Source organism: Myripristis murdjan, chromosome 19 (genome assembly GCF_902150065.1).
Source record: "Myripristis murdjan chromosome 19, fMyrMur1.1, whole genome shotgun sequence".
In the NCBI taxonomy this organism is placed as follows: domain Eukaryota; kingdom Metazoa; phylum Chordata; class Actinopteri; order Holocentriformes; family Holocentridae; genus Myripristis; species Myripristis murdjan.
Window position 1 is genome coordinate 13730274 of NC_043998.1, and position 144179 is coordinate 13874452.

Sequence of the window (144179 nt, forward strand, 5' to 3'; positions counted from 1 at the left end):
CATCCACGTCCATGTATAAACCTTGGCTGTGTGAATCCTTGTTGACTGTGACTAAACTGAAAATTTTGTCTCAGTTTTGGAGATGATTATGAGCCAAGTGGTATTTTCTGGGCTGTGTGAATGACAGGTATCTGCTGTTGAATCCTCCACCACATCTATGAGGGTAATGGGTAATGATGTGGTTAATGGTAGGCAACTGGACACTCTTTGTTCACTCGTCCTCTTTCATAGCTATAATGGGTGTAGTTTGCTGTGTGTCTCAAATTGGTGAGGAATGACAAATTGACCTGACTGATAATAGACTGACTGACTAACAGGGTGAATAAATGCCTCTGGGGGCCACTGCAAACTTCACTAAATCTACCTCTTCCTTTAGCACCCTTCATATCAACTTTGCAGTAGTGGAAAGAGCACGATGTTATCTTACTGACTGAACAGACTGTTACAGCTCCGCTGTCGAAGGGACAGATACAGATACAGGAAATCATTCCTGCCACAAGCCATCACACTATACAACAAATCACATCTGTCAGACAGAGACTCACAACTGTCTGATGTATAGTTCTGTTTTTAGCACTCCATTACCCAGCACCTTAACTGTTTATTTATTATACATCACTCAGCACCTTAACTGTTTATTTATTATACATCACTCAGCACCTTAACTGTTTGTTTATTTATTATCCACTACCCAGCACCTTAACTGTTTATTTATTATTTATTATCTATATATTACATCCTAGGTTAATATACATTCACACTGTTTTTCAGACTGGAGGGGAAGTGGTGATTCCTTAAGAGGCTGAATCAAGTCGGTTAGCTCCTGAATCCCAGTACGGGCGTCAGGTTCTGCCACTTGGTTCTTGGTTTCGTGGTTTCATGCTAACTCTCCTTATCTATACAATCATGTATATACTTCAGTTCCATCTGTATATTGTCATATTCATTACCATCTGTATATTTCACATTTCACATCTCACATCTCTTTTCCTTAGGTTAGCCCTTATTGTATATTTTTAGTTTTAGCCTTTATAGTTTTTATTGTATATATTTAGCCTTTATTCTTTTTTATTTAACTGTATTGTATGTTTCTACTGTTGCTGCTGGAACACCAGAATTTCCCTGGTTGGGATCAATAAAGTATATCTATCTATCTATCTATCTATCTATCTATCTTACTGAAGCACTACCTTGCTGGTATTTTATTTAAAGGAACAGTTCACCCAAAATGAACAAAAGAACATTTCCCTACTTACCCTTGGTGCAATATGCAGTACAGGCCAAAAGTTTGGACACACCTTCTCATTCAATGCGTTTTCTTTATTTTCACGACTATTTACATTGTAGATTCTAACTGAAGGAATCAAAACTATGAATGAACACACGTGGAGTTATGTACTTAACAAAAAAAGGTGAAATAACTGAAAACATGTTTTATATTCTAGTTTCTTCAAAATAGCCACCCTTTGCTTTGATTACTGCTTTGCACACTCTTGGCATTCTCTCAATGAGCTTCAAGAGGTAGTCACCTGAAATGTAGTCACCAGAGGTGTTTAGCACTTGTTGGCCCCTTTGCCTTCACTCTGCGGTCCAGCTCACCCCAAACCATCTCGATTGGGTTCAGGTCCGGTGACTGTGGAGGCCAGGTCATCTGCCGCAGCACTCCATCACTCTCCTTCTTGGTCAAATAGCCCTTACACAGCCTGGAGGTGTGTTTGGGGTCATTGTCCTGTTGAAAAATAAATGATCGTCCAACTAAACGCAAACCGGATGGGATGGCATGTTGCTGCAGGATGCTGTGGTAGCCATGCTGGTTCAGTGTGCCTTCAATTTTGAATAAATCCCCAACAGTGTCACCAGCAAAACACCCCCACACCATCACACCTCCTCCTCCATGCTTCACAGTGGGAACCAGGCATGTGGAATCCATCCGTTCACCTTTTCTGCGTCTCACAAAGACACGGCGGTTGGAACCAAAGATCTCAAATTTGGACTCATCAGACCAAAGCACAGATTTCCACTGGTCTAATGTCCATTCCTTGTGTTTCTTGGCCCAAACAAATCTCTTCTGCTTGTTGCCTCTCCTTAGCAGTGGTTTCCTGGCAGCTATTTGAGCATGAAGGCCTGATTCGCGCAGTCTCCTCTTAACAGTTGTTCTAGAGATGGGTCTGCTGCTAGAACTCTGTGTGGCATTTATCTGGTCTCTGATCTGAGCTGCTGTTAACTTGCGATTTCTGAGGCTGGTGACTCGGATGAACTTGTCCTCAGAAGCAGAGGTGACTCTTGGTCTTCCTTTCCTGGGTCGGTCCTCATGTGTGCCAGTTTCGTTGTAGCGCTTGATGGTTTTTGCGACTCCACTTGGGGACACATTTAAAGTTTTTGCAATTTTCCAGACTGACTGACCTTCATTTCTTAAAGTAATGATGGCCACTCGTTTTTCTTTAGTTAGCTGATTGGTTCTTGCCATAATATGAATTTTAACAGTTGTCCAATAGGGCTGTCGGCTGTGTAGTAACCTGACTTCTGCACAACACAACTGATGGTCCCAACCCCATTGATAAAGCAAGAAATTCCACTAATTAACCCTGATAAGGCACACCTGTGAAGTGAAAACCATTTCAGGTGACTACCTCTTGAAGCTCATTGAGAGAATGCTAAGAGTGTGCAAAGCAGTAATCAGAGCAAAGGGTGGCTATTTTGAAGAAACTAGAATATAAAACATGTTTTCAGTTATTTCACCTTTTTTTGTTAAGTACATAACTCCACGTGTGTTCATTCATAGTTTTGATTCCTTCAGTTAGAATCTACAATGTAAATAGTCGTGAAAATAAAGAAAACGCATTGAATGAGAAGGTGTGTCCAAACTTTTGGCCTGTACTGTATATATTATAGATTATTACAGAACCTACAAAATGTAAGTTTCTGAAAAAGGATGTGACGTCTAGTGTGTCTAAGTGGATTCCCTCGGCAAAACACGCTTAAGGGTAAAATCACTCAAACTCAACTCAAAAAAGAAAAAAAAGGTGTATTTGCAGTAATAGGAAAGAATTACATTAGTTAATTCCATATTTGCACCTTTGCTATGTATTTATGATAATGTTTATATAAAAATGTTTAAATATAATAGGAATCATGTTAAAAAAAGGATCTTTGAATCCCAGAGCTGCACCTTTTGCATGTCTTAATAAGACTGTGTGTACCAATTTGGCCTAATCACATTGTCTTAAACATCTTAGATCCTCCCCAGTCTGGCCTGAACCCTTAACACAACACTGAGTGTATTTGAATCAAGATAACACACTTGTTTTATTACTATAAACCACTGGTTTCTAATCATGTGCCATACACGGTCAGGAATCTGTATTTTTGTCTTTTTAAATTTAAAGCAAGATTACATCAGTGAATTTCATTGATTTGCTCAAGCTCAGGAAACTAATTAGTATGAAATCTGATGTCAGGGCTGGGGTTTAACAAGTTTTCCAACAGAACGCCAGATATCAGAGAAAGTGTGAACCTGGCAGGCTTTAATCCTCTCTGAGCCAAAGGGACCCAAAAGGCCCAGTCAAAATGTATTCAGGAGATGAAACAGCACTCCAAAAAGCCACAGAAGAGCCAGGCGTGGGGTTTTATTTGATTATTCTGCAGTGGTTATCATTAAAGGTGCACTGTCCGCTTTCAAGCAAGAGTCTCCGGTTTCAGAATCAACCCAACATAGGCCTCAGTGGTGTGCCATCTTGTGGTTAAAGCAACCAAATACACCTGGACACAGACACTGGTAGGCTGCAGCCCGCCCCACTTGAAGGCTTTATCGAAGTTGGCAAGTGTGGAGAAAAAACACACCACTCTAGCTGTAAGAGTGACGGTGCTCCTCCATACTTTTCCTTTCTGCAGTAGCCAAATAGCAAAAACTCAAATGAACTCAAAATGTGGTGCAGTAAATAATAGGTTCATTATAAACCTTGTCAGTATCCATTAAACCAGGCTGGTCGATGGAGCAGACTGAACAGAATCTGTAATTCACCTGTCTTTTTACCTTCATTAACTTCACCTACTGTCGGTCTTAATCTGAAATTCCTTCAGCAGATCTGTCCTCTCTGTCTAGCATGATTTACATACACCATTTAGTTTTTACTTCATCGCTACACTTAAGCAAACACAAAACATAAAGGTGTCTTATATTTTTCCCTTAAAGTGACACTTAACAGTCTCCCCCTTGTGTCCACTCGTCTCACTGCAGTTCAGTATTTGCATGATATTTCCCCTTGTTGCAGCTGACCATTCTAAAAATAATAATAATGACAAAATAATAAAGTGTATTTAATAGAATCAGTACATCACTTGGTTGTACATTATGGTTACTATTGAGTGGTTTGTATGCTTTGGTAAAATTATTTTCTACACTCTTGCCTGATAGTCAACTTGGGGTATACCAATTCAACTTAAATGCTTTTCCAATGTAAACCACTTTTACCCAGTAAATTAACTGAATCCACAGCCCACTACTGATCATGACATCAAGCTTAACCTACTTTTGAATGGACCTATCTTCATCCACTGAGAGTAAGGATATCATAAAAGCTTATAGGCTTTTGTGGATTAACACACTTTTATCCTGTAATCTAATTTATGTATGCGACTTATACAAAATCAGAGCCTGAATCAGAAATACTTTATTGAATAATAATAATAACAACAACAATAATAATAATAATAATAATAATAATAATAATAATAATAATAATAATAATAATAAACTTTATTTATATAGTACCTTTCATGCAAAAATTGCAGTACGGTACTTCACAGCAATAAAATTTACATAGAATAAGCATAAACAGACAGAGTACAGAATAAACACAAATAGAAGAAAGAATATAAGACAGAATAATCCATTGCAATGTAAGAAACAGAGTAAGAAATAAGAAATGTAAAATGTGTCTTTGAAATTTGAAAAAAGTATGTGCATTATATATAATTATGTGCATTAATCCTACACAAATACTACTACAATAAATACAGTAATAAGAAAAATGAGCAGATGTAAAAAGTATACCTATATACAAAGTAAATAAACAGGGATATTGCATTGTTGAATTGCTGTCAAGTCCTACAGGTATGAATTATTACAGTTGAATTGTTTAACAAACCGTGAAATAGTGATGAACAGTTAAATAGTGAATCAAGACTGACTTTGCCAACTCATTTCTCCAAGTCTGAAAAAGCTTCTTTAAGACCAACACATATTCCCTGCATTTAAATTTCAGTGTGATTAACAAGTTACTACTCTGTATATTGTCAAATAGTCCAAGAGTGGAACCAAGTTTCACCTTAAACATGCTTCATCACATGGAATTGAATAAATTATGCAAACAAATCCCCATTGCATGCAACATGAGGAGCTTTAAATGATGAAAAATGTCACTATACTAATATCGTAGATGGCAGCTTTGGTATAATTTGGTCCAGGAAGATCAAAATGAAAACTTTGCATATCGCCTGAACTGACGGAGTCTGCTCACAGACGGCGGGGCCGCCTGCGCAGTTAGCTGCAAAACTACTCCGCTTACAAACGATCCGTGAAGCCACAAGACCTTCGAAAACGATGGTCTTATAACGACTGGAGTTTACCGTGTATCCTTCCGCTGGGACCAGAATCAAGAATATTGTCATTACGATGCACTTTAAAATGACTAAACGTCATTTTTAATAGTTTAAACGTATATATTAATGTTATTTGTTTTATTATTACTAATTGTGTAGCTATGTACAGAAGATGACAGGCATTCCGCGAAGGGATATCGGACCTCTCTGCTAGCGGCGAGCAGCAGCGCGGCGGATACAGAGCAACCGTTTCCTGTCGGTGGCTCTCGGTAAGTCTGAATGGTTTTAGTATTTTTGGATTAACTATTGCTTAAATATTTGGTATTTGATGTTTTCCGGTTCTTCTATTATGTATTCAACGTCTGGGAAGGTCTACGTGTGGGAAAAAGTTACCTTACCTCTGAGGTTCCTGTCTTTAAAGAGTTTAGGGGATGCGTGAGCGCGTTCTTTCTTTGGGAGCGCTAGCATTAGCCTAGTTAACGATAGCTAACATAGTGTCCGGGGCAATATTTAAATCAGACTTGTTTTGTTTTGGGTGCATACATTGGCTGGATAATAGTTTATGACCCTTTGATTGACAGATTATTACTTTGACGTCGGGAAACTGGTTTCAATTAATATTTTACACCGTGTTCTGCAAAAATCATGCTAGGTGATGTCTCGAAGATGTCATCACTGTGCGCCCACCTCGCATTGGAGGCATGTTGTTTGTGGATTTGTTGCCAGTTTGTTTGTGGAACACTTTTCACGTGTGCTTAATTGCCGTGTAATAACCCTGATCACAGCCTGTTGTGATTGAAGAAACATACAGATTGTATTTAGTCATCTAGATGTTTAAACTGCAAAACAACTCCCTTTGGTTTCTGTTTCAATATTTTTCACGCCGATGAACGTTACTTCCTCTTTCCTCTCCCTCGGGCAGCGTACATGACATCTGTGTGAGAGCCGTGCAGACTGCTGTCTGCCCCCTGTCCCACAGCCACCCTGTCTCTCCCAGCTGGCACCATGGCCTTCGTGCCCGCGCCCAGTCCCACCGTGGTGGACCAGACCACCCTGATGAAGAAGTACCTGCAGTTTGTGGCAGCACTCACGGACACTAACACGCGTAAGTTCATCCACTTAAACCTGCTGTTACCTTTACATTTTTTAGTGTATGCATCATGTACTTTGTGTCTTGTTGACGACCTAGATAGCCCGGTAAATGTAACATAATAACCCTGCCCGTCCACTTCTGTGTATCAAAGTTCTTGTGGGAATCATGATTTCCCTTTCAAATGTCACATGAACTCTCAGTGGTTTTTGCATTACTAAAGGTGTGGTTATGTTTGTTTAGGGCCCTAAAGCACAGAAAAGTTTTATAAATGTCATGTTATAGTTCCTCAGTGTCAAAACAATTAAAATAAATTTATGCAAAATGTTAACATTTCCTATGTTTTACACAGCTTGTCAAATTGTTCATATAATGTTCAACATATCATGTTAATTTTATGTTTACCCACTTGTCCCTATTCAGTTTTGAAAAATTGTGAAAAATGAAGCCGATATTATTATGCATGTATTCAGAGTTGTTAAACATTGAATGGGCTCAAATTGACCTCAAAGCTATAAGGGTTAAAATACAAAGCTAAACATGAGTTATGTAAAAGATTTGAGCTTGTTCTGTACCTCAGTCACATTCACAAGATGTTTTGACAAGAAGTTGACTGACAAGTTATCCCAAAATACAGTTTGATAAACCTTAATGTTGGTATAGTTTGCTAAATTAGTGTAAATAAACAGTTGCAGGACTCGGTCCACAGACTCTCAGATGGAGATGTCTGAGTTTTCATTTTTTTTTTGTTTTTTTTTTGCTACTGCATTTTAATTTAAGATAAATGAAAAAAAAATATGTGAGTAAAGTAATAGTGAACAGTTAAAAGCCATTATATGTTCATGTGTCTCAGCATGTACACACTGTCCTTGTTTGGAGTCTTGAGAATGTAGTTAACAATCAGATTCAAAGCCCACATTTCTCAGTCTGACAAGTATGTTCATGCCAATACATAGCTGTGTGTACAATTGTTGCTGTAGCTAGTTTGAATCCTAATTTGTTAATTGTCAGCAAAGTAATTGATGGCGCAGTTTGGCCGTGCTTAGCAGGGGCGATGTGATGAGAGCGATGTGCTTTAGTCCAGATAAAGGTACGTGTGTGTGGGAGGGTGTGTGTGCGCGTGAGTGTGAGTGTGTTTGTGGTTGAAGTACCTTTTGACCAGTCTGGGCGCTGAAAGTAAAACTGATAAGATCTGAGAAACCCTGCTGAGCGAAGTGCCGTGGCCATGATAAGAGTTACTGTATCATTAGCAACGCTGATTAATGGCACTGCTCCGTCCTTCAACCTGCAGCTGATGAGACCAAACTGAAGATGATGCAGGAGGTCAGCGAGAACTTTGAGGTGAGTGTGATGAATAGTTATCTTCCTCTAATGGCAAGAATTTATTTCATCTCTCTCCGCTGATGGATTATGATGTATTTTGAAGGGTTTTTATGGCTTTAATCAATGTGCAAGGAGATGGATTTACAAGGTTATTTGGCAGTTTTTGTGCACTAGCTGAAATGAACCATACGGTAAAACAAACATGGCAACAATGAACCACTGCAATTCAAATTTTCATACCGTTGATAGAATATGTTAGTGTATCTGGACTTGCTGCTTGGTGTGATGTGTTGTGCTTGTCCATTTCAGAATGTGACCTCTTCGCCTCAGTACTCCACTTTCTTGGAGCATATCATCCCTCGCTTCCTTACATTCCTTCAGGACGGAGAGGTGCAATTCCTGCAGGAGAAACCTACACAAGTAAGCAGCTAAACCAAAACCTTTTCTTCTATCTTAAAAACTTAGAAACACTGTTAAAATACAACTATTGGCGCCATACCTTTCATCTCTGGGTCAGCTCAGTTACCATGGAGTTAAATTGGAGATAATTTTTCAAATATCTCATATTTCAGTAAGACTTTGGTGTCAGACCTGCAGAATTAAAGAGCAAGTTTTTTTCTTGGTTTGCCATTTTGCACTGGTGTTCCATGCAATCATACGAAGAGAAATCCATGTTACAAAAGGCCAAGATACCAACTCAGCAGTAGCTTTAATAAAGCAAAATACATTGCACACACGTTATGTTGCGTTTTATGAAAGTGCACAGCTGTAGTCATTGACATGCCCCAATGTTCCCAAACTTGTTGGCTGTCTACCTGTAATGATTTGCCTGTACATTTCACTCAGAGTTGTTGAAAGTCATTGTGGTAAATAAAGGAAATCATTTAATAATGAAGGTGTAGAAGAGGCCGGTTAGGGGAAATTGGGTACACCATTAAATTATAACCAGTAATCTCAAAATAACTCCTTGAATGGATTGAAAAGTCATAAATTGATCCAGGCACCGTAGATGATTTCTTTAGCCATAAAAAATGCTCCATGCTTTGCCATAAATAATGTTATATCGTTCCATCTTCTTGCAGCAACTGAGGAAGCTTGTGCTGGAAATCATCCACCGCATCCCAACAAATGAGCACCTTCGTCCGCACACCAAAAACATCCTGTCTGTGATGTTCCGCTTCCTGGAGGTATAGAGACTCTTGTCACACTGTAGGAGAACACTGTTACTTGTTTCTTCACAACTGATGGCTTTTCATCCTCCAGATATTTTTAGAGTCGGATTGTGTCGCTGTGCTCTCTAACCAGTGAGCAGTGTTCAAAACCTATTGTACGTTTAACAAAAGGGTTAGGAGATTAAAGCCATCCACCTGTCAAAAGCTGCAAAAATTTTGCTGTGGCTCAGAAGTTTTTCTACATTATCAGCCTCTTTGGCTTCTTTTTGTGACCTGTGGGATTTCTTTTCTGTTGGAAAAAGTATATCTGTCTGGTGAAATGGATTACAGGTAATGTTGGGTATTGATGGAATCTAATGCTTTGCCTCTTACTTGTTTTTCCAGATTGAGAGTGAGGAGAATGTGCTGATATGCCTTCGTATTATTATTGAGCTGCACAAGCAGTTCCGCCCTCAGATTTCTCAAGAGGTGAGAATCTCAGCCATATAACTCAAAAGGAAGTGTGTGTCTTACAAAAATGGTGTTGAATACTTGAATATGTGTTATAATGCTGCGACAGAGAATTTGTCCTTGTAGGCTTAATGACTGGGCTAAATAAAACTAAAGGATAAATGAATAATGGGCCTCCTCTCATTCAAAAAAGGAAACTTCTAATGTTATCCGAGTCTGGGATTAACATGTTTGCCTTAATCCTCTATTTTCAGATTCATCACTTTCTGGACTTTGTAAAGCAGATTTACAGAGACCTTCCGAGAGTTGTTGTAAGTACAAGCTCAGCAGCAGGTGGCTTTGCCAGCAGTGGAGGAAGCTTCAGTTCTGATGTGATTGTACTGCATACTGGAAGCTGATGAGTTTTTGCACCATGTTTTCATCTTTTTTCTCCTCCTTTTTCCCATATATGTCATCTTTTTTTCTTCCCCTGCCCTTCTTCCATTCTCCTTCTCTTTTACTTCCCTTTTCTCTTCCCATCCAGCTGTATCTCAATAAATTTTCCACTCTGTGCCCCTGCAGGCGAGGTACTTTGAGAACCCCCAGGTGATAGCGGAAAACACAGTTCCTTCTCCAGAAATGGTGGGGATGATCACCTCGGTGCTTGTGAAGACAGCTCCTGAGAGAGAAGACAGTGAAACGCGAACGGTAAGATAACCAACAGACTGTAACAGTACGTGTAACCACTTTTAAATTCCCAAACCTCATGGCGTCCCGTTACAGTTCTGTCTGTAACCACTGGATGGTAGTAGAGCACCTCGCTGGCAAGCTAACAGAAGTCAGCAGAAAACTGCAAGAGTGCTCAGCCAGAAAATTCATGAAAAGTATTTTTGCACTCTTTCAGCTGTGCCCTGCCTCACAGTCATAGATACATACACATTCAGCCCACAGAGCTGACCAGAGCAACTGCAGTCTCTGTCATTGGTCAGTGAGCAGCTCCACTAGAGCAAGTCAGGGTTCCTCTGCAAGTCTGCAGCGTAAGCGAAGGAGGATGGTGCCATTTGGTGATCCCATTTGGAGCTAAATGTGCGCTTATTAGCACATGAAGGTGATGATGCAATGGGAAAGCTATAAGTCATTTATATTTTGGCCAGTGAGGTCAATATTTCTCTACCTGTGCTGGACAGGCAAAAGAAACAGCCCTTTGCTTAGGGTCTGTAACCACACATTGTGTAATAACTCCTCAAAGTGTGATACATTTTTCCTTCACCCGCATTTTTGTATTACCACATTTTGTCATAATAAAACTTAAAATGCAATGCTGAATTAATTTTCCCCTTATTTTGGAATAGTAAGGTCTGGGACTAATCTCAGATCAGGGGGTGTGTGTTGGACTGGTGTCAGAATAGTGTAGTTTCATTTAAGAAAATGATGTGTGGCACTTGATGTAAACAAAGATAGCAATTGTGTCAAAAAAAAAAAGAGAAGAGTAAATCCCATATTAGCATATGTATCAACAGCCATAGTAATTTATTACAAAATGTAGGAAAATGAAATTTTATGTTCAAGGTGTTATCACAAAATTCAAGTGTTATTACAAAATGAAGGGAAAATGTATTAATGTTTGAAAGGTTATTTCAATATGTGGTGTTATAACATAATGTGTTGTTACAGGGTCAATAAAAATGATGTCCTCTGCAACATTTTCTTTAAGAACCTTTTTTTTTTTTTTTTGATCTGGTCGTCACTATGTAAATGATAATCTAGGCGTACTGCTGACACCCTAGTCTGAGATAGGGAAAAAATTCATCACAATCTGGACAGGTCTTGAATTTTAAAAGGAAAATGAAGAAAAGAACTGTTTACACAGCTAACAAACCAGTATGACAAGTGAGTAGAATACAAACTATGTAGGTGGATTCAGGAAAATCAGAACAACCCTGTACAAGATTGATTTGATTTTCTTGAAGTGGAATATATGCAGAAAATCCACACAGCTTGATATGAAGTGCCTCGCTCAAGTGCACCTCAAAAGTGGTTTTTTGAGGGTGCAGAGAGAGTCACTCATTCGCCCAGATTCTCCCAGCCTGCCTCACTGGGATTCAAACCAGCAACTTTTAGGTCACAAGCTTACTTATCGAACCCCAGAGTGAATAGTTACCACGGTATGACTACCAACAGAGCAATGTACATCTTGCGTGCTTTGATTATGTGATATAATTGCAGCTCTAGATGAGCGTGTTGAGAGTCCTGCAGCTAAATCATTCAGTCCTTGCTGTTGTTCATTTTGTTGGTGACTTTCTGTCTGCCTTCAGCACACCATCATCCCACGGGGGTCCTTGTCCCTCAAGGTGCTGGCAGAGCTGCCCATCATAGTCGTGCTGATGTACCAGGTAAGTGATTTAATACACCAGACTTCACTAAAATAGCACCTGTCCTTGCACACATAAGCATATGATAAGATACGGTTCAACAATTTGTTGGGATAAGTTGAACATACTTATTCCAAAGTGAGTTATCTACCATTTTGTGGAGGAAAAAAATAACAGGCAGCCCTCAGATATCTGTCATGTATCGTAAAATTTCAAAAATGATTATGTTAAAAATGTACATGTCTTAAAAAGGTTGGGAAAAAATTAAAAAACAACAAAATATATAGAAAATTAACAAAAATGTCTTGGAACTCAGCATCAAACTGCGCATTGCATGTCCTCAAGAAAAACAGTATGTATATTATTAAGGATAAAAAATAATGGGAGAAAATTCTCTGTTTTATAAAAAATGTCTGTAAAAGTCTTAAATAGTGTGGAAATTTAAAATGGGAAACGTGTTGTAACCAAGGCTTGACATTAACAGCTGCCCACCCGCCAAATGCAGGTCGAGTTCAGCAGTGGTGTGTGACACTGGGTCTCTTACTAGCCACTTTGACAGGTGGCATTTAAAAAACATAACAGCAACAAAAAACATCACTGCAGTTTACAGAAGATACCTAGAATAATTAAATAAATTCAGTGTCATACTACATGATGCTACTTCTCCCATGAGCACTGCCTGCACACTGTGAGCTGATCCCACTGGTCCATCCACTTCATTGTGTCACCATTGACAGCCAAATGAAAGGAAGCAAGAATGTAAATAGCCTACAGTACCCCAAGGCTTGACAAAATAAACTGCAAAAGAATGACAAATGCAAGTTGTACTTGCAGGTGCAGGCCCTGATCAGTATCAGGGGAGATTAAAGCATCTGCTCTGAATACCTCCTGTTCACATTTTAACAAGCAACATATCAGTAAAGTTGGAGTGCCGTTGTCCTGGTTCAGCTAACAGGATGTGACGGGACAGCGGTCTCCTCACAGCGGCTGCACCGACGCAGCAGTGGCTGGAGGAGGCGGCTTTTCTCCCGCAGGCAGAACAGGGGAGAGCTGCCTGCTGCGCGTTAGAGAAAAACAGTATAAAGTGTCAAAGGCTGATAATCTGTTAATGAGTGGATGTTAAAATAGGTTAAATAGCCTGATGCTTCAAGACTGTTGTGATGTAACTGACTTGGTTTTTAATTGACTTTTTACAGTATAGAAACACTGATTGATAATAATAAAAAAATATATATCTATATAAAACTATTATAATAGATTAGTGGTTAGAAATGAAAAAAATTAAACGTATTTAAAAATTGACTTTATTTGGGAGACTGGGGAAACCAGTGCACAGCCAAACAGTGGAGAAAAAATAAAGTAAGAGCTCAAAAAAAAGAAAATAATAATAGTAATATTCACAATAAATAATAATATAACAATAATGGGGAAAAAAACATGTAGCCCAGTGCAGTGATTGTTGGATTTATGACACTGGCAAGGCAAAAAGCATGTCACAGTTTACTAAGCTTGAATAGGCATAAGGTGTATTTTTTTTTTTATAAATAAAGATATTTCCAATCAAATGTATGCTGTTGCAGTCTACAGTGACCTTATCACTTTTTAAGTTTGGCTGGTGAAAATGCTGCGTGGCTAGTGACAGTGGCTGGTGAGCCAAACACTTAATGTCAGGCCCTGGTTTTAATCTTGTTTAGAGTGAGACCTAAAGACTGTGGGCAAAATAATCCTCCTTTACATGAGCGAGAGGGACATTAAGTTGCAGGCTTTTTTAAACATTTGTATTAACTTTTTGAAGGATGAACTCAGATATATTTTCAATGATGGAGCTCATGAATAGTTAATACTTTTTTTTTTTTTTTTTTTTTTAAAGAAGTTGGGAATAAATCTCTTCAGCTGTATAGATGTGGACAAAGTGAAAGTGGTTCATTATTAGAGATGATGTGTTTGCTCTGTTTCTTCAGCTGTACAAACTGAACCTTCACAATGTGGTGTCAGAGTTTGTCCCGCTCATCATGAACACCATCATGCTCCAGGTCTCTCCACAGGCCAGGTAAGACATGTCTGTGTGTCTGTAAATGTACGTGTTTGTGTGTGTGTGCATGTGTGTATGTAAGACAGACACATTTCTGTGTGAGTATGCCTTGAGATAGGAGATTGAGTGTGCCTCTAACAAATTTCATTTTCACTTTACAGCCTCCAAAATGAGTTTGGGCATGTTTAAAAGAATTGATTTTTTTTTCTCCCCCCCCTTCCTCTCTCGCAATAAGTTTGTTGATGGTGTTGCTCGGCACTTTGCCTGCCAAAGCCCAAGTTAAAATCCATTTGGGGAAGTTAAAATTGTAGAAATTGGCTTAGCAGGAGGTGAAACCTCTCAGGGTAGGAAGAGAGTTGTGTTAAGCATTCTGAACAGGAAGGAAATGGATCAGAGTTAATTAAAAAAAATGCCTCGGCAGTCTCTGGCAGGTATTGAAAAAGTTTTTTCCTGACTTGCAGTAGCAGCTCTGGTGCAAACAAACAAGTCAACCATGTAGAATTTACTCCACCATTTAGATGCTCATAATTTTAGCCTCTTTAATTGCTGCTAATTGCAAGTATACCAAATGAAAAATGACTTTGAAGGGGCCTGGTAAAAGTTATTTGTGTGTAAACAATGCTGTTTTCGTTGCAGGCAACACAAGCTTTACAACAAAGAGCTGTATGCTGACTTCATCGCCGCTCAGATCAAGACTCTATCCTTTCTGGCTTACATCATCCGCATCTACCAGGTACACCTGAGTGTTTTTAGTGATTTTGTTGAATGCGAGCTAGGAGCAGGTTTGAGATACATGAGTTGAAATCGCACCAAAACTATTTGCACTACGGTTAGACTGATATATTGGGTTGCTGATATTGGCCTTTGATGAAATATCAGACATTGGCCAGTTATTTTGTTCAGTGTTAGTTTGACGGAGTTTGAATGGCAAATGGCTTCTAAAGGCAGGAAAATGAGCCCTGATAGCTCAGACAACGCTGACAGTGCAGACATCAGCGGGAATAACGAGAAGGATAGGAGGAACCTGGATGACTGGCACAAACTTATAAAAAAACATGTTATTTTATAAAAAGCCTCTAAACCACCAAGAGAAAAAATCATTTTAGCATGGGTTGTAGTGTTTTACGATGATCTAAATTACGTTTCAGAGGCTCTGATGAAGAACATGGTTATGTGGAAAAAATGCTTTTTATTTAAAAATGCTGGATATGACACGAAATCTAGATCATATATCAGCAGCTACTTTCTGAAAATATTAGGATCAGACTGAAAAGCTCACATTGGTTGAGCCATAATTTATTGTAAATTTATGTAATAAAGTATGAAGGCAAATTTCCAAAATTAATTGAGCTTTTAATCATTTTTGTATTTGTGTGTGTGTGTGTGTGTGTGTGTGTGTGTGTGTGTGTGTGTGTGTGTGTGTGTGTGTCTTGGTGCCGCCTCAGGATCTGGTAGGGAAGTACTCTCAGCAGATGGTGAAGGGCATGCTGCAGCTTCTATCCAACTGCCCCTCAGAGACCGCGCACCTCCGCAAGGAGCTGCTCATTGCAGCCAAGCACATCCTCACTACTGACCTCCGCAGCCGTATGTACACACACACACACACACACACACTCAGAGAGAATAACGTGACACGGGGTAACATTTCGGTTGGATGATATCCGCCAAATATCATTACAATCATAAGTTCACAAGCACAGTAAACCTAAGTAATGGTACTGAAGAAGGCTGATTTGAGATACAGCGAGTGTTTCATACCATATTTATCTTGGCCTGTTTCCTTTAAATTTACACCCACAATCATAAATCTCATTTAAAAACATGACTGGATTTATGAAAATCATTTACTCTGTAATATGCTGTCTTATTGCTGCCAGTATGTGAAAGCAGGGGCAGTTCATTCATTCATTCATTCATCGTCTTCACTTAATTATTTCTGTGGAGGATGATTGGGGATGTAGTTTTCTGGGGATGTTGTATTTTTTTTTTTCTTGGGGGTCTTTGTCAGGCAAAACCTTATAAACATTTCCACACACAGGAAACATTCTCAGTAGTTTTCTTCCCAGTCTTCAAAGAGCTGTCAGTGATGGAAACAAATGTATGGTTTACTTAATTTTTGCTCTCCAATTAACCTTAAATATTCTTTCTTTTTTTTTTACGTGGTTTTATATTAGAAGTCAAACTTGGCATTGGTGTAGCTCACAGCTTATTTCAACTGTTTGAATCGTTGTTTTGCAGAGTTCATACCTTGTATGGACAAACTATTTGATGAATCCATCTTGATTGGCTCTGGCTACACGGCTCGGGAGACTCTGCGGTAAGTGTGTGTGTGTTCATGGCCACTTGATCTCATTGGTGTCAGCGTTCCCTCTCCCCTGGTGGTTGATTGCTCCTCCAGGTGCAGGATGAATGCCATGGCATACTAATCAAGGTGCTCTCAGTGCTGTTGAAGTGCTCGGGGAGACTGACTGAAGCACAGCAACAGCTCAGGTTGTCATCCTGTCATATTCACCCTCATCTCCAGAGGGCACGGTGTCCATGCATCCTCCCTTAGGTCAAATTGAAAACCCCCTTGACCCTCCTCAGATGCCTTACCAACACATTAGCTGTCATTCCCTATTAGTGCAGCCTGGATAACAAGGCAGCAGGATGAGACCAAGCAAGACTATCTGCGTCAGTTATTAATCACATTCTCTCTCTCTCTCTGTCTCACATAAGTCTGTTTCACTTGCATCCCAGCACTTCTTTCCAAATCTGTCAAGCTTCTCCCGTCTTCTATTTTCCTGCTCTGTCTTATCTGCACCTCTCCACCTTTTGTGTAAATGTCAGTTCAGTGGAGCGCTGCCCAACTTTTCAGCGCTGTGAAGTCATGAAACTTGGGAAACGTTTTAATCCAAAGTCCTAATATCAGTCTTTTTAAAATCTCACCATGTCTCTCGTCCCATCCAGACCTTTGGCCTACAGCACACTGGCAGACCTGGTTCACCACGTCCGTCAGAACCTGCCCCTAACAGATTTGTCCTTAGCTGTGCAGCTGTTTGCAAAGAACATTGATGACGAGTCGCTCCCCAGCAACATTCAGACCATGTCCTGCAAGCTGCTGCTCAACCTGGTGGACTGCATCCGCTCCAAGTCTGAGCAGGAGAACGGAAATGGACGGGACATCCTGATGAGGATGCTGGAGGTAGGCACCCTAGAATTTTGCATAATAGGAAGGACACTAAGTATTTGGCAAAAGTGTTGTGAAGATGTTGATGGAGTTTTATCCCTCCTGTCCCCACACAAAATCAGGTGTTTGTGCTGAAGTTCCACACCATTGCACGCTACCAGCTTGTCACCATCTTCAAAAAGTGCAAGCCCCAGTCAGAGATGGGTGTGGTTGACCCAGGGGCTTTACCTGGAGTCCCGGCTACTCCCACCCCATCCACCACCCCTGCTCTCCCACCCCCTGCTCCTCCTACACCCGTCGCCTCAGCACCTCCTCCTCCAGCCACGCCCTTTGATCGGCAGGGGGAGAAGGAGGACAAGCAGACGTTCCAGGTGTCCGACTGCCGCAGCCTGGTCAAGACCTTGGTGTGTGGAGTGAAGACGATCACGTGGGGTATCACCTCCTGCAAAGCCCCCGGAGGTGAGAGAACAGAATTCCTGCTCTGGCCATGTGTGTGATCCAGATGAACTCTCAACGCCTGGTTGGGATCCCAGTGTGGCTTAACAGGAAGAGCAGTGGCACTTAAATCTCTAAGATTAGGGTTTTTTCTCCACTTAAAATATGCATTCATGATGCCATTAAGCACTTTTGGTGAAAGAGTCGAATAGTTTATCTTGCATATGTATCAATAGTCATCTGATAAAATTTGGACTAGCTTCTCTTTTCTCTGTTTGTTTTTCCAGAGGCTCAATTCATTCCCAACAAGCAGCTCCAGCCCAAGGAAACACAAATCTACATTAAGCTGGTAAAATACGCCATGCAGGCCTTGGACATCTACCAGGTACGACCTTGACTAAACTATCAGGGGCTGTTTGGCTTGGTTTGGAGCTTTTGATTTTTCAAATAAGCATTATTTTTTATTTATTTGTGGAGTGTTTAAACACAGAAGTGAAATTGTAAAGCATAATATAAAATATACAAAAATATGAAAACTGTTGATTTGTGCAGGTGAGGTGACATAAAAACTCAGGGGTTCATATAAAAACACCCTAACAGATAAACATATGTTGGCAAGATGTGCCTCTAATCAGTGCAAAGGCTTTAGATCCAATAACAGCTTGGTGTAACAGTGCTGAATCCCCCTCCTGGCTAGGTACAGGTTGCCAATAACCAGCAGACGTACATCAGGGTGGCAAACTGCCAGACAGTGCGCATGAAGGAGGAGAAGGAGGTTCTGGAGCACTTTGCTGGGGTCTTCACCATGATGAACCCCCTTACCTTCAAAGAGATCTTCCAGACAACAGTACCTTACATGGTGGAGCGGATCTCCAAGAACTACGCACTGCAGGTACTTGCTAACCTACATGCCGATAACAAGAATATTACTATCAGTCTTTTTTGTGCAAGAGCTGACACATTTTCCTCACATATTTGAATGATGCAAGTCATTAAATAACAATTTAGTGCATATAATGCCTTCGGCCGCTAGTAATTACCTGTGCTTAAATTCCCTTTTTGGTTCTCTGATGTGCCCCAGATTGTAGCTAACTCTTTCCTGGCCAACCTGTCAACATCGGCTCTGTTTGCCACCATCCTAGTGGAGTATCTTCTAGAGAGGCTGCCAGAGATGGGCTCCAATGTCGAGCTCTCGAACCTCTACCTCAAGCTCTTCAAACTGGTCTTCGGATCAGTGTCACTGTTTGCTGCTGAGAATGAGCAGATGCTCAAGGTAAATATGCAGGTCATCAGACTGAAATTTGAGTGTCAGTTCTTAACCCTTTTCACTCTTTAGTAACATGTCTCTCCCTGTTCCCCCAGCCCCATCTCCATAAGATTGTGAACAGTTCCATGGAGCTGGCACAATCAGCGAAGGAGCCCTACAACTACTTTCTGCTTCTCCGAGCTCTCTTCCGCTCCATTGGTGGCGGCAGCCATGACCTGCTCTACCAGGAGTTCCTTCCTCTCTTACCCAACCTGCTTCAAGGTAAGTCCTCACACACTCTTTCTCTCTCTCTTTATTTCTCTAAAAGTGAACGGTATTTCTCAAGATGTGTGAGAGAATATTTTGTGCAGTAATTGTTTCTGTAATTGTTTCAACTTATTTACATCTTTTAATCCAATTTCCTTCCTGCCTCCTGCTAGGTCTGAATATGCTGCAGAGTGGCCTTCACAAGCAGCACATGAAGGATCTGTTTGTGGAGCTTTGTCTGACAGTGCCGGTGCGTCTGAGCTCCTTGCTGCCTTATCTGCCAATGCTGATGGACCCACTGGTGTCGGCGCTAAATGGCTCCCAGACGCTGGTCAGCCAGGGCCTTCGCACCCTGGAGCTGTGTGTGGACAACCTGCAGCCTGACTTCCTCTATGACCACATCCAACCCGTCAGGGCAGAGCTGATGCAGGTAGAGGGGCAACGCTCGTTTTTCAGTTCTTATTATGATTACTTGCCTCGCAACACAGTCCAGAGTTTAGTAAGCAGTTTAAAATCAACAACCCAAATCATCATAGCTGACAAACAGGACACAGTTTGTTTTTTCGTCCTCTGTGCTAGAATTAACAGCCACATATTTTCCCACACAAATTGTTAGAGGTCAGTCTAAATAAATTATCTACTCCATATCTACCAAATCAGCAGATAGCCCAAAGCAGCTTACCAGCCACCACTCAACTTTCTCAGCATTTGGCTGGTGGCTGGTTTTAATTTCGCACCCTGTGTAGCGGTAATGATTGTAATCGGTCATTATGGTTTTGACAATGATCAGCTGTTCCTGTAAGTTAAGCAGCTTCATGGCCTGCTGCTCTTTGTTCCCTCCAAACTCAAACTAATTATCTTGCCTCTCCCTCTCACCCCGTGCTCCAGGCTTTGTGGCGCACCCTGCGCAACCCAGCAGAGACCATCTCCCATGTTGCCTACCGGGTCTTGGGCAAGTTTGGTGGCAGCAACAGGAAGATGCTGAAGGAGTCTCAGAGACTGCAGTACGTGGTGACCGAGGTCCAGGGGCCCAGCATCAAGGCTGAATTCACTGACTGCAAGGCGTCCATACAGCTACCTATGGAAAAGGTAGGACCACATAGTTGTTACTGGTTCCTCTTGACATTTTAGTTGTGGCGCAGGGTTTGTTTTGCCTTCACTTGTTGACTGGAAAAAGCAGCGTAGACGCATTTGAAACAGTGATCCTCCATTTTATTCAGTCAGTCTTAGCGCTGTGAAGAGGAACATTTTGGGGTGACATCACTCAGTAACACAGCTTGAAAACAGTCTGAACAGCCTTTATCCATCCTCTTTTACCTTTTGTATTTCAATTTGAGCAGGAAAGAAAGAATCGAACGGGAAAGAGCTAGATATTCCTCGTTATTGTCCCCTGGAGAGAGCAATATATCTTTGTCAGGGTTTCGTGTGTGTGTGAGGAGACAGTGTGTTCCCCAGGTAATTAAATTCATCTCCTGTTCCTCCTCCTCATCCCCAGTCAGTAATCATCAATCTAGTGCGGGCCACCATGACGGCATTATTTACTCTCACTAATGGCTGCTTCTTCTTTCTGGCTCTCCGTCTGTGTGTTTGCCATCAAAGGGGACGTAGGCAATACACACGCAAACACCCACACACGCACACACACTCAGGCGTACACACGCACAGGAACTGCAGGTAGATGCGCAAACACACCCTCAACTTGCCACAAGTCACAAACACATAAACATCTCACTCAAATTGCTGTAATTTCTGCAATTTGCACTCTAAGATGGATACCACTTACAGTATGCCTCCAACCTGACTCACTCTCTTCTCGTTGCCTTCATGTCAAACTAAATGAGGCTTAATGCCATTAGCTTGTTTTACACCTGTTTCATCTTCTGTCTCCTTAGATAACAATAACAACTTATAGAAACCTCATACTTGTTCCCTGCCTGTGTTACATAGGACACAGGTGCATTAAGTGTGCACAAGGCTCCGAAATAAGCCTTTATTAACTTTATTGTGTTGTTGTATTGTTTAATCCTTGTCGGTTTGTACATGTATTTGATAACTGTCCCCAGGTGAAGCAGCATTATATGTATTTTATGAATTTCAAATAAATCTATCTGTCTGAAGGAGATTAATATAAGAATATATCAAGGCTTATGTTTGTCCAAGTATTTTATCTTTTCTTGTTCAAAAGATCTAAATCCCTCTTATTGTTTCTATTGTACCAATTGATTTTTAACAAAAATCATCTCCGTTACTTCACTGTACAAAAAAACAAAACAAAACAAAAACAATTCTGTATGTACCCTAAGCTTGTCTTTTTCTGTAGTTTGACTTCTCTCTCTGTTGTGAGACATGTTGGTGAAAGGATGTAAACAACAGTTGGCCAAGGTCATGCTTTGTAGTTGTTGAATGTCCATTAACATTATAGGAGAGTATTGCAGATCCAAGCACCATCCAAGCAGCTTGATTGTATAACAGCTAACAAGACATTTGTCATAATAAGTGGTATTATAGAAAATGAGAGGCAAATAGGGTTGCGATTAAAAATGACTTGAGTGAAGCTTTAAGAAATGATGAATGCCGTTATGCCTGTTACCTAAACCAAGCACCTGAAACACAGGCGTTTTCCCCTTTTTGAAAGGTCATTTGACAAATGACTGTGTTTGCACAAGTGCGTCACCTAAAGGTGTGTGTGTGTGTGTGTGTATGTGTGAGTTAAGCCTGTGTTAGGGATAGCAGTGGTCTTCAGAGGGTGAAGTCATACCGGCAGGCTCTTTGTGATGTGGACATACAGGTACATGGCAGTGAGAGCTTAAATTGCAGTGATGTAAAGAGAGAGATATCAAATGACAACGATTCGAATAAGTTGCCTCTCTTCAAGGCAGAGCGACAGTCAAAATTGCTCACATGGGATTTGAGCTTCACAGTTCTAAAATGAATTTCTTGCCCTCTCACGTTTCTGCCTCTTCTTGCCTTTCATCTGCCTTTTCAGTTCTTTTCCAATTGCTTTTTAACTCTTGAATCTGTTTTCTTTTTTCTTTCCTTCCTCACGACATCAGAAATATTTTCCATCAATACGGTCCTCTTCAAAGGGTGGAAGTAGAAACCTGTGTTTTCTCATCGGTTTGCCAACAAAATCTTTTCTTTTTACCCTTCAATTTCATGTCTAAGTAGGGCTGTTAGATTTACTGAGTACTTGTCAGAGGCCCAAGTCCTTTTAATATCCTGACAGGTCTACAATTCAATTATGCAGTGCTCTCATCTCCTCTCCTCCTCCCCGTGCTCTTGCCTCCTCCTCATCTTCTCCCTTCTGTTCTGAGTGGCATTAATTAGTTCATTTTCTCCCTTTTTAAGTGCCTGGCTCCCGTGGCTTGTCAGCCCATAAGCTGGCAATCATAATGGCCTTTACTCGGCCAGATGGAGCTCAGCGCACTTTCCTCTTAAGGCCTCAAATTAATCGTACTATATATTGTCATATATTGTGATTTTAGCTTCTACACGAATAACACTATAATGTAAGTATATCACAATATTGAAACCTTGCCAGTTGTATTTAAAATTTGTTGCAAATTGTTAAGCTGCTTAATTGTCCATGTCACAATATTTGGAAAAATAACTGGATTTAGCATCATTTTAGTCACAGCTGTGCACCCCTGTATTATTTCCCTCAAAGAGTCCTTTTGAAACATTTTTAGTATATTGTCCTGTAGCTGAAAGTGAAGACACATTGTGTTATCATTTGGGCAAGAATGGCCTAGAGGGGGCCCCCGGGCAGTTTTATGTATTTTCATTTCTATAAATACTGGACAAAAAGATCACTGCATGGTGCTACGGATTTTGCTTTGTGTGTTTTGTTAGCTGCAGGCTACACTTTTGACTAAGAAGATTTTTATTCCAAAATGAGATAGCCTCCATTTGGAAAAAAACAATCTCTTATAAAATGATTATTTGCAAGATGAAACACACAGTTAATAAAGTTAAAGTTGTGGGTTATTGTAAGAGTGATGCAGAAAAGTATAATATTGAGGATAGAATCATGTAACTTTGAAGTATTGTGTAGTAAATATCAGGTTGCAGTTTTTTTTTCTGAAATGGGTGTGTAGCATTTTGGAATGGATGCCTTAATATTTTAGCCACATCTCTCTCTCTATTGTGTTTCCATTCCTTTAGGCAATAGAGACAGCCCTGGACTGCCTGAAGAGCGCCAACACAGAGCCGTACTACAGGCGACAGGCCTGGGAGGTCATTAAATGCTTCCTGGTGGCCATGACCAGTCTAGATGACAACAAGCATGCTCTCTACCAGCTTCTGTCTCATCCCAAGTAAGGAGAAACACATGTTTTATTTTTTATCAAATATTGTTGAAAAGCGACCTGAACCCTGAGAATGTAACAAAGTAAAATAACCCTACCATGACCATTCAGCTTAAAAAATGGAATTAGAATGTAATTTATCAGTGTGTAGACTCAACCTTCATATTTTGTGCTTATTCCAAGTTTTTGGTCAGTTGAATCTAATGGGAACCAAATTCAATGCAGTTTTATGTAGTGTGCCTTTAAAGTAGTTCTGTAGAACTTTTTGTTTTAATTTAATTAATTAATTTATTTTTTTTAAAGCACTGTAACATTTTCCCAGTAGTGGCACACCACATCATTAGTAAATGGGCAAAACACCAGTGGGAGGAACTGCTCAAATTATAAGTGATGCACAGCCAGGTCTCCCATCAGTCTCTCCCCTCTTTAACCTTACTGGACGTCCACTGCCCTCCACCCAACATCTACCCCTCTTCTCTCTCTCTCTCTCCCTTGTCCTTCGCCCACCCCACCTCACCTGATTTATGTATCTCGTTCCACTACTCCCCCAACCTGTCACACCACCAGCAGACATGCCGGGCATTCATTGTCTCGCATCACGTCGTCTCTCCTCTCCCCACCACACGCTGCCTCATCAACTCCGTCTCAAGAGTGGGAGCGGCTAATTACACACATGCAGGCGTCTGCCCTCTCAGGCTTCACTGCGAGGCAGAGACACACATGAACCGACACACGGGTGGGAGGCGGGTGAGGTGGTGATGGTGGCGGCGGCTGGGTGGGGTTGGGGGGATTGGGGGGCGGGGGGTCGGTTGGGTTAGTCACATTACAATCATTGATCCCTGGGCAGGGGCTAATTGACTTTCCCCTGTCTGTTTACACTGCACATGCCCCCTCCACCTTTCTGTCGGTACACACACATACACACAAATGCACACACAAGCGCACATTTCTGCGGAGATAATGAAGTGTGTCAGTTATGATCGGGGGGGCCGCGCCTGCTGCCTGCTCTTGTCAGATGTCTTGATTCATGACGTCCTCCCTCCCGCAACAGACTTTTTCTCCTCTCCCTCCCTCCCTCTCTCCGTCCTCCTCCCACCATCTTTCTTTGTCTGGACATTCGGTCACAGTGAAAAGAGCCTTTCAGTTAAAAAAAGAAGTGCAGAGCGTTTCTTAATATCACCAAATGCCAAGCAGGGAGAATGGAGCAGCTTTGGAGTGGCAGGCCGCTGAATGAGTGAAGGGCAATTGATCTGGCATTCTGTCAACTCCCCCCTCCCAGCTCCTTCTCCTCCAAGCCCTCCGCCTCCTCCCCCTGATCCTCCAAAGTGCAGTCTTTTAAATGGCGATAATGAAATGAAGCGATCCATCAGGTCTGCCCCTGGCGTGTGGCATTATAAAACACAAGCTCAAGCATGGAGAAAACAGCTGCTCAATCACACCACAGCCCAGTTGCCATCAGCCGCAGTAAATAACAAAAATACGAAGAGGAGGGGGGCGGAGAGAGAGGCACAGGGACAGAGAGATAGAAGGAACAAGAGAGAGAGAGATAAAGGAACAGACAGAGATGCAGAAATAGCGAGGGTGGGAGGGAGTGGGGAGGGAGAGAGGCCGTTTGCAGACAGACAGTGCACAGAGATCTGCCTTTTGAAACCCATTTAAAACCCTGCAGAGGGAACAGGCTCACCAAAAGCCATTAAAGGGTAATGCTTGGTGTTGCTCATTAAAGATAGTTTCGGTGCCATAAAATGTCATGTTGTCAGACAGTATTTTCACTGTAATTAATTGTTTTTTCTTGTTTCTTCCCATCAGCTTCACTGAGAAGTGGATCCCCAATGTCATCATTTCTCACCGCTACAAGGCACAGGACACCCCTGCCCGCAGGACTTTTGAACAGGCTCTGACGGGGGCTTTCATGTCTGCCGTGATAAAAGACCTGAGGCCCAGTGCTTTGCCCTTCGTTGCCAGCCTGATCCGCCATTATACCATGGTGGCTGTGGCCCAGCAGTGTGGTGAGGGACTGGTGCTCTCTGTCCTCTCCATATCTAATATTAGCTTTGTGTTGTGCTCTGGCACTGGCTCTCCTCTCTCCCAGTTGTGCAAAAAACTCAATGACTTCCTGGTTTTTGTCCTTTTACTCATTACATTTAAATCCTTGGTTTTTATTGTTGCACAAAACAAGGCATTTGCACAATAAAACTCACCTCTATTTACCATAGGTAGCTCTTACCTCTGATACTTAAAGAACCAATTCACCCAGAATACAAAAAAGGCTTCCCCCCTTTTGCCATTTATGAATTCAGATATTTTCCATGTGATTTGGTTTTCCTAGACTTTGACTGTCTGCCACTGCCCCATTTCAATGAAGTTGAATGGGTGTAGCTCAAAAAATACATTGGAAATTCTTCTTCAAGAAACAATGACCCAGTTACTCATGACAATCTGCTGAAGAGTTTTGTTCTTTTTGGAAAGAGACTTTGCTGCAAAGATTTTCTAATGTATTTTTTTTGACAGTTTGAGCTCCACAGACCCTTATCTGTTCAGCTCTATTGTTTTTGAGTGATGGCAGATAGTGAAAGTCATGGTAAACTCCTTACCAGGTCTCACAGAAATGATTGATTCATTTGGATTGATAAACTGCTTTGGGGAAATGTGTTATTTTGGGTGAACTAGTACCTCAGTTCATATTAAATATAACTCTTTTCTGTCTGTCTTTTTTCCCCCCTCAGGTCCATTCCTGCTGCCTTGCTACCAGCTGGGCAGCCAGCCCAGCACAGCCATGTTCCACAGTGAGGAGAACGGCTCGAAGGGCATGGATCCTCTGGTTCTGATTGATGCCATCGCTATCTGTATGGCCTACGAGGAGAAGGAGCTGTGCAAGATTGGAGAAGTGGCTCTGGCTGTCATCTTTGATGTAGCCAGCATCATCCTGGGCTCCAAGGAGCGGGTATGTAACTGGTGTGGCGGGGTTCAGTTATATGACGAAGTAGTAAAACTTTATCCTCATCTCATCTCTCATCAGTTTATATGTAATTGTGGTGGTCTGTACTCGCCATTAAAACCATTTAAGAAAGCTGTCACTGTCAGCCCTTTGATTTCTTGGTATTAAACAGAACAGCTGCATTGTAAAGTGATTGATCGATCATCTAAAAAACAGGACAGCTACTCTGACAAAATGATTGCTTGAATGGACATATTGAAGTTATTATCTGTCTATATTTATTGAGCCCCATGCTTACATAATAGTCAGTTAACAATGAGCATAAGGCAGTGATTATTCTCTCAAAATGGACATTTAATGTAATAAAACCCTGAAATTGCCTTTTTTTGTTGTTGCTCTGTAAAACATTACACTTTTATGCCAAATTCAAAGCTTGTCTTTGTTGTAGTCTATTCTTCTGTGTTTGCTTTAGATTTTTTTAGGAATCGATTAATCATCCTAACCTCTCCTCTCTACCTCCAGGCGTGTCAGCTGCCATTGTTCTCTTACATTGTGGAGCGTCTGTGTGCGTGCTGCTATGAGCAGGCCTGGTACGCCAAACTGGGCGGCGTGGTGTCCATCAAGTTCCTGATGGAGAGACTGCCGCTGATCTGGGTGCTGCAGAATCAACTGACCTTCCTGAAGGCCCTGCTCTTTGTCATGATGGACCTCACAGGAGAGGTGAGGAAAGATTTGTGTGGTTTGTATCATTCAGGAGAGTAGAACTGACAAATATCCCCTTCAGCTGATTCAGTTGTTACTGAAGCTCTACGTTCTCACTTCTTGATTTATTTTTTTTTCTTTGTTCTCCATTGGGCTTGTACAAACTGTTGCAGCAGATGCAGTGAAACAACTAGTGCCTTGCTTCTCTTGTTGCACCATCACTATGCCACAACTCTTAACTTTCTGTCTGATTTTCACGTAGGTGTCCAATGGAGCTGTAGCTATGGCAAAGACAACCTTGGAGCAGCTTCTTGTGCGCTGCGCCACCCCTCTGAAAGATGAGGAAAAGACTGAGGAGCTGCTCGCAGCCCAGGACAAATCCTTCCACATGGTCACGCATGACCTGGTCCGAGAGGTGACCTCGCCCAACTCCACCGTCAGGAAGCAAGCCATGCACTCTCTGCAGGTCCTTGCCCAGGTCACCGGCAAGAGTGTCACTGTAATCATGGAGCCGCACAAAGAGGTGGGGCTGAGGACTGTGAAGTTGTCTGTAGCTGTTTATCGTGATTTCAAGCAGCAGTCGACTGAATTTTTATGTATAAGGAGGGACCCCCATGCCAAGCTAATGAAGTCACAAATCAGGCTGTTGATGTTGTTGTGGATGAGTTGTCCATTAATGTCGCTGAGAGAGAGTCATTTAACATTTCACTTGTACCAGAAAAACTTTATTCGTAAAAACAAGGAAGTTAATCTTTGTTTGAGACATGACTGATGCTTCAGCACCTCACTGTGGCAGAAATATAAAGCTGACTTCTACAAAATGGCTTTTTGGCGCTATTCCTTTATTGATAGTGAGGTCCTTTATGGGCAATGCTGGAACAAAATTCTTGTCATCCTGTCGCTTTTACAGCACTTGTGTTTTCTCCACTCCCTTTGGGTGATCTTTCTAAGGTCACTAATCCAGCATTAAGAGGTTCACTCAGGATCTGGGCTCAGTTCAGGAATCATTTAGGTTACACACAGTTTGACCCTCTCATTCCCATTCTTTCCAGTTTTTGATGTTTATTATAATATATGGTATGTAGTGAAATAATTCGTCCAAACCCACTTAATGCTATTTTTGGGCTCACCCTGGAGGACATAACTTTTCCAACGGCTAATCTCATATGATTGCTTTTACATCTCTGTTGGCCAGGTGACTCATACTAAAATGATGGAAATCCACTGCCCCACCCTCTCTCTCCAACTGGGTCATGGATTTTTTTTAACTTTGCTAAAACTTGATAAACCATAAGATATGTCTTTTAAGGCCAGTTAGATGAGTTTCCAGAAGTGTGGCAACCTTTCAGTGGCTTTGTCAATGAACATTTTAAATTTGATAGGTACATAAAATGAAAACTACTTAAGTTCCTTGTTCCTTTGATATCATTTGGTTTAAAGCGATCAGACCAGCTGGGCTGGTAAACACTAGCATGCTGAGGACAATTTGGTGATTTCGTGTCACGTAATTGAATTTTCCCAATGTCTGTGTCTTGAAATTCAGATTATGAATCCTGATTAATAATAATGATCACAGTGTCAAGCAAGATAATTGTGAAACTCAGGCCTACACACCAGATACTGAGATAAGAAAAGCACACTCAGCATACTGATGGTATGAGTAGTGTTTGTTAGAGGAAATCCTAATTCCAAAGTTGTAACATTTTTATTGTGAGGTGACTAGTTATCTTCTGTGGTAAATGATGGCATGAAGAAACATGTGCCAGAGCTGGCCTTTAATCACCAAAGCATTGCTCCCAGACCTTATTAGAGAAGTTACTACTGTTGGTTCCTTATAATATTGTTGATCTAGGAACAGAAGCTTGTTCTGCTGTTGCAGTCATTGTAAAGTTCCCTTGTTAAGAGAATTGGCTGAATGCTTGAAGTGTAGATGCAGTGTCAGCATATAAGGCCACCGTTGTCATGTTCCTTCTTTTTCCAGGTTTTGCAGGATATGGTTCCCCCTAAGAAGCACTTGCTGCGTCACCAGCCAGCTAATGCCCAGATTGGTCTGATGGAGGGCAACACCTTCTGCACCACCCTGCAGCCCCGCCTCTTCACCATGGACCTCAACGTCATGGAGCACAAGGTCTTCTTCACAGAGGTCGGCAAACCTGTCACTTGTTCTTTGCTATCAAATTATTTTACTGTTTTGTCATTGTGGAGCACTTTGTCTTGGGAGGTGGGTGCCCATATCCAGCAAATTGCCCCTGCAGAATGTGAATGGGATGGCAATTTTTTTGGCTTTGTTGATCAGCCCACCCCTCCAAAAACAACTGTAATTGCAGTCACAGTGCCATTGTCGAATATGCTCCTGTCTAGAACATTTCAGAGAATTACCTATTTATTTTCCATTAAACCTATCTTCTGTAACTGTGGCACCATCACCGGCACAGTCACAATCTAACACTGGAAGGCATTGCTATTTTTTTTCTTGTCTTATTGTCATGCTGTCCTGTTTTTAAATGGTTATTGTTTTTCATATTTTCAAGATGTTTTATTTGCATTAAGATGACAATACTATACAATGTTACGTGTTGTGGCACACCGGCATCTTGCATTTAGATTCAGTTTAGATTTGGTGCATTTGAGCAAATGCTAAAAACAGCGAGGGAGGAGAAACATGAGGCATCAAGCAGTGTGTCACCTAAAATAGGATCAAATGATTCCTTTAAACGAGCAGTTTTGCAGTGCCTTCTATTTTGAGACAAATGTGTGTTTCCCATTATGTGCAGTGGACTACTTCAGATAAATGTCTTAAAACAACTCTTGTACTACACTGATTGTTGACCTGTGTTCTCACCAGTTGCTGAATCTGTGTGAGGCAGAGGATGCTGCTCTGATGAAGCTGCCCTGTTACAAGAGCCTTCCCTCCCTGGTTCCCCTTCGCATCGCTGCCCTCAGTGAGTTGGCTGAATTTGGTTGCTGAAATTGGTCTCTTCTATATGGCATTCTATGAATTGATGCCTACTTTTCTTTTGTTCTCACTGTAAGGTGTTCTGGATCCAAATGTCCGCTACATGCCTAAAACGTTTAGCAAACCAAATGATGTTCAATCCAATATATTGGGAACACAAACATGACAGCTCATGTTGCCATTTAACAATCATAAAACTATTCTCATAGTAGAAATTACTAACATTTAGGTATTTCTACCATTTGACCGCTTTTGCTCTTTTTGTTTTGTAGATTTTTGACATTCCATCTCTCCAAATTGTCAGAAACAAAGTGTTAAATGGTATTCTGTCTCCTGGTTAGATGCCCTGGCAGCCTGTAACTACCTGCCCCAGTCCAGAGAGAAGATCATTGCTGCCCTTTTCAAAGCTCTCAACTCCACCAACAGTGAACTGCAGGAAGCAGGGGAGGCCTGCATGAGGAAGGTCAGTGCTGCATTTTCCTTCCTTTATTGTGTTGCTTCTGGTTCTCCCTCAAGGTTTTCTTTTCCCCACTCCTCCTGTATTAAGGCCATTCTTCTTCTCTTGCCGGTCCATTCCATTGAAAACCTAATTTTCCAGCTTTCTGCATGGTTATGAGGCTGATCTTGACTGATATTTTAAAATAACACATGGCCAAAACCTTGGCTTACACTTTATGGTTTTGATATTGGCTTAGAATTGGGTGATATTCCGCAAGGGTCATTAATTGCATTTTTTTCCCCCACCTTTAATAGTCTCTCAAATATATTGTCTTCATTTTCAGTATAAGTGGTCTCCTTTGGTTGCAAACTAAATAGCAACTGCTGAGAAGGTAAATCTTTAAATTGCTGCCAAAATCAGAAATCCAACATGGCAAACAGCCATTGCATTGAATATCAGGGTGTTTCCTTGCACAAAGCCAGCAAGGAAACTTAAAGTGAGCATCGCTCTTTCTTTGGCAATTACTGGGCTGCTCTGTTTAAATTTATCATTCCCATGCAGAGCACTTTTCCAAGGAGGCTGTGTTGTGAATTTTACTCAACACTCTGAATTGCTAAACTGACAGATGATGCCTTCAATCAAATAAACATCTATCTGCAAGAATCAGTCGTTTTTTTCTTCACAAGCTATCTTAGCTTTCATATGTTAGCGCCTCATCCGCCAGCGTCTGTCCAACACATCCACCAGCGTTGACAGTTTACATGCATGATTACCTCCAGCAATAGGTCATCAACATATCAATCAAGTCTCTGTTGTGAATGGAAAGCATATCCAATTGTCAAGACAGGCACCAGATGAAGGAAAAATGTAACTGCATAAAATAGTATTTTTATGAAAATGAGGGACAAGATGTTTGTTTTGAATTGATGGACCTCTGAGGTGATTTGCCAGCAGTGCAAACTAAATTGAAAGTCACCAGCATGGGTCTTTAAACAGTAATCATCCCTCACCTGCTTTTACATTTTTGTTTGCATGTTTGCTGTTGGACAATGCCAGAGAGCCTTGTTTTCTTTTTCCTCTCTCTTTCTCCGCTTATTTGCTCAGTGTTTTCTCTCCATCCTTCTCCTCATTTGCCAACGCAGAAGTCTTTTGTTAATCTCTCCCTCATGCCATCCCCTTCCGCTTTATCACACCCTCCCCGAACCAGCACCCCTTCTATTTGTCAAACTATCTGCACCGTCTTTGCCTCTTCTTTCCACTCACCCCAACCTCTTTGTCCCTTTTTTCCTTCCATTTCTCTGTCCTTCATTTTCTTTCTTTACCACCGTCACTCCTTTTCCCTATTCTCCCATTTTTTTTTCCGCCTGCCTAGCCATTCTCTGCTCTCCCCATCCTTTCATCTCTGCCCTGCTAGCACTAATGAGCGTTGCCACGGGCCGATCGATACAGGATGGAGTGTTTGTTCTCAGCGCTGAGAGGAAAATGAATGTGGCTGCCATGCATCATCCCCTCCTGTCTGTGTGAGAGTGTGGGTGTGTGTCGCCATCGTTTGGTGTTGGCATGTGTGCTTGTTTACGACTGGCCATGCCCTCATTTGAGTGGCCTTAGTTCCTTAATGGAGACACAAGGGGTAGTGAGCTGTTCACAGGGCTGCGATGCCCGTCAAGGCCAGGTCTAATGCAGAAGGAAGATGATTTGTGGAAGGGGAATTAGAGATATTCAGCTTTAGGCGTTGGTAAAAACATACACTTCTGCATAGTTCTAATTTTTAAATGCTGAGTGAGTCTGTTTTATATACCTGAACTTGACCTAGCATTTTGGGATTGGTCTCATAAAGCCATGAAAGTGCAATTTTACCTTTTAATAACATAATCTAGACAATTAATCATTGACAAATTAAGTAGGTTGTATATCTCTGTCCTTATGACACAATATATCAAAATCTTATGAAACCTTTGAGAAGTTCAGATGTGTGTAGTAATCTGTAGCAGGCAGTGAGGAGATTCCAGTTTTACCATTGCCATTCTGTTATGAGCACTGAAATTTAATGTAGGAACATTAGAAAGAAGATGGACTATTTGGACATTTCTTTGTTAGTATTTGTAAAGTAAGACAGCATCTGAGCAAAATAGACCTGCATTTTGAATTATGATAAGATAAGCTGTAGGGAACCTTATTTTCTGTGTGTAATTAAAACTTAACAATTTAATCACACCCTACATTTAGATGGCTAATTAAAATTTCTGTTGTAGCCCAAATTTAGAAACTCTGTTAATATTAAGTAGTTGTAACAATTTTAATTAATAGCCTTAATGTTGTAATTTGTGTCCACTTACTGTGTTTTAGTTCCTGGAGGGTGCTACCATTGAGGTGGACCAGATCCACACCCACATGCGCCCCCTGTTGATGATGCTGGGCGACTACCGCAGCCTGACGCTCAACGTGGTGAACCGCCTGACCTCCGTCACACGCCTCTTCCCCAACTCCTTCAACGACAAGTTCTGTGACCAGATGATGGTGAGCAGCATATCGCTCTCAGTCTTCCTCTTGTCTTATCTCACCGCGTTAGTTATTCGCTGGGTGGAGGTTGTCCGCAGTGTCAAGCAGCACCGTGCATTTTTATCATGGATGTTGTCATGGCAGTCATGGGAATCAAACTTGTAACTGTGATGTTCATTCGCACAGAGATATGTAGTTACACCCTCTCTCAACCAGTGTTGGGGATATTACCTATTACTCCTCATTAAAAGTGGTGTGATTGCATTGCAGTATTACTTTATATACCTATGGACTTGTTATGTCACTTTATTACTCTCACTAATTGTGAGTTATGCTGTCCAAGTCCTACAAGTGGCAGGTTATTGAAAGTCATAACAGACAATATTTTACCCTGCTTAAAGTACAAGTCCATGTAATGATTTAAAAATAAATAAAAATAATAAATATATATTTTTGGAGCTGGCTTTTTAAAACAACTGAATGAATTAGACACTGCCCATCATGTCAGCCAAAATGTTTTGCAGTCGTAGCTTCGGGAACATAATGAACAGGCAGAGCTGCTCGAATAATTTACAAAAAAAGAATCTCTTGCTTACCTTAAAAATAAATGCACCAGTTTCTAATCCTCACAGTCACAAGCACCAACACATTGTTTTTTCTCATTAACTGAAGCTTTTTGAAATGCTTGTCTGTCAGTCATTGTAAGCATTGTGTATTACAACAGCAGCTGTAATAATATTACTCCATGTCAAACAATAACTTGTTACACCACTTTGTTACTCAGATAGTTAATAATTATAGGTAAGTCTGTACTCCCAACGCTGCTCACTAGTGATGTGTGGATTGCAGGTATGTCGGCGGGCACAATGGATAATCTGTAGATTCTGTGAAATAGTGGATGGAGGAAATAATGCATAATTAACTAGAAAAATACTGAGTACATTCTCTAAAAAGTGAACATATTTTAAGCTTGATTTTTCATCAAATGTCCATGCGAGTGCAGTTATCTAAAGCTGAGAAAATAATTCATTCGGATCGGCTCACCACTCCTGCTTACTACACCCTCACTGTCTGAATCTTGTCTCTGTCTCAGCAACACCTGAGGAAGTGGATGGAGGTGGTTGTAATAACCCACAAGGGAGGCCAGCGCAGCGATGGAAGTGTGAGTATAGACTCATCAGACACACACACACACAGACACCTTTAAGCTCTGTGAAATTTGATATGAATGTGAAGCTTTCATCACTCATGCCATGTCGAGGTGTCTTGTTACTTTCATCAACCTCAGTTCGATACCTCAGCTGAGAGTCTGAGTGAATGCAATACAGAAGCAGACATGGCCTGTAGGAACAGGTCAATACAGCTGTCTACCAGTACCTTTTTTTAATGTTTTGTTGATCTGTCCTGCTCCAACCAAGCAGTGCAAACTGAAGGGCCAGAGATATTGCCCCTTAGACACACAAAGCCACACTCTCACACGGTCAACACCTCCTCAGTGTGGCCGCTTCCCAGATGAATCGTGAGTGGCCATATTACAATCAATGATTAATTAGGCGCCAGGCAGGCGGTGGTGGGCCCAGCGCTGCGTCTCCTCATTATCTCCCCGACAGATAACCTTGTAAAAGCAAAGAAAAGGTGAGAAAGAAAAAGGGAGGGGGGAAGCCGTTGTCTCCCTCACAGAAATAGCACCCTTTTTTCCCTTCCCTCTCTTTTTTTTTTACTTCATCGTTGTCCATCTCAAAATGGTGAGCGTAATTATATGCAAATTGGCCCACTGTCTCCCCCTGCTTTCACTCCCAGTCTTTGTGTCTTTGACAGCAAGGCTGGCAGTGACAATGAGGCCAGGGTCACAGGGTCAACTAGGCCAGCTCGATAAAGACAAAAACTGGAGGGGGCGAGATGAGGCAGCGCCGGGGAGGATAGAGGGACATATGGAGAGACAGAAGAAAGTTTAGGGAAAAGACGAGGTGGTTGATGGGGCATCAACAAAAGAAAAATGAGTCTGGAAGAAGAAAACAGGAGGATGGTCTATTTTAATTCAGCTTTTTTTTCCCGACAAGGTTTTTATGGAAACAGAATGTCAGTTTCTTTCTGTAGCACTGAGGAGCTTTCAGTGAATGACCTGATATATGTCATGACATTGTCAGAAAGAGTGTTTTTCCTCCAAATGCCATGGATTTTGTGTTCCTCGACGAACCCTCTGATATGCCCCACCACCCTGTTACTCACCCAGTGTAGAGAAAAGTTGTTCCAGAGGTCACCCTTAAAGGTCGTGGCTGTCTGCCCATTCATTTCACTGTTATCACCCTGTCTCATCTGCTCACCTTCCATATAGAACACACAACAACAACACACACACACAGACACACACACACAGTGCTCTGCTGACTCTCTGATCATTGTCTCCCGTTCCGGCACAGCCTGCGTTGGAGGGCGTTGAGGTGAGATGTGGCCCGGTGTTGCGCCCTCTGTCGGTGACTCCCTGTCAGTGATTGAAACTTAGTCGAACTGATGTCGTGCTGGTGAATTCAACCAATGTTGTGGTAGTGGTGGTGATGGTGGACTTGCCCTGTATTTCTGTGTCTGTGTGTGTGTGTGTGTGTGTGTGGACGTCTCAGAAACGTTGCTGTCGTCTCAGCCTTGCTCTAAACTCACATTTTGACTGTCCGATTCTTTCCCCTACTCCCACTGTCGTTTTGCACCTCCAAGATATCGGTAATACTGGGTTTAAGAAAACTGTCATGCATACTACTGTTTTTGTCTGTGCCCCGTTCGTCTGTAATCCAAGAACTCATTCCAGTGTGATACTACTCTTCGAGAAACTTAATGCAGCTCTGATTGCATCTTCACTCGTCTGATACGACTAAGATCCATCGTCGTCTTTCCACAGTGGCTGTCCATCCAGACTGTCTGTCAGAAATTATATCCATGTGCGGTACCATCATCTTTCCCAGACTTTCATCTCCCTCCTCTCTCTTTCTCTGTCTCTCTCTAGGAAATGAAGATATGTTCTGCCATCATCAACCTTTTCCACCTGATCCCAGCAGCACCGCAGACTCTGGTCAAACCTCTGCTGGAGGTGGTCATGAAGACGGAGCGGGCTATGCTCATAGAGGTAAGAGACAAATTCCACTCTGGAAACTGGCTCGTAGGATTTAAGGGAAGCTTGCTGGGTGGAATCAATTACACCAGTCAATTCGGAACAAAGTGGACACTCAAAAAATCAAACCCAAAACCGCCCAAAGCATGCCTCAAAACATATTGACACTCATGCTGCCATTAGACATGCCTGTATTCAATTTTCATTAAATCCAAAGCCTGACAGCTTTCACTCTTATTTTAGTCTACACAGTAACACATGTAAACAGGCGGCTGCAGTTGACTGGCAATGGTAAATAAGAATGGAGGCCGGGCCCTTGTGTTGGTACTTGAGGAGTTTTGTTGTGGGTTTATGCATCAATTTGTTTGAAGAGAGCTGAAAATAACTTATTTTACCTATGTGGATTATTTTTTAGTAAATATATTTGCAAATTGGTCTTTTCTGCTTGAGCACAAAATAATAATAATAATAATAATAATAATAATAATTTAAAAAAAAACGTATCTAGTCATATGTCTAGTATTTAATTGTTCCAGAAGAATGCATGCATAGTATTTGAAACACACACAGACTTTTACAACATGATTCATGTTAAAGACCTTTTCAGTAGCAACTCTAAAAAAGTAAGTTCAAATTTATGGAAAAATCACAGAAAAATAGTTAACAGTGAATGAATCCTTTCATAGAGAGGCAGTTGTTGAGAAATCGCTTAGAATTGACTGGTGTGATGGAAACAGATTGGAAATTGAGGGTGAGACTGAAAATGGCCAGTTATGCATAAAAGGGTGTACTAACTTGAAAAGGGTCTATCTCCTTCGAATTTTATAGGTGGCGTAGGCCATACGTTATGAATTTATACTAAATCCTTTGATAATCCTTTGACATTAATTTTCCTGACCTGGGATGCGCCTCCTGATCCAGTTTAATCTAATCTAATCTAGTATGTATGGGATGTTAAACTCTGCTGTTCCACTTGGAGCTTCACAAGGAAGTGATAGAATCTTGATCAGGGTTTGCTTTCAAGTGATGAGTCCTATCTTTCTGCTCCTCTTCTCACTGTTTTTCTCTGCCATCTCATTTCTCCTCTGCTCTTCCCTCCTACATCAGGCCGGCAGTCCGTTCAGGGAGCCTTTGATCAAGTTCCTGACACGTCACCCATCTCAGACGGTGGAGCTGTTCATGATGGAGGCCACGCTGAACGACCCCCAGTGGAGCCGCATGTTCATGGTCAGACATGGGGAGCTCTAAGGAAGAAATGCCTTTTTTCTTTTAAAACTGCATTTTATGTTTTTGCTGCCTTAGTAATAGACCACAGTAGGATATAAAGTGTTGCAGTGGTAACACCAGTACAAATTGTCAGTATTCTGTCATTTGATTGTTCATTTTTTTTTAATATGCAGCACCATCACTGAAAAGCACGCCCTACCACCTCGTGTCATTTTCTCTAATGGTTGCCGTGTGGTATGTCTTTTTGTTCATACACAGAGTTTCCTGAAACACAAAGATGCCAAGCCTCTCAGAGACGTGTTGGCCTCTAATCCCAATCGCTTCGTCCCCCTTCTGGTCCCTGCTGGCACTGCAGCAACTGTCCGTCCCGGATCTCCCTCCACCACCACAGCCAGACTGGACCTGCAGTTTCAGGCCATCAAGGTATATACCATTTCATTATATCTCTGTCTACGTAGGTCAAATAAATGTTTTATTATTGAACACCCCCCTTTTTGGTTACACAGGCTCTGCATTCTAATTTGAATACAGCAAAGCGTTAAAACATAAAACTCAGCAGTTTTTCTCTGTTTATTGTGTGTTCTCAGATCATCAGCATCATAGTGAAGAATGATGAGGGCTGGCTGGCAGGGCAGCACTCCTTGGTCAGCCAGCTCAGGCGAGTCTGGGTCAGCGAGGCCTTCCAGGAGAGACATCGCAAAGACAACATGGCTGCCACCAACTGGAAAGAGCCCAAGCTGCTGGCCTACTGCCTGCTCAGCTACTGCAAGTATGTACACTTTTTGAAGTTGCAACAATACCTTACTTGTTACACAAAGTGGGTTTGTAACTGCAATGTGACTGGTTAGGATCCAGGATTGGCAAGAAATATCTCTCCTCTCCCTAAGCAACTACTGTCAAGGTGCCCTTAAGCAAGACTCTTAACCAGTGGCAAAGATTAATAGACGGAAAAAGACTCATGGGGGCAAAGAGTGTATGGTGGTCAGCAGAGCAAACTTTAAGAACAGGTCAAACTAAAACATCTTAAAAAAGTTACTTGAAAATATGACAGGTGACTGTAATTATATGCCTCTTTAAGAGTGGTTTCTGTATGTTTTTGTGTTTGTTTTTTTGCAGTGCGCAGTGCTTAAGGAAATTACAGTATGCTCCTTTTAGGCAAAGAAGAGCCATAAGAGCCCTGTAAAAGGAAAATATAGCATGTACTCATGCACTAGACAATATAGTGAAGGTTACAGGAGCATGGAAGCAGTGCTAGAATGATGCTTGGCATAACCAACTACCAAGAAGTAGCTTGCAGATTTTCTAGCTGTTGCAGCTAAGGTAGTACATTAATTAAATATTTTGTCCAGTTATTCTTAGTTACAGCGACAATAAGCTGTCACAGCACTTTGAAACTATGTTGACTTTAAAAACTCTGCCTGCTCATTCACTGCTCTCATGTACATACCGCCATCCAAACAGCTAAAAATAGTTTTCAGACCCTGCAGTGAACTCGCAGACATTCCAACTAACAGTTTGGGATCATACATGTTCAGTTAGCTTGCCCTCGATAAACAAAGGTTTAAAAAAATCACATTGTTATTTGAAAGTTATCTGAAAGTTATGGTGGTTACACTTGTCCCTCATTGTAAAAAATCAGTGTTTTTGAGATTTGGACAACTGCTTTGTTACCTGTTCACTGAACTTGCTGACCCTCCTGTCTCCCCTCCAGGCGTAACTACTCTGAGATCGAGCTGCTGTTCCAGCTGCTGCGGGCCTTCACGGGCCGCTTCCTGTGCAACATGACCTTCCTGAAAGAGTACATGGAGGAGGAGATCCCCAGGAACTACACCATCGCCCACAAACGGGCCCTCTTCTTCCGCTTCGTCGAGTTCAATGACCCACACTTCAACGATGAGCTCAAAGCTAAGGTGCGTTCAGAGGCAGCTAGCCAGTGCAGGAAACTCACTGCATGTCCAAATGCCACAGGGGATGCTACATCCCAGAATTCTCCAGCCACTTTCACAGTTTTACCAGCCAGGTTTTGAATTGAATTGGACCCTCAGATGATGGATGATTATGTGCCAGAGTGGCTGGTACAATAGAAAGGGTTACTGCAGCCAAAATTTACCAGCATTCAGCAGTGTCTCTCAGCCTGGCTCAAACCATTAGCACCGTGTTACCACTTCAGGTGAATACACCCTCTCTTATCTGAGCCAACATTTGAAAAGGATCCAATTCAAATGGCGAAACCTCACGCAGTCGTACCACGCCTTATTAACCATGTTACATACATTCTTGGAGCATCTACACAACTTACTCACTCCCCCGTGGTTCCTCACATATGTCGGGTTACAGTGTGGGAAATGCATTTAGGGACCTAATCTGTGTGACTTTTATGGTTGGTGTGTTTTGTACCAGAAGTTCTTTGATAGAGTCAGGGAAGTCATTTCGACTGGTTCTGCACCCTCAGAGGCCCACAGATGAATGCGTCCGTCCTCTCTACCTGACCTGCTGCTGCAAGCATTACAATCAGTCGGCTTGCTTTTTAATTAAACACACACGCACACACACGTTGCACAGCTGTAGCGGGCACACAGCCTGGCGCAGAGGAGCAATAGCACTTCTGTTAAGTACAAACGGGTCAGTGGGGAAGGCCTGCTCTGTAACACACAGTAAAAGACTGGCTGCGTGGCAAGGACACACACAAACGGCAACCAAGATGTTGGCAAGTGCAGACGAGCCCCAAACACAAGGATGTACACTGGCTGTTGTTCATGATGCCGCTCAGTCATCTCTGCTTTTTTCTAGCCATATTTGAGCTCGTGTTGCCTTGCTGGCATATGGACTGAAAAAAGAAACAGATGAAATAAAAAAAAAAAAAAGAACCCAGAGGAAGCGGAAGACAGCGCATTCAGCCAACTCATTATGCTGCGTCTCTCCCAGCTGAAACGCTGCGTTTGAATTTTTAGCAGAACAGAGTTTAGTCTCTTAGCAAGCAGAGCCATGAACTCTCCCCACCCCCCACGCTGAATTCTGCTCATATTGTTGTTTTTCGCCTTAATTGTCCTCCTCTGGTGTGCAGCAGATGCTAGCTGTGTGTGTGTGTGTGAGAGAGACAGAGAGAGTGTAAGTGAGAATGTGTTTGAATGTGAATATGTACTTGTGTCTATTGCTGTTTGAGTTAGCAAGCGAGAGAGCGTGGGAGTGCGTACCTCCGCTGACATTTTAAATAATTGACTTAAAAAATTTTCCTAGAAGCATGGCATCACAGGGAGGGAGTGTGTGCGCGGCTTGGTGTGTTTGTGTTCATGGTCTCAGTATGCTTGTGTGTGGGATCGAGGCTCAAGTTTTTGTATGGCGTTGCAGGGGTCTGGAAGAATATTTCATTTGAAACGAGAGACGGAGGGGAGAGTGTGTGTGTGTGTGGGGGGGGTATGCGACAGCAGCAATGAATCGTCTGTGATGCTGCAGCCTGACCTCATGCTGTTCTCGTATTGCCTTGGTTGTTTCATCCAAACAATGCTGTGCGAAAACTGCTTTTGTGCTGCATTTTTGTTCACAAAAACATTTGACTATTCATGAAACTACCAAATAAATTGCAAGCAGACAAGCAAACAAACAACTCTATAAAATTCATGAACCACAGCACGCCTGTTTTCACATTCTGTTAGTATTCTTTTGTTGTGCTCCATGTGACAGAAGACAGGTAGACAGATCTGCGTGCTGCGCTAGCATCATTTCCCTGGAGAAAATTGAAATCAAACTACAGTGTTTGCTTCAAACAACAAATAGATGTTTTTGTTAGTCACCCTGCCCCTTACGCGCCTCTTTTGTCAGTTGGAAGCAAAAATAAAGCATATTGAAATTCCAGGACAAATCCAAACCTGCAAGCAAAGGTGCTTCCCTGCATGAACCAACAGCTGGGTGCGTGTGTGAGAGAACATAATACATATTCTTGGCCCCTCACACCACACCCTCCTAATGTGGTTGGAGACTAATGCTAGCTGCACTGCCACACACACACACACACTCACACTGGGTTATTTGTTTAGGGTATAGAGATAGGATCCAAGATAATTAAGAGACACCTGCAGAGCAAGATGTGGGCAACTAGCCTTGAGATATTGCACACACACGCGCGCGCACACACACACACACACACACAAGATGTAGCAGCACACTTATCATCTAATGGCATTATAGAAATGTGCAGTGATCTTCCCTTGATTTATATCACCGGGGCTCAGAATTAATAGGAATAGATGAGACTGAAGAAGATACTGGCACTTCATGCATTTTCTTTGTGTCTTTATTTGGTGCGTGTGTGTTCCCTGGATAGCTTGTGTGCGTCTTCGGGTGTGTGTGTGTGTATTTGTGTGTATGTCTATCAAGGGTATGTGTACATTGTGCAGAACGTGTGTGAATAATGTGCTAGCGGAGGAGCTGGAACATATGCTGCCACAGCTCGTTCTGCATTGAGCGATGCCCTGTCCTCCCCCATGATGGATTGAATGGGGGAGTTCATTAAGAGATAGCAGCTTCTCTAATAAATGCAGTCGTTAGCTGTATTGTGGTGCGGGTTATTCTGCTTTTTCACGGGCTAATCAAGCCTTTGTCTTCATTCAAAGCTCCCTGGTAACGTTCCCCGACGGTTTTTCACTGTTATTAAATAGCATTTTAAGTCTTGCCCTATCTGTGTAGATTGCCTCGGTATCTGTTTGGAGGTTTGTTATCTACAATTATGTTTTAAATATGACATTTTTTTGTGGTTATTAAGCATTATCTCATAGTAGAAAATGTTCCTTTATGCCATTCATTTCATCTCACATGTTTTTTCATCAATGTCACAGGTCAAATTTGACATTTCTGTGCCCAAACTTTCAATTTGTCAAATTGTTTTCTTTCTTCCTCTGATGCATCACAATGTTTTTGGGTGTAATTAGTCACCTGTAAAATGGCTGTGTCCCTTCCGATTCTCAGTCGGTATATACATTTCTGTTTCATTTAACACATCAGATGAGTTTACTCCCAGTTATTTGTAATATTTTAGTGAATCTTAAGAAAACTTAATAGTCCAAAGGGGAGGAATCTTTTTATTTTGATACATGGTGAAGAAGGCTATATCGTCAAAACATTTGCAGGAAAATAACGTGCTAAATGTTTACTAGGGGGGCATTTTTTAGCATGTGCACATATATATATACGAAAGAAGGGAAAAAAAAAACACCATGTGAGTACAGCTGTGATGTATGACCACTAGATGGTGGCGCACGCGTCAGAGACGTGATTGATTAATCAATTAATTAATTAATTTCTTTTATAGAAGCTTTAATAGTTACTTAATTTTCTTATTCATTCATTTATTCCCTCATTTTGTGCAACGATTAAAAAACAAACAAACTTAAGTTTAATTTTTTTTTTCTCAAACATTTATGGCTCCAGTTTGTGCCAACAAATTTTAAGACCCTGGTGATTTTCTAATCATGTGCCATGAAGGGCTGAGTGTCTGTAAGTTGTCATCCTTACCAAAGACTACACCAGGTAGTTCCTCCTCCTTAGTTCAACATGTGTTTGTCAGTGAAATGAAATTAATTTGGTGTCATCTGGAATAAAAACTTGAGTATCCTTGGCCTTGCAGGATATATGACTTGACTCCCCTGCTTTATCTCTACTGAATCTCAGGGTGTTATTTTTTTTTTCATCAGTAAAGGCGATGGAGCTTGTGTCCTTCCTGGTCTCAGGTATTACAAAACTTTCATTTAAGTGGCCTTAACTTGTTTTTTTGTCTTGTGTCAGGTGCTGCAGCACATCCTGAACCCGGCCTTCCTGTACAGCTTTGAGAAGGGCGAAGGTGAGCAGCTGCTTGGGCCTCCAAACCCCGAAGGAGACAATCCTGAGAGCATCACCAGTGTCTTCATCACTAAGGTACCCACAATCGTGCATGCAGATTCAACTCTGTTTGTTCAGATGCAGCCCCTCCCTTCTCCTCCCTCCTCTCTTCATTAATCTAGAGCTCCATTTCTCCATCGCTCTGATTTCATTACCTGCTGCATTTCCTCTCATAATGTCATATCAGTCCAGCATCTTCCCATGCTCTCCCCCGTCATTGACAACATCCCACTCAGTCTGATCCCTCTCCTGTCATGACCTCCACTCATTACTTAATCACGTCATTGCTATCGTTCCATCTTGCTCCTCTTCCTTTTCCCATCCTCTGTCCTCATCTCCCCTATCCATCTTTCTCTTCCTCTCCATCTCCTCTCATCTCACTGTCCACTTCTCCCATCACACGTTTCATTCATTAGGCCAGACTATAATGCCTGGTGTAAATGTCACGGTGTGACCATGCTAAAGGTCAGTGTGTTTGTTTGTGCTGTGGCAAATCTCATCACTGACTAACACCAGTCCTAATGGCTGCTAATGGCTCTTCTCCACTCTGGTTAAAACTCATTTCCGCATCTCTCTCTCTCTCTCTCTCTCTCTCTCTCTCTCTCTCTCTTTCTCCTCTCCTCTCCTCTCTTGTGTCGGGTCTCCGGTGAATTCCAGGGTTGATGATTGGTATTTTGAATGGGGAGCTGTCATTTTGTGCAAGGGTTTTCAGTATGTGTGAAAGTCGATTGAGTTGTGCTGGGTTGTCTTTTGAATAGAATTTTGGATTGCAAACTTGAAAGAAACATAACTCAGACAAACAGTAAAGCCCATTTCTTTTCTGTTTTTGTAATTATTTTAATGTCAGTCAAGTAATGTATGACTTCTGCCAGTCTCCATCAGCAACTTGTGCACATTAGTGTCCCCTTGTGGGACGGTGGCCTGTTATTGACACCCACAATTAATTCACTTTTTCAGAATAGAGACAACGAAGCTGGCTAATTAAAGCAGAGATAGAGGAACATCTAGTGAAGAGGAAAGATTTCACAATTCAGATTCTACAGTAAATGTATATTATGATATAAAATTGCAGTGTGGTGAGATCTGGTTAGTTATTGCTACTGATCAAAACCCTATGGAACCCTTGTGCTAATTCATTGGAAATTGTTCACCCACCATGACTTTTTTGACTTCAAAATAATATAAAAATACACTTAAGTAATACCTGTTTGTTTCAGTAGGGTTAGATTGCTCTACAAGATAATTTCAAATTTCACAGCAACTGTATTATGGTAATTTTGTGTTATTGAACCTTTACTTAAAATTACCTAGTGAAGGTTGTGGCCATTAGAGGTCCTATATTGCACAGCAGGAAAACTTGTTCTGGCATTGTTTATGTAGCATGTACTTCCAGTATGCCACGGGCATGAGGGTGATTTATTACGTATATCGATTTAAACAGTTCAGCTCCTATTCTATTCCAAAATAAAGATTTGCAAATGTCTTTTGAGGTAACGAATGCATTCAGTTTGTTTATTGGGCTGCAACGACACCACAATGTGTTTTGGTTAGAAATTTTTAATGTAAACAAAACCAAGTGTGTTTACACAGAAAATTACATTAAATGTCTTTGATTTCCCCTCAGTTCCTTACAGCAACATCCCCCACTTTTCTTGCCTCCCTCTCCAAGGTCCTGGACCCTGAGAAGCAGGCCGACCTGCTGGACTCCCTGCGGATCTACCTGCTGCAGTTCTCTACCCTGCTGGTGGAGCACGCTCCCCATCACATCCACGACAACAACAAGTCACGCAACAGCAAGCTGCGGCGCCTCATGACCTTTGCCTGGCCCTGTCTGTTGCCCAAAGCCTGCGTGGATCCTGCCTGCAAGTACAGCGGCCACCTGCTTCTGGCCCACATCATTGCCAAATTTGCCATTCACAAGAAGATTGTCCTTCAGGTATGGAACAGGACAAGGAGCGATATGAAGCTTATAGGAAAATAGAGGAAAGAGCATTGGTTTAGTTTAGTTTTATTAATTTGTACAGTGATAAAGATGAAGTGCAGAAAAAACACAGTAATAAAATAGTATTGGGAAAACAGAGGACAAAAACATGACAAATTTGTGCAAGAGAGATAAAAAACAAACCCAAGGGGCTTGTAAATCCAATCTGCCTGAGAACAAACAACAAAACATCAAAATGACAAGCAAAGATACAACTGAACTGAAATGACTACAGCGGACTACATGGCGGAGACGATAACAAGATGCATGCAATTAAGGGAAAAGTAAAATATTGTTAAGTTGTACCGATGGAGAAAATGATACTATAAGTGAAAGGGGAATTTCGAAGGGAGTGGGAAGGCGTGTTTATGTGAATGGGAGTGTGGTGGCCCTTGTTGTATGCAAGATTGTGTTCCTTCTCATGTTGATATTGAACATGAGAAGACAGAGCCAAAAAGGGGAAAAAAAAAGCAACTAAAAGTGTCAGAAGAAAATGAATTAAGCTTTGAAAGTACAAGTAAAGGACTGTTGATTAGTAAAATTATTTTTAAAAAAGTGATCCTCTATAAAGTCCCATTAAGTAATTAAATTTTATCACCATAAATGAGTGAGTCAGGTTGGATGTTTGTGTTTTGTGCAGGTCTTCCACAGCCTGTTGAAGGCTCACACTATGGAGGCTCGTGCCATTGTGCGCCAGGCCATGGCCATCCTGACCCCAGCCGTGCCCGCCCGCATGGAGGACGGCCACCAGATGTTGACCCATTGGACCCGCAAAATCATTGTGGAGGAGGGACACACTGTTCCACAGCTGGTCCACATTCTGCACCTTATAGTGCAGCATTTCAGGGTGAGGAGTCAAGGGTGAACACATGCATATACGACTTTGGGTTTGGTGATTGTGTGCTTTTATTCTGTGTTATCATTATACACACTGATTCCTGATGTATTCATTCATGCTGGGTGGAGCAGACAAAACAAATGAAATTCATGTTCCTGTAACTTTACCTAGTCATCACTGATTTGTTTGTGCTTTTTTGCTATAATTTAGTTTCTGTGGTGTTCATACCACATAGGAATACTAAGACAATATGAGCTATGTTATGAATGCAGATCATTTTGTTATAGAAGGCTTTAAAAAAGCGAAAGAACAACGTTTGCCTACTTGAGTCTTTATGCAGGTCTGTAGCAGAGAAATAGTCATAAATGAAAAAAAAGTTGCACGACTTTGAGATTTCATGAACAAAAGACATGAAGTGTTTTGGTCAAAGACCTGACCAGTGCCTGCTGAAGGTCTCAAACCAAAATGTAACATTTGTTTTGTTATTAGAATGTGGCCGTTTTGCAAGTTACAGCAGCGTGCAGGACTACTTCATTTGTTCATTAAACTAAGCATGGATGTGTGCTGGATATTAGATGTCAGCATTTATCTCATAAATTGCTAAACATTGGATTTTAAAGTCATCTTCCGTAGCTGGTTTGATTACCTTCTCAAATGGAAGAAAAGCAAGTCTCCTATTTTCTTGTGTGTTAGTGCAGTTATTTGTTGTTATGGGAGCTAGAATGACTTTGTTATCAGCTGCCCAGTTGAACTGAAGTAAATGCTCAAAAGTTTGAATGAAGTGCTCCAGATGTGTTTGGTGTGACTGGAGCTTTGCAGTTGAAATAAAAAGTGATCAGGTCACAGTGCGATAGGAAACGGTAGCACAAGGCAGTCAAAACTTTTACACCCAAGGAAACTTCAGGAAAGTAAGCTGTGATCATCCCCAAATAAATTCTGTATCAACTTGAGCATCCCTGCACGTGCTTCCCCATTTGACTGTCTTGCTCTTGGCTACATTTTACATAATTTCACATCATTAACATATTCATCCCGTCCAACCCACATTGCATTTGTCAAATTGTCTGCCCCTAATACAGATGCATACACATAAACACTCTTCACACTAGCAATCAGCAGAGTCAAAGGGCAATTCTGTTGTGCACAAGTCAACACCAGCAAAGCGTCTTAGGCCTTTATGTTCGCCTTCATCGTTCAACATCAGAGACAGTTTCTGCCCTCTCACTCCCTCAGCTGATGTTCACCACCCCGCCAGTCAGAGCGCGACAGCCTCCTAACAGAAGACTGACGTTTTCCTCAGCTCCTCTCTATATCTCACTGACAGGCTGCTCTCACTGGGCCAGATGACTAATCTAATGTAATCACATCAGCATAATTACACTGGGGAGCAGATAATGACAGACAGATGAGAGAGACTTTCTGTGCATGCACGATAGAGGAAGAAGGACAGTGTGTGTGTGTGTGTGTGTGTGTGTGTGTGTGTGTGTGTGTGTGTGTGTGTGTTTGTCTGTGTGCATACATGATGGACAGGGCTTAGCCACTCTGTCCTTAAGGGGCTTTGAAGTCCTGCTCTATCGACTATAATTACCCTCAAAGTGAGAAGCTTTAATATTCTTTGACACTGGCGACAGCATCAGCCCTCAGATAGACATCTCATCTCTTGCTCTTTTGTGTGTGTGTATGTGTGTGTGTGTGTGTGTGTGTGTGTGTGTGTGTGTGTGTGTGTTTTCTGGGTCCCCATTCAGTTTGCGATGAGGCTAAGTGACTCTTGAATGTGACGCTCAAGTGTGAGTGCTCAGGGCTAAGTGTGTGTCATCATGTCCTTGAGACTTAGTGGAAGTGCGACTTCACACAGTTTGCCACTTCTGACTCAGTGTCTCAAAGTGATTGCGCTCCCTGCTCAGCTTAGCATGTGTTATTCCTCCAAAATCTGGAGCAAAACAGCGACAGTGTGGTGTGAAACTGTGTTCAGGCTATACACGTTTTCCTTACCTCATCATAGTCGCGCTTCATTCACTTTTCCCACTTTTATCAGCCTTCATCAAAATCGTTTTCATTCTTAATTCCCTTGGTGTCAGAGGCTGGTGTTTCGCTGACTTATGTAAAAGGAATAATCTGCGAGTCCCCCATCATCATGATTTTGGCAGGTTCTCTGGTGCCAAACGCTCAACACTGTAGTGTTTCTGCATTGCATTTCCCAGAGATCACCTGTCATTGTGGGCAATGATGTCATGTGTTTTTCTTGGGGGTTTCTGTCAATGAAATTTGAGTTAGTGTGCTGCTCTTTTGTCTGTTCAGACATGGTGGCCACCAATGCTTTATTGTTTCACTGTTAATTTTAGCTATATGTTGACATGCTGTTCTGTTTTTGGTTGGAGAGAATAGCAAAACAGACATTTATTTACATGAAAATGTTGCAGGCAATTACTCTAATTACTCTAATTTTACCTGCCGTGATATTATCTCCCAGGTGTATTACCCAGTGCGCCACCACCTGGTGCAGCACATGATCAGTGCCATGCAGCGTCTGGGCTTCACCCCCAGCGTGACCATAGAGCAGAGGAAACTGGCTGTGGATCTGGCTGAGGTGGTCATCAAGTGGGAGTTGCAGAGGATCAAAGACCAACAGGTGCGCTGGAAGACACACACACATGCACATACAGTGTGGAATGTAAGATTTAAAAATACATTTTTGAATTATGTTATGCCATTTTAAGTGCTCCTTTAGAAAAATAACCTGTTAGAGAACTTAAGTATGACTAAAAATAGAATCCCTTTGCAATGCTGAGCACATATTAACTACTCTTACTACTTATGTCTTAACACAGTATGTCTATTATACAGCTCTTTTCTCTCGTATTTACAACAACGTAATGATGGCAATGACAGCTGCAATATCTCTTTCACAGTGTTTTATTGTAGTACTTGAAGAAACAACAGTCATGGACTTTATTTTTATTTGTTTGATGTGCCAACAAAAGGATCAGGCTAAATGATAGTGTCAAGTAACAACATACTTATGTGGAAAAGTAACAAAATAAATGATTACTTGAAATAAAAACTCTATATTTATGCAGGTATAGAAGCACACTGGGTGCTTTTTAATTACTTCAAATATTGCCCCTCAACCTTTTCATCTTGTGACCACCAATAAACATTGATACGCCTTTCATGACCCTGGTTGCAGACTTAAACGCTCAGTGAAGTCAAGGTGGCATCAAATGACAATATTTATTTTCCCTTCCTCATCTTCTGGAGGATATTTTGAATTATTATTGTAACACTGTGGTTGCAAATAATTATTATTTCACATGAAAAAGACATTTATCACCAAGATTAAAAACATACTTTTCATCATACTCTGTAATTATGACTCTCAGTCCTCTGGGAGTCAGCCAGTGGCTTAAACAAGATATGCCTACATATTGTTTCATGCCATAGACTGTAATTAGGCTAACTGATGGAGTCAAAGTCTCTATTTCATCCCTGCTCCCATCCTCCTTTCTCTCCTTTTCACCTCTCTTCTGATGTGATAGCCGGAGTCGGAGGCTGAGGCAGGGGCCAGCAGTGAGGGAACCAGCGGGGCGTCTGGAGCTGTAAAGAGGGGCCTATCGGTGGACGCTGCCGCCGCCGCCGCCACTGGACAGGATGTTAAGAGGTTCCGCACTGCCACTGGAGCCGCCTCCACGGTTAGTGCCAGCATTCACCACACAAATGCTGGTTGATTGTGCCTATTACTGGCAAATGCAGCTACTGTACCCAGCCACTTTGGCAAGGAAACGGCTTTTGTCAAACAGTGTGTCTCTATTCCAAAATCTACTGGGATGGTAAAAGTGGGAACAGCTGATCAGTTTTGGAAACCACCAGCCAGTGTGCCAGTTTTTTTCCTGCTATGGCGGCAATGATTATTCAACGTGGGTTACAGTATTAAAACGTGTAATCATAAATGAGTACTTCCAGACTGCAATTTGCCGTCTTCTCTCACTTCTTTGGTTTTTGTAATAGCTGTTGCAGATTATGAGTCTTTAAGCTTACATAGACTTATTTTAATACAGCATGTAAGATTTAATTTCAGTCCAGAGCTGCGGCACCCCTATCTTGCAGGTTGTAGAATCGGAGCCCTCGTACAAAAGGTGATCAGTTTCCAGCTTTAATTTAAGGCAAAACAGACGTGCAGTTGTATTCTGGCTCCTTGATGCAGCTGCTGCTCTAGAATTGAAAACATGAAACATCCTGGTGTGGAAGATGACAGAACATCTTCACAGTAAGTGTAAACCTGTTGCTCTAGCATAGTGTTAGCATTGGATTTCATAGTGATTTTTTTTTTTTTTTTTTTTTTTTTTTTTTGGCAATGCAGTGCTTTTATTATGGCATGTTAAAAATGTCATCACTTAAGCAAAAGGTTATTTTTGTGCTCTCAACAACCACTACTACAGTGTTCTAAGATAATGATGACTAAATTAAAGCCAAAATAATGAAGTATGTTTCAGTTCTTTTTACCTGGTGACCCAGTGGCAGCATTTGTTTCTTCCTGGGCTGATGAATTGTTAAGTGCTAGAACAATCATCTGAATTACTGATTATCAAATTGACAGTTTGTTGAAGCCATACGTCCCACAATACGGAATCAGGAAGTCGATTTTGCTCTGGGTCTTTGATATTACTTCCTCACTAACGGCACGCTGCAGTGTCTGCACAGTTCTCACAGGACTTCGTCATTGCATGGATTTACTCTTCTAACCACTTGAAAGTTTAAAATGTTCAGTGTTTATAGAATCTTTTTTCTCTCCACTCTCAGAATTGATCTGTTAAACAAATTGCACTAAATTCATTCTGTGCGTGCGTGTGTGTGTGTGTGTGCGTGCGTGTGTGTTTTTTTAGGTTTTTGGCCGCAGCCAATCCATGCCAGGCACAGAGACTCTGCTCACCAAGCCTGTAGAGAAACAACATACAGACACCGTGGTCAACTTCCTCATCAGGATTGCCTGTCAGGTAACACACACACAGAGACACAAAGACACACAGAGACACACACATACACTGGGTACAGCTCTGCCATCCATATCGCCTGCCAGGTAGGACACAACTAACCTTAACCCCCTTAGTGGTGAAGGTGGGACACACCTGGTGGCTGTCCTAAACCTGTACCTACATGTGCGCACACACACACATTCCTCTAGGTGTCTCCTCACACAGCCGTCCTCTGTCCTGACCTTGGTTCCAGGCCTGAAAATAGATTAGATTTCACTCACCTTCTCTTTTTTCCTACGTTTTATCTTTTTGGGCCAAACTCCATTTTCACTGTTCAACCAACCATCTCTGTTGAATACAACTTAAAATATAACCGTTAGGGATCAGTCACTGTTCACTCAACACAGAAACAGAGAAATGAATAGTCTTGGTCTTGTGTTCCTCCTAATAACAATGTATTGTGATTATTTTTTGATCCATGTAGAAAATTTGCCTTTTTGCTTGAATCCACAGCAATGTCAGGATCAGCTGAAGGGGATTCAGGATTATTGTCTTGCTTAAAGTCCCCTTCCACTCAAATGTGTTTTTCTTATGTTTATGTCCCCTAAAAAGTCTGACCTTGACTGTTGTGACTTGTATCTGTGCAAAGTTTATCATTAGAGAGGTGTTTTCACAATCCTCTAGTGGTGGTGGGGGTGTGTGTGCATGCCTTTAAAATCTAAGATCCATACGTACCCTGGGCCAGCTGGATTTGATACATCACCAATCTGACAGCCAATCCCATCAACTGACGTGGTGCTGCTTTGCATATCTTTAGCAAACTTTAAATGGCTGCTTCATATGAACAACATTAGTGTAATTTAAACTTATGATTATGAAATATGGCACAATGTTCAAGACTGTCACAGGATGGGATTTGCACGTTCTGTAAACAGAGCTCTGTTTATGAGCACCGTGCGAGCAGGCGGGGCAGCGGGATAGATCTGTGCATTTTTAATGATGCAGGGTGTGGAGTTACATTTAAGGCACAAAGGGGTGGTTTTTTCATGGAAAACATGTAATATAGATTAACAGAGATTATTTTTTGGGACTTATTAAATGACTGGAAGGGGACTTTAAGGACACTTCAGTAAGGTCAGAACTGGGCCTTTTGCTTTCCCCACTTGTTGGCCTCTGATTTTTTTTCTCCCTGTCAGGATGATATCAAGATATTGGCAAAGAAGGCTCATTGTGATGATGATGATGATGATGATGATGATGATGGTGATAATAACGACGATAATGATGATGACGATTGACCCACCCCTTTGCCTTCTCCCTGTCTAGGTGAACGACAGCGCCAGTGTGGCTGGGTCTCCAGGAGAGCTGTTGTCCCGCCGCTGTGTTAGCCTGATGAAGACCGCCCTCAGGCCTGACATGTGGCCTCGTGCTGAGCTCAAACTGCAGTGGTTTGACAAGCTGCTGATGACTGTGGTAAGCTTACATGTGCATTTAAGATCACTGAGTCACTTACTTTGCACCTTATTAGGCCATTTTTATATGTACAGTGCCGGAAACTAAAATGTAGCAAACAAGTGTTTTAAGTGCCAGATCTTTTTTGTTGCAGTTACTGCTTTTGTGTCATCCGTGGTGTAAAGCACTTACCGCTGTGGTGTTTCTGTACAGAAATCACCCATCAATAAAACAGTGTGGGCGGGACTGTAACATCTTGCTCTTTGGATTTTCTGTTGATGAAGATTGAGTTTCTGCAGGTGGCACTGTTTTCTTTGCTCAGCCGTGGTTGCCATCACTGCTGTTGTTAACTACGCTGTTCTTCTTCTTGTGTTTATTCCACTGTTGTTGCTACCAGAAACATTAAACACATCATTTACTGTGCAGTTTTTCCCAGGAGGATTCCCACCAGACACCAGGTGTTGAGAACAGTAAATGTAAAAGCTTCTCTGAACTGGGCATAGACTGAATCACCATAGTCATATCAGCTGGAGAGAGCTGGTGAGAATATTGTAGGCATTTATTCAGATGGTGATGTCATAGATTATTTAAGTTTGTAGTTCAAGTCCATCTTCTCAACAGTGTGTTTACGGAAACGAGTTAAAGTTAAAGCTGTTAAAGATGTTGAGACTTGTTACTGTTACGGCTCTGAGTGGTAGGCAGCAAACAATAAAGGACAACTAATGTGTCTCTGCAGTTCGCCTCCCCAGAGACTGCAGAAGTTTCCCTGGCTCTGCTTAAGCTCTGTCTTGGTGTTTGCCCTGACGCGCCTGAGTCCTTTGTCTGTTATCAGTAATACACGGAGTGAGGCACCAACTGCCGTAATGACAAAATAATGACAGTAGGGAGATAACAGGAGTCTATCCAGGCTGGCCTGTGCCTTCTTGTTCACCCCCCTCCCCTCTTCATCCTAAACTCCTCATCCTTGCCTTCTGTATCAACCCTCTGTGCCTCTCTACATCTCTCCTGTCTGGTTCCTCTGTCTCTCACCACCACTTCCTCCTCTCATCTTTCCTCCCCTCTTCATCCTCTTATCGCAGCCTCTTTCTCATCTTTTCTTTTTTATCCTTCCCTTCTCTCCTCCTCCTGCTCATCTCCCCAGTCCGATCCGGCGCCACAGCTCAGACAAGGTTATCACCACGCACCGCCAATTGTCACGCACTTCCCTTGTTCTCTTTTGTGGATCGCTGCGTCGACCGCGCCTTTCTCTCCGCCTACACACACACACACACACACACACACACACACACACAAACCCAGCCAGCCCCTCCACATCCCATGAGGATGGTCTGACAAACAAGGCACTCTGCAGGCCTTATGCAGATGTACACTTCTCCCTTGGGAGCATGCAGTACCTGCCCAGCCGTCTTATCCACACTAATGAACAATGCTCTAAATCGGATTTTCTTTTATCATCTCATTGTACGAGCACAGCAGTGATTAAGAGTTGGGAGGAGTGGCAAGAGGGGCCAAATGAGCAAGGAAAAGGGGCATAGATGCACAACACAGACGCACATACACATATGTCCTATCTGCCTGGCTCCAGAGAGTAGGTCCCTTTCTGTTAATACAGTGCCAGATCAATACTCCCCTAACTTCTACCAGGGGCCTTATCGCAAGAGTCACCTTGTTCATTAGCCCAGATTAGTACCATGGATCTGTTCCAGATTATCCTCTTGGCCCTGGTGTCGTTGTAAACCTTGATTGCAATTTAGACAAAATTAGGGCCTGATGTTGGCCATTGATCTTTGCTTTAGCAGTGATCATAATGCCTTGGTCCTTTTGTTGATAGTAATACCTCTGTGTGTGGAATATTGATTTCTGATTTGTCTGGAATTTGTGTGCAATAGGAACTTGCATTGATTCATGTATCTTCTGAAGAATTTGCAGTTTCTAGGTTCGAGGGCTGTGCAATTATGGCGTAAAAGATGACCTGATTATTTTTCTAAATCTTGTGATCACATTTATTAATCTTGATTATTCATCTTAATGATTTGTAGAATTATAATTTACTACATTTTTGTCATACCAACATTGTGTTATATATGAGATGTTTCAGTAATTGAAACAAATTGCTGCCAACTGCTGCCATTTTGTATTACCGCCATGGTGCATACCTTACTACTTAGTTGCTCCTGAATTATGGATGTGAAAGAAAATCATTTAAATTATTGTTATATGAAAAGCCAGTTCTGGCAATATGCCACCACCGTAGTCTATGATTAAAATTGTAAAAGACATACATGATTTTAAATATCGCCCCCTCCTACTTTATTCCCACACACTTGGGTCCTCAACTCCCTACTCTACTGCCTCGTATTTTTCATCATCCTCCCTCACTTCTCCATCCTTTTCAGGAGCAGCCAGCCCAGGCTAACTTCTCTAACATCTGCACCGGGCTAGAGATCCTCTGCTTCCTGCTGACGGTGCTGCAGTCCCCAGCCATCCTGGCCCACTTCAAACCTCTTCAGCGTGGCATCGCCGCCTGCATGACCTGTGGCAACACCAAAGTCCTGCGGGCCGTCCACTCTCTCCTCTCTCGCCTCATGAGCATCTTCCCCACAGAGCAGAGTGAGTCAGATTAGTTTTACATACAAAAACACCCCCCAGTGTCTCACTGAGAGTGAGGAGAGACTCTCTCACCGAGAAATGCCTTTTCCTTGCTCTGTTCATCTTGGAAATGCCCAAATATGTGGACTCGTAAATGCCTTTAAGAACATCTATGCTTAAAATTCTGGACAGCTTCCTGTAGCCATGGGTTTAAAACAAAGCACTGGCTTACATTCTTAGCTGCTGTTTGAAGCTAACATTACTTTCCCTTGTCCCAGGCTCATCGTCAGTAGCATCTAAGTATGAGGAGTTAGAGTGTCTGTATGCTGCCGTGGGCAAGGTCATCTACGAGGGACTCACCAGCTATGAAAAAGCCACAAGCAACGCCAACCCCACGCAGCTGTTTGGTAAGACTTTCAGCTCTCCAGCTCTGCCTTTCTCCCTTCATCTCATTTATCACTTTCTGCCCCCTTGTGCTCTGTTACTCTCAGTTTGTTGCTCATAAACCCTGTAATTCTTTATTCTTCACACTCCCACTCTTTCCCCTACAAATCCAGGCTACCTCTCAGTGACTCGCAGCAATTAAGGCAGTGAGTGGGTTGTTAAAATGCAAACCGATGGGCCCTGCTGCTTGGGCTAACATCTGGTCTGTTTAAACGGAGGCCACAGTCCAGCGGTTTGGGAAAGGTTGTCTGGGGAAGGATTGCTTCTATCGCCCACACTCCCTGTAGGAACATTTCTTTTATCCACCCAGATGTCAGCGGGTATTTATGGAAAAGGCTTATATTTAATACATGAGACTAAAATCTCAATTTACACAAAGACAGCAATTAATTAGTTTTTCTTTTTCTTTTTTTTTTCTTTCAAATATGTTGAAATATAACTTAGTAAATATAAAGTAAAGGGCCCCCAAGGTGACAAGTGGCTATTGGAGAGCAATCTAAAGGTAACGCTATTTGATATGGTTTCCCAAAATGGCAGCAGTGGTCAATAAAAAGCCTGTGGTGTGCTGCTGTCCCAGAGAGGTAGTGCTGGTGTGATGCATGCGTCTGGCCTGGGGGTGACATTTTAACATTTGTCTCCTCCCCTCTAGGGAGCTGGGACAGAGGGGGACATTACTCATACCTATCCCTGCCTATCACAATCTCGGCAACTTTTGTTAGATTCCCTAACAAAATGTCCTTGTCAAGCTGGCCCCATGGTGGTTTAGGTTCACGTCCACATTATTGTATTTCCCACCCCCCCTTGTTCTTCCAGGAACACTTATGATCCTGAAGTCAGCCTGCAGTTACAATGCCAGCTACATCGACCGCCTCATCTCAGTGTTCATGCGCTCACTGCAGAAAATGGTGCGGGAACACCTGAGCCCTCAGCAGGCCAACCCTGGGGTCACCGAGACCAGCACAGGTACACGCATGGACACGAGTGCATTGGACAGATGCAAGCAAGCATAACCAGCACCCATACATATAAATACTGGTCACACATAAATTCACCCAGACAACACAACATAAGGTTAGACTAATGTTGATTTACATTTTTGTTAATATTGGGCTTTTATTTAACATCATGCTGCCACCACAGTCTGTATACCTGCATTTTTTTTTTTTTATTTAATTGTTCAATAATCTTTTATGAATTCACTCTGTGTGTAAAGGCAGTAATATATTCCAGAGTCTTCCTTGCTAATAAATACAACAGTCTAAAGGTTTTTTGCATGAACTCTGAAATGCAGACTGTGCTGTGTATAGTTGATAAAAATAAAATGTGAAGATTGGATTATATGATAGCCCAAAATGGACAAAGTGTTTGTCCTGTAAAAAGGTCAACTTTACCATGTAAATGGTTAAGTGTAGGAAAGTGAAACATCTTCGGTCAAGGTAAAGATTAAGGCTAGGGTAGCTAAAACAGTTCATATATATATTAAATGTCACCAACTTCCTTACAAAAACAGCATGTTGAGGACCATTTCTGTCCCATTATACCCATTACTCCCAGTAGATCTGTTACCTCAGCTCCAGTGGGACCAGCATTATGTTGCTACTCCCTGTGTGGCTCAATTATTTAATCCATTCCTGGTAACTGAGTCACCGTCAGACCTCATAGATCCACCAGATTGCAGGATACACATAATCTGCCATTTCAGTTGACCTTATCCTGCAGGGCTGCAGTTACAGCGGCTAATATGAGCAGGTAGGGTGGTCTGCGTACTTTCCCCGACCCTTGCGCAACAAGGGACTGTGTGTGAGGTCAGTCGTAAACACACACGCACTCATGCACACTTACACAGGGACCCTCCTCCGACTCTCTCAGGGCTCAGATATCGTAGTGCTGCCCGGCCTATACAAAGGGGAGAGTGGCTGTCCTGCCTCAGCGGCCCCAGCTCTCATCTCAGTAACTATAGTGGTGAGGGCAGATTTACTCCACAGATAGTCCGGTTTCACAGGGAGTATTCCTCAGCTCTGGTTCCCTGTCTGTTTTTCCCAGAGAAGGACTAGGACACAATACAAACAGGTAATCACCTTGTGCTGCTTTTACTCACCCTGGCCTATGTTGGACTGTACACTTTCAAAAGGTTAGGCGCTGCGTGATGTCTAAACTCCTGACAACTCGCCTTGTATCCATCAGTGAAGGTTCAGCATTCACAGGTTTATTTTTGAATACATTTGGGCTACATCAGGGCTTTACTTTTACTTTTCTCCTGATTGTCGCAAAATATGTGCAGGTTTGCTGTGCAGCTCTGAGAAAAGCTGTAAACCTACAGCTTCTGTAGGTTTAGACGAGTCAGGCAGTATACAATTCTGTTTCTGCCTCTCAGTCGAGGATAATGGCTGTAAGATGCTATCAGGGCCTTAAATGGTCCTCTAATGACTGTATCGGGAAACACACACATTTACCCTCCACTAGCAGCAGTTATAGTAAGTGAGACCAAAGGCTATCTGGCCAACAAGATGTTGTCCTCTGAAGTTCATTGTTCATATCTTACTAGATCTAATTACTGTAATGACACAGTTTTATCCTAATTGCACTGAAGATGTCCACTTGTCCTTTGGTTTTCACAATTAATAATCTCAGAATAGTGGCACATGGTATATTCACAATGCCCACTGAATCTAGTCAAGATATTGGTGTGAGTGAATAAGAGGACAGTAAAACAATTAGCTGCTCAAATTAAGACTACTAACAATCGCAGTATTTCACAAAATAATCTGAATTTTAGCTATCTTGCAGGTAGTAGCTTGTTTACCATCTGGACTGTGACCCTCAACCTCTCTGTTTTAATAGTGACCAGTGAATTGGTGATGCTGAGCCTTGATCTAGTCAAGACCCGGCTGTTTGTCATGAGCATGGAGATGAGGAAGAACTTCATCCAGGTCATCCTCACCTCACTGATTGAGAAGTCGCCCGACGCCAAGATCCTCCGCGCTGTCGTCAAGATTGTGGAGGAGTGGGTGAAAAACAATTCACCCATGGCTGCCAACCAGGTAGGAGAGAGGAACAAGCAAGACTATTCAGAATGTGGTGAAAGCAAGAATATTTGTACACATAATACGTGCAAATAAACAGATGAAAATATTAACAATTCAGCACCTCACAGCATTATTCCTTAGATATGAGCAGGTGTGAATCCCAGAACTGAATCAGCAAAACACATTTCAAAAGGTGTGAAAACTGTGGACAAATAACCAGCAAAGTACACTTCTAAACCCTGCCGAGGTTAACATTAGCATAATACCAACAGAGTTGTCTTTGGTCTTTCTTTTTCTTTTATGCTGGAGAATCCCCCTGAGGAAGAGCAGTAAGTGGGAGAGATGCAGTGATGAAGAATAACCTCAATAAATTGTCTGTTTTCTTCTTTCCCCTTTTCTGTCCTCTCTCTCTCATATTCTCCCTCCATCTCTTTTATCTTCACATCGCCTCTTGTGCATCCTTCTATGTCTTCTCCTCTTTTCATCATCCCGCCATCCCTCCCTCCTTCCAGATGCCCAACCTCCGCGAGAAGTCCATCCTGCTGGTGAAGATGATGACCTACATCGAAAAGCGGTTCCCCGACGACCTTGAGTTAAACGCCCAGTTCCTGGACCTCGTTAATTACGTCTACAGGTAATTACCGCCATTCATCACAAGGCCGAGTGGCCGTGCCGCTGACGCCACACCGCCCCTGCATCCATCTTAACAGGAGGGAGGGAGGTCGGGAGGGCGAGGCAGGGGAAGGAGCGGCCAAAATAGGAGGTTGGGGCAAGGAGCAAAGGAGAATGGAGATGAGGAGGAAGATGGTTTTGGAGCATGGACAGTGTATTGTTCCTCCTTTATTCAGGCAAATGAATTGGGGATAAGGGAAGGAAAAAACCATGTAGGGTTCAGTGAGGGTTGGAATGAATTGGTGGTATATGGAAGCAGAGAAATGACATAACAGGAAATAACAGTGGTAGATAGAGAGAGGGTGGAGAAGAGACTGTTGGCACTGTGCAGAACGGGTCATAGAGGCGGCACATAGTGATGGAGATGGATAGCTTGCCAAGGTCTCACACAGGGCTACGATAGTGCCAGGACCCAGCCAGCTCATGACAGGACACCTAGCGGGTGGGGGCCAGAGGGGAGAGACTGTCCTGCCGCATGCTATTCATCAAACCATGCCTCCTCTTTTGTCTTTTTGTCTTACACACACAGACACACATACAATCAGCCAAACATAGCCTTTATCCCTCTACCCCATCTGCTCCTCATGTCAAAAGACTCAAAACAAGCAGTAAAGCCATGATGGACAGCAGGTAATGATAATGGAACGGCACAGCAGCTGTGCCAGAACAGTATATGCGATTAAGGGGATGGCACAAAAAGGTTTAATGTGCAGCTGTGGTAGTGTTGCCTCTCTCTCTCTATCCCTCTTCCTCCTTCCCTCCCTCCTTCTGTTACGTGAATTACGCCCGCGAGACCCATTCACCAGTGTGGCAGGATGATCTAGGAATGATGACATTGGTTGTTAACTTGTTTTAATGCGTGACTGTTAGTGCATCACTTTCCCAGCGGTCTCCGGCCTATCAAAGATACTTAATTTCACCCAATATTCATTGGAAACTGCCATCCCCTCATGTGTCAATGACCATCAGTGTTGCATAGCGCGGCCACTTAAATATGCTGGCATGTTACACTTGGAGCTTTGGGAATTTTGCCATATTTGCCTCATTTGATAAATGATAAGTTAGGCCCAAGTGTTTGTGGTTAAATTATATTATTGTAGGTTGTTTTAGAACTGCACTGTTGTGGCTAAAATTATAATCCCAATCATTTTACTACATATAGTGACTTAATCAGGCTTAATTAGTTGAGGACCCTAATTTTCCTAGTGCACTTTTTGGCACTTGTATTATTCTTGTTGTTAGTATCCTTCCTCTGTTCTAACTTTTATTTATTGTAATGCATTTTTCAGGGACGAGAGTCTTTCAGGAAGTGACATCACATCCAAATTGGAGCCAGCCTTTCTGTCGGGGCTACGCTGCGCTCAGCCGATGATCAGAGCCAAGTTCTTTGAGGTGTTTGATGCGTCCATGAAGCGTCGTGTCTATGAGAGGCTCCTCTACATCTGCTGCTCTCAGAACTGGGAGGCCATGGGCAGCCACTTCTGGATCAAACAGTGCATAGAGGTGCCAGCTTTGATCTTTTAATACATTCCAAGATTTTTTATTCAGAATTAAAAACAATGTGTTTTGGTTTGATGTCTTTTTTTCATTCAGTCTCTCCACTTGTCCCATACTGCCATTGATCTCTTGTGCACTTTTTTGGGTATGTTCTTTTGTGTGTATGTGTGTGTGTGTGTGGTAGCTGCTGCTGGCAGTGTGTGAGCGTAACACCATCATCGGCACCAGCTGCCAGGGATCCATGCTACCGTCCATCACCAACGTCATCAACTTGGCTGACAGCCATGACCGCGCCGCCTTCGCCATGGCAACGCATGTCAAGCAGGAACCGCGTGAGAGGGAGAACAGCGAAACAAAGGAGGAGGTGAGACACACACGTACAGACATACTCTCATCATGATGCATTAGAAGTGCTCTCTTGCATAAATTAGCACATTATCCCGCCAGTGGAGCATTACATGCTGCGGCCCTCAGAAACGATTTAAGTCAAGTATGCTCACGACTCATGCTCAATGTCTCTCCTTAAGACTGGCCTCTACTTTTATCCCCCCACCTACCAGCTGAAAGCCGTTGAAAGCTCATTTCAGTCGTGCCCTTTCAAAACAGCATGCTTTTGCCCACGCAAACAGTGAAATGTCAAAGCTTTCTTCATAGAGGATTGTTTTTGTTGTTGAAATCCTGTCATCCCTTGCAGGATGTGGAGATAGATATTGAATTAGCACCGGGCGACCAGACAGCCATCCCTAAGACTAAGGAGCAGGCCGAGAGAGACGCAGGCAACCAACTGCACATGCTCACCAATCGTCACGACAAGTTCCTGGACTCACTCCGGGAGGTCAAGGTGAGGGAGATCCTCCTGGATTCAGTGTGTAATTGATTTGCCTGGAGCAGGACTGCTTTTGTTACATTTACATTTTGAATCATCACTACAGTTTGGCCTCAGTCTGAAATTGTTATCCCCGACTAAGGCCTTATTCACACTAAGCTGGGTAAATTTGATGACACTGCTATGGTGCTACTGCTCCATATTACACCACACTAAAGTTTCCAGACTGCCATCTACACTGAAATCCTCAAAAGTCCCTTGTTGAGAATGCATAGGTCTATGCACATGGCCTATGCACATACTGCACATGTTCAGTACTAGACTACTTAGATCACATGACAACCCTTCATCAGTGTTTCCAAAAAGCTCAGTTTTTCCCATCCATGCTAGAATGCCAACTTAATTTTTTTTTTTGGTTAAGATTATTTTTTTTTGGCATTTCTGATTTATTTGATAGTGACAGTAGAGAAAGACAGGGAAGACAGTGGATAGAGAGGGGGTAATATGTTGCACAGGGCCTGAGCTGGATTCAAAACCAGGCCACTGCGGTAAGGACTCAGCCTTGATATGTAGCACTTGCTCTAACATGTGAGCTACTAGCCTGCCCTAGGCCTTTTCAAATTTAAACACGTTGAAGACTGTTTTTGAAAATCCTAATTTTTGCAGATGGAGAACACTGCCTCAGTGTGGACAGAAGGCCAAAACAGATAAAAAAAATTCTGCTGTGGACCTCAAACCCCGCAAATTTTTCTGTGTTCATGGAGCCTGTGGGGTATTCTATGTTTATGAGACCAAGCCAGATCAAAAGCTAGAAATTTTGTATATTAATTACATTCAAGTAATCACTAAAATTTTAGGAAATAAAATGACCAGGTTAATTAAGGCAATGCTTAGGATAGATAAAAACATCAGCAGCACCCTGGATCCTGAGGACCAGGATCGCAAACGACTGCCATACTGAGTCACGGATTGTTTTTTCTTCTTCTGCTCTTTGTGTCAGACGGGTGCGCTCCTGAATGCTCTGGTACAACTCTGTCACATCTCCACACCGCTGGCTGAGAGGACCTGGGTCCAGCTCTTCCCTCGCCTCTGGAAGATCCTGTCAGACAGGCAGCAGCATGTGAGTATACTTTACTAGCCTTAATTAAGTTCGAACTGGAATAGAGAAACTTAACTAATGGTATAAGCTTGAAAATGGCCATGTAGGTAACCTCAGGCATTGTATTAGGAACATACAAAATATCACTATAGTGTTGAATGGAGTACTGTTTGTGAAAAAGCACCCTGATTAAGGATTGGCTCCTTAACTGGCAGTCTATTTTCTGCTATTTCGTGTCTTTTTTGTTGCTGTCAGCTTGCATGAAATTCACATTTGCAAACATAAATCCGTGTAAAAGCTTGTTAATTTACAACCAAATTAATTTAGCCTCACACTTTAGCAAAAATTCCAGCTCCAGGTAATTTGTGGTAATAATGTTCTCCATTTGCACAACTGTGTTGTTTTGTTTCTAGCTTTAGCAAGTAGAGGAAGTTGTGTGTCAGCAAATTGGGACATAGCTGAAAGACAAAAATTTGCGTTCCTCTCTTCAAAAAAAAATGTCATGATGTGTAGCTTTTTAATGGAAAAAAAAAAAAGTTATGTTTTGTGATTACAACATTTCCAAAAGCTTAATTTTTTATTTATTTATTTATTTTAAGGTTTTATATCTAATCTGTTTTAGGCAGTGTTACAGGTGTTGGGACAGCACTAACTGGTGAATTCACCTTTGTGAAATCAACTAATTTAAGAGAAGTTTTAGTCATTTACACTAAGTGGTGCTTAGCTCCTGGATGAAATCCACAGCATTAATATTAGTATTTCCTGGAGCCGGTAGCTACCAGGTCACCAGGACGCAAAGGTCAGACAGCGGTGGCTGTGTGACTCATCGCTGCCCGGCGTCTTCAATCAGTCATCCAAACCAACCATCATGCTCCCAGACACGGGTCACTGGCTGTGGGCCGACCTGGCAGGGCAGGAGCACACACGCTGCCAGGCACATGGACAGAAAAACTGAGAGAAACCAGGCTGGCACACACACACACACACACACACACACACACACACACACACATACACATACACACACACCTATTTTCCACTCTGCCTCTGGTAGTTTTGTTAGACTTACTTGCATATAGACAATTCTCACTCTAACACACACACACACACACACACACAAATCCACCCCCCCTCTCCTTCCCTGCATCTTATCAGTGACGTAAGTAAGCAGACAATTACTCTGACCTTGGCCATCCCATTTCTGTCTCAGAATGTGCAATTCCACTTAATGAGGACAGATTCATTTATGCTAAATATGGAAAGTAGAGAGTGGAAGGGTAAAAAAAAAAATGTAATGAGTTTAACGAACCAGATGCCTGGAGTATTTTGAGACTCGTTGAAAGGCCTTGATTTGAAGTGATTGAGCTCTTAAACGTCTGAAAGCGGCCGAAAATAGAAAGCTTCAATCTAAATGATGATGTTTTCTTTCTGTGATAGGCATGAAGTCACAAATGTGTCACATGTGTTTATTCTGATGCCTATCTCAGCTCAAAGGCTACTGTTACAAGAAATCAATTTATGTGAAAATAGAGTGATTACTGTTGCCCAGGCTCTATGTCTGTAGGCTCATGATTATATGGGAACGAGTTGAAAATGAGTTTCCTCTCTGTAGAGAACTTGGTTGACATGTTGGCCCTGTCCAGCATCAGCCGAATTAAAGTGACCATCAAGCTGTTAATTATTCCACTGTCAGTGAGCAGTGAAAATGATATTCATCACCAAAGCACCATTCATTTCTGAGGGCATGTCAATTGTGATTATCGGAGCACAAACTGTGCATTCAAACTGTGAGCAACTTGGATGAAATGTTGCTCTGTTCGGACTGGTTGTGGGCAGTTTGAGAGACTCTAATTTCATCTACAGTATGAATGTCACAAGAATAAATACATAGGAACAAAGTCAATACCAAAATGTAAAAACAAAAAAAAAAAAAAAAACCCGATAATACTAGTGTATTATCGGGTTTTTAATACAAGGTATCAAGACACCTTGAGCTCTCACTTAGTCATTATGATAGCACATAATTATACTGTTGTATTTTTTGTTACATTGGGACATTTTATACAGCTTATCTGATTTGAGAAGAGTATTTTATTGGGATGTTTTTTCTACTTGAAGCCCATAGGCCAATATTGCTCGGTGCACTTATTCTAATGTAGCTTAGATTTTTAAATAAAGTTAAGCTATATTTTAAATGCAAAGTTTGTGTCAGCTTATCAATGTTCATACAGAGTTTTATATAAAAGAATGTGAGCTAAATTGCATTTCTGTTCTTACTATGGTATTAAATCACATGTTAAGAATTGTGGAATTTCACTGGTATTGGTGTCAGTTGCCAAAATTCTGGTATTGTGACATCCCTACTTCAAAGTGCTCTGCACCTACAGAGTTTGCAACAGGACAGTCAATATGTTTTTTTCTCTGTTTTGGTATTGTCCTTCATAACATTTTGATGAGTTAACACATTGTGTAGACTACTACCGTTTTATCACATCAGTAGAGAAACAACAAAGCACAAAAAAATTGAAATCTGGCCATCTTTTTTTTTGTTGATTGACTTGCTTGTTAATTGTCCACATATTGGCAGTGTCTCTGTTGGCTCAGCTTTATATGAGCTGACTGAATAGCAAGTGACCTGTTGATTTTGTTGCTCACAGTGTGATCACACTGTGAGACGCTCTCCTGTCTCTCCTCTGCTTTCTGTTTTTTTTTTTTTTTTTTTTTTCTTACCGCTCTTTGCTAATGCATCTCCTTATTTCTCTCTTCCTGGAAAAACAACAGAATGCCTTTAAAAATACTCTGCATCAGTGCACTGCAGTTAAAGCTTGATGATCTCTCCCCCTCCCTCTCCAGGCACTCTCAGGAGAAATGAGTCCATTCCTGTGCAGCGGCAGCCACCAGGCCCAGAGGGACTGCCAGCCCAGCGCCCTCAACTGCTTTGTGGAGGCCATGTCCCAGTGCGTGCCTCCTATTCCCATCCGCCCCTGCGTGCTGAAGTACCTGGGCAAGACGCATAACCTCTGGCTGCGCTCCACACTGATGCTGGAGCAGCAGGCTTTTGAAAAGGGCCTCAGCCTGCACAGCAAGCCCAAGCAGAGCACAGAGTTTTACGAACAGGAGAGCATCACACCACCTCAACAGGTAACAGATGATTATTTAAGGTACGGTTTCACCAATGTGTGTTTTTGAAAGCACACATACACCAGCGTTTTTGTTTTGGAGTTGCAGATAGCCACTGTTTTATGATTGAATATCTACACATCTTACACTTTTTTCTGTACAAAAAAAATGTATTCCCACCAGAATAGAAAAGCCTCTGAAAGAGCACGTAGACTAAGATTTGACACTGAATCTCTCCACTGAAACCAGTTGTGGTGAAGAGCTTTTATGTTTAGCTACTTCATAAGGCACGCTGACCTATCCCACTTACTGAATGATAAAGAAACCCAGTTGAGTTGATTAATTTAACATATTTACAGAAAACATGACTGAGCCATTGATTGAAAAATGATATGAAAAGAAAAAACATTTCATGGCAGTTTTTGCAGACTGTTCTTATGTGGATGACATGGATGACATGTGGATGACTGGCCGGTATCTGATATTTCATATTGATCCAATTAATAGGCAAACCTAGTCTTAATAATAAAGCATAAACTCATAGGCTTTTATGTAATTGGTGCACTTGCTCACAACAACTGCTAGGCAGTTGTAAATATTGAGGGTTCATTGAGTTTATTGTATGATTAGTTCTTTTATAGCCTGGCAATTATTTTTTATCTCCTCTTCTTTGTTTGGAGGGTCTGGATTTAGATAATAATTTGCCTTGTGTCTGTTACAGCTTCAAGTTTATGTTGCCAAATTCTTGCCTCTCATCCTGTTGGAACTTGACTCATTAGCAAAGCGGATCTCACTGAGTTTATCCCACTGTGCTCTGTTCAACTCTGTGTTTTGTTCTTCCGCTCGACAGGAGATTCTGGACTCGCTCGCAGAGCTCTACTCTCTGCTGCAAGAGGAAGACATGTGGGCGGGGCTGTGGCAGAAGAGATGCAAGTTTCCTGAAACTGCCACAGCTATTGCCTATGAGCAGCATGGCTTCTTTGAACAGGTGAGAGCCTGCTTACAGGATCACCACAGACCGGTTTTTAATGATTTATGGTCACGTTGTGTCTGTTCAGACTGTTTATTGACATCAGTAAGGGCCCAACGGAAAAACATGGAATTTAATCATATTTGACAGTTTCTTGAAAAAGAAAAAGACAACCATGATACTTGTGGTTGCAAGCAATAATTTTTATCTATGCAGTAACAAGTCAAATAAACATACATCTTGGATAGAGACCAAAATCCTCAAAAAATATTGTATCTTGAAATTAATAGATTTAGAACCCGAAGTTCCCTTTGTTCCCTGAACATATTTCTGTTTTATCTGGGGATCTTTTTATGTACAAACCTACACCAAGATACCAACGAGGTACTCATAACCAATTTATTTCCCCAAAAAGCTTGTGCTGAAAAATAAAGGGATGTGTATCTGCAGGCACAGGAAAGCTACGAGAAAGCGATGGAAAAGGCTAGGAAGGAGCATGAGAGGAGCAACATCTCCCCAGCCATCTTCCCTGAGTACCAGCTGTGGGAGGACCACTGGATACGGTGAGATTTATAGAATACAAAAGAAGCTCATTATCCCCGAGGGGACATTGTTGTGTACGTCAAGAAAGCCACTGGTGCACAAAAACACTGCATTCTTACATGGATACATTCACACATGCTGCACTTAATTCACTGCACAAGGTAGACAACAGTTAATCCTTTCATCACATGAATTATACAGCAGTTAATCCAGAAACCACAACCTTTGGAGAGTATAATGGATCAAAAGAACCTCTATATAATATGTATAATCTTGGTCTTTATGAATCTCACCATTCTTTGTGTAGGCTTGCAATAGAGATGTTCCCATACATGGAAGCCTCACCCTTGTCTGATATATATCTGAACTACCAAGTTTGCTAGTCTTTTTTTTCCCCATTCTTTCATTGATCTAGTTGAACTGCCAAGCCTTTTTCATTCCTGCAGATCCAACTGATAATTTTTATTTTGTGTCTCACATTGTGAAAGCCCATGGCGTGATCAGAATCTCCTGTTGCACTCTGCCAGCCAAGATTGGCTGGCAATGAGCGTCAGTGTCAGGGAGGGATGAGACCGTTCCCATTGTAAAAAGGGCCTGACACTACATTGCAAATTATTCAAAATCTCTTCTCACTATGAGCAGTTGTTCCAAACCTCTCTCTCTTGAGCTGACCTTGTTTCTGGAAAAATCTTCATTAAAAAAAAAAAAAAGAGAGAGAACCAGGGTTACATCAGTAACCTAAAGTTTGACTTCAAGCAGTCATTGTTAATTTTTCTTGTCTTTAACAAACTTTGAGTACACAGATGTAAACAATACATGCTTCACAAGACCTTACACTACAGCGCCAGCTCCTTACAACACACATTAATAGCCATTCATGTTGAAAAGGTGTGGAAAAAACACGCTGCGAGACTTGAATATTGCTAGACAGTTAATTTATCCTTATATGAAATGCTGTTGAACATTTACTTTCTTTGAAATTACTGCATTATTGTACTACCAGCAGTTTAAATGCACACTTCTTCCACTTCTTCTTTTACTTTTCACCAATTTTGTATCTACACCGATGACATACTGTTCGATCAGAGCCAGCAGGATTCCAAAAAGAAAACACATACCTGCTGAAGAGATATGGAATGCAGAAGAAAACTGTGGTTTCCAATGTCTTGTAGCGTAGTAATACAGTAACTTGTCTGTTAAAGAAAATTACTGATAATGATGAAAAGTCAAACTTAACTGGTTGACTGGTGCAAATGGCAGTGAAAAGGTAACATAGAAAATTTTGACCTTCAGTACCCCTAAATTGTATAATGTGCCATCAGTATACCGTACACAGCACACACATGATTTGCAGTGTGGCCTATCTGTATTCACATAATACAGAGAGATACTGAAGGGATGAGAGAAGCAATAGATCTGGTGTTGGTGAGGTCATTTTTTTCTGGAGAGAGTGCTTACTTGCTGCTGTTTTGGAAACGGTTTGTATTCCTTCTGGTGGAAAATTGTGCATACCTGGTGCCAGAATTTCATTTTGGCAAACAAGAAAAGTCTGTGTCTCTTAAGTTAGGGGGATGGGCTGTGTTTCTCACGGCTCCACTTTGTGATTTAGGCTGATGAGGGGTCAGTTTTCACATAAAAATCTCCCGTAGGGCAGCTTTAATGAGCTTTGAAGCACCTGTAATTACATGAACTTTCTGCCTCCCCTTGTTTCTCTCCATGTCCAGCTGTTCCAAAGAGCTGAACCAGTGGGAGCCGCTGACCGAGTATGGCCAATCGAAAGGCCACTCCAACCCCTATCTAGTCCTGGAGTGTGCCTGGAGGGTCTCTAACTGGGCTGCCATGAAGGAGGCTCTTGTCCAGGTAAAGAGTGCTCACTCGTATGCACACACATATACATACGTTTGCTCACTCACTCGTTCTCAAGGGATGCAATTGCCCCTAACAGTTTGACAGAAAAAAGAAACTATTACTAGAAGTTCTCACTAACACAATCACAGGCCCAATGGAGCCTCTAGACATGAACCCAATGAACCAGAGACTCTGATAAAAACACTCTACTCCAAGTTCAGCTTTCTACTTTTTCATTTTATTGCTGGCTTCCAGTACAGTGCTGTGTATAAGCCCAGGCGTTGTGTCACTGTGAAGTATAGTAACCTGATATTTGGATGGTCCGGCCCCTGAACTCTCCCTCCTCCGACCCCTGCTGGGAGAACGAGAGCACTGGCCATAAAGCTGTGGAAATGCAGTTCGGCTGTTTGGTTGTCTAATTTATTGGCCTCATGTTTCCTAAAACAAAGTGTAGGCGGGTGGCAAGAGCGTGATAGTACCTGACACATAACAAATACTCCTGCTTTGCTCTTTCAAGGAGACTTGGAACCAATCCATTGAGCCGCTCCATCCTAAGGTGACACCTAATTAAATTGTCTGGATGGCGACGGCAGCAGCACCTCCACTACCTTCCTCCCTCCTTGCTCTCCTCCTTCCTTTCTTCCTTCCCTGTAGTACCTGTGTCTCTTTCTTCTCTTCCTTCGCCAACTTACTTCCCTTCTTCACCTGTTATTCTTTTCGTTTTTACCCCACTTTCTACTCCCACTCCCACCTCCCCCTCTTCCTCCCTTTCTGTGTGCAGCTCAGGGTTTAGCAGCTAATATTTACGACAGCTGCGTGAGTGAATAATTACCTCGGCATCTGCTGCAGGGTGATTTGTTTTATGGCGGAGGAGAGAGGTGCGAGGCATTTCACTTCTCCGCCTTCCCACCGCTCGCCAGCACAGAGGCGAAGTCCAAATGTCCCCACTTTCAATTAAAGCTGGCCCTTGATAAGGGCGGCCCTGTCTCCAGGATATTCATCACTCGTCACCCCTGATAAGTGCGCGCTGACCGATCACTGTAATTTTCTTTGGCGTCGGAAGAGCTCCCACACTGACAAACACCTTTCTTGCACACCTTGCTTTCTCACTCTCTTGCTCTTTCATTCTTCCTAGCTTTTGTCTGTTCTCATTCTCTCTCTCCTCTCTTTCTCTCGCTCTAATTCATGAACACACACACCCGCAAACACGCTACAGCATACCAAGCCACAGGTTTGATGTGGCAGGCTCCCCAGAGCTGTTGTTTGTAGCTGTTAATGCACTCAGCGTTTTAATCAATAGCAGGGCCTTTTCCCCTTCTCCACCTCCATGTCAGAAGCGACAGGTTGATTAGTCATTAGCACAAAAGCTCTGCTGAATCCGTTCACAAAATGAATAGGAAACATCGCTGTGTATTTGTCCAGACATTTCATTATGCAAGAAAAGTGTCATGGGCTCTTTCCTCTTGGATGTTTTCATTTAATTAAAACTGCAACACTCGCAGTGCTCTGAATCAGTGTGATATTTTGCTTGACAGAAGAGCAGCGTGGCGCATACAGTCCCCCAACTGAGAGGCTGCAGAGTATTTCACCGATATCCAACTTACCAAAGCTCTTTCACAAACCTATTTTATCTGTTTTAGAGGAAAAAAAAACACCATCTGCAGTCCATTAATAAATACTGTATATGTGAGATCTAGAGGACCCAGTCTGGAAATGTTTTAGCCCTTTTTTTTTTTTTTTTTTTTTTTTTTTTTTAAATTTAATCTTTCCTTTATTTAACTAGGGTAATCATTTTGAGAATAAATCTTTTTTTTTCCTAGTGAGCCTTGGCCAAGAACGGCAACAAACATTAAACACAATAAAAAAGAATTGAAAAACATTGAACATAAAAACATTCATAACATTAAAAATGCTGCAAGACTCTGGAGGCCTGCCACTCAAAAGCTACTCAATAACATGAGCATACATAATGAAACAGATCTTTTATTTTGTGTTTAAAGTTCAACATTTGGATGAGCTGCTGAAGTTTTTGGCGTCCAATTTAATGTGGCATTATAACAAAAGGCCCAATTCTGAGTTTACTTGAGTTTAACTTAATGGTGCTAGGTATAGAATTTTAATATCATGCTTTTCATCTGACTGTTGTTTATTTCTCTTTTTTTCTCTCTTTTGATATTGTTCTCTTGATTTACTGTTTTGTCTGTGTGTGCATTGTTGGAAGATTGAAGGGTGTTTTTTGGTAGACATTAGTATAATTACAAATGAAACAAGTCCATTGTTGAGAAAATCATCAGTGTCTAGCAGCCTGCAATTTATATTGTGAGCCACCTACTTGGATTTTTGCAAGAAATCAGCTGGATTGTTTGACAGCACAGAACAGAAGAGTGCACTGTTTTTCCAATGCAAACTGAGCTTAATTTCCCAATTTCTGGAAAGGGTTACGGGAAAATAAATTTTAGCATGTTTATCCTCCTCATTTGAACAGAGGAGAAACTGACCAAAGAAGCAAGGATTGTCTTTGCAGTAGAGAGCAACAGCATTTCTGGGAAATGTGGTCTTAATATTGAGGAACTCCAGCACTAAGTCGCATTTTATGGCAGTTACACAAAGGTTCTACAGTTAATTTGATAATTATAAATTGATATTTTAAAAAGCCCCATTTTGCACCTTACTTGTTATCCTTTAAAGCTACAGTAATCAAAGTCACAAAAATGAGGATTGTTTGGATTCAACCAATGCTTACTCTACACATTTGTCAGTTGAGTCTTGAAAACTTTAAAAACTTTCTTTTAGTTCCGTCTTTTCTGAAGTTTCTTTTTTTTTTTTTTCCTTTTTTTTTTTTTTTTTACCAAGTGGAGGCTTTCACATTTTGGAAACACTTTTCCACCATTACAAGTCTTGGGTGCAACTATGCATGTCTGTCTTTGCACTTCCAGGTGGAGCTGAGTTGTCCCAAAGAGATGGCGTGGAAGGTGAACATGCACCGCGGTTACCTGGCCATCTGCCACCCTGAGGAGCAGCAGCTCAACTTCATCGAGAGGCTGGTGGAGATGGCCTCCAGCCTGGCCATCCGTGAGTGGAGGAGGCTGCCGCACATCGTCTCCCACGTGCACACGCCGCTGCTGCAGGTCAGAATTCAAAACACACGCGGCCATTTCCTGTTCAGAGTCGGTGTTTAGAGTGAAAAATCAGCCAGGAAGCCAGGAGCAGAAATTGAAAGGAAGTTGGTTTATCGTGATAAGCATGTCAAGAGATGCTTCATCAGTAGCTGTAAGACATTATGATGTTGACTGACACTGATAACTGCCTCTATCTCTCCCTACCACCATTCTATAAAATTGAGATAGATGATAAAAAAGAAACAACTTAGGCTTCGACTCCACTAAGAGAGATTACAATAGACTGGAAAAGATGAAAATAAAATGGAGAAAGAGAAAAGACGGGAGAATGAGGAGATGGAAATTGAAAAAGGTAGAGAGGGAGTGGAGTTGGGGTGGGGGACAGAGAGAGGAAGAGAATCGGGAGGGGAGAGAAAGAGAGGGAGTTAGTTGAGAATGGCTGTAATTACTTCCCTGCCATCAGATAGCATTTGATTAAATACCTGCAGCAGAATTACATTTACATGATGAATGGGACAGTCTGAATGAAGGTTAGAAATGGGCCATCAGCTGATATTAACAGATAATTGTGAAAAATATTGTGTTGCCTAATTTATTTTGTTTTGGGAGGATTTGATTTTGGTGGTGGGGGGGGGGTTAAGTCTTCAGCACAGCTCTGATTCAGTACATTTATCTTTTCAAAATGGGTATTTGAATTGGGTGACTACGCTCTTTGTTATTGTCTGCATGTGTGTGCGTGTGTGCGCGTGTTTTAGTGTGCGTGTGCTCGCATATGTGCGGTCCAATTATTTACCCTAGCCGAGGGAAAACAAGCTATTTATTCCTCTGCCCAGCCAAGCGGCCTGTTGTAAATCTCCATTCCAAACTCTATATCTCACACTCACGACTCCATGAGCCTTGCAGAATGAGAAGCCCAGACTCTGCAAATACAGAAGGGTTCAAATACCATTTGAATCAAGCCATCATCAAATCCCAGCTCTCAGCAGTGACTGACGATCAATGGATTATCACCCACATTATTGATTACGAGAGCTGGTATTAATATTGATTGATGGGTAGTTATAATGGAATGATTGATTACGTGTTCACAAAGAGGCTTTGGGCCAATCGATGAGGCTTCTTTTCACAGAATGAGATGGAAGACCTTGCTTATCATTTTCACATTTTCACATTTTTCTGCTCTTTTTTTTCCTGTGCCAGAAAGACAAAGATTACCTATTGAAATAGTGTCCTTCTGTTAGGGAGAAGGTCATGATGATTCTTGGGGGTATGGCAATAACATTTCTGGAATCTGGGAGGGGTTGGGTATGTCTAGTACACAAATTAATTATCATGCATTTATTCTTTGTAATAAATGTTTTTTTCCTGTGAAATGTTAAATGTTTGCAGGCCTCCAAGCTTCTTCCACTAATTAATCAAACAAAATGCCGACAAAAGGGCAAATAAAAATTTAGCATTGTGGTGTCAAAAGTTTACTGTTCTGTTTGTTAACGCCCGCAAGAAAGGGGGCTGCAAATAGGTACTGCTTTGTTCTTTGGGGTCCTGAGCCAAAAATATTTTAGAGCCACTGATCTAGCTGTCCCTTAAAGTAAATACCTGCTTCGTCACTTTGATCTCTCTAATATGTGTTGGCATTTTAGCCCCTGGGTTTCTACAGTATGAGCCTTAAGCCGGTGATGCAGTGGTGTAATGGCCTGGGGATTGGACAGGCTGGGGCGTTAATGGCCATCGAAGAGGACAGCCCCAGCTTTTGTCTTTTGCCTTTGTGTCTGTCCATACCTGAACAGAAACAGACCCCTTTTCTGTTTCTCTGGGTCTCAGCCTTTATCTTGTTCTTTTCCAACTTTCTGCTGCCTACTTTTACTTTTTATTTATTTTACGCTCATTGCGTTACTCTTTCTTTCACATGCACATACTTTCTCACATTATAAGCGCCATCTCCCTTCCAGTCCCCCTCACTCTCTGTCTCTCTTGCCATCACTTTCCCTCGTTATCTCCACCTATCTTCCTATCTGATCTCATCTCAAGCTGCAACGACTTACAGTTTTATATCTCCACATTGCCTCCATCCATCTCCTGACCCCTATTTTCCATGTCTCCTTTAACCTTTTTTCCTCATAATTAAGTCGGACCTCCAAAGACTCCAAACTTTCTCATGACAATATATCCTTTTCTTCTAACTCTTTCTTCCTCTTCCTCCTACACATTTGTCTTTGCCAAATCATTCATTAGTATATTTTTTTGTTTTTTCTGCTTTATTATATACCACACACTGGAGAACAGCAGGAATGGATGGGATAGGGATGAGGCAAAAACACACACTGGAAACGTCAGATGTGTTTCAGTGGCCCAGTGGGCACCGCAAGCTTCAGATGTGCATCAAAAAACACTGCAGCAAGCTCTGCTCCAAACTCTGTTTGATTTTGGAGCATCAGTGGAAGACCAAAACATACACTTATCTGAAGATTTCTGCAACTGCAGCCACTACTTTCTTATTCTGAGCCAAAAAGACATAAATTGTATTTTTTTGTTGAGAACTAGGCTACAGAAACCCATGGATGAGGAAACGCTAATGAACAAAATATTAAACACCCTGTAAAATGCATTGTAAACTAAGTGGAGAATTTAGCTAGTGGCATACATTTAAGGCATGTAGACAAAATATGAATAGTATAGAGATTTGCAGGTGTTGTGCCTGGACTATGCAGCAGACTGTAGAAAAGGCCATGCAGTTGAAAATGTAATGTGGTAATGTTACCCATCCTGATGGTAAAAATGCATCTGCCATTGCTGCCAGTGCTCCAGATTGTAAGAATGTTCAAAAGGTCTAGAGCTGCTCATATATATCATCCATGTGAGTTTTAACTAATAATTTCTCCCCCCTCATTCCCCCTTCTGTTATCCTCAGGCAGCGCAGCAGATCATTGAGCTTCAGGAAGCAGCCCAAATCAATGCAGGACTCCAGCCGGCCAACCTGGGCCGCAACACCAGCCTGCATGACATGAAGACCGTGGTGAAGACCTGGAGGAACCGCCTGCCCATCGTCTCTGATGATCTGTCCCACTGGAGCAGCATCTTCATGTGGCGCCAGCACCACTACCAAGGTTAGCACACAGTGTACACCAAGCTTGCAGAATTTACAGTTTCTTGTTTGCTTATTTTTAATTTGCCTGGGGCGACATGCTAAAAAAAAAAAAAAAAAAAAAAAAAAGTCTGCAGCAGCATTTATATTAGCTGAAATCCACAAATTTCGTTTCCAGGTTAACTGGAAGTGAAATATGAAATGCAACATTTCCTCTGAAACACAATGATTCCTGTGATGTTCTGCCCTGGCAGTCTCTCACTACAACTACACCTTGAACATAAGCCAGGGTCCTATCCAAAAGGTTGTAGTTTAATGGAAATTTATCACATTTAAAATTACGCTGAGGTTAAGATTGCCTTCCTAAAATGCGGAGCACGCCCTGTACTGTCGCATCTACACAGGTCGTAAACTAGCAGGTGGCCCTTTTTCCACCTCTTTTGATAAGAGCCAAAGCTGCTAATTTTCTGGGACTGTTGCAGGGTTCAAAACATGGGACAGAAATGTTGGTTAACACTTTTACACTGACCTCAAGTCCCAGATGGGAGTGGGATTTTAGATGAGTGTAAAAAGGGTATAAGTTTGTGCTGTCAATTCATTGGTCTCAGAGTTGTGTTCAGATACATTACTTTTCTAAACGGTATGTACCTGGTACTCTGTGATACAACACATGCATGCTTAATAATAAGAGCAAGTGCATACACACGCACTGCCTCAGATTCCTGTTTAGGTTTTTGCTAGTTCCAGGAAGGGGTCTTCTTTAAAATGCCACAGTGTGCAGAACCCCCTCAGGGTCTCTGTACATTTCCAAATGTCAGCTCGCTAAGGCACTCTTTCTCTCTCACTGCAGGACAGACACTCTCACGCACACACACACACACACACACACACACACACACACACCACACTTTTACCTTGCTTGGTGCTTAGCTTTCTCCTGCGGTGACTTTGAAACCATTCAGAGAGGCAGCCACTGCAAAATGTGATGTCTCAAGCAACTTGAGCCCCGACTCATACTGAGAGGCCTTGAAATAATGATAGCAGTGGTTCTGCAGCGACACGCCAATAAAATCCACTTCATTTATACATGACAGGCTTCAAACTTAAGTTAGAGTGAAATGGAATTTTCTCAGTGAAATTTGTTACTATGGCCCATTTACTGTTCAGTATGTACGGTGTCCCTGGTACCCTCTTCTCCATCATGACCGCTGAGCCTTTTTAGTGCTGGAAGATCCAACATAGTTTATCTCTCAGTCCTCTTAGTCTCTCATTTGCTCATTGACTTCTTGGACCCTTTCACTGAGGGAAAAGCTGAATGTTTTGTCAAATTTTTTCACAGCAATAGTGACGGCGTATGAGACAAACACACAGCATGATCCCAACAACAACAACGCCATGTTGGGAGTTCATGCCTCAGCTTCTGCTATCATTCAGTACGGCAAGATTGGACGCAAACAGGTACGGGTACAGCAGCTGTTAGAAGTTGACCTGAGAAATGAAAGAAACTGAATTAAATGGAAAGGATAATAGAAAAGTTACAAGTGGAACTTGGGTTACACTGATACATTGTAACCACAAGGGTTTGGATTAGTGTATGAACAATGAAAAGCCATTTTTAATATTATGACTATCTTGAACATCTAGTGCCTAACTGCTGTTGTGAAAGCAAACTGTGTTTACTTTTTGTAATAATATCAAACCATTGTGTCTTCAGGGTTTGGTGAATGTGGCTTTGGACATCCTGAGTCGCATCCATACCATCCCCACAGTGCCCATTGTAGACTGCTTCCAGAAGATCAGACAGCAGGTCAAATGTTACCTGCAGCTGGCAGGTGTTATGGGCAAGAATGAATGCATGCAGGTAAGACAGATGGCCTCTCTGTCCTTCTATCCCTGTGTCTTGCCCTCTGTTGACACTGCAGACTACCACCAGTCACTGGAAGTCTATCAGTACAACCACAGCAGCGTTATGTTAACGCTGCCTTGTCAGCTCAGAAAAGCTAGCTCCAGCTGAACTTTAAGGTGACATTGCCCGTTTGCAGCCAGCAGCTTGCCATGTTGCTAAATATCCTAAATATTGCTGATACAGCTATAGCGAGCCATCAGCTAGCTGACATTGTCCAACATGCAGCAGGACAGCAGTGGGTTTCTGGTAGCATGAATGCAGACCAGACTCTTTGTTTGTCTCTGTGTTGATATTTGATGTGATGAAATCTTGTAAATCACAAAAATATTGCAGAGAACTAGGGAAACCAACTTTTGGTTTAATTTTCAATAATCCAGTTATGCATGAGCAGTAAATAGGTTGAATAAATCTTATTCATGTACCTGCAAAAGACTCAGACAGGGGTAGCGTATTTTCCTATTTGAGGTGAACACACTCGGTGTATTAAGTGTGGTTTAGGGGGTTGGTTGATTTTATTTCCGTCAGCAGCAGCTCGAGGGATAGTTAGTGGTACTTTGAGTGGGAAGAGTAGTGAGAGTCTAAAGAGTTTGGAGTGGCTCTAGGTGACAAGTTATAGCTGTGAGTCTTATAAGAGAGTGTAACTCAGGAGCTTGCTCTTAAGCCCGTGGAGCAGTCTGATTAATAGAAGTAGTTCAGCACACCACAAGTCATTAAAGTGCCAGTGGACACTCTTGTCTCTCTCTCCCTCCCTCTCTTTCTCTCTTCTATCTCATCTCGTCTGTGTCTCTCCCTCTCTTTCTCCTGCTACACATCGTTTGTCACAGCAGTACATAGGGGACACCTAATCAGAGGCTCACCATAATGGAAGTTTAGTTCCCTTAACACCTCTTTTCTTACTTCCTAATGAACACCTTGCAGCTTGTTTGTTTTTCACCTGTGATTATTGCCTTGTTTCAGGCAGAATATTGTGTTACCTGCATCCTGGTTCTTCTCCCTAGCATGACTGAAAGTTTCTTTTCTACACTTTTGTTGAATGTTAAGCCTCTGCTATTTTCCTCCCTGTTTTGCGTGGCCAGGGTTTGGAGGTGATAGAGTCAACCAACCTGAAGTACTTCACCAAGGAGATGACTGCCGAGTTCTACGCTCTCAAGGGCATGTTCCTGGCTCAAATCAATAAGTATGGTCACCAGAGTCCACTCTGGGTTTCGACTAATTTTCTGGCTCAATCTGAGGCCGTGTCTCACACTAAGCTGGGTAAATTGGAAAATGCCGTTTTGGTGGTAGACCACACAAATGTTTTCAGACCATTTTCCAAAAGCTAACCGTCCACATCACATTTTAAACACTTTGAGAGCATTTTCAAAATGCTCCATTTGCATCTGAATAGTGCTGACATAGTGTGGACAGAAGGTCAAAACGGAGAAATAAAGATGCCTTTTCAAATTTAGGCTTACTGTTTTCATGGCCCAACTATCTTGCTCAGACATTTCACCTTTGACCTGACTTGGGTTTGCTTCTCTCATTCCTTTTTGTTTAATTGTGTTTGCGTGTACCTCCGTGCCTCTCTCCTCTTCATAATCACGTCGTCAAAGTGTATCAGAGGTCCCTTACCTCAGCGTGGGTGTTGTATCCTGTCATAATGTGGCAGTCATCTTTAATCTGCACTTCTCACATCTAGCTGATGGCACCTCTGCGATGATGTTACTGTGTGAACTCACTGATGTGGCCTGGATATTACTTTACACCCATGTCATCGGTGTGTGACAGAATGTGTTCTTGCTGCAGGGGTTGCCTGTAGAGCGTACAACTATCCTCTATGCTTTTCATACACAACCACGCTTTAACACCCCCCATCGCCCTTCAACGCCTCCACTTCCTCATCATCTTTGACATGACATGGCGTCCTGAGGGGTAAACGACAAATTGGGAAAGGCTTATTAAATGTATATGCAGCTGAATAATTAACTTGAGGCAATTTGCAGGAATCTCTGGGATCAGCAGAACTTGCCTCCACCTCAGCAGGGTTTATTGCAATCATTAAGTTCCCCCAACACCGGGGGAGAATTAACAGCATAGAGGGGGTTAGGGGTTCAGAGAGAGAATGTGAGTGTGTCTGTGTAGGCGCGGGCGCATGTGTGCGTGCACAACCACAGGCGCTAAGGATTTTGGGATCATTCAATTAAATGGGTGTCAGAGATTTGACAGTCTGTTGGGTGTCTGTGCTCCTGTTGAGCTGGGTAGTGGAAACTGTTAATGTACTTTAACACTGGCAAAGTGACGGAGGCAACCCCATTAAGTATTTCTGGAGGGTCCTCGGCTCTGACTCCCATAGCAATCAAGCTCCCATTTCTTAATCACATGCCAAAATGCCTTTTATAATAACACATTTTAATTGATTGGCTTGGGAGACATTTCACTGTAAGTAAGCGGGAGAGTAGTTTTGGAAGTGCTCCTAAAATGGAGGTCCATTTACAAACTGTAGCTCAGCGAGGCTTTTTCATTGACAGGCCTGTCTTTATTTTGACAGCAGGGTAGAGCTTCCTGGGGTGCCCTTAGCATCTTATTTATTAATCAAAGCCTGAAAGGGGTGTAAAAATTATTCAAACGGCATGCCTACGGGTGGTTAGAAGCCAGCTTGGCGTGGTAAAAACAGCTGATGATACAGAATGTATTTCCCTGTCAGCATAAATGGTGCAGTCAGAGCTCGAGTCTCCTGCCAGATTTCACCTGTCTGTTTCTCTGCCTCCTGTTTAACAGTTTCTGAATGGAATACTGAAAGTGTGACTGCTAGATTGCAGCACCAGGATAAAAAAAAAAAAAAATCCCAAGGATTCTCAAGTGTATCTGCCTCCGGATTTCTCTAAGCTCCTGCAATGCTCTTCACACTCAGTGTATTTATATACAGATAAATATAGCCATTACGCAGAGGTTTTTACCTTGCTGTGGCTCTCTGTCATTCTTGATGAAATAGGAAGATGCTAAGCTGGAATGTCACCCAGTATTAAATGCATTGATCTGCACAGCTTGATAGGGTTGGGCTTGACTCATATTACATTATAGCAAAATGCCTGAACCCTTGGTGACTTTAATTCATGCTGGGTTAAATGCTTACTCTGTAATGCCAAGGGAAAAGCCTTGAAGATTACAGCGAATGAAATATGGTGCTTATTGATGTGTAGTACATAATTCAGAAAATGATCATCATAATCTGTTCCTTGCACACCCCGTCTTTCTCCTTTTCTCTGTCTCACCCCCCCTTCCCTCATCACATCCATCTCCCCGACTGTCCACTTTCTCCTCTTGCCCTTCCCTCTCACCCCCCCCCCCTTCTCCCTCAATCCCCTGCATTCCTGCTTCATTCTAACTTTACATTTGTCCACCCATTTTTATATTCCTCACCTTCCCCTTCTGTATCATGCCTTTGCTCACCTGCTCTCTGTCCTTTATATTCATCAAACTCTCTCCACCCTCACTGTTGTTCCAGGTCAGAAGAGGCCAACAAGGCCTTCTCTGCAGCCGTCCAGATGCACGATGTGCTGGTGAAGGCTTGGGCCATGTGGGGCGACTACCTGGAGAACATCTTTGTTAAGGATCGCCAGCTCCACCTCGGCGTCTCCGCCATCACCTGCTACCTCCACGCCTGCCGCCATCAGAATGAGAGCAAGTCCCGCAAATACCTGGCAAAGGTGAGACGATAGGAGTGGCGAGCTGTTTGAATACGTTCATGTTTGGCCATTGGTTTTAGGCCTTGGTTTAGGCCTATTGGGAAGAAGGCTTGTCAAGTGTTGATATCAGTAACATAATCAGTGCTGTCGGTTTATCTGTTGTGCACAGTTGTTGAGGACAAACGAGGGAAAGTGCTTTTTCTTTGTTTGGAACAATGTCAGCAAACCACCCTGGCACCAAACCCAAATTTCTGTACTATCAGCAGCCTCAATCGAGCCTTTTTTCAAATAGGGTCACTGCTAATTCCCTCGTTTCCTGACCCCATCTAGCCCATATGTTATTGGTGCTGATGAGAAGTAAGGCTCCTTTTTTCCCTTCCCCTCAGTCTCTGCCACAATTACAAGCAGGGAGTGGTGATTTGATCAATAACGGTCCAGTGGTAGTCAGCGTGGATAGGCTCCTACGACAGAGGGACAGTGGAGTGAAGGCTCTGGCACAGAGGTTAACAGACTAATGGCCTCCCCTGACGCTCCAATCTCAAAACCCTCTGCCTGGAGTGACCTTTCTCTAACAGGCAGGCCAACACTACTGTATCTACCAGTTACAGTGAGTCTGTGTGGGAGGTGAAGTGACTCCTCAATAACGAGCCCCCATGCTCTTCTGATTCCCGTCCTTCCAGAGGTTAGTACCAGTAATGTAGCAGGGCTGCTATCTGCTGTGGCAATAACTACAGCACCGGGCTTTACTGCGCTCCTCCATACTGTACAGAGAGAGACAGTGTGGGGGTCAGGTGGCGCTTGGTATCAGAAAATGAGGCAGTGTGAGATCAGATAACATCGGACTGTTCTCAAGAAGGAGCAGGACGTGGTGAAGTAATCAGAGCCCAGATACGGTGCAGAGCAGAGGCCTAGTCTTGGTTGATGATATCCTCAAAAGGAGAGACCATTCCCTCAGAGATCATTGTGATATGGAGAGAGTGCCAGGTCTTTGTGGGGGTGATGGCTGTATAGCAGAAATACCACTCTTTTCCCAGGTGTATGTTCACATGAAACATGAGATGTACATCATTTGAACAAACTAATGCCTGCTCTTATAAATTGACATGTAATAGTAATGCAAATGTTGGTGCTATTTATGTAACTTTATCCTAACTTAAGTTGTGTTTGATAAACTGGATCCTGTGTATCTCAAAGTAATATGTAGCATTTAGCAATACAACTCTTTATACTCTATTGCAGATGTGTGGTATTTTGTGATGAAATCTTCTTTTTTAATTAGTCCTGACGAAGCTCCCCTATTTTCTTTGGACTTAAGTTTTTATCGGGCCCAGCATAATATATTTCCCCACCAATAGAGTGAAGGTAAAAAAAAGGATTGTTTAGTAAAATAAGGAGCTCCCGGAGGCAGTATTCAGTCACGCTGTTGGAGACACTTGTACAAATCATCAAGACAGTCATCAAGTTGTGGTTTACTGTTCAAATTTGGATGGACTACTTTAGAGACCAATGAAATGCAGAATGGTTGGTGCGTCTTATTAGCTCCCTCCTCTTTTCCACAATAAATTGGCGAGCTTCTTCCAAACTTTTCACTCTTTGCAGAGGAGAAAGCCTGGGAACGAGGTCACGTTTTAACCGCTATCTCTCTAGTTCAATCACGTCACCTGAGGGATTAAAACATCTTTCCCAAGCTGCCGGCTGAACCTCTGCTTTCAAACGGCCACAAAAAGAGTCAGATGTAAGAGTTTTGTCCAGAGAGCTAATTACCAACTACATCTGTCTGTCATGTTGGATAAAGGGTCTTTCCAGCTCACCATTTGCACCAGGCATTATCACCATTATCTGGCTGCTACTAGCTTCATATTCCAATTAGCTGTTTTTCTGGCGTGTTGGAAGTAGAGAGGGAGAGTCTGCTGACCCCTGGTATTGTGCTGCATGGACTGCCAAGCTGGTTTGGCATTGCTTAGTGCTGATGGATGAAGCGAGATGACCAGTCATTATCAGTAATTATACACAAGCTGTGTAGCCTGGTTGGCTCACTGAAGAGGGGCCATTGGGAGTTGAGAGGGGTTAATGTCTTCATCATCACGTAGATGCACACACACTGGCACACCGGGGGAGGAGAGATCACCTCCACATTGGCTCAGCTTTGATCACTGTAAGCATTGCCAAGATCTAGTTGTTCATTCCTCTGCAGCTGCCTTCTGTAAGCAGTGTCAGTGAACCAGCAATAGTCTGATTAATGATGGGGCCTTTACCGCTTGCTACTCAATGCATTTACTGTAGTTACTTTATTTTGTAATTTATGGAATATTAATTTTACAGCCTTATACCCAGCATGTTCCATTTAGTCTTATTTCTGGTTTCTTTTCCTTCCCCGATTTCCCACCCTCCCTCCTCACATTTTCAGATGATTTTCTTTTTCTTTTTCGGCAGGTGTTGTGGCTGCTCAGCTTCGATGACAAGAACACACTGGCGGACGCTGTGGACAAGTACTGCATTGGAGTTCCGCCCATCCAGTGGTTGGCATGGATACCGCAGCTGCTTACCTGCCTGGTGGGGTCGGAGGGCAAACCACTGCTCAACCTAATCAGCCAGGTGAGATGTTTACAAAACCACCTATCCCACTGTCACATCTAAATCCCCACAACAAGCCAAAAGCCTCTTAGTCTGAAAACAATGGAAACAGCTGTCAAGTGGCTTTAGTTAACAAATAAGTCAGGGAATTAATTTAATTAATTTAATTTTTTCCTACCCTCTCTTGGTTTTCAGTATTCCAGTCACTTACCTGTCTGGATTGTGCCCCGCCCATCAGTCGTCTTCTGTTTTTTTCTGCTTCTTCCATCCAATGGTGGCAGCACATCTGGCTGTTGCGTTAGCATTAGTGCTCATGCTCTTTCTAATCAAAATAAATTAAGTGCATTCACGCCAAAGTGGCCTCTCTCCAGCATTCTATTTACCAAATTAAGCATTCCGCATTATTCCGCCGTCACTTTTATGGCAATTTATTTGCTTTCACTGGTCCCCAGTGAGATGGTTTTTAAATTATTTGTTCAAGGAATGATTATAAAGTTAATATCGCACGCATCCGCACTGCGGGAACAGAGCTAGTAATTAAACGGAGGACTAATTTGCTTTGGTTAATGGAGTATTATTTCCGCACAATTTGAAGAGGGTGATCTTCAAAGAGTAGTCTGCTATAACAAACAGCCTTCCTCTCAGCAGAGCAGAAATACTGAATAGAGGATATGAAGGAAAGAGTTGAGGACAGAAGGAAGGAGAAAAGACAAGGTTCAATAAAGCAAGTGGGCAGTGAGAGATAAATGTAGGAACATGTAAAGACAGACTGAGCGTGATGAAGCGACGACTACTCTGGGAATCCCCTCCATTTCATTTTTAGCATGCAGATGAAGAGGAAACATCTCACTGATAGCTGATGGTTTGTCACGCTTATGACAAACTGGTCTGTTGGAACAGAAAAGGCAGCAAAGTCAGCTGTTCAGTGAATGAAGTGTAAGTGCAGTGTAAGAGCATCATTTTAATTTACGCTGTTATTCTAGGTGAATTAAAAGGGAGAGTGTCTTGCTCAAGGGTACTTACATAAGCCACATAATTGTTAGGCAGATCAAAGCAGAGACCTCAAGGTGACAGTGCAGCCACTCTAACCAGTAGGCCTCCTCCCTCATGCATGTATATGAATGGATGTCAATGGGTTATTGTAGGGATTTGCCATCTGTAAAGTAGCAGGCCTCCTTTTAGTCTGCCTCATCAGCCTGTAATGATTGAAGGGTAAAAGGTTGACACTCTTTCTTCCTCCCTTTCCCTTTTTTGTGTAAAGAGAAAAGCACCTTTTAATGCATGGCAGGCTTTATCTCGGCTGCTCACCTGAATTATTTAGAGTTTCTCTGCGGCGGCGGGATGTTTAAAAAACGTACAGTGAAATATTGATGAAGGTGAGGAGAAGAGCGCCTGGGGGCAGGTGGGGAGATGACTCACAAGTTAACAGAGAATCTTAACACCCCTCCCCGTGCACCCCTACCCTCCTTGGCAGCCCCCTCCTCCTCATGCACCGCTCGCCCTCTTCCCCTCGGCCCACCTCAGCCTCACCAAAATATGACATTTCTTATCTCCCCATTAGTGCGTTGATCTCTGGTTCCTCCTCTTCCTCGCTGCCCCCCTTCCTCCTCTTTCATCTTTAATGCTGCTGTTAACCGCCACTTAGAACTTCCCTCTTCGTTTTTGCTCCTGCCTCCAGTACCTCACTTCTCATCTCTACAGTTTATTTTTCTCTTTAAATCTTTCTCCTCTCACTCTACATTTGTACAATATGGAAAAGTGTGGGAAGATATGAAACTATATAGATATACATATATGGAGATAGATAGGTAGATAGGCAGATAGATAGAGATAGATATAGATATAAACTGCATGCGATATGTAACAGTGAGGAGTAGACCAAGAGAAAAGATAATATGTGAACAGCTACAGAGCTACACACTTTTGAGACATATTCACTTTCCAGATAATATTCACATGTGCAGATTTACAGATCAGTTTAATGTCCAACAAAGGCACATATAAATCGAACACCCAGATTTAAAACGTGTGCATATTGAAGACATGGACATGGCTAGCGGTGCTATAATGGGACAGGTAGTTTACAAATGGTTTGTGAACTACCTGTGCACTGGACTTACCATTTCAGATAGCTGAGGCTGGAGCTGTTTGGACAGTGTGACGGTTATAGGTGCAAAAGAGCAGCTAAAGCGGTGGGAGGTGGGTCAAGGTGGAGGCTGAAAGTGCACTGTAGCATTAGGAGGTGGGAAGTGTTGCACAGTATGGAGCTCAATTTAGTTCTCATTCTTCTGCCTCCAAGCCATCCAGGCCGAGCCTTACAACAGAACCATCCTTTTTATACCAGTTTGTTGATCCTGCCTGTCTGTGTGATGCATACATTTAAAGACCTGAGCCTTGAATAAGAGGCGAACCATCTGCTCTGCCCCCTTCTGCTCAGTTGCTCCATAAATGCAGTACACTTAACTTTGTTGATGTGCACACCTAGAGCAGGTTTTTCTATAAGTAGAGAGCTGCTATGCTGCAGAGCAGTGCTTTCCATAGTTCACCTTTTTGCTGCAGTGATACCATTTGGCACCTCTGGTACTAAAAAAAAACAGCTCCAGTAAATTCTTTGGTCCCTGTTCGACATGTTGGACTCAGAAGACCCAACAGAACCCTTGTGGCAAGACTACTGCGCTGTTTACTGTGGATTGGTCACACACTGATGAGAGCCAATCTAACTATAATGTTTACATTCATGTTGGTGTAGAGCCATAATGTTGTTTCGTTGATCATGAGGACGATGAGGACCAGATTCAGCAGCAGCTTGAGAAACTGAAAAGAAGCAAGACGGAAGCAAGTAGTTGCATTCAAGGGATTTGTTTACTTAGGCATGAGCCTAAGTAAAAATAAAATTGCACAAGTTGTAAAACCATATGTAAATAAATAATTTCCCCTGAAGTCAGATGAAACATAAATGGTAAGTAGAGCTGGATCTAGTGCCAGTTCCTGTTTTCTCCCATTTGGGCTAGTCCTTGTTTCTGTGCAATGGAAAAGGGTCCTTAGTCCAAGGCTAAATACGTTCTGATGTCTCTTTGACCCTAGACAGATTTAAAACCTTAGCTAGTTGATGTTTAACCTCGATGTGTGTAGCATGAGAATCCCTCTCTGATGTCGTGGGCTAAAAGTCACAGAAATGTGGATCTAGTTAGAGAAAGCTTAGAGGTTCTCAAATCCTTTTAGCCTCAGGCTAAGTGTAGAAAGAGCCTCCTTTTCTTTATTTCTCTGTCTCACTCCTGTGTCCCCCCTCCACCTTTAGTGGTATTGAGCCCAGTCTGGTGACCAGGGTGTGGAGGTATCCCTTTCTGCCCTGCAGGCATATAGCAGGCCTAGAGGGGATCAGGTAGCTTTCTAATGGCAGCCCAGGAAATAATGCTCCGAGACCTGAGAGAACTTTGTGGTTTGGGCCTCCACCAACACTCCATGGGCCTAAAGCCAGATTCAGAGATCTGTCTCGCCTGCAATTCAAGACCACCCTATCTGTAAACATGTGATATTGACTTCTGGAAGTGCTTTTTTTTTTTTTTTTTTTTACGTCAGCATATGCTTTTAAAGAACTACAGATATCCATTGTTGCCCCCCTGGCGTTTTGGGGAGGGATGTCACAGCTCATGTTCTACCTTTAGGTTCCAGCTTTGTACTGTCACAGTGATAGCCTTGTGCCACACACACAAGTACATCAGTGTCGAATTGAGTTTATCTCTCATTCAGTGGGTTACTTTACAATTTCTGTCCGTGATTTGTAACAGCAGCTGCCTTCTGATGTATTAGGATGTAAAGTTGTGGTAAGGTTAAGTGTGTTATTAGGTTGATGGCCACAGAAAGGGGGCGTTGGAGAATTGGGTCTGAGCTGGTAAGAGTATGTCTGGGAATTTATCCACACTTTTAGAGGATGTAGTGTATTAGAGTAAATGTCTAGTATTTCTATATCTCTATTTAACCTGACAGGACCAAGCAAATGTTTAAGAAACTAAAGTGAATCAAATAATCAAATAGTGGACTGTGTGCTTTTTTATTTGTTTTCTCTGCCACCTTCCTAACATCTGTGCTAGGAAGGTGTTGGTTTGAGCCATCATTCTCTAGTGGAAGATTGTCAAGCCATTGACTCAAAGCATAAGTGGGTGTGTGGTGTCCAGTAAAATACATTTAGAGGAGTTAGAACTAACATAAGGAAAAGTAATATCTAGAGAGCAAGCTGGTTACTTTTATATCTAGTTCTGAGGAGCATGCCAGTAACTTTTGAAGATACATTCAATGATAGCAATGTGATATCAGCAAGCTACTGACACAGCTAAGCTACCTAGATGCTGTTTACCTAGCTAACGAGTGATGCTTGGTGCAGTGAGCTGTGTCATGGGCACCTGAGACGCCTACAGACGATGAAATGCACCTGCTGCATTACTTAGGAGTCAAGCTGAACTAAGTTTGGGGCGAATTTGCTCTTTGTTAAAAACTTGAAACATCTTATATCCTAACTTCAACCATTAAGCCTGCCAATGTTGTCAGCGACTTCTGTCGAAAGTCTGGAGGGCAATTTCATCATCAGTCACATTCAGTTTTGTAATTCAGCCATGAAGTGTTTTAACTTCCCCTAACTCCCCTGACTCAAAGCTTCAAACACTCACTGTTACAGCAGAGGTCTCTGGCTGTATCAGTATGATCACACACACATGCACATGCACACACACACACACACACACACACACACACACATACACACAGTCTCTTCTTTCTGTCTGCCTCGTCTCTCTACTCTGCGGGCCTAAGGGGGAGTCTTTGAAATGTAATCTGTGACCCTCTTTTATCTGCTAGGTGGGACGAGTGTATCCCCAGGCTGTCTACTTCCCCATCCGCACCCTTTACCTGACGCTCAAGATCGAGCAGAGGGAGCGCTACAAAAGTGGTAAGTAAACACGGCTGGCTGCAGTGCGCTGCCTCGTAACAACACTCTGAACATTAAAAGCTCCTTTCTGCTGCTGCCCTGCTGAGATATTGAAATTGAAAGTGCATACAGTGCACGTGTGTGTCACCTGTGCTGATAGTACATCCATTATGCTCTCCATGTACAGCGTAATGGGCGTGTCGTCATAAGATTCGAGAAATAACAAGTCTGAGATTTAGTTGTGCTTTGGAAGTGTTTGTCCTTCTTTTTTCTCCCTACTTGCCTTTTTCCACCTCTTACTACTTTCTACTTTTATGTCTCCTCTCTTGAATTATTCCTGTCATAACCCTTCCTTTCTCCCCACCTCCCCAACCTCCTCCCCTCCTTCCTGACATTTTCCTCTTCATATCTCTGACATCTTATCTCCTCTTTGACTCCCTGCCCTCCCTTCCCTACACTTTCCTCTCCTCCCAGATGCATCTGGACAGCAGCAGCCCAGTTCAGTGGGGGCCCAGGCTCATTCAGGCGCCTCAGACCCGGGTCCAATCCGTGCCACGGCCCCAATGTGGCGCTGCAGCCGCATCATGCACATGCAGCGGGAGCTCCACCCCACCCTACTCTCGTCCCTAGAGGGCATTGTGGACCAGATGGTCTGGTTCAGGGAGAACTGGCATGAAGAGGTGAGAGGAACAAAGGTGCTGGTGTCGTTTGTGTGTGTGCGTCCTTAGTAGATCAGATGGTGAGAAAACAGTATATGTGCGTGCAAGTGTCTTATTGAATCTGTGTGCATGTGAGAAAGCAAGTTTGTGCACACATCTTGGGTATATGTGTGCACGCCACCTGGTCAACCAGATGACCACAGTTTGGCACCGCCTGCCTCCCCGGTGGGCTGACACATCTGTTTAGTCTAAGGCGTTACCCCGACTTGTCTGGAGCCGTGACAAGGTCATCACTTTCCCCCGTTCCTTATCTAAACCAAGGCGTTGCCATAAACAGATCAGAACAGAGCGTCTTGACCACTGTAGTTACGGCAAGCGATATTTAAGCTTGCACTTATAACCTCATCATCCTTTGCTGGTCTGTTTTCAAATCGATTTTCAAGTCGAAACACATGTTGACCAAAATCATCCATTCACCCAGCCCCCTAACCCTCACCCCCAAACAAGATAATACAGTGTGGATGTCAGTGGAGGAAGCTGGCCTGATGTGAGCGTCCAAATTGAACTTGGCGGTGCTGCAAAGTGTTTTAGCCATGCGAGGGAGCATCCATGCACGGAAGCCGGTCTGTGGGTGGAGTGGAGGAGCAGGAGAAAGAGTAGTGGAGGGGGGAGAAAAAGACAGAGACAGGTGATGGATGGGTGCGGTGAGCGTGTAGGATGGGGCAAGGGATTTAGGGCTGGAAATTTGTGGGTGTGTGTGTGTGAGTGTGTGTGTGAGTGTGATTATCTGTGATGGTCTGGGGCGCTCAGCAGCAGCTGCAGGCTCTATGCTTCGTTCCACTGGGCAGGCAGGGACAGAGGCACGCTATCCAGTCACCACCTCTCCCTCTCTCTTCCTGTGGGTATGATGTCACCTGGCTGCACCTACAGCTATTCAGAAGATTGTGCGTGTGTGTGTGTGTGTGTGTGTTTCTGTGTGTACTTAGATGAGTGTTTGTAGGAGACCTTGAGCTTTAATGTGTGTCCGGTTTTGAGAGTAAAAGGAGGTAGTGTCCTAGAGCCATATGACCTCCAGTGGGATGCAACCTGATCACAGCAGCGTCATTGAAGAACATCTTAAGGTTATAGAAGAGAATTACCTCAGTAGATACCCACTAAACGTCAGTGTTTGAAAATAGTAATTTATTTCCATATTATCTTTACCCCTTGTTTTAAAATAGGTCTCCTTTGTCCAAGCAAAACCAGATTGCTCTGTCTTGCGTAAAACAAATCCCTATACTGCTTATATCCCCTCAAAATCTGTATATCCTTCAAACACTCAATAAATTATGGTATAACATGTTTTTTTCTTACTTCTCCATCTTTTCTAAATTAACTTAGAAAATTGGTGCACACCAGGCAGCATCTTTCGTCAGGGTAGTTTTCATGTAGTTGTCATCATTTTCATCAGACAAAACTGACAACAGACACCTAGTTGTACTCATTCCCCATCCCTAAGTGTCTGCAAGTCTAAAAAAAAAAAAAAAAAAAAAAAAAAAAAAGCATCCCACATGGTAGGAAAACTGCAAAAACAATTTTCTTTTTCAGTTGTTGAAACATGTTTTTTTAACATTTAAGTGAGCACTGCACATAGAAAAAGGAGATTGTGGTTGCAGGTGATTTGTTTTCTTGGGATCACATAAGAATTTAAATTTAGGTTTGATTATTTGTCGTATTTTTGACAACCTTGCTTCACAACTTGTTTTTTTAACATTTACCCCTGGATGGACATCTCTTCATCCTTCTTCTTCTCTGCAGGTCTTGAGGCAGCTCCAGCAGGGTCTAGCAAAGTGTTACTCCGTGGCCTTCGAAAAGAGCGGCGCTGTGTCTGATGCCAAGATCACACCGCACACACTCAACTTCGTCAAGAAGCTTGTCAGCACGTTTGGCGTTGGATTGGAGAACGTCTCTAACGTTTCGACGATGTTCTCCAGCGCTGCCTCTGAGTCACTGGCCCGCCGAGCACAGGCCACCGCCCAGGACCCTGTGTTCCAGAAAATGAAGGGACAGTTCACAACAGGTTGGTTGGTTTTTAGAACCTCACAACTACTTTGTACAGTTGTAGTACCAGAAAAAAACAATCAGCCACTAAATTGAGCTTTCTCATTTTGAGGATTTCCATAACATTCCTGTCTTCCATCTTGTATTTACGTTTTGATCTTGTTAGTTCAGTTTAGTCTCACGGCTCTTGTTGGTGTTAACTTCCGGCATCACAGGTGTACCTGCTTGAAATGAAAATTTGAGGAGACACAAAGTGTTGTTTTCAGGCGCCAAAAAAGCTGTTTTTGTGACTGTTTGATTTGATAAAGTGTGACAAACCGGCAGGTATCGAACTCGAAGCAAGCAACACCTCCTAGCTTTTCTCCCTAGGGCTTTGCATCAGACTTGACATGAACCACCTTTCAGCCAGCAGGAACGTGTGTGCTCTGTCTACATCGGTCCGCTGATGAGACAGCCACACTGAGGCTGCCCAGCCAGCCTCTGTAGGGACACACTGAACTGGCAAGGTTATATCTGCATAGAGACACATGTGCTGCTCATATCAGGGCTACACAGAGCGGACTGCACTGCTGCCTGGAGTTCAGCAACCTAATTAAGGTTCCCAACCAGATGATTTGATTTTTGGGAGGGGGGCGGGGCTCGTCAGAAATGAGCGTGTGTATGTGTCTTTTTGCTTGTCTGTTCGACTGTATGTGTGTTTGTGTGTGTGCACCAATGGTTTTGATTATGCACAAGTCGGTACCATGCTAATCTAAGCCAGTGCACTGCCCCAGTGATCATCTCAGAAATACACTGTTGCAGGGAAAATCACGAGCTAACCCAACGCTGTGGTTTGTAGAGACACAGCTCCAGGAGTGTTAAAACAGCACCATGCTAAATATGCAATTAAATAAAATGTGTTAGAGTGTGTGCGTGTGTGTGTGTCTGTGTGTGTCTGTGTGTGTGTGTGTGTGTGTGTGTGTGTGTGTGTTTAATCAAATTCAGAACAAAATTAAGTTGTAAATATAAGCAGAGATGGGTTGCAGTGTTGTTTACACACATTTTACACACTGTACATTCATTTAGAATTTTTCAACCAACAGCCAGTGTCAAAAACAAGGTTTGACCGATTTTTGAAAACCAATACCGATACTGTTTGGGCTGAAGCTGTGGATAGCTGACATTGTGTTTTCTGCTGATCTTAATTTGACCAGTTTTTGGCTCCTCAAATTATTTTTATTTGGCAGTGACCATCCTGGGCTTTATTCTTGGCAACTTATTAAAGCCTCTGACACTGTGTGACACTAATACTCTCCATTGAAGCCCATAATAATGAAATTATTAGGTTGGGTGGCTTCTCCTTAAGCCATAGTGAGGCAGGCTTCATTGCAGGTTTTGTAGCCTGCACAACTTCAGCTGTATCTGGTATGTTGGCTTCCTATGTCATCCCCTTTGGCAGTTAACCAGCCGTTGTTAAGCGATTCCCCTGTGTGCCAAAAGTGAATATAAATGCCAAAATACCTGAAGTTCCTGGTGGGTTTTGGAATCCACCAGCTTCTGTGACAGCTAGACAAAACATTTGTTCTCTTGTCCTGCTACGTATTTGTCTAAAAACACTACTTTAGTGGCAATTATGTTCTCATTACAGAGAAAACCACTTGTTCTAGGAGAGTCCAATTAGCATTTGTAAACATAAACAACCCTCCTCTTATACTAGATTAGAAAAGCAACACAGATGTTTGTCATGCTAATATACAGCCCAGAACAGCCAATGTGACGCATAAACTGACAGTGGAGTCAATATTGATATTAGCTTGTGCTTTATTTCCAAATTAGCTGGACATTATTGATGATTCAACTTAAGAAAACTGTTGTTCCCTTTTCCGTCTTTCCTAATCCAGTCTTTGCTGCACTGTACATTGATATGTCATTACTAGTTAGAGACTGGAAGAAACTCTTCTTTTCTCTGGTGATGGGAGACAGTAGTGAATACTCTTTCATCCATCCCAAGCTTTGGATTAACATATTTCAGATCTTCAATTCTCTTTTATAGTAATGCATATTCATGTAATGCAGCAGCGGAGGACCTAGTCATTCAGGCCTGGATATTCAGACTCAAGCTGTGGAATCCAACTAGACAGGTGCAGCTCGAGCTTAGCAAGGTCCCCACTGAGACATTTTTCTCAAAACAATGATTCCCCTGTTTTTGGAAGCTGTGTGTCTGTTTTCCTACATTACATAAGGGAGTTGAACCACAGTTCAGTGGACCCTGGTTTAAACAAGGAATGTCTTCTGCTCCCACAGCTCCCATCATTCAAATAAACCTCTCTGCTGGCTCCTCTCCACTACCTAGGACTGAGTACACACCACACACATGTACACTTTTATACACTCTGAGCGGACTGCCCAGTCTCTCCCTCTCAGCCCACCTCTATGTTGCCACTCCCTCATCTCCTCCCAACTCCCCCTCCTCGCTTTCCTGTCTCCCCTGTGCTTTTCCCCTCCACTGGTCCTGAGAGTGGCCAGTGCAGCTAATGTGTTTGGCCTTGGGATAGAGGAGGACTAGGAGAGAGAGAGAGAGAATGAGAAGCACCTAGGGAAAAAAGGAGCGCCTGACTCAGGGAGAAGTGAGCTGCAATAAGACTGTGAGCCAGAACAGACGAGAATAGAAAATTGCAGAGAAAGGAGCATAAATGAAAGAACGGGAGATCAACAGATAGCAAACAATTGGAATGAGAGCTGTGAGGAAAACAAGATCACAGGTGTGGTGGTATTAGCAAGCGAAAGCATGAGAGAACGGCAGAGCGAATGAGTGAACGAACAAGCAAACGAGGCCCAGCGAGAGCCAGAATAAGCGCTGTGCTGATGAATCCTACCAGATGTTGGGGCGCCAGCTGTGTTGGCGCAGTCAGGCATCAACGGGGCTTCTGCCTCGCAGGGTGCCTGGCGACCGTCGCTACCCAGCTGTACCCACGGAGACGGGGGAACAGGGCCGACAGAGGAAGAAACCACACAAGCCTTCTGGAGCGGAACAAACAGGGTTTACAGAGCTGCTGAGCAGCCAAGCTCCCCTTCCCCGCACCACGTTAGTGGCTCACTCGCTTTCACAGGGTTTGTGGGCCGGAAAATATGGGTTTATGTGTGCACACATAACATTTGGCAGTGGGGAGGCATTCAAATCCAATTACGGCGAATGCTATTTGCATGAGTTACTGTTTTAGGAGTGGATCTGTTCCACAGACCTTTGTCAGAAGAGTCTTCTCTCAAAACAATTGCACAAGTTTCCGGGACTGTTTATTCTATCCCAGTGGAAGACTCATCAAAGTCCTGCTGCAATGAAGTCTGCCTGAAAAGACATGTAACATAGCTTATTCAACTCAGTATTGCATAGTTGTTTGACTTAATTTATATAGTCTTAAGTCCTCTCCAGATATCAGCTTTCAAGTTTCAAGTTTACTTCATTTATATAGCATTTTTAAAAACAAATCAAGTTTTGCACCAAAGTGCTTGGTGCACAAAACAGAATAAATAAGGACAATATAATAGATGCAAGTGGCAGTACATAATTGTGTACATATACATATAGAACAAGGTTTTCCTAAAAAACAAAACAGATAGGAGGTAAAAACGAATTTAGCAGGGGTACAAACCTGGGAATAAAAGTTGGTCATTAAGGTGCGTCTTAAAAAAACATCAATAGACATGATCTGTCTCAGAGGTTGTGTTGACAGGAGAACCAGTTAAGAGATGAAAACAGACTCCGCCTGTCTAACAGCCTGTGGCAGGCTGATCCAGAGCAGAGGGGCCACTAGCTCTCTCTAGCCTGAAGCCTTAGATGGGAACTTTTGCTGCTAGTTGAAACCAAAAGACCCCTCCACTGCTGTCCTTGCTGCTCAGTCGACCTTGGAACAGTTCGGCAATTCAGCCACCAATCAAACAGAAGAGTTAAGTGAGCACGATCACAGTGCATTCGTTTACGCACTCCATTCCACACCGAGTCAGAAACAACACAGTTCATGAGCAGAGGATAGTCGTATATATATAGAAGTGGCCCACCTCCTGGGTCTGGGGCCATATTTTGATGCAGCAGTGCTGATGCTCTGCTGTTGTCTGTCAGGCCGCGCTGAAGAGCAGGCCAGTGCCGGTTCCTATTCACAGGTCAGAGAGCGGCCTGTCTAGTTTTCCACACAGCGCTTTTTTCCTAGCAGCCCTGCTCCCCTGCTGTCTGACGGAGCAGAGGTCAAATATGGGTTCAGGGGGACTGAAAATAACCTCTCTGCTACTCTCTTCTGGTCTCACCGGCTCTGATGTGCTTTATGTTCTGCACTCCTGCAGTTTCTCTCAGCAACTGTAACAAATTTGAAAAGGTCTAAATATTTTATTTTGAGAATGTTCTCAACACCATTCAAATTATTTCATGTGTCAAACTCCAAGTTGACTTTCATTAAGCCGCGGGACCTCATTTGAGGGGATTTTGTTTGTGTTAATTATTAAATTGTTATGGCCTCATACTTGAACATCAACAAATGGATTCAAAGAGAGATCAAATTTATTTTAAAGTAATCACACAGAGGTTGTTGTTTTTAGTTATTGTAACATCTTCTAGTGTTAATTTTTGAAAACCTCTGCTCTGTATTAGGGCAGCAGAGTTAAACAGCTGTTGTAGGAGATGTATTTTCATTGACTGTTTTTAACAAAATCCTATGCCATTATTAGCAGTGCAAAGTAGACCAAACCTGCCTAAATTTTTAATGGCCTTTACATCAAAAGACTGAAATGCTGCTTAGCTTGTTATTGAATATTAATGTGTGTTTTATAAGTGGTATTAACAGGGTGTTTTGTGTGCAGTTGTCCGTGAGGTTTAACAAGTAATCGGCTTTATATCTGATAAAGATGAAATGGTATTACTCCATAGCCTCACAGCTTGGAAGAATGTCTCAGTTATTCTATTTGCTGGCATTATACACTTTTATGATCCTGAATTGTTGGGTTGCAGTTTCTCAGGACTGTTTCAGTATTACCTCCACTATCAAGGCAGGCGAATTGCAGGCAAACAGGTAGCAAAATAGAGCCACCACGAAAATAACATGGGCTGTTTTAAAGGGCTTATTTAAAGTATTAGGAGGCCTCACTCTGGGAGAGATTGAACGGGTTTGAAATGGCAAGGCCTTGCCGTTTCATGGCTTCATTATAACAGGCGGCACAACAGGGTGTACTGAAATAGGAGAGGCGTGTGTGTGTGTGTGCGCCACTGTGAGTGTGTCTGCATCCGTGTTACAGAGATGTCCTGGGGGCTTTACTCTAAAATGGAAAACCTGCCTGGCTCACTTCTCCTACTTCCGTTGTTATTGCTACAGCTCATCACAATATGTTAGGCGCTGTATGAGTTGTGACTTGAATGAGGAATTTAATACTTGTAAGACTCTCATTTTTTCTTGCTCTGATTTAATCAGCTCTCGGCCTCCATGAGGGAGTTTTAAGCAGAAAGAGCAAACAGCTCTTCTTATGCTGCCAGCCAGCTGTGAATAACCTATTCTTGAAGTACCCTTAAGCAAGGCATTTTACCCTCACTGCTCCACTGGGTCTATTTAGTGGCCAGCAGTGCAACGCAGTGTTTATAATGGACAGTTGCCAGATGTAAGTTTGTGCAACAACTGCTCTCGCTCACCAGGCCATCACTGAGTCTAAGGTGTTCTTAGTTCATGTTTCTGAGTAAATAATGTTTATGTAAATCAAAAGACATCCTTATACTCCCCAAAGCCTGTAATGTGTAGTTAGATCTCACCTCCATTAATCTTATCTGCTTGCTGTTTCAAATAAATCTAATACTAACCCCACCAATGAAATCTCTCATGGCCCTAAAGCTCTCAGACATGAATAGCTGTGACACTTAAGTCAAGTGATATCCCTTGTGTGTATACTCTATATGTTTTAACTCTTTACTTAATGTGGTGGAGCAGAATAACTTAAGAGCGCATTTATATTAACAGCAGTGGCCTGGGAGTGTAGCTGCATGGGGATTAATTGTCACACACTCATATACACACTAACACACACCTGGGAGCTGCCCAGTACTGCTGCAGTCTTGTACTATTACCCTCTGAGAGCAGCTCCATTTGAGCAGTTTGGGCTTTTGTGTCTTGCCCACGGCCTTTTTGAGGGTAGTTGATGAGGGAGGGGAGAGTGTTACACATCCACTCCCCCAATCAGGTTTTCCTCGCCAGCCTGAGGATTTCAGCTGGCTGCCGGCCTGCTTCTCTGTATCTCCCTTTCTTTCATTTTCATGTTTTATTTAAAAGTGAACAACACCTTAAGTTTTCAGTCACTAAGATTGAAGCATTAGGACCACAAGGCACCTCTTATTTTTTTTTTATTTTGGTTAGTTTTTTTTTTTTTTTTTTTTTTTTTTAACTAATAACACCAATAAGCTTATGGGAGCAGGTCGTGGCTCTATTTGTTGCTAGGCAACTCTTGAGAACCCCTTTGAAGTGCAGCACTTACAAAAAAAAAGGGAGTCAAGAAGATGGGAGAGAATGAGCAGGATTACATGCAACACATGTACAGGGCCAGATAAAACTTTATGCGTCATTCGTATATACACCTTAGCCAACTGAGCCACCCAGCTGCCCCACACAGACACCTTTTGAAACTATTTTTAACCTCCAGCCCTGAGGCGTTGTGAGCAATAAAATCATGCTAAACTCTCAGAACTGTCAGAAATGTGCCACATTTCTTCCCACAAGGAAAATGAGGATAAAGAGGCCAGTGCTGTGAAGTGAGGTTCCTGTTGGACATGTAACCTTAACCCTCGATTTTCTCTCCTCCCCCACCAGACTTTGATTTCAGTGTGCCCGGCTCCATGAAGCTTCACAATTTGATCTCCAAGCTGAAGAAGTGGATCAAGATCCTGGAGGCCAAAACCAAACAGCTGCCCAAGTTCTTCCTCATTGAGGAGAAGTGCCGCTTCCTCAGCAACTTCTCTGCACAGACGGCCGAGGTGGAGATACCCGGGGAGTTCCTCATGCCCAAACCTACACACTACTACATCAAGATTGCCAGGTAGAGGTCTCGTCTATGCAAGCACATTTGGGTACAATAAACAAGGTTGTGAAATGAACACCAGCTGATTAAATTCAGTCTGCTCAACAAGAAACACTGCAGATAAATATGACCTATTACAAAACTAGTTGGCTGGTGGGGAAAAACAATTAGACTTTCTGGTAAATTTAGAGGTTTACAAGCTACTGCAGCCTATGGTTAAAACAATTTCTGCCCTGCATGTCACCTTTGCATAGACTAGGGCCAGGAAGCTTGAACTTGACAAAAACCCTCAAAAGTTTGGTGCAGACCCAGACATAGCCTGAGGGCTATGTCTTTTTGTGAGCCCAAACCCAACTAATGTGTAAGTGTGGATGAATTGCTAATAATATATTTAATAAACCTGATTTATTAAAAGAAAGTCTTTTGGATTTACACATAATATGCCGTTTTTGCTCAACACTTGCATTTTTTTGTATATTAGAGAAAACAAATAAGTGCATATAAAAACACAAAAGAGGCATTGTACCCACATTTCATTCCTCCCCACACCCCTTCCTGCATTGAATTTCTGCTCTCTGTGTGTCTCTCCCTCCAGGTTCATGCCCAGAGTGGAGATCGTTCAGAAACACAACACGGCAGCTCGGCGCCTCTACATCCGCGGCCACAACGGAAAGATCTACCCCTACCTGGTGATGAATGACGCCTGCCTGACCGAGTCACGGCGGGAGGAGAGGGTCTTGCAGCTGCTGCGGCTGCTGAACCCCTGTCTGGAGAAGAGGAAGGAAACCACCAAGAGACACCTCTTCTTTACTGGTAGGACTGGGAACAAGATGGGTTGGCTAGAAATCAACAGAGGCCGGGGGCAAAAATGGCCGTGAAATTAAAACCACCTTTTTTTTGACTTTCATCCTTTTCCTTGTTTCATTGAGCTGTCATGTAGTCCCACCTGAACGTGAATACTGCCCCCTGTGGGTGAGGGTAGGAGATTCATGAGAGCTGATGGCTGGGAGATTGGGAGAATAATGGAGCATTTCTCGATCAAGAAACAAGCAAACCTGTTTTTTTTTTGTTGTTTTTTTTTGATCTACCTCTTTGTTCCTCACAAGTCTGATGAGAGCTCTGTGTCCTTGGAGATCAGAGAGTAACACACAGGGACCTCCATGTCACCTGGCATCCAGAACAATAGGCAGGCACCCTCTCCTTCCATTTTCTTTGCTGTCTTTCTTTGTCTAACTCTCTTTCTTTCCAGCCCACATTGCACACACACACACACACACACACACACATTTTTCTTTTCTTTCATGCACAATTTCCTCTCCTGTCAAACCCCCTGAGGTTTGCCTCCACCCAGATGTTTGCCCACTCTCCATTTCTGCACTTGATTGGTTTGTTTAAGGGGAAATATGGACGGGGAATTCAGCGGTCCCATCCAACCCATTTCCTCCCAACTGGAATGGCTGGCATTGATTCGCTGGGTGCCAGTGTATGTAAATGTTTAGACTGCTTTCATGGTGGGTCCCATTTGCCATCTTTTGCCCCCTTTGACCCAGCTTGGCGTTGAATGATGACACCTCACATTGCAGCTATTTCCCAACACAGAGTATTTCAGTTGTAGGTTTAGATCTGTGGTTTACACTGTGGTAACATGGAGACAGTTGGCGGGTGCAGCCAAATGCTCACAACCATCGTGTCACTGACTTGGTTGTTTTCCCCTCTCTCTACCTCCTTCCTTCCTGCCACCTTCTCTTCTCTTTTCTCTCGGGCCTTTCCCCTTTTTGATTTCCTCCCTCTGCTCTCCTCTCCCCTCCTGTTTTCCTTCCTCTGTCCTGTCTTTTTCTTTTCCCCCTCCCCCCTCCCTCCAGTGCCCCGGGTAGTGGCAGTGTCACCTCAGATGCGGCTGGTAGAGGACAACCCCTCGTCTCTGTCCCTGGTGGAAATCTACAAGCAGCGCTGTGCCAAGAAGGGCATCGAGCACGACAACCCCATTTCCCGTTACTACGACCGTCTGGCCACCGTACAGGCCCGAGGCACACAGGCCAGCCACCAGGTCGGGACATATTCAAATACACCTATTTGCACACACACACACTCACACACAGATAACATGGTAGACACAAAGACCTTCGCAGCTGTATCAAGCTGTGAGCCCCTTCATATCTGGTACAAACATGCATCCTGGGTGAGTGCATTGTAATCAGACGGATAATGGCGAAACAAGGCTTTTACTGTCCATTTTAAAGGACTTACATCAGTGTAAATCTTTATTTTGTGAGGCAGCTGTGCATATTGAAGGCACATTTTGCACCATTAAATATCATCCATATGTGATGTACATGGAATTCAAGAAGGTTGTTTTTTTCTAATCAGGTTGTGTAATTTACTTTTTTTGTATACCGACTCAGCCTGCCTCATCTGCTTCAGTTTCTGATTTTCTACATTTTACACAGTTGCGCGCGCACACACACACACACACACACACATAGTGGAGCAGAGGAGAAACAGTGGACCAGGCGAAGAGAAGATGTTGACGACAGCTATATTTTAAAAATAATTTTTTATGATTAAATTAACAGTATCTCTGGAAACATTTGGACATGATTTTATCTACCTTTGACCAGTTGTCTATAGTAATGATATAAAAACACCAACCAAAGGGACTGTGGACTTTTTCCAGGTGTCATATGGAAATATGGTTCAGCTAAATAATATCCACAAACGTTTGCTGTAAGGGGGGCCAGTATTGTCCAGCACTACAGTTTAGGGCATTTAGTTTCATGACCACAGCCATACCTTGGCCACTTACCCCTAACTTCTACTGCCTCCTCATCGTCCTCTGTCTGCCTCCAGGTTCTGCGGGACATCCTGAAGGAGGTGCAGGGCAACATGGTGCCCCGCAGCATGCTGAAGGAGTGGGCGCTCCACACCTTCCCCAACGCCACGGACTACTGGACCTTCCGCAAGATGTTCACCATCCAGCTGGCCCTCATCGGCCTGGCCGAGTTCATGCTCCACCTCAACAGGCTCAACCCCGAGATGCTGCAGATAGCGCAGGTAACACACACACACACACAGACACACACAGCTGAGCATGATCACACACACCCATCTTGGAGTGGTTGTCAAGGACAAGCATGACGGCAGCTAATTCAATATGTATACACTCTCATAGATGCATTAAGAGATCACCATTACCCTTTCCATATCTGGCCATATGAATTACTATTCTCCCTCATGACATTCACGCGAGGCTATCAGTCAGCCGGCTGCTGTCAATGCGAAGGATGTTTTGACAGAACGTTATATTCAGTCCCTCTGCTCTACAGCTATCAAAGACATTTCAATTTGAAGAAGCTGTCTGTGCATTTGTGTGTGTGTGTGTGTGTGTGTGTGTGTGTGTGTGTTTATGTCTGAGTCCACGTGCATCCGTCTGGAGCTCAGGGTCCGCAGACAGCTTTCTCAAAGTCATTATTAAAGATGACTGTGTCAGTCGGCCACCCCTCCCCTCTGATCCTAATCGGCCTTTGCTGACAGGCGTTCCTCCGGGCAGCTAAGCACTGGTATTAAGCCCCCTCTCTGCCTGTTCCACTGCGCAGATCCCATTAGACACAGGAGGATTACGGTGCTGAGAGTGTACACACACAAACACACACACACACACAGGCACGCAGAGAGAGTGCAAGGACAGGACATCACAGCCACAACATTGTGCCCCACCCTGCCTTGAAGAGAGACCACTTCTCATCTTTCTTATAGTTGGCCTGTTGGTGCTTCAAGAGAACACAGCAGGGCGGCCGGGCGGCCTTACAAACCTGGTGTCATCAGACCCCAAGTCACTCAGTTCTTTCAGCACCTGTCTTTTTATGTGATCTTTTGCTAATCAGAGCTCTCACGCACCACTTAACCTCTTGAGAGCCAGCTGAAATGTCCTGTCATTTTTTTCTCCCCGTCCCATCTTGATATCCTTGACATTTTGCCCCAGCAATTTCCCAGTGTCCCCGATTGCTCGCGGTCAAGTTCATGGTCCTAGGTTGCTCCCCGTGACACATTGATGTTGAGTCATCCCGTCGACACAAGCCCCGAAAACAGAGCGCCGTCGCCGGTCACTAGCCTGGCGATTAGCATTCTGAGCGCCTCCTCCGCAGCCAACTGTCTGTGGGCTTATCAGAGCCTCCCGGGGGTTGCTGGTGTCTCAGCCCACTGCCTCGAGGCCCTCCACTGGGGCCTGGAGGTGCAAATGACACAGACGGAGAGGAAAGGAGGGGAGGGGAGAGCATGGAGTTTAGGAGGAGGGGAGGGAGAGAGGCAAGACAGAGGAGGAGAGGGAGTAACAGTTGGAATGAAATGCGCCGCTATAAAGCTGTCAGGGCCACTCACCTTTTCATATAAGGGAGCTTATCTCCCTGGAATGGCTGCTCGTGCAGTGGCCCTCTCGCACATAAACGCAGGCTTAGAGATGGAAACGCTGCTGTATATATTTAACTCAGCAGGGAGCAAGGGGGGGGCTGAGGCGAGTGGAAGTGAATTGAGGATTATAGATGTCCCGCTGCTGATAGTTTGACGTTTTACCGCGTCTGGGGCAGCGAGATCAATAATAGCAGCCATTTCACTGTTGCATGCTTGTTGTTTTGTAACTCCCCCAGCCTTTCTGGAGACGAGTCATTGTCTTGCATAGCTTACAGTATATGGTCTGAGAGGACTATGGAGAATACTGCAGGAAGGAGTATTTATGGCTAAATTCCCTGTTTCTTATTGTTATAAACAGGTGCATTTGAACAATAGTTATGATTTACCGCTTTCTATAAAATGTCCTCCTTCATGCACCCACCCTCCCTTACACTTACACACTTATTTATATGATTCGGAGTTGTGCCCTTTTACCAAATCTCTGTCTTCTGCCTCTATAGGACACTGGAAAGCTGAACGTCTCCTACTTCCGCTTCGACATAAACGACGCCACAGGCGACCTGGACGCTAACCGCCCTGTCCCGTTCCGCCTGACGCCCAACATCTCAGAGTTCCTCACCACCATCGGTGTCTCTGGCCCGCTCACCGCCTCCATGATCGCCGTGGCTCGCTGCTTTGCACAGCCGAACTTCAAGGTTGTTTGTCTGGAAATAATTGCTTGTTAAAATCCCATTGTTACTCTGCTGTAAAATACACGACAGTTTTTGGATACGTATAATGTTCTTGATGTTTGGCAAATAATTGTGCTCAGCTGCAGTGATATTCTGTGAATGAATTTAAGTGCTCTCAGACAGAAGAGTCAAAATACTGGACTGGAATTGTTGGACAACAGCAGCTTGTCTAATTCAAATGATGTTGAGTGAAGGGTTTCCTGTTCAGATGCTGCAAACATGGTGTAATTTTAGCAATTATTAAGTGAGGAACATATTTGAAAATACATTAACGTCATATTCATCCATTGACACAAATTCAAACATTACCAAAGTCTTCATTATTAGTTAAACAGTTGTACTCATATATGTGCATAAAATCGAGGAAATTATTGGGTTTCCTTTAATAGGGCTCTTTTAAACAAATCTTTTGAGTCCTTGTTGAAAAGTTTTCTTATAAAATACTTCACATTTATTACATCGTAGATATTGTTAAATTACTACATTGATGACAGTATTACTCTTTTAAGTATAAGTAATGTGACAGTATGTAAACTTGCAAAATGGAAATACTTGCACAACTTCACAAATAACTGTTGAAATTCTTTTTTTTTTTTTTTTTTTTTTTTTTTTTTTAAAGGAACGGTGTTAAATGTGAGGTCCAGTCAGTTTGATGTAGTGCTGATGATATTTTTAATTCTATCAATATCTTCAGGACTGCGCTGTAACAGCCCTCTGTAATAACAGAGTAACACTCCCTGGTCGTCACGCTGTCAAAATCTTGGCTGCTGCAAAACTCTCCAGCCGTTGTTTAGTGCTTAGACTTAGAAAGGTAAACCCAGAGAGGAAGCTCACTAAGGCTCAACCAAACAAAAACAATACAATGAAAATAAGAGCAGTCGGAGGCTTGTATAGTGTATCCAGAGCAGGGCCATAATGACAGGCGTGTGGTGTCTATGTATAGGCCTGCCCTGTACTTTCAGCTTGAGTGATCTGGAGGGACCGGGAGTGTTGAAGACGCAAATAAACAAAACACTCGGCTAAGCTGAGCTCGGCCCGGGCCCCGTCCCTGTCCCGGAGGCCGCTGTTTCTTGTGGTCGAGGAAAATAGAAGTTTCCAGGGAGCAGGAACACACAAACAAACACTTAACGTTCATCCACTCAAATATAGTGGAGCCTAAAACCACATAAACACTTTAGGTAAGGCAAGAGAACAGTGTGTACCTAGTTAGGTGATGATTGCTAGTGTTGTGGCCCCGCCGTGGTTTACATGGTCATGTATTTCAGTTCTTTACCACCATAATGAGTTGCTAACAACACAGAGAATTGCCCTGTGGAAGATTGACACACCCTAAATTTGACTTAACAGGTTTGTTTTATGTGTATTTTAGATTGGCTCTGATTTTATATGAGCTGACCTTTTGTCACGTTTCATTGACCTTACTCCCACGGAAACCACTTTAAACATTTTGGGAAATGACCTAGAAGACTGGCATTCATGATATGAGGACATGTCTTCTTGTCTTCGCTGTTCTTCAGTTCTCCGTTTTCACTGTCTCGTTCCATGTTCCCTCAGGTGGATGGCATCCTCAAGGCGGTCCTTCGCGACGAGATCATCGCTTGGCACAAGAAGACCCAGGAGGACACGTCCATGCCCCTGTCATCGGCCGGCCAACCGGAGAACATGGACTCCCAGCAGTTGGTCTCATTGGTCCAGAAGGCGGTGACGGCCATCATGACCCGCCTCCACAACTTGGCTCAGTTTGAGGGAGGGGAGAGCAAAGTGAACACGCTGGTGGCCGCAGCCAACAGCCTGGACAATCTGTGTCGCATGGATCCCGCCTGGCATCCCTGGCTCTGAGAGAGCAGAGAGGAGAGACACTCGACTGACACGCTGCCAGACAGCGAGATAAATCAGTGTTATTTTAGCACAGCAGAGAAAAGATGATGATGACATAACGCTGCAAGGGCTAGATAAGGACAAGATAAGATGTGCAACAAGAAAAAGTGTTTTTGTTTATTTTTTACTATATATATCTGACAAAAACAGACAGGTGGTATATGCTGCACACCGATGTAACAGAAGCCTAGTGGACATGTCAGATTGTTTTTCCGCTGATAAAAGTACATGGTAATTGTTTGGAGTGGAGCGGGAGGGGGGGAAAGGCGTCAAGTGTCACATTTCACTGGTTTGTCAGTTTGTTTTAGTTGGAAGAGGGCTTCCTAATATAAAATGCATTAATAGTAATGCCTGAACTGATACAGCTTTTTTTATGAAATCTGCTGATTTCTCTTTCAACTCCTATTTATTTTTGTAAAGAGATGACAGGACAGCTACTTTGCCACGATGCCAGTCTTTTTGAGCTGCAGTCGAGCCTGTCTGCAACATGACAAGGTGACAGTGCGTCTGTCGCTATCACTTATCTATTCAAGCTAGCAGGACGTTATTGTATGGGAGGGGAAAAGGCCTGTGTTTTCTGCCTCGCGTCTGTCTGCTTTGTCATTTCCCACTTGTTACAGGAAGGAGGAGCGGTTTTGTCGGAAAATGTTTAACATAATGAATATTGTTTCCTGTGACATTTATTTCTGCTTCAAGAGTTTATAATGTTTCTACTCTGAAGCTGATGATTCTCAGAGTTACAGTTTGTCCTCTTGAATTTGTATTTTTATTTAAACTAAAAACGTATAGCTGTGTAGTCTTTTCTATCCCCACAGAATGTAGAATAATGTGCTTCTGTGAATGACAGATTATGCTGTATGATTTTTTTTCCCTACCCCACTGCCTGTACTGTGTTAAGATGTCTGAACTACTCAAAAGCCATTTTACTTTAGACTCGTCTTGTCTGGTGTCCAAAAAGTTTTGTGTATAGAATTTTTTGTCAGTCTTGTTTCAAGACTCGCAGAAGTTCTACAAAGTGAGACTTCAGGGTGATAGTGACACTGTAATAAGCTATAAGTGCTAAGAGGCATATATGGCATTCCCAAGCTGTTTTTGTATGCATGGTCCATGACGTTTTGTAAAGGTACAGTGCTTTTTGCAACAGAACGACGATCTCTTGCCTTGTAAATATGCATTTTGTTTTTAATAAAATGCTCTTTTTTTGTATAAAGTGCAGTACTTGTGCTTACTTTCTTTGCAACAGCCCACAGTTTTTTGTTCAGTAAATTATTGTTTATATTGAAGAGTCTCACTTTTCCCATGGTGCAATTCCAAACATGGATTCTGAAAAAATGAACTACACCCATGCTGATAAAACCTGTTGTGCATAGATACCTTATTTTTTCCCCTCAGGTATGGAACTGTAGAATGCTGTTTGTGATATTATATGTAATACATAAATAAATGTATAAATATGGCATTATGTAATAAATAATCCCCCTTTAAAAAAACAAAACAAACAAAAAAAAAAAAACTTCAACTTTCACAATCACTGTCTTATTGCAGTTTACTTTTATTCCACTTTTATTTCATGATGGGAGTTTATTTGTTTTTTTATATAGGTATTTTCACAATTTATTTCAGTAGTCTACGTCATGATGGCATGCATTTTTCAAGTAACTTTTATTCCATTTTGTCACTTTTCATGCCAGCACCTTGACAGCAGCTGAACTGTTTCTGGGAATATTCCAGAATAACAAGTCGAGTTTTAATGAATTAGTGAATTAGGTCATAAATTCTTTGTTCGATAATACAGTATGTATTCACCTGATTTTTGATTAATGCCATGTTTATATATTTACTATTGGCACAAGTGATACTCTGTGGATATTTTCTCAGCATGCATGCATTGGTAAAGGTGACAGTGTAATACCTGCCTGCACCTCACATCCACTGCGTCCCTGTCATCCTGTAGGCCTAATTACAGTGACGATGGCTCTCTGCGGTGTCATTGCTGTGATGTCTCATACTGGGGAACGACTCCGGACAAACCGTCCTCTGACACTAAAAAGCGCACCGCTGTTTGTGTTGCACTTAACAGATTTGTCGACATTTATGAGGAGGCGTTTGGGTGTCGTGTGAAATCACAGATGCAGAGGCAGAGTAACCTTGTGGTCAGTGTCTTCCAGTGTCTGTGGCTGAAAAGCCCCGTGGAGGCGTACGAGGCGCCCCTCCCCTTCCCCCCGGTGGTTGATTAATACATGCCAGCAGATCTCTGAGTGGGCCGGCCTCTGTTGACTTACACACACTGTCAGCTGGCCCGCCCATGCCCATAAACAAAGGTTATATCTCTGTTGGCCTCTACAGAAACCACACGCAGCTTCTCCCTCTCAACACATTTACTCTCAGACTCTCTCTCCCTCTGACACGTTCAGGAGAGAAAACTCACTTTTTTGTCAGCATTCACCAGCCGCTTTCGGCACTCTCCCAGTCAGCTACCGGTGTCTATGCCCATCTTTGTGTCCTTTGCTTTTCAATCAAATATCACCACGAGTCTGTGGGACTTTAATTAGCTCTTTGTTGAACTGTGTATGTGCATGAAACCATTCAGCTGCAGTGATGGTTTCTTTTCTTTACATTTTCTTTACCAGAAAGTCATCTTGTTTTACATTGCACATTGATTCAGGATTTTGCACATTGTTTGACTTCTCTGTAGTTTCACTTGCAACGTGGTGGTCCACCATCATGTCCCCGGGCCTCATCTGTGTCCTCAGTCTTTTGTTCATTCATTGTAAAGGAATTATAAATTACCTAACCTCTGTTTTTTTTTTTTTTTTTTTGACAAAAATACATTATCTGCTTGTATTTGTCTAGTAAATAATATCTGTTATGGTGTTAATAATCAAGCTGCTTTCAAAGATTGCTCAGATTTATTTATTTTTTATTAACAAATACCAAACATTAACATGGCATGAAAAACACATACATAACATTAAACATCAGCAATATTCCCTCAAATGCTCCCTCAACATAAACAACCATAATGTCCATGTCCCCTTTTATATTATAAAATATAATCTGCTGGTATATGTTCAGCAAATAACATCTGTAATGGTGTTGAAAATGTGTCTGAAAAAAATTACATTGAGAGAATATAAGGCCGTGGCACTATAGATGCACTCCCACTAAGGTGTATTCTTGGTAATTGATTTTCATTTTTTTGTTTAATTCCACAGCTGGCATGTATCTAGCGCTAAGCTGCTTTCGCTTTCTTTTTAGACCAGAATAGCATCTCCAAATGATAGCTGGTGAGCCACCAAATGGACAAAAACAGATGAAAATTTAGCAGCGTTTGACTGGTGGCAATTTCCCGGCGTGCACCCAACCCAATCCGCTCTTGCTAATTTCTCCCAGCATAAAGAAGCAGCTCGGCCTCGCAGGGTTCACTGCCTCCCTCCATCATCTCTCTGGAAGAGTCGCGTCCCCGGCTACAGGCTCAGAACAACTGGCTCCACCAGCAGCCAGCCGGCAATCATGACCTGGAACTGATGCCTCTCCACACACAAGAGGGATATCCACGTCAGGTCCGAGCCAAAACATGATGGAGAGATTTCATTTCTGTTTCTCAATGGAAGCAGACAGAGACAGACACACAGCGAGGCCCTGCTTTTGTTTTTGTTTTTTTTTTCTCTTTTGTTTAGAGGGCAGGCCCTTTGAACGATTGTAGTTGAAGTTCCCGGTGCCCTGCGTTAGGTGAGGCATCCATTTCACACCTCAGGTGTCTGCTCTGATTTGAAAGAGATGAGGCGAAATATGAAATCCACAACAGCAGAGCACACACACACACACACACACACACACACACACACACAGAGTGATTCTCACACCCTCCACCAGAGATGTGTCGTGGCTTGCCTTCCGGGGTACTGTCTTGGCGTCAGTCCCGCCCTGTCTCTGCCGACTGATATCAGAGGAGTGGAGGTGATGGCTGCAGCAGCAACACCCCCCCTCCTCCCCTCTCCCTCCTGTTCTGTCTGACATGAGTGGAGTGGAGGTGATGGCTTCAGCACCTCCTCTCCTCCTCCTCCCCACCTCTCTCTCTCTCCCGTATGAGTGGAGTGAAGGTGATTGATGTGCTCCAGTGGGAGTGGAGGTGTAGAGCCTGGATCATCATCAGCTCTGGCAGAGAGCAGAGATCTCTGAGGATGCACCAAAGCAGGAATGGATCCTGGCAGGACCAGATGATGAAATCTTGCCCTCTTCAATGATCTCATCCCCGCAGAGGATGGCCGGGAGGAGGGTAGAGGTAGACGAAGGGCTTAGGGGAAGAGGAGGAGGAGGAGGAGGGGAATTTTTCAGCATCTATCTGTCTGTTTGGTTTGTATGGCAACTCAGCTGTCATAATACTCCCCTGGAGTCGCTCCTGGATACTCCGTAATGAGAAGTTACAGGGCAGACGTGAGCTGGATGGCGCAGATGCACTGCCTTCCTGATTTGCGCTGATGCAAAGTGTCATTTTTACATCACCACTCATTGTTCAGCATATCTTTACACGGATCAGTGGCTGTAACACTGAGACTACTGAAGCGCACAGATATGGATAAAGCTATTGCAAATCTTTAAAGAGAACAGAGGCATACAGGCAGGCGCACATTGTTCGCATAGAGGAAGAAGAAGAAGAAGAAGAAGGAGGAGGAGGAGAATGATGTTCAAGTCCTTTTAATCTGCTCCTGTTCCCCTCTATAGCAGGTCATCACTCAACATCAGTGCACTCATACAGCCAGCATCTGATTGTACACTGCATTGTGACAGAGCTTGCTGTGGAGGGGAGTCTTTTTGTGTTTTCCTGTAAGCAAACAGTATTAATCAAATGCAGGCTGTGTGTTGATCTGTGGTCTCAGAAGCATATCTCATATCTAGCAGCGGAGGATTTGTTTTGTTACTTGGTGAAGGAGTCCCATTAAGGCTTCTAATGGCGTTTTCGCTCAGAGGAGTCGAGCTCAATTCTTTTTGTGTCGAAAAATCCACCATTATGATTCTAATTGCCGCCGCTATACGCGTCGCTATGGAAAGCAATCAGCGTCAGAATCACTTTATTTGCCAAGCGCAGTAAATGTGGGAGAGTTTGTCTTGGTGACAGCGATGCGGGAATGCATCAGCAGCTCGCACAGTGGTGTTCGCACACACTGGATGGAGTTTAGAATCAACGGGGCGTAAATGACATTTTTTCCTAATTTTGTAAAACAACACAAACAAAACTTTCATGTTTTTTTGTATACAAAACATATGAATCATTCATTCCATTTTTTTTTTTCATTTTGGGTGAACTGTTCCTTTACCATCTTTTTTATAAATAGAATAATACGTAATACGTGTGGATTTGCAACGTGTTGATCAGTGTTAAAGGTGCAATGTACAAAACTGCCAAGGGTTTAACTAATCTAGCACGGCTCAGTGAGAACCATGTAGACTCAACCATCAAATTACACACTTAACCTGCAGTTTTTGTCGTTGAGTCTAAACAGTCCTCACTTCAGCTGACCCGTTTTGCACAGTGCTCATTTAACAGGGATCAACAGGCTGAATATGTATGTGCATCACATATGTATTAACACCATATTCTATTTACAAAAAGCTGTTAAAGGAACAGTTCGCCCAAAATACAAAAAAAAAAAAAAGCTATTTTCCAACTTAACCTGCAGACAATATGGAGCAAAAGATTACACAAGTGGATAAGTGGGAAAATATATTGGTTTGTATTTTGGGGAACTGTTCCTTTGATGCAGTATGTCCTATTTGTGTCTGATGGATTTTCTGCTTTTCTTTCATTTTCTTTGTGATTAGAAATGTGTTTTGGACCATCAGATAGAGTGTAACAAGAGAACAGAAAATATTTTAGGGCAAATAATTACTTATGACCCATTGCATCTAATGATGCTCCAAATGTTTGCAAATGATCCGATTCTTTTGAACAGCTCTTTGGTGTGAACGATGGACAGCGAGTTGAAGGTGAGAGTTGTTCTTTTTTATTGTCGTGCCCAAATTTCACTGTCGGCCCTAATCCACTCCCCTTGCCTGAAGTGACTGAGATCAGCCACAAGGCCCACCCAGATTACGGAAAGACCCAATCCTACTCTGCCTCTGATTGACAAACCGTAACCTCAACCCCACCCCAACCATAACCTTAACCAACTTTCACCAACCTAAACCAACAGAGACAACGAGTACTAGCCAATCAGAGGCAGAGTAGGGGCAGCTCTTACCAGAATCCGGGTGGGACGGTGCAGTCAGACTCAGAGCTGAATGACATGTTTGAAGAAAAACAAAGACAGAAAAATGAGCCAAATCCAAAAACGCAGCAGCATTTTGCACTTCAGCAATAAAGGCAATGATAAAGCAGAGTGTCGTATTTGAGAATCCAAAGTATACAGTACATATCACTTGTTACATCAAAGCCTCAACAGCTCAAACAGGATTTCACTTTGTGCAAAAGGAATACAGCAGACAGTAGACTGTACTTATTACTCTAGATATGCACAAAGAAGCATTTTACCATCATGTTCAGTCATACAGCATCACAACAGGTTGCAGTCCAGCAGTGTAACAGAACAACATGAAACTCAGATAACAGCACTGAGTGTGATGGAAATACATGAAATAAGGATGACCTGATATCTATTTCACTGTGGCCTTTGTAGCAAACCTAACCCTCTGGTGTTGTGCCGTGTTTCACTTCCATGCACATTTATATTATATCACCCACCGGCCATTTCCCCTTCTTAAATTTCCCTTAAACAGGGTTCCTTTAACCTCCACATTCAGCTAATTTCCTGCTTCGATCAAAAGTTGCCCTAATGACACTGGCGGCTAGCAGAGTGGTGTCCACACGATTCCTGATACAGAGCGGTGTTTAGCACATCACAGTCTACAGTAATCAATTCTTGAGCAGTAGGGCTCGGTGTGAACCTTTCTGCTCCTGCTGCACACATTGATTCGGTGCTACCTATCTGGGAACTCGCTGGCAGTTGTCAATGGTGTTGTCTGAAATGAACTAGGAGGCTCTGCACCCGGCCGAGCGACCCAACTGGATTCCCAACAATGGATTATGGATCTGAATGGAGGGTGGGGGGGGGCGTCTGTCAGCGGAAGATTTGATGGTGGTCCGATCTGTACGAACAGAGAGCAGCATTGAACTGCATGTCTGATGACAGATTCTGTGCATTGATTAACCATTTACTGTAGGTGGGGCAGATGTAGACGAGCTATTTAGATGTAACTTCTGTCAAGTCTGATTTTTTTTTACAGCGTGCTCTCTGAACTTCAGAGGAAATGCATGGAAACAAGTTAAGGTTCGGTGGCACTGATAAGTACACAGAGAGCCAAGAAGCAAATCAAGAGCAAGAACTGACAAGGAATCTTCTAGCAACAAGTTGAGTTTTTTGTCACATTTTTTAAACACACAATAAATAGAGAGCATGGTAAAATGAATGAAGGCTAATTCAGCGGCCACAAGTGTTAAAAACATTTCAGTGGTATTTTCCTTTCATCTGCCCAAACTCTCTCTTGGCTAAACAGCACAGCGCCTGTTAATCCTGTTTAACTGTATACGTTGAAATAACAATTCATTGGCCACCGTGTGGGGGTGTATTTAGTGCAGCTGAGGTACTGACAGTCTTGTTTCACATGCCAGTTCATTTCTTCCTCCTCTGGTAAATACAGTGCGGGAAACTCATTTCTGTGCAGGCTAATTTATAATCTTACCTTTGCTCAGGAACCAATTTGTAAAATGACTATTCACTTCAGCTGCAGAGAAATGTCATCATGGCGTGTGTGCTGTCTCCAGGATACAAGCTCATCTGACTCATGGACACATTTTAGTAACAAAGGAATATCTTATTCCATTATATTCCCATTAGTCTTTTGTAGCAAAGCGCAGTCCTCTAATAAGATTTAAAATGTCTCAAACTTCACTGAGTGAGCACTTTGCAGTGCTGCAGCGTTAAGTTCATCCACAGCCTTCCAAAAATAGTCAGGTTACTTTCACAGGCGGTGAGAAAACATGCATAGCTCTTTGTGACAGCCGGGAAAATAATTCATCCCCCTTTTATGTGAGAGAGCATTGAAATAGTGCCAGCAGGAATAAGTCAGAGAACCATTTTTATTAAAGGAAAAATCCACCCTCAGATGCTCTTACACTGTTAGATATAATCAATCTGGGATGTTCACTGCGCTCTAGAAGTTATTTTGTGATGAAGTGTTGTAATTTCCTTTTTTGCTGTATCCACTCTCCGTCAAACTGTCTGGTCGACTTCTGCCTCAGTTAGAGACTTCCTACATTTCCCAGAATGACTTTCAACATGCGACACGCTCCCTCTCTATTGTGCCTGAACTTAAAAGCAGTAATAGTTTGCAGTCGTGCATCATGGCAGCGCCAAAGAGGATTAAGGTGCAAGGAAGAGCTGCAAGTCAAGCCAAAATGAATAGAAGAAATGTCTTCAGTGTAGTACATGAGTATGTGGTACTTATTTCATTTCACATGCTTTCTGTGCAGTGCTCGACATAGAGGACAGTTTGGCACCAAACCCTTATCAGTAACTTGGTTTTAGTGGCCTTTTAAAACCCGCTCCAATAATTTCATGGCCTCAGTCCTTTTCAAAACTCTTCCCTTAAAAAGATCAGTTATATATGATTATCTCCACCAGTTGCACTCAAAGCGAGTCTCACCCTCTCCAGTGATTGTAGACATGCCTTACCACTAAATCACTGGTTTGCCTGGTGAAACAGAGGAATGACTACTTAGGCGCAGATGGCACAACCAATCCAGGCCCCTGATTAACCTGATGTACCTGTGAGAGTCGAGCCTTCCTGAGATGATCTGTTTCAGGAAGAGTTTTGAAAACAACAGAGGTCATGAAATCACAGGAGATCGCACACAGAAGGCATAAAATATTATCTTTCTTTTTTTTTTTTAATATTTGAAGAATTACCTTCTAGGTTAAACACGTGCCACTAAAATCCGTTTTCAAGTATGTTGTTCAGCCAAATAATCCTTATGTACCATTATTGGTTGAGAAAATAATACACCCAACCTTGGATTTTTTTAGTGCCAAGGCCTGCTCATTTTTCCAGGAGTTGATGACAGAAGTAGTGAACGAGTGCACCGCTTCACTTTCCGTCTCTGCCAGCGCTCCCAACTCTGACTGCCACGGCCCAGAGAACTGCTGGTTTTCTCACCTACCAGCTAGTTAATTGCATTCATCTGGCGCCCCAGATCTAAATCAGTCCTTATTAGGAGGGCTGCACTGAAGAGCAGCAGCACTCTGTTGAAAACTTTGCTGGTTCAAGTCGGGAACCACCGCCTCATGGATGATTGAGGCCATTATCAGCGGAGAAATTGGCATCTCTGCCTCCTCTGAGATGGATTCCTCACTGTGTGATTGTTGAACATCAGTGTGTCTAGAAAGAAGCCCTCGTTCTCTGATTCAGAGGCCCTGACACCAAAACATGATGCTTTAGATAATTTAATGTTTTTCTGCCATCAAACTGCATTGTAGCTGTGCCGGGAATATCTTGAGGTCGCGTCACCTTGGCCTGTTATTCACAGTAATAAGAAAAATACGTCAAATCGCCTCAGAAATGTGAGGTACATCACCATTAGTTCTTTCTTAGAATAATGTTACAAAGTGTTTTAGGGTGGGTTTTTCTTTTCTTTAAGCATGACAGGTGGGTTTTCGACTTCACCTGCAGCTCCTGTGGCTGCTGCATCACTGATAAGGCCTCTAATTGCCAGCCATCATGCCTTTGTCATGGTCCTGGCTTGCAGCACCAGGGCCGGCTCCCACTCTCTCTCCCCCTCTATCCCGAGCCAATTAGCGATTCTCCTCCTAGGATGTCCTGATCAGGCCGGGCAGAGAGCTGCTCAGCCGGGTTGACAACTCCCCCCCGCTCCATTCCCGTCCCCACCTCTCCCCCACCCACCCGTCCCACCATCCTCAGCACTCTCCCCTGCACCCAAGCGCGTGATTTAATTTGTTTGGTAATATCAGGATTGGCATGTTCAGCCCAGCTTCACTCCAAAGTGAAATTGGACAAGGGCATTGGAGCCTCACCATGTAAAACCGCCTCACCTTGACAGCTGCTTGAGTGGGCAGCGGATTGCGGTGGAGAGGAGTGGAGGAGGGGAGAGGAGAGGAGGGGGAGTGAAGGATGTACCAGAGAGGAAGGCAGACACCAATTCACTTCTCTCTTTTTCCACAGGGGAGTTTTCTGTCAGGAAGGGAGCCAGCTATGAAGACGGAAGCTGTTTAAAGTGGAGACAAAGCACCAGGTGCTACTGGGGACCAATCTGCCCGACGACAACACGCTGGAGCTCGTCCAATCTGTCCAATCAGCTTCCAAGGAGACTCCAGCAAGACAGCTCGGCTTGTACTGTGTGATGGCTCTTGTTGTAATTTGTTGAACTCGTTTTGTCAGTTCAGATCTTCAAACCCGGTCTGTGTTTTGATCATCGGTATCACAGTTAACGCGAACAAGAGAACCGCTTATCTGGTGTATTATCTTGGGCATATCTTCAAATGCTCCAAAACCGACCCCAAATTTACATCGCCGTTTGATGTTAAAAATTGTTAAGACCACTTCCAGGCACTCTAAATAGCATGAAAGGTTTTCATAGCAGCGTGTTTCCTGTGAGGGATGCAATTCCACTGTGAACCGAAAGCTTGGATGTTAATTGCAAAGGTAAAGGAATATTCCCCCGAAACACTTGAGTTGTTTGGTGGTGCTTTTTTTTTTTTTTTTTTTTTTTATTCCCATGGACAACAAGCCGGATGTATTCAAGACAACAATAAACATCAGGTTTGGCTGTCAGTCCCTCAAAATTAAAGCTACCAAGGGTTTCTTTTTGGACAGTTTTTCACCAGCATTCCTCAGTACAGAGGCAAATATATCATCGAGGAAGAAGACGCCAATTTCTGTACTGAACAGTAGACTTAGAAGACCAGAATTCACTACAGCCAAAAAAAAAAAGGCAGGTCAGGAACATGATGACAGTCATTAACACACCCCAACATTTTCAAACCAGTCATGTTGGGTATGCAAGTGTCCCACACATCACAGCTTATCTCCGGGGGTCCAGGAGTCCATGATTGGCCAATAGCACACTCGCCTTACAAGTGTGTGAGGTTTCATGAGTTGTTGAATATGGAAAGTGGGTGAAAAATGAGCTCAAAGTGACAAGAACTATAACAATAATAAGATTAAACCCAACAAAAACAATATTGTGTATCTAGAATGCTGATTTCTCCAACTTGGACACTAATTACTTTGGTGGGAAATTTGTATATCTGATAAATCTCACATCATGCACATGCTGGGTGAAAGTATAAGTTCATGTCCTATTATATTTATTTATTTATTTTGTAAAGCCTCAATTTTATTTTTATTTATTATTTTCCACACCTGATTTTTATTATTTGGGTAGTTTTCATTAACAGTAATAACCTTGTTATTTGCTCATGCTTACAAATATATATCTGCTTATCTTTATCATTGAAATCATGTAACTATGTTTGTTCCATATACACACACAGCATATTCTGGGTTCATATTTTGTTATGGGAGTTTCTGCCAGTGGTTAGCTCAGGGTGTGTGTTGGTGCGCAGAAGCAGAAACACTCCCAGGCTTCAGCGTCCTTCACTTTGTTTTGACTCTCGTCGTGGTGAGACTGCTGTGCAAGCTGAGCTTGCACAGCATTAGGGATGGAGTTGAAGTGTCCTTTTTCACCCATTACACTCACCACTTTGTATCTAATGACCTAATAAGGAGACAGAAAGGCCTTGTTTTCTGCTCAGGAACAGTCCGAACCATTCAGAATTTAACCAAGCCAAGCGATATGTGATGATATGTAACCAGGAGGTATAAAAACACAGGGACTTTCCCCACATTCTTCGAATCGGCCAAGGGTGGAGTTCTCTTTCAACTTAAGCTGTGATAATGAAAAAAAAGTTCATTTTGTAGCACTTGGTGTTTTCTTTGTGTTCCATTTTTAAGTTTCAATAGCAGTTTGTCCAATCCCAGGAACTGTTTTTGTGGTCCAAGGTTGGTTCCCAGCAGCCAAACATCTAGATTGTCGCGAGCGATACCAAACAACTTGGCTTAACCTTGTAATCCTCGATACAGGCACACTCCAATCTTCCCGAAAAAGATTTAATAAAGCAGTGCAGAAGCTCAGAGAGGCAGCCGCGAATATGTCTGGAGTGACAGCTTAACAACCCGGCAGACAGACAAGACAACCAGTGAACCTTATTATAAATATATATGGAAAACCCACATCTCTGCTCCTGCCTCTGCTCCTCCACAGCAACTTAAACAGTGCAGGCTCCTGGAGTGGAAACATGCTGAGGCAGCGAAGGAGGGATGGTAATCAGGTTAGTTTTTCCTCCAAACTTTCATACGAGGCAGATGGACATCATTTGTGACGAAGCTACTCTGTCAGGGCCTCTGTTGTTCCTGACAAGCCGTGGCAGCTTGACGGACAGGGATGCACACCGGGAGAAATGAGAGTCCCCGTGTGTTTAGCTGACTCCGCGGCTTTGGAGCATCAGATCAGCGGGCGAGGAATCAAAGAGCGGGAGGCAAGTGGATTCAATAAAACTGCTGCAATTGATCATTGAAAAAAAAAAAAAAGGGTGGGGGGCGAGTTTGGGTTTTGTGATGCATCTGCAGCTTTACAGAGGTTTACAGACACACACACACACACACACACACACACACACACACACAGAGATGCAGAGAACCCCCCTCTCCTCACTCCCAGTACATCAAACAAAGTGAGATGGCCTAGATAGGTAGACAGGTAGACAAGCCGAGTGTTAGAGAGAGCAGAAAGGAGAGGGGATCTGAGGCCAGATTCATTTCCACCTCCAGTGGAGGGAGACCACCTATTTAGCCTGTCTGTGAGAGGCCAGGCCACAGGGACGATAACAGATCACAGCCCATCAGCCGCGGGAGCTCAGATCTAACTGATTGCCTGGAGAGGGGGAGCTCATGACTGCATTTCACCAACACACCACTTCAATTTCCATGTCATTAAGCCTGTCTGCATTAGTATATTTCACCACTAGTTGCCATAATCCACGGCGGCTCCTTGCGGAATGAGCATGATCAAAGCAAGATAAATAACAGCGGTCGTGAATCCAGCGGCGCCGATGCTTTTGTTGTTTACAGGATGTCAAATGAAAGGATGGTTTTCACTCAGCAAAGCCCATTTTATCCACCAAATAATGGCATACAGCCTTGTTACAGCTTAAAGGACATAAGGGATTTTTTTTATGTGTTCCCCATACAAACCAAATGATCCTATTCTGTTGTTTAGTGAGTGAAAGAATGGAGGAGGAGCCCCAATCTCCCTTCTTCCCACCTCATTACCCACACCTGGATAGGGCTGCGGGGGATCCTAATTTAAGTCCCTCGTTAGCAAGTCCTAATGCTTTTTGACAGCAACAAGAGATCGAGACCAAGGGAGGGGAAGAGAGAAAGAGAAAGAAAGAGAGAGAGAGAGAGGGAAGAAGTGGGAAAGAGACACAGATCTGTCTTGACAGAGACAATTGTGGGACAGAGAATCAGGAGGGGGAGAGGCGGCTGTGCATTATACAAGCACCATGCTTATTCCTCGGTTTGATTTCCATAAAATAAGCATCATCCTAAATCATTAGAGCCCCTCGCTGCCGGCCTCGTATGCATAAACCATTAGATTCCTTCGCTAATGTACATAAACTAATGAACAGAATATTGCCTCCCACTACTGTATGCCCCAGCGCAACAGGAAATCAAATAAAACCCCGTTTACAAAATAACAAATTCTTCTGTGTCTGTAAGGTCTGCTGGATTGTGCGCTTTGCATCAGATGCAGTTGCACAGTTCCTGCAAACAACACAACGCATCAGCATGTGGGGTAATGGATCGAGAAAAAAAAAATGATCAAGGGAGCTGTAGTGGATTTGACTGCTGATAATGGAGAGCGGCGAATTTACACCTCCAAATGGGATTGGAACAAGGTCGGAAAGACTTTCGACGAGAGCAAATCCCTTTGTCCGCCTGAGATGTGCAGGGATATAGTCCCGCTTACCTCGCAAGTGCGAAGCCCAATGTTCTGCCACAAATCTCATTTCACTGCCCCAGTTAAAACGTTTTTAAAAGATTTCCATATCAGGCCAGTTATATCCCACATTTAGTAATTGAAAGTCAATGAATGTCAGTTCTACGAGGCTGCTGGTGAGACAATCCCGTGGTTCAGCTGAGGGGAGAAAAGGAGGTTTGGAGGTTTTTGCCATGTGGGGCAGAGGAAAATTTAGCAACAGTAAAATGCAGAAACTCTTTTCCTTTGTCTCGCTTTTCTTTCTCTCTCCCTTGGTGTTTCAACGCTGCTACTCGGAGCAACTAGACCCAGGGACTTCATATTTATTAGTTATTCATCGCTAGACATTTCCTTTGAAGATTTTGTTTTGATAGTTAATAACAGAGAGAGACAGGAAGGATGACATGCAGCAAAGGTCCCAGGCCAGATTCATAGCCCGGCTTTTGAAGGTTCATATGCGCCCGAGCCATGAGGACAGCCAATATTTTTTATCGAGCACTTCCACCCCTGTGATTTTTCAAAGTGAAGTCTGAATTTTGAGTCCCGGGCCGAGTGTCAGTTTGAGTCTGATTGAGTTGGAGCGAGAGTGAGCACAGCCACAAACTCCTCCAAAACAAACTGAATCACCGAGAAAGTTTGGAGCGGCAGCAGTTCACCAGGTTCATCTTGATAAATATGAGAAAACGTTCCAAACCCACTCATTAGTCCTGACCTGGAGTGTGATTCAGGCTGGGCAGCCTGTCGGAGCGGCGCGCTGAGCGAGGGAGACGTGAGAGGAAAAGCAGAGCGAAGAGAACAGCTGGTGACAATGCGCTCCACGCCGGCGTTTTCAGATGAAAAGAGGCCTCCTGACTTGAGAGGCACCGCAAGACGAGTGGAAGAAGAAAAGGAGAGAAATATTTAGAAACTGCCAGAATTAATGTGAATTAATGTGATATGTAGCGGCAGCAGGTATCATGGTTATCCTTTATTACCATGTCTTTGAGGGTTAGACAGTCCTGCCACCTCAAAGCACACAGTTACTTGCTGTCGATACCCAGTTAATTTTAGTGGCAGATACAGTATGTGAAGACATTTATTGCAAAATGAGATAGCCACCATTTCAAAAAGGTGACACTGCCACATAATTACAAAAATAATGGTGCTTTTTGAAGGGTGGAAGATAACTGAGGTCCTTTGCTGACCAAATCCTTTTATAACCTGGATCCTCTATATTTTAGGATGACTGAGCTACAAACTGCAGGCAATTCCAACCCCCTCCTCAAATAAAATGAAGTAAAATGAAATAAAAAATAAAATAAAATAAACATATTGATATTTCTGGATGTTATGGTGATGTTATAAAATGCAATGCAGTCTCTTCTGGGAAGCTGAAAGATCAACCTAAAATGTTCAAAGTTGCTACATTAAACTTGTAGCCTGCATAGCTTTACTAGCAGTGTAGGCCAAGTTGTCAAGGCAAATAATTTAATCATTAATTTTATTTAATAAATGAAATCACAACAAAATAATGATTCTACAGGAAAAATACCTTATGAAACGATGATCTTACCTCTTTGATTTAGGCTGGGCCATAACTGAGGGAGGCATCCATTTAAAGTGTAAACCAATATGATATCAGTTATGGAGAGAAATGCAGTTTGATGGAGTGGCTAAAGAGGCAGCGTTGCTCAAAAATTTGTGCCCGTTTTTATTGGTTGAAATTTTTGTTTGTGCTCACTGGTGCAGTATGAGGTCAGCGTTAGAGATGCGTCTGTTTTCCAGCTTGCTGAACTGATGAAGAAGCAAAGTCTCTATGGTGCAGCGTGACACAGAAGCAAGGTGATGTTTAGTGAGACTGTACACTGTCACTTACAACAATGCACAACCATAAGTTATTTAGCTTCATATTCAACTTTAAAAATCGTATTTTTTCCTTTAAACAAGTGAAAAAAGCTGCCGATGGGATGAGATAATCCCACTAATTAACTCATTTTCTTGAATCGAGTGTCATTTTCTTGATCCTAGTGAGCTGATCTGCCTTATTCTGCCCGGTTTCAACACATTTAAACTTAAATCCCTGAAACAAGCGCAACTGCAATGCAAACAAACAAGTGGGATTATCTCATGCCACTGGCAGATTTTTCTCACTTGTGTGCAGAAAAACTGAATACGAGACCAAATTACTTGTTAAAATGGGTATTTTTTTTTTTTTTTTTTGCTGTACATCGTCACACGGCTCCTGGTACAAACCTCTTTGAGATAACAGCATGATAAATTGCATCCTGTATCTACTTCTCCATTACTCTTTCCAACCTTACTAACTACAAGACAACATAAACCAAACTGTCAAAAGTTTATCTGTACTGGCTGAAACTAATTTTTAGTGCTGACATTTTCATGACTTGATAGTTACAGAGCAGAAATAAGGGCCCTTGCCCAGCAGAGCCTGCCTGCATTCTACCAGGTGAGATAGATATGATTATATAAATAATCGAGCAATTAATATTTAATCTTGTCCTTACTGTACCCTCCCATGCTGGTAGTGCAGCCTCACCATTTACAGATATTACAGATCGCTAGTCACACAACACACTGAATAATTCACTCGCTGATTGGAAAAATAATATTGGGTAGCCTGGAGCACAAAGATATGGGTTTTAATTTGGTTTGCTGATGCATTCTGAGGGATAAACAAATAGATAACTGCGTGATCTTAGACAGGCACAGATGGATTTCCAGGTTACTTTTTCACAGTTGAAAGACTTTGTGGGTACAGCGTGTAGAGGCATATTGGTAATGAGGTCTTTTTTTTAGCCGAAATGACATGCAAACACTGGTAGATTATCTGGACGGGTAGCAGAAGAAAAACTGCCAAAATGTGAAGAGATTATTCATGAAGTTCATTACAGCTCTGTATGTGAAAGTTTCTCCACCTGCACGGTATGGTAACAGTGTTCAGCAGTTCAGCGCTTGCTAAATTAATTCATGGTTGCAAATCAAACCTCTGCACCACACACAATTGCTCTGTGATATTATGCTGATCAGCCTCTCATTTTGCGTTTGCTCTCTATTTGGAAACACCGTTCAGATGGGGCCGGCGTCAACGACACGAGCAACGTGCCGCTTTGTCCTTGTCCAATCGTACCTGTGTGTGTTCCCTGTTAGCTGACCTCTGCCACTGCTTAGATGGCAGTTTCCAGCTATTAGACTAATTTGTTCTGGGCTTCAGGAATCTGCTCAGCAGAGCAATGACTGGGCTTCAGCATACAGTAGCGTGCCATCACAGGAGGGCTGTAATTAGCACAGGCTGCAGCACTCTGCCATACCTTTCCCTGTGTAGTCTGACAAATGCCTTGATGGAAAAACAAAATAATAACTTTAGTCTTAACAAGTCATTTCAATATTAAGATCTATTTTTTTCTGCAAACAGGTGAAAAAAAACTGCCATTGGGATGACATAATCCTGCATGTTTCCACAGCAGGTTTCATGATTTTTGTGGGAACAAGTAGAAATCTGTTGAAACAAGGCAGAATGAGGCAGATCAGCCCTCTAGTATCAAGGAAATGGCACTTGATACAAGAAAAAACAAGTTGATTAGTGTTGGAAACAAATGGGGTTATCTCATCTTGCGGGCAGATTTTTTTTAGTAGAATGTTGTGGGCTTTACGTGAAAAGCCAATCCCTATTTTGTGTGCAATTACAGTCATTTGTCACTATCAGGTTGTTTCTTCTGGGCGCAAGACTACTATGCGGAAGTTTCCTACCTGCCGGACCTACTTTCCAATTGAAACAAGAAAAAAAAAAAAAAACAAGAAAAGAGCTGTTTAATTTCTTTTTAAAAAATGGGTACAGGATTTTTGTTTGTTTGTTTGTTTGTTTTACATAGTAAGTAATCTGTTTTCATTCATTTATGCACTAAAAGGGGAAGCTGTTTTGCTGTGGAAGTGAATGGAGACACACAAACACAGTATTCTGGATTAGCAGCCCGCGGGACACAGAGCAGCTAATGACAATATAGAGATGCTTGCTGTGCTTTTTAGATTACATTTAAATTTAAGTCTTAAAAACAGAAACAAAGACTTCTGACGTTGGGTATTATGCCGCGACAACACTGTGTGTGTGTGTGTGTGTGTGAGAGAGAGAGAGAGAGACAGAGAGACACTGTGTAACTGTTTCATTTAGCCTCTTAATATGTTGTCATCCAGTCCAGCTGCGATGCAATTTAAGAGGAGTCACCCTTTGACCTTCAGCTGCTGTAACAGTGTCAGCATCTCAATAGGAGGTCTCATAACACCAGCCAGCAGATTAAATGGGTTTATGTGTGGATGTTTGTGTGTGTGTATGTGTGTGTGTGTATGTGTCACAGACATGCTTGTGCCTGCGTTCATATGTGTGTGTGTGCATGTGTGTCTTCCTTCGAGACGGGTCAATGTCATTGGATCATTGGAAATAGCATTCTTATCTACCTGGCGTTGCTGTTCCACTTGACACACGGGACAGTTGTCAAATGAATCACAGTTTAAGGGCCTCTGCCAGAACAAATAACCCCATTACTTTTCTGGGAAGGATTGAGAGATTACTCCCATGGACTCTCCTCTATTAATAATTAAAAACACTGATGCTGTTGTCAATGTTCATAAATCTAATCTAACAGTGTGAGGATGGAGGATTTCTGTATGTGTGTGTGTCAAATCACACGCATGCATGTGTGTGAGTGTGTGCTGCAAGGTGGAATGACTTACAACTTGACCTTAGCTGTTTGATGATGGATTGCCATGTTGTTCAAAAGCCGTAACAGAATTATTTTGATGAGCTGCTGACAATTGACGGCGGTGGGAGCAACGCCTCGTGGTTTCTTCCTCTGTGCGTAAAAAAGTATAATTGAGGTTACAGTCGCTTACTGTTCGTCTGTAAAAAATTAATCAATGCCCAGAACATGATTTATTTAATCTGTTTTTTATATTAATGTTGCGTAGCGCCAAGAAGTGGGAGGCTTGTTTACCTGCAAAATTAAAACTAATAGAATAAAAAACAAACATGATATTTATAGAAACCAATTAAGCTGGCCACACCACAAACAATTCAGTAAATGAATGGCTATTACTGTGTGTGAATGTGTGTGTGTGTGTGTGTGTGTGTGTGTGTGTGCACTGAGAGTCTCTTTAAAAGAGCTATACAGAACCTGCCTGAAGGCACTCAGTGTTATCACGAAGGACAGAGAGGTAATGTACTGTCACAGTGACACCTGTGTGTGTATGTGTGTGTGTGTGTGCATACTCTCAGCTATGTGTTTATGTGTCTTGGTGCTTACTCTTGCTTTTGTGCTCTTTTTTTCTTCGTTTTTCTGTGTGCATGTGAGCGCATGAGCGTGCTCGTGTGTAGTCACATCCAGCCTGTGCACAGGAGCCCATGGGAGCTCGCTGATAAATTGTTGACAACCTACAGTAATTACTGATCTGTGGTCTGATAGCTTCAGCGACCAAGTGCGAGGAAGAGAGATAGTGCTGCAGATAGTTTTCAATCTACTGCTTCATCATATATAATAAAGAGATTGTCCCACTTGATCATCAGAGAGATCTTCTGAAATTATTATTGGCCTGTGTTTTCTTTTCTGGAGAGCATTTCTTGTTTGAAAGGAAAAAGCCAATACTTCTCCTGGCTTTGACTTTTAACTTTGCTTTTCCATTTCTCTTCTTCTGTGAGTCAGATTCCTTTGACAGAGTTATAATAGTGCCGAGATGAAAATAGATGAAAATAATGAATTCAGTGAGCACATTCTCACACAGGGCTCTGTATAGTGTGCCTAATGACATTTAGATAGTATTTGTGTTTCTCTGTGGGTGACCCGTGTCAAAGAGCAAATCTTCTCTTTTCATCTGACTGAATCTCTAATTACAGTGCAGTGAATCATGTTATTTCCTGCGACTGATATCTTCCCAGTGACTCATTCACAAACTCATTCAATTGCACAAGGAGACGGAAATCAAATCAATTGTGTATAAGTGATGTTGGGGATGCAACGCCTTTCTTGTTGCATCTGCTTCTAATATTAGATGCCAGCGTGTTACGTTTTGTCCAAGGTCAGTTGGACGAGTTGCTGGCACAGAGGGAGGTCATCGCCGGAAAAGCTAACAGATCATTTTGGTATCAAAAGGTCGTGTTCTGAAGACACATTAGCATCATATTATTTTAGTAAAGACCTGACCAAAGGACCACACCAGACCTCTTTTGATTTCTTGTCATCAGTCATGACCACATCTGTCCGTCACACATACAGCTTATGTAAGTGTGTCCTTTGCCAGCTTGGAGCTCGAGGCCGCCTCACCCCAGTTCACTTCCAGTCGTGTTCCAAACGTGACAAACTGCGCCGTGAAACCTGAAAGTTGCGCCACATTGGTAATTCCATCTTGTGAATATGTGGACGGCATGGGCTGTTGCTAAAATGGCCGTGAAATCCATTAAAACTTGTGCAACGGAACAGATTTTTCCAGACACATTTAAATTCTGCTCAGCTGTTCTCCTCAGCTTTGACAGCTCGGAGGGCAGAACAGTGGCAGTCGAAGAGCGGCTGAAAAGTTGCACCGCGAAACAAGGAAACGCGCTCCTCACACATCAACTAGAAACAGAGAGAGCACTTGATATTCAGCCCAGCAGACGCCTAAACCAAGCGGCTATAGCTATAGCTAAGCCACCATAAAGAGTGGACCCAAAAACCTCTGTGGGATTTTTTTTTTCTTCATGTGAAGCAGCAATTTTAAGTGGTTTCTACTGTCTTAGCATTCGATAAGTCTGGAATCAGCTGCAGTCAATGCGTAGAAATGCTGTAAATGCCCCCAGAGGACGTGACGCCGATTCCTTTTCAAAGCACAATTGGGAAACTCCAACAGGTGACCGACCAATGGCGGCCACTGACACTAGTGCCCGGCCACTTCTGTGTTCACCAGTGACGTTATTGGTTGGCCAACCAGTTTTGTAGCTTCATCACTGAGCTGAACTTCAAAAGTAGATGAGGCTGCAACAACACTGCAGTCTTTCAAAATGGCAGCTTCAGAGAAGCGATTAGCTGAATGGTTGCCATCACATCATTAGGGAAACATGGAAGTCTGATAACTGTGAAATGTTCAGCTGTGGCCGAGGCATCCGGCCTGCCAGGCTTACTGATGGTTCACATATTAGCCGAGTTTCCCCGGTCACTGAGCTCATAGGAAATTAATGGACTTATGCTGACTTATTGATTATGCTGCTCACAAAGGAACCACGGAGTAAGAGCTTTAGAAAATTGAGAAAAACAGATTGTGTCAACAACCAAGGTCACCATGTTTTGTCTGTACTTGTTTTGCAATTACACCGATTTTACAGAGATGCAAAACTAACAGTGATGTACAACAGAGTACAAGGTGTTCTTTTCATTGTATGTGTCATGTAATAACAGCTAGTACAAATCATATATGCCAGGTAATTTTTTGTTTCACACTGCTGGGGGATTATTCAGGATGAACGCTGCATCAGATCAGTTTATTTCTGGGCCTGACACTCCTGCATTAGTTTTGTCTCCAGTCTCTCCTTGAGTCGGCTGCTGACTGAGACTGAGAAACCAAGTTAAAACCTCTCTCCACCCAATCGATGACTTTAATGTATCAGTTAACATCGGGTCAGGTATTGATTAACTGACTATCACACTTGCTGCAGCCTGGTAAGAGCCCCCAAAAAGCAAGCAGACTCTGTATTGTTGAGGAGAGAGCTAGAAACTGGAGCACTGCAGGTGGCATTAGCACATTATAAGACTTCTGGGTAGTTCATGAGGCTGTAGGTGAAGTAGCTGCCCATAAGCCCTGAGGGCAAAGTGTGAGAAGTCAAAACATGTTCTTTTTTTTTTTTTTTTTTTAGTCTTGAACTCCAACAGGGGAAACACTGAAAAGCTAAAAGAGCAACAAAGTTGTTAAAATGTTGAGGATTGTGTGAATGCAAGGCACAAGAAGAAAGGCAGCAAAACTGAATCTTTTATCCTGCTGAGAAAAAAGTACCCACCGTTTGACTACGTGTGCCTGAGAGGGTTGTGTTTGCAACACCTTGTGCAGTTCTGTTTCTTGACTCAGCACCCGCTCTTCAAGTTTTATGAAGATATCTCACCTCCACTTCCACACAATGAACAATTCAACACATGCTCCACATGCTTATGGCACAATAATCAAAGTTCCCACTAAATGGAAACCTCCCAGTATTGCTCCAATCCACAAAAAGTACTGTTGCAAAATCCTGTACTGCTGATACAGGTTATGCAGGTTGATGGACTACTGCAAAGACCACCAACATCCAGAGGGAGACAACAAACTTCTCAATATTTGAACAGAAAAGCATTTTAACAGTTTCAAATGTGCTGTGAGCTTGACACCAGGCCACCAGTTAAGGCAATGAAGTTCTTCATTTCCCCAGCTGGTTGAACTGTGTTGCATCGGCAAGGTGTTGTTCTCAGAATGCACCTTGAAGTTGCTGTTCATTTTCAGAGGCCAAGACGCTGATTCAATCTCATTTGCACTCCACCTTTCCTAAAAATGCCACCCAGCCATAGACCAGTACTGTCCCTGTGCATCCTTGTTTGGCATGTGACCTACTGGGATCTTTATCACTCCATCCTCACCCTCTCCCCAAATAGCAAAAGTTGTTGAATCAACATTGATTTATGGTCAAAAATGTTGATTTTTGGTTGACCTTTGGTTAGGGTTAAAGATCAATGGTGGATCAACCGCTGAAAAATGAAAGGTTGAAATTGTTGAATCAACATTGTATTATGGTTGACACTGAGTCAATGTTGAGTTTATATTGTAAATAGTCTTTTTGGGAGGTGGAGGGATAGAAGGGGTAGAGCGGTCGTCTGGTAACCGGAGGGTTCCCGGTTCGATCCCCAGCTCCTCCAGAGTGTGTCAAAGTGTCCTTGAGCAAGATACTGAACCCCTCACCACTTCTGATGGACAGCTAGGTACCTTGCATAGCAGCCTCTGCCATCAGAGTGTGAATGTGAGGCAAACACTGTAAAGCACTTTGAGTGGTCAGTAGTCTAGAAAAGCGCTATAGAAATGCAGTCCATTTACATTTTGATCAGCTAAAATGTACATGGAGATTACTATCAGATGATGGTCGAATCCATATTTATTCAGTAACATTGTTTCAATACATAATCAACTAAAATTTTAATGTAGATTCCCATTTAGATGATGGTTGAAGCAACATTGATTCAGTGTCAGCTGTGGTTGAAAATCCAACATTGATTCAATGTAAAACCAAGGGGGCACATTTTGTATAATTTCAATGTCAGGCTTCAACGTGGATTCAATATTTCTGTCTGACCACATTTCAACATTGTTTCAATCACATTTTGCTATCTGGGTCTTGTTTTGGAACATGATTAATGTGGATAGGCAATTTACTGCGCATTGCCTTGGTTTGGTTAATTTATGCGAGGAAATAAACAAATTTCCTACATCAGTTTTTTAAAGCTTGTGTTTGATTTTGCTCCCGTAACTTGCTTGAAACCAACCTCACTCACTTACTGTAATTAGTTCAATTTCATTAATTACGCACACATATTTAACTTAATTAACTTGATGTTTTACTAAATAAAGATATATGCAATGGAATGTGGGTTTTGAAGGTATAATAAATAAATTGGTTTATTAAATTTTACTTCAGTGTAAAAATGTAGGGGATGATATTTTAAGTAAGACACAGCTAAGGCCAATGGGCTTTACCATTATCAGTATGCAGACTGGAGGGAGGCTGCGGTGCATCGGTCAACACGCACACACACACACAAAATGGCTTGGTGTGTTTGCACCGGCTCCATATGTTAACTCAGAAGTTACTGCCACACACTGTGAGCATTTGTGTCTTACATTATGTCCACACAAGACTTTTCCCTCCACTGCCGGGCTGCACACTCAGGTGTCGGAGAAGGCACAGAAAATTTTAATTCATATAGTGTATCCTCTATCTTTGTGATAGTGGAGCAGCTGTGAACTCAGCCATGATACAGCCCCTAATTAGACGTGATGGTTTAATCAGCCTAACAAGGCACAGTCAGTCAGTCACTCCGACAGGCTCCTAATGAACCAACAAGTGTCTGTAGTAAGTGGAGATGTTGGGGGGAACTGAGTGATTTGAATGGATGGGGGAAGAGAGGGAAGTCTATTTGCCTCTGAATTTAAGAGCAAGGCTGTACCAGTTTTACCTACCTGTGCTATGTTATTCAATAAATAATGATGATGATGAAAATACAGAAGATGCATCTGGTTCTTTGTGAGCAAAAGTGTTTTTACGACAAGCACTGGTGGTTTATTGTGCGAAAATAGGAATAATGCAGATGCCAACTTGATTCAGTCGACAGAAGAAGTTTTAATAAATGCTGCTGCCATAGAGAATGTCCTTCAATTTAGGGGACCTACTGTATTTAAATAAATCCCATTATCAATATGCTGAGGCAGTTTTTACATCAGAGAGACAGAGAAATGGAGGAAAGAGAGAAAAAGGGGAGCGGGAGGAAATGACGAAGAGGGGAGAGAGAAAGAGAGAGATAAGGAGAGAGCGAGGGAGATGTAAAATGGTGTCCGACAGAAATGAGAAACAAAGAAAGCGAGGTGGTGGGGTGAGGAGATATGATAATAGATCCACTACAGAGCTGAACCAATTTCCATTCTTAACCTCGCCCAGGCCAGCTGATGATTTAAGAAAACAGCGAGGGTCACCTTGCGCAAGCTCCTCTTTTTCCAGCTCAAATTAGAGACACTTATGGATTCATGACATGCACAGCTTGAATAGAGTCGCTCTGGATTAGATGCCAATATGTGAACCGGGACACTTCCAGGTAATAAGTGACATATATGGAGATAGCACAGGTATGACCGCTACCTGCTTTAACCAAGGGTGATTGAGCCTGACCGCCCAGTCCCCGTGCTGCATGCGGGAGGCTTTACATTCGGTTAGATATGCAGTTTTAATCAGGAGCCCTGAGCCTTGTTCAAGAGGTGTTGCAGCTGCCCTACAAGTGACTTCTCCTTTCATCTCGGCGCTCCTGTCGTTTTACGGGCTCAAGGTTATTTTAACGCTTGTCATGCAGGTGTCTACAACATATGCTTTACATTCCCTGAGGTAATTGCCCTGAATCTGTATTGTATAGTTGGTGTCATGAGGTTGACTTTAAAGCGGTAACACTGTATTTGGATAGTGTAATCAGGGGTGTCTGTCCCCTGTGTCCCCCCGTACTTTACTCCTGCTACCCCTGCTAGTTTGTTAAAAATGCTTGTGAAAGGTGTCAGATGATACGGAACCGGTAATGAGCAAATGAGCAAAGAAACTAGATTAAAATTAACAAGAAATTCATAACACAAGAAAATGACCATAAAATGACCAAAACAAATTAGGAACTATTAGTAAAAGATTACTGGAAAATAAAAAAAAGAAAACTAGAAAACTATTTTATATTATTTTTATTATGAATATACAGTTAAATTACAAGCAAATTATCACGTAATCACTCCAAAAGTGTGTGTAAAAAATATTTTAAAGCACGTCCACCGACTCCTGGGTTTCAAAGTTTTTTTTTTTTTTTTTTTTTTATGTAAAAAGGCTTTTTTATTAAAAAAAAAAAAAAAAAAAAAAAATAGAGGTCTTCATTCATCTCCCTCACTTTTGAAATTATGGCTACACCCCTGAATCCAATGCTGATATTCATTTTACCATCAAGTGACTGTATGGATTTAATTTTAACATCTGCCTTGAGGGAGTGGATCACCTCTTTCCTTTCTTGTCTCACTTTGATTCCTTCCTCCTCACTTCTCCACTCCACGTTATTATGATGTTGCAAATATCAGCCGCCCGCCCTGTCCCCTATCTCTGGCCCATCTACGAGGCAGGTGGCCCTCAAGCACTCTTGTTTCAGGATTTACTGACAGAGATGCCACCATTTCACTGCAAAAGCAAACTTCATTCAAATCTGAATTTTACACTCTCTATCAAACACTCCTTTCCTCCACAAAGCCAGAGGGTGGCCTTGGATGCTTTAGTTTCCACACTATGAATTCTGTGTGGTCCAGTGCCTCCCTGACCAACTCTGAGGGTGGTTTAGATATCAGATCACAATGCATCTCAAATACACCTTGAACCCCATTCACGCCTTTTCCAAGTAGACTCAGTGGAAAAAGTCGAAATCCTTTAATTATGTAAAAGTTGTGATGCAAAAATGGGAAAAACAACTCTATTAAAAGTTTTTATGTCATTATTTTTAACTTTAAGTTTTTTTTTTTTTTTTTCTTTTTTAGAGCTATTTATCCCAATAACTACCAAGAGTGCTGTTTGAGATGTAAACACACCCCTCTCTGTGCACCAGAGGAACTTGCGGCATATCAGTCGAGCATACAGAATGGCAAAACCGACATGTCTATAACTGTGGGCCTGTAACGACCTCTGAGGCTGTAAACAGTGATTAAGGGCTGCAAATAAACTTGACCTTGAACTTGAACCCAAAACCGACATTTATTTTTTATGAAAATACCGCGGGTTATGACTTCAAAAAGTTGAGTTTGCACCTCCCACTGATTCTGGTGGTGCACATGGGCTGTGAGCGCGATGGCGCAGGATCAGTCGGCGAGGACTGAGCCGCGTTTCGTTGGCTGAGACTCAGCGACTTTAAAGTAAACTTGTTTGTCTCTCATCGCTGCAGCACCTTGTTAGAACTGAGAAGTGGCAAGGTTTTGTTTTCCGGGCCAACAACAAGCTAATCCTGTATTCAGAGGAAAATCTCATACTGTACTGATGTGAGGCCAGTCTACAGGATGTTGGCACCAGCAGCAGATCCATCCCTTCTTTCATCCATCTCTCCATTGACACCCTTTTCTTCTCTGAGCTCATTTATCCCATTGGAGCGTGGCTTACTGTAATTGACTCGCACTCAAAGCAGAAATCTGTCAGAGGAGCAGCAACACAATTTCCAGTATTACAGTAGGAAAAACAGGATCAAAGTTCTGGGATTATTTTGAATTATTTCAGTCATTTTCAGTGCACTAGGTCTGACGGCTTGATGTGAGGAACATAGACATACAATATTACGTTTCACCCTACAACTGCACAAGCTGCACTGTTTCTCACATAACAGCAGTCCATCTGCTCTGCCCATGACAGTAATGATAACTATATCATCATTACAAAACCATTAGGTTGGTTTTTATCTTTAAAATTATAATTAGCCCTCGCAACACTTAAGCAATCCTCCAAATATTAAAAAAAAGAAAAAAAGAAAAAGAAATGTGGAAGTGAATTCAATCAAGAGGAAAAAACAATTAACAGTGTAATCAGTGGGCCCTACTAGCTGTTCTCTAATTACCACATGTTCATATTGACCTTGTTATCGCACGCCAACACACCCGTGTGCGCGTACACACACACACACATACACACACACACACAAACACACATACCGGGGCCATACGCTGATATATGTTAAAGATATTTTCACGATTTAATGTGTTTACCATTGTGTTGGGCTGAAAAGGCTGGTGATGCAATATGTTTGGATAGCGTAAGAACAACACTATCAGTTAAGAGCAGGCCTCTGGGCAGAAAATTAAATGTGAGGACCTGAGAGAGGAAAAGAGAGAGAGAGAGAGAGAGAGAGAGAGAGAGAGAGAGAGTCGGAGGGAGGGAGAGAAAGATCTGCAATGCAGGGATAGGTAACCATGTCATGTGCAATAAGAGGTTCAAGGATCTGCAGGTTTTGAAGTGAAACCAAACACTACAGCAGGTGAGTTTCACTGATTAGCTCATCTTCTACTGGAGAGGAGGAACTCATCAGTGAAATCAGCCCATGTGTTTGGTAGATGACAACCTGCAGATGAGGTCGGGAAAACGGACTTCATGTGTCTCTGCACACCTCGGCACTCATTTTGAATGGAGGTCTATGGAAGCCGCTCACATAACGAGCTGTGGCTGCTTCCTTTATCCGTTCCTAATAGTGATGTGCAAGTTAGCTCTGGAGCCATGCAAATGATGGTCAACTCGCTATTTTTTTTTTTTTAAATGCCTTGAAAATGTGCTTATTTTTGTTTATTTGTTTAGTTTTACCTTGCTGATTCGGCTTATTAGTAGGGTTACAAACAGGCTATATGGAATAGAGACAAACCGCACAATGAAAATGTGAAATAAAAACTATCAGTGCTTGGAAAAATTTATGGAAATTGCCCGAAAGTGTTTCAGTTTGCACAAGCGTGGCTGGCCTGCCTGGCCATTACGTGCGGAGGGGACCACGCGCTCCGCTCCCTGCATAATGAAATGGAATTTATTAAGTCCTATCGGTACCAAGTCTTTTGCAGTAGTGTATAATCATGTGGGGTTAAACAAATGTATAACAAAAATATGCACTTCTCTCCTCATTAACCTGCCTGAAGGTCACAACAAGATTTTTTTTTTTTTTTGGATCCATAACCACAGGCGCCACAAACAAAACCACGGGACTCAAAAACTCTGAATCAACCTGTGCATCATTAGTTCCTAAGCATTTCTGATAACTCCTTCAGCAGTGTAGATTATTAAGAATCTAATTATGAATTTGGCCTTAGCCCATCATCTCAGAGCCAGCAGGATTAAATCGGAAATGTACGGCTGACATGCATGCTTAGTAGGTTCATATACTGGCAAGTGCTGAATTTCATTTGCATACTGATGTTGTTAAGTAGGGATAGCAATAAACTTATATTACATGTATATTGTCATATGAGACTATTGTCTAGTATTTTGAAAATATCATGATTTGACATCTGTGCACAGAGCGCCAATTTCCATTAGAAAACAGCCCATAACATTCTTGCTATGGTACCATTCAGTTTTCTTGTAGTGGGGGGAGTGGGCAGGTTAATAGGTTCAGTGGTAACCCTGAGGTAGATTGGTCGCACAGCAGTGGTTAAGGGACTAATCAAAGCCGCTGATTGAGGCTCATTCACCTGTCCTGATCCTCGAGGTCGCACCATCAGCTGACAGATAAGTGGCTGGACTCACTGCGGCTGTTGCTGGCCAGGCTAGCAGATGGCTAATGGAGTGGTGGCCAGGCCGGGGCTCTCAGAGGGGAGAGGGTGGGGTTGGAAAAAAAAAAAAAGCCATGGAGGGATGGAGGGAAGAGAGGACAGAGGCAGAAAAGCTTTTGAATAGGTGCTGATGCAAAGTTTGGCTGCACACTGCAAAAAGTCTCAGTCTTAACAAATCATTCCATCTCATATTCAGTGTTCAGATCTTGCTTTTCTGCAAACAAGTGAAAAAAAAAAAAAAAATACAAGAGGGATGAGATAATCCTGCTTGAATCCAATGCCGTTTCCCTTGTTTCAGGAATTTTCTGGAAATACCAATGAATATGTTGAAGCACGGCAGAATAAGGCAGATTAGCACTGGAAACGAGTGAGATTATTTAGATCCTCTGGCAGAGTTTTTCTCTTGTTTCAGGAAAAACATAATTTTGAGACTGAGTATGAGACTAAATAACTTAAGATGGCGATTTTTTACAGTGACAATACTGAGAAATGCAGCTAACTGCGCAGGAGAAACTCTAAATGACTTTCAAAATGGTTTCCAAAGCTGTTTTAATAAGTTTTTAATCATTTTTGCCTTGCAATGATGTCAGATTGTACAAAAAAAAAAAAAATCTGTGTTCAGTGATGACACTGAACTTGGCCACCTCCTGAAATTCTTGCTGGGACATACTGAAGGTAAAGAGGTGTGTGCAGGGACAAGAGAAGAAAAGTATCAAGAGGGACAGAAGGATAGAAGTAAGGAGGGTGAAGAGGAAGGACGGATGATGGGAAGGAGGGTCGGATGACTGAAGGAAGAGAAAGAGTTGTGCAGGAAAATACTGTAGGGAAACAGAAGCAGGGAAAGAGGGTTTAAGAACAAGAATCAAGGCAGCAATACTATTTGTGAGCAAGGACAGAGGATTATTTTAAATATGTGCAGCACAGAATAAATCAGGAAAGCTGTGGGGTCATTTGTTCAAGATGACCTACATCAACCCCTTTGCAATGTATAAGCAAAACACCGCCTGAAAAACCGCTGCTTACCTATCACCCAGCATGGCCCCTGCGCTATGGGCCTGAATATTAATGGAGGCAACATGTGGAGGAAGATGCTCTGCCGCACATTATCCCAGTTAGAAATTCATTTGCTTTTCCCCCCTTGCTGCAATAAGTGCTTCACAAAGCATTTTTTGACCTAATAAAAAATAAATAAATAATACACCACATGCGATTTCTTCCCAGCAAGAGATCCATTCCTGTGTTAGCGGTGGCCAGTCCCCCTGCTCTGATTATCTTGCCTGCCCTGTGCTTTTCACCTTGAACGCCACTTTGTATTTGAAGTGCACTGGAGTAGCTGATGACTTTGTACTGAGGGACAAAAGTTTGAAGGAAATGGTTCTGGGTAAGATGTTTGTGAAGTGAAAGCAGGAGAGTCTTTTAAAATAAATCTGGTAGAAGATCGGGGTTATCATTTGCATGAAAGTACTGTATTAAAATGGCATGTTGTTACTCCAATGCAGTGAGAAGATCAGCACGTCCCGATCGCATGATGCAGTCTGGGGCATCCTGATCATTTTTAAACATGTTTAATATTTTTGATGTTGATCTTGTACTTTGAGAAGGTGCAACAAGCCAATTTGTTATATTGCCCAAATAGCTTGCATTACTCCATCATCCAACCGTTTACTGCAAAGCAAACAGACAAGCAGACAAACAGAGTGGCCATGAATGCACCTTTTATTATGGAAACTTCCTTACCTTCAGATGTCTTTGTAAATCCAATTGACTCAGCCATATGCCCAATCCCTATGCTTTTTCTGCAAGCATGCATGTGCAAACAAAAATTGGAGACGACTGATCCATTATTCCTGTTATCCTTACTGTTGCAAACACATGGCCTGTTTGACTTTCCATCTTGTAAGTTCTAGTCCTGCGAGCGAGACCTGTAAGACTTCAAACGTCTCTTCAGCTCCTGTTTGAAGTCAGGCTCACTTGAGACTATACAGTCGTGTTTTGTAGACCCTTGTAATGTGCGAACCTGCACTGCTGCCTCATCCTGAAGTGGGTGCACTGCTTTGATGCAAGACAGGATTCAGTGGCTCGGCAAATGTGAGATGTTCTGCAACATATCGTGTAATGTGTCAGTCAGACACCGAGGTAGTAAACCAATCAGGAAGTCAGAGAGGCAGTCACACACGCAGGGAATGCAGAAAGACAGGTAGTCACAGACAGTCAGACATACTGCCAGATATTGAGACAGTCAGATATAGGTATTCAGACACACCGGAAGTCAGACAGACAGGTTGACACATAGTTAAGCAGTCAAACAGTAATATATACCTACAGATGGGCAGTTAGACAGATTGGCAGCCAGTCAGATAAACAAGCAGTTAGATGCACATGCAGTCAGACAGGTATGCAGTCAGGCATTCAGACACAAAAGCAGTCAGTCAGAGACACTGTTGGTTTGACAGATTGACAATCAGACAGGTAGGCAGTCAGAGAGACATGCAGTTAGATATGCATGCATTCACGCAGGTAGTATATATTCAGACAGACAGGTGATCAATCAGACAGGCAGCTAAATATACTTGTGGTCAGATAGGGAGACACTACTCAGAGAGATTGGCAATCAGACAGACAGGCAATTGGGTATTCATGCAGTCAGACAGGTAGGCAGTTAGACAGGCAATCAGATATGCATGCAGTCCTATGTACTCAGACAGACAGTTAGACATGCATGCAGGCAGACAGGTAGGCAGGCTGCAGTGTAGGGAATACCAAACAGTGCTCAGTCAGTGCCATTACAGCCCTACAAACACAGACAGCATGGCAGATTAGCCACTCTCCACTGACCAGAAGCTGTGGATGAGCCAATGGAGCCACGGAGAATGAATGGATCATTTAACAATGGGTCCCTCTTCCTGGAAGGGAGGGGGCAAAGACGAATAATATCGCTGCCAGAAGGACAACTGTGAGCGTTGAGGGATTGAGCATGTCCAGGTTTGTCTTAGTTAAGGACACAGAGCTAGTGATAAAATTGCAGTTAGTGTCCCAAAGCAAACCTAGAGCCTTGGAAAATGTGAATGAAGAGCCATGTAATAATATTTTGTGGTTTTACGTGACCAAAATTCTAACTGAGGACCAACTCTTTGGTTAAATTGACTGGAAGGGTGTGTGCAATTTCAGCCTCATTAGCCAATTGTTCCTCAGTAATTCTACCAGGATCAGTACTGCTATGCAGGGTCTCTGGATTGCACAGTATCCCATTTTATACACCTTTATCTTCAACAACTTTAGTGACTGAGCTTTATTATAATGGATGAACTTGGGAACCTAAGTGGTTTGGATGGGATATTAAAAGAAAAATCCACCCTTGGATGCTCTTACACTGTTTTACATCATCAGTCAGTACTGTCAAAAGCATTCCAGGATTTAGTTTGTGTTGTAATTTTTTTTATTCCCAGAAAGTTAACCTGGCAACCTCTTTGGAATGAGTTTGAACTTACTGCACTCAACAAGTTCATAGTAAAATATACATCTTGACACAGGTAGCATAGTATTAAAATTATCATGCAGCAATCCGCATTGTATTTTGGTCTGCTGAGGCTGTTGCTGGTTTTAAAATTGACATCTCTGCCTCTTCTTTTATGGATTTCTCCCTGTGTGATTGTTGAACTTCAATGAAAAATGGCAGCTCTGTACAGAAAGCCCTTGTTCTCTGGTGCTGAGGGACTGAGATCAAAACAGCTGAAAATGTGCCATGTGTCAGCTATCAAACATTATTGCAGCTGCATTAGAAATATCTCAGAATGATATGTTTTCTCGGCCAGTTATCCAAATAATTAAGAAAACACACAGCCAAGCAACAATGTAAACACTGTAAAGTACACCAAAAATATATATATTTTTTTCAACAGTGTTTCAGAGTGGATTTTTCCATTAATCATCATGAGCAGAGTGGTCCTTGTTATGTAACATAACTAATATTCCACAGTCTGCTGTTATGTAGTCTATTCCTTGGGTTGGTGTTGAATCAACAGCATGTTAGAATATATCTAAAACTCTCTTTGAACCAGTTGGCTCGTCTGGATTCTCCTCACACGCCTCATTGTGCCAGGTTGTTTGTTAAGGTATTTTGCCTGCTCACAGCCGCTAAATGATAGAGAAAGATTTATTCCAACTCCTGTTCAGGTCAAAAGCCTTGTTTTGCTTCCGGGTACAGCTTAATAATGCCCATAACGAGGGCTGACAGAGAATTAATATTAATTAAAAAGGATCAAAGAGTGCCTGCAAACTTGTCTTCATTAATAGGTAAGTGACAATGTAATTTTTGTGGGGTACTCTTGCCAAGAGGCTCATACAATAAGCTCTGTATAGGCTGCCAGCTTATGAGTTATTTCATTGTGTTTATGAGCATAATTGGCTTGTGGTAAAGCTTTATGAGGGGGGTAGAAAAAGGACGAAAAGAGGAAGGGTAAAATAAAACTGCTTTAACAGGATATTAGCCCGCAACCTCCTCCACTTGCTGTGGGGTCTTGGTACTTCACGTTATGTATTAGGTTATATTAATTTGAAGAGTGGTATCTCTTGCAGGGAAAAGGGGGCTACTCTTTGATGTGCTCTGCTCTGCGGTTTCCCCTGAGCCATTTTTCATGTAGGTGCTCCACTCGGTATTGATTAGGCCTCATAAATTGTGAAAGAGTATAGGGGCGATAGAGGGGCCTAAAAGCTGCCCTAAATAGGTTAATGCTGGGTAGCGAGAGCCAGCAGGGAGCAGAGAAGCAACGAGAGCCTCATCTCAGTGTGGCTCGTTTGAAGGCACTGCTGAGACCATGTATTATCCCCTTATGAAATTAACTCAAAGTGCAAAGAGCTTTTAGCCTTTTTTTTTTTTTCCCTTGTCTCATATAAACACACAGATATAGGCTACTTTCAAAGTGCAGCTGAAAGTGTCCCAGTTCTGATTTTTTATCCCCTCACATGACAGATCCGATGTTTTCGTAATTAGTGTGAACAGAAAAAGGGTGCTCTGAAACATTTTTGTTCAGCTCTCATCATGGAGTAAATGGATAGGCGGTACAAAATGGGATCTTGAGACCCACAAACTACAGTTAGATGCGCAAATCTGAATTTTTCAGTGTTACTGTGACAATAAAATATCACAATTCAGTGCCGCTCAGTTTTAATCCTTTTAGACCTCAGTGTGGCTTTTGGCACTGTAGATCACCCAGTTTTAACATAATACCTTAAGCTCTTCTCGACAGTGATTCAGCTCCTGGCTTTTCAATGGGTCATTTTCCATTACCATATGTAACTCCTGATCCCCCTCAGCTTACATCACCTTTGGGGTGCCACAAGGCTCAATACTTGATCCATTTTTGTTGTTGTTGTTGTTGTTGTTGTTGTACATGCTTTTACTTCCCCACATAATCTCTAGGTCTTGTTCCACTGCTTCACTGATGACACCCAGCTAGCCAGCTTCCACTAAAACAGAAAAACCCAGCACCCTTCACACATTAAGTAACTGCTTCTGAAAAATGCCAGACCGGCCAGACCTTTTTTATTGCTCAAAAACAATAAATTGGAAGTTACTATAGGTCTGAAACAATGGTGTCAGCAATATTATGGATTCTCCCCTATTGATGCCACGTCTGCAGATTCTGGCTGTGAAAGTGTTAACCCAAATGCTGTTTCTCTGAATATTTTCAAATTGCTGCTGCACTGTAGCCGTGCAGGTTCATGACCCCCAAAGGAAGAACCCTATTGATTTTGGTGACTACGTGAGCTTTCCTCCAGGGACACCGTCAAGCCAAGCTCATGTCATTGACCTTTCAGTTGAAGAATATATCTAAAATAAAGTCGTTCTTGGAGAGGGTTATCCATGCTTCATCTTCTTAAGACTGTAATGTAATTCCCTTTACTCAGGCCTTAATTTTAGGTCAGTCTGGACTTCAGCTTGGACAGAATGCCACATAATCAAAGAGACCATCCAACCTATGTATTGGCATCTTCACACTGGTTGCAAGTCAGTGTTAGATCTGTTTTTTAGACTTCACTGATCATTTCAAAGCATAATGTTGTCATACCCGAAGCTATACAGCTGACCTTATGACCTCTTGTGAACCTGGTTTGAGCAGATATCTTCAGCCTGCTGAGTGTTCTTCGGTCTAGATTTCAGATCAAAGCTTACTGGTTGTCTGCCGTTAAAGCCCTCAGGTTGTGGAACGACCGGCCCTATCAAATGAAAATAATCTTTTAAATCCCTTCTGGAGACTCACATTTATAGGCTTGCTTTAGTCATTTAAGCTTTTTTATTTCTTGTATCTTTAGTTTTTTTTTTAGACCCTTTTGTTATTTCTTTTTATTAATTTTGCTCCAGCATTTTATTTCTTTGGTAAAACACATTGTAAACTTTGGTTTTAGATACAGTAGGTGCTCACCCATTCAATCACTCACTCACTCACTGACAGGATCACGGTTTGCCATTGGTGCTCTCCATTTGAACGAGGCTATTACAGTTTCTTTTCAAAATGCCTACAACAATTTTCCAAAACATACAGGCAGCATCTTACAATGCAAGCGATGCCGACAGCAAATAAATCAATAGGACATATACAATATCTGCCAAACACAATGTGTAGGCTATAGAACATGGGTGCAAAAAAATGATTGGGGTTTCGTATCCATGACACTGTGTGTTTTTGTTCACCTGCGACCGCTGTCACAACTTTGTTGCCATGGAGGCTTGGCTCAACCAGGATTTGTACGGTGGACAAAGGAAGCAAAATAGCCATCTTGATTGGTCTTTAAGGAGATGCCTTAATGCAGTCACAACTAGAAGCACATACCATAATGCAATGTGTCATTATCGCTGACATCTTTTTTTTTATTGGTGCCGGATGCGGGTTACATCCTAGAATAGATATGGCCAATCATCCAAAATAACACATACAGTAAGCAGTAATTCAGTTGCAAACATAAAGATTTGCGGTGTGAATGTAGCTTTAATTACATATATATGTGCAAACATATGGAAACAATCACAGACTGGCATATACATACACACACACACGCAGGGTGTATCTTTCTTCCTGTTTGTGTCGCCTCTGTGTTAAAATTGAATATGCTTACAGTAATGTGTTTTGATCAAGGCTGGGAGGCCATACAGATAATTGACTTGTTTAGATTAGAAACCACCTCTCTCTGTTTTCCATTAACAGACTAGACAGCTAGTGGTGTGTAGACAGACAGATGAATGTGTGTGTGTCTTCATATGTGTGTGATTCTATGTGTGTGTGTGTGTGTGTGTGTGTGTGTGATGATATATATCAGTAGCGTACTCTGCATTGGTTTTGTGCAGTTTATTTCAGTGTGTACGGGTGTGTTTCCTCTGTTTGTGTTGTATGTCCTGTGTGTATGCATGTGTCAGTGTGTGTGTGTGCGTGTGTGAGTGTGTGTGTCCTCCACACTGGCATGGAAATAAGGTATGAGTTGTAATGGCGTAGCAGGGAGCCAGAGTCATCTGTCTTTGTTCAGTGCTGATGTCCTGTTATATATCAGAGGCAAAGATGAATGCAGTTAATAGACTGTGACACAACCATTAACTACAGCTGTAATAGAAGTGTAATGGAATCAAACAGCCATTTCTCCCCTCAGCATAGGCAGGCCCAGGTAAATGTTTAAAGACCATTCACTGTGGGGGCACCTGTCTCTTCCTCTCTCAGTCTCGTTGTCATGTCACTCTTTTATCTCCCTCTCCCGTCCTCTCTGTCCCCTCCTTGTTTTTTTTCCTGCCACATACGTGCACATTTTTATTTTTTTCCCCCGCTTCCTCTTTGCATCGTCTTTTCTCCCTCACCCCCTCGCCCCTCCACCCCTCTCTCTTTCCCTCCCACGGCGTTGCAGTCGTCCTTGAACCTCCATCAGCCTCATCGCCAAACATCAAAGCCGGCAGATAAAAGTGTCCAATTGTCCATTTTCCTACCGATATTCCATGCCGCCAGACAGATCCACTGATGTCTGCTTTTATCCCATGTGTCCTGGGGATAAAATGCGACATTCTTCTTTTTTTGGCCCCCCTCCCCATTTGTAACCCCCTGTATGTTCCCGTATGAAATTACCGTATTGATTGGTGAAATTGTCGCTGATGGTCCAGCTCTTGAGTTTCAGGAGATAATGGAACTCGTGTTATGCACCAACCTGGACAGAAAATCATTGGTAAATGGAGAGCAGTCATATCTGCACGACGAGAATGTCCATGTATGAACAACACTCGCAAAATTGCTATCATTATGAGCTCAGATGGGCGAATTTTCGAGTATGTGCATCAAAACTGAAAAAAGATGTCCTTTTTTGACATTACCCTTGCATTTCATGTGATTTCCACTGTATCTGTATCTTTCTTCTTTAATATTACTGCACCATATATTATTTTTCTACAATCCTCATGCTTTTAATGTTGCTTTCTGGGCCAAATCTCCCTTGACAAAAGAGATTCTTAAACTCAGGAGGCATACCTGGTTTATTAAAAGTTTATTTAAAGCCCATAAAGAAATACAGAGCTTCCATGGACAATATTTTTATGTTGAAAATAATAAAGTACCTTTTTCTTAATAGATGAGTCTTTTGACAGGATATTAGAGAATTTAGAAAACAAAAATCCCTCGGAGGGCTACCTGAAGAGTTCAGTGGTGTGTTACAAGCTTAATAATTTATATTTTAGCCATTAGGTGACACTCTTCAGAGCAATTTATAATGGGTGTAACACACTGCACAACACTAACCCAGACTCTAACCCAGACTGGTGCAGTGTGCAGACGTGTGCAGCAGTTCTGCCCGTGCTGTACACACAGGAACACAGGTGGTGCAGCCGATGGACGTGATTTATTTTGCCCTTTTGGAAGCAACTGCCGACTTAAAAGAAAAACACACAAATTCCTACCCTGCATAACTTGCTCCTTTGCTTAAAAGAGTCACAATTTACAATCTCCTCACTAACCGGTCTCCTTCACCCTGCTGATACAGACCAGGGGAATAGAGTATACTGGAGATAGTTAATACGGTTCAGGTGCCGTCTCTCGACCCGTCAGGCTGCTCGTCATCTTCTGACATCCTCACCGCGCTCCCTTTCACCACCAAATCAAAGGCAACAGGAAACAGGAAACAGGGTGGCTTATTTGTCTGCTGTAAGGTGCTGCTTGTATCATTGTACCAGGTAGTTCTGAGACATCTGTGCATTTGTGTTATGACTGTAAATAAACAAGACTCTCACAAAAAAAAGACAGGCAGCGTCTACCCTGCATTTCAAATTGGGCTGCCAGCTCAGATTTTACATGAAATCTGCAGGATTGATTTCTAACACTGTTCCTCCAGCACAAACCGAGCTAAAGCTTTTTGTAAGTAACATGAGAAACACCAGCATTAATAAAACTACTGATTTTCTATAAACTGTGAGTCTGTACAGCCCTTTGAGACTATAAACAGCGATTAAAGACTATAAATAAACTTGAACATGAGATGGTGGCTACCAACTCTCTCTGTCCTGAGCTCATTTGTTTAAGGTAATCATACCAAAGCATCAATCAATATACAGTGTTGGGCAGTTGCAGCGTTAAAAGCAGTGACATTACTAGTTTAACTACATTTCTCAGTAGCATGGTCGTAACGCTGCTGTTTTCTAAATCAAATAGCTTTTTAGTAGTGAAACAGGTGGAGGTGCAGGTGGACCTAATAAAGTGGCCACTGGGTGTATAAATATAGCTTTAAAATTTATTATACTGCCTTAGTGCAGTCCAACCCTCAGTGTGTTGAAAAATACATGCTTTGGGTTGATTTTTGGCCTTACAAGACTGCACTGGTTGGGAGTAGTGCCACAGACAGGCGGCTGACAAGACTTTGCTCTGAATTAGAATGATGGAAATGGGAAAATAGGGGTCAGGCTGAAAATAATGGCATTTATGCTGTTTGAAATGCTTCAGACAAAAGGCC

General features: G+C 42.5%; 1 protein-coding gene across 2 annotated transcripts; it reads left to right on the top strand.

Moving 5' to 3' along the window:
* The first annotated feature begins 5832 nt into the window (after nt 1–5832).
* trrap (transformation/transcription domain-associated protein) lies at nt 5833–106264 on the top strand. 2 transcript variants are annotated; one of them, XM_030077163.1, is made up of 72 exons: nt 5833–5870; nt 6524–6706; nt 7983–8032; nt 8324–8434; nt 9097–9201; nt 9571–9654; nt 9891–9947; nt 10198–10323; nt 11931–12008; nt 13949–14037; nt 14656–14752; nt 15465–15603; nt 16258–16336; nt 16969–17203; nt 17311–17647; nt 17911–18008; nt 18321–18515; nt 18705–18896; nt 18986–19151; nt 19310–19566; nt 20025–20225; nt 23301–23452; nt 25253–25452; nt 26170–26387; nt 26904–27101; nt 27346–27606; nt 29065–29226; nt 29929–30025; nt 30381–30502; nt 32825–32995; nt 34071–34139; nt 35973–36092; nt 37185–37304; nt 37563–37727; nt 37892–38073; nt 39016–39214; nt 43083–43211; nt 44845–45111; nt 45797–46003; nt 48465–48623; nt 49531–49683; nt 50875–50985; nt 52291–52437; nt 54813–55026; nt 55284–55412; nt 56263–56412; nt 58291–58490; nt 58988–59109; nt 60437–60650; nt 60829–61008; nt 61339–61485; nt 62471–62590; nt 65423–65710; nt 66540–66677; nt 67110–67222; nt 68927–69062; nt 71987–72178; nt 75078–75273; nt 76591–76709; nt 76966–77112; nt 78234–78334; nt 80642–80843; nt 83256–83417; nt 88248–88338; nt 88792–88997; nt 90774–91035; nt 97829–98054; nt 98632–98849; nt 99899–100083; nt 100884–101087; nt 102941–103135; nt 104726–106264. In XM_030077163.1, the coding sequence occupies exons 2-72, from the start codon at nt 6607–6609 to the stop codon at nt 105008–105010; spliced, it is 11547 nt and encodes a 3848-aa protein (XP_029933023.1). In that variant the 5' UTR covers nt 5833–5870; nt 6524–6606; the 3' UTR covers nt 105011–106264. The 2 variants fall into 2 exon arrangements, with proteins under 2 accessions (XP_029933023.1, XP_029933024.1); XM_030077164.1 differs by having other exon boundaries at nt 18327–18515.
* Nucleotides 106265–144179: the final 37915 nt, after the last annotated feature.

Bases quoted from the DNA above. Each gene is read 5' to 3' on its own strand.
- trrap (XM_030077163.1), top strand. From the start codon at position 6,607: ATGGCCTTCGTGCCCGCGCCCAGTCCCACCGTGGTGGACCAGACCACC. The intron at 14,038-14,655 runs GTAAGACATGTC...TTTTCGTTGCAG, and splicing joins CAGGTCTCTCCACAGGCCAG to GCAACACAAGCTTTACAACA. The intron at 60,651-60,828 runs GTGCCAGCTTTG...TGTGTGTGGTAG, and splicing joins GGATCAAACAGTGCATAGAG to CTGCTGCTGGCAGTGTGTGA.